The sequence below is a fragment of the Natrix helvetica genome (genome assembly GCF_964273705.1).
Source record: "Natrix helvetica genome assembly, chromosome: W".
Lineage (NCBI taxonomy): Eukaryota > Metazoa > Chordata > Lepidosauria > Squamata > Natricidae > Natrix > Natrix helvetica.
The window spans coordinates 67,378,470-67,522,648 of record NC_138555.1 but is presented as its reverse complement, the minus strand read 5'-3'; the positions used below and the strand labels follow the sequence as shown (position 1 = coordinate 67,522,648).

Sequence of the window (144,179 nt, the reverse complement as noted above, 5' to 3'; positions counted from 1 at the left end):
TTTTAACAATAGTAGATAATCATTCTAGATATGGATTTGTATATCCTATGAGAGAGAAATCTGAGACCTTTCAGATCTTTAAAGACTTTGCAGCGTTTGTTTCTACACAATACCAAGTTCGCATCGCCAGAATCCAGAGTGACCGTGGTGCAGAATTCATGTCTCAGCGTTTCCAGGACTGGATGCGTAAGAATGGAATTCTTCATCAGACATCTGCTCCATATACACCGGCTCATAACGGAGTCGTAGAAAGAAGACAAGGGGTTCTACAAACCATGATGCGTTGTCTTCTAGAAGATGCCAATCTCAGTAACACATACTGGGGTGAAGCAATCAAATATGCAAATTACATTGTCAACCGTACTTGGAGCAGTGTAATCAATCAAACTCCTTTCTACATGCTGTATGGCTACAAGCCTGATCTCAAGAACCTCCACATTTTTGGTTCATATGCTATGGTGAACACTCCCTTAAGTCAAAGAAGAAAGGGAGGTACAGTAGCAAAGAGACTGAGATTTATGGGTATTGATGATAATTCAAAATGGTTCAAATTCATCGATACTAAACATGTGATTGTCATTTCACAATCTGCTAATTTCGAGGAAGACATTGACTGGTCCAGGATTCATTCCAATGATCCTGAAGTTTATTTTCCTAGAGATGGTGTTCCAGATGCCACGCAGCCTGATGACAATTCGCAGGCAGATGTTCCTTCTACCAGTTCTTCACAACCTGATGTTCCGTCTTCGCAAGCCGCGGATGCTGATGCTAGCGACGAACATGAGGACGAGGATGATGATGAAGAAGAAGAATAAGACTGGTCTGTTGCTCCTAGACGTTCCAAGAGGGCCACAAAAGGAATCCCTCCACAACGTTATTCATGGCAACTGACAAAATCACCATTACCTTTGATTTGCAACGTTACTCTTCCTCCAGAGACATTCACACAAATCAAACAGCTTCCTGATTCAGAGCAAGACAAATGGTATGATGCAATGCAGGATGAAATGGACAGTTTAAAGAAACTTAATGTATTCACACCTGCAAAACCTCCAGCAAACAAGAAAGTCATTGGCACTCGATGGGTCTACAGAATCAAGAAGAAACCGAATGGTGAGTCTTTATACAAAGCCAGACTTGTAGCTCAGGGTTTCGCTCAACGTTATCCTGAGGACTACACAAACACTTACTCACCAACAGTCAGAACTGAAAGTGTAAAAATTGCCTTAACCACTGCAACTATTCTTGGTTTAGAAGTTTTCCAATTTGATGTGGACACAGCTTATCTACATGCAGACCTAGATGAAGAGATCTACGTGAGAAGCCCTCCAGGATTCCGAAAGCAAGAAGGGGATACCTGGTTCCTGAACAAAAGTCTTTATGGTCTGAAACAGTCAGGTTTAATGTGGTATTTATGTCTTACTGACAAACTAAATTCAATGGGCTTTATTAAGTCCGAAACTGATGAATGCGTGTTCACAAAAAGATCTAACAATGCATATGAGATAATTCTTGTTTATGTTGATGATATTGTTTGTATTGGTCCAAATAAGAAAATGAGTGAGATTTTTGCCAAAAGTTTGCAGAGATACTTCACACTAAAATCTTTAGGACACATTAGCACTTATTTAGGTGTTCAAATTGAAAAGACACAGAAGGGGTTTAGTCTTTCACAAGAAGAGAAAATTGACCACATTCTACATCATTGCAACATGAAAGATGCTAGCACAACAAAGACACCCATGCAAACAGATTTTCACAACTTAACACATGAACCAAGTCTTGAGTTCGAGGACCAAACACTTTATCGTTCAGTCATTGGTTCAATATTATACATTAGTAGTTGGACCAGACCTGACATTGCACTTAGTGTTAATCTTTTATCACGACACGTAGGTAAGGCAACACAATTTCATTGGTCATGCATTAAGAAGTTGTTGAAATACCTGAAACACACTAAGCACATTAAGTTATTGCTAGAACCAACACACACTGATCATCCACAGTTAATTTGTTTTGCTGACGCCGACTGGGCGAGTGACAAGAAGTCACGCAAAAGCACTTCTGGTTACATGATGTTCCTGAATGGTTGTCCTGTTTACTGGCAAGTGAGAAAACAGAGTTTTGTTTCATGTTCATCTACTGAAGCTGAATATGCTTGTGTTTCAGATGCTTGTAATTCTCTAACGTGGTTTGATGCTTTGATCACAGATATCTGGACACGTCCGATTCGACCAATCACCGTGATGGAAGATAATGTATCTGTGGTTTATATTTCTGAGTCACATTTTACAGGTTTTAGGTCCAGACACATTGACATTCGTTATCAAAACACAAAGCAATTAGTTAAGCAAGGTTTTGTTAAATTGCAATATGTTTCTACACATGATCAGATTGCAGACATGCTTAACAAACCACTCGCCGCAAATCAACACGAGTATCTGCGAAAGAAGATGTGCCTTAATTGATAATTTGATGACGTCAGCCCAGACTAGCAAAAGAAGGGGTGTCACGATGTTAAAAAGTTTGCTAGACATGAACTGACTGAACTGACATTCAAGAGTTAAACTAAGAAAGCTTTATTGCGCAGGTCATAAAACAAAATGTTATCTGAAAGTGATTTATTGCGCATGCTTCACACATTCCAGAACTATTCCTTTGTTCTTTGTCCGGCTGCCAATTTGGCAGACGGAGCTTTCATTATCAAAATGTAACAATTTAGTTAACTTTCTGTTTTATTTACTTTTATTATTTTCGTATTAAAGTTTGTTTATTAATTAGAATATACTTCTCAAAGACTTTTATTTTATTTTCTTAATATCTCAAAAGATATGCTGAAGGGAATCAGCCCGGTCCATTGATCTCATATTTTCTCCAGGGTGTTTTTTCCCCTGACAATGAAGAAAATGAAGACCTTAAGGATATCATGAGAACAATTTTAGCAGATTATATTAAGAGAGATAAAAAACAGCTGTGGTGGGATATGGACTTAGTTTATAGGATAAATTCAGCATATGCTAGAAGTCATAATATTCCAAGGGAGGTACATGTTAAATTTCTCAGGAGGACCACAAGGGATGAGGTGCTTGGGACCCAAAGGGAGAGACCATTGAAATATAAAGATGAAGAAATCACCATCCTTAAGCAGATTCCAAAAAAGATAAGAGAGAGAAGGAGGAAGCATTCCTCCTTATCAAAGAAACTATACAATAAAGGAATTTGGTTTAGATGGTTGTTGCCAGAGGGAATGTTGATCTTCTGGGAGGGAAACAGGATTAGAATTAATACAGTGCAGGAGGCGGAAGCCTTCATAAAAAAACATTTTCCCCTCCCAGAGGACGAACAAAGCAAAGGTAGTGGAAGGGACAGTAAGGTGCAAGACAAGAAGGAGCGGGGGGGCTGAGGCTTCCTCTGGGGATAGGGAGGAAGGAGCAATATCAAAAAGGCTCAGATGACAAAAATAAAAGTATTTGAAATAACAGCAATTGGTGACACTCTAGAAAGTGACAAAGGAAAACGAATGAACACATGGTTGACAATATAGAATAAGACCTGGCTTTCTGCTTGTCTTTTATATTTTGTTTTTAAGATTGTAAAAATTGTGAGTTTTGGATGGATTTCTATCACTAGTGTGGGAGCTGCCAAAATGTTTTGTATATCCCCTTACCTTTTCCCCATATATGTATAAAAACCAATAAAATTTTTATTAAAAAAAAAAAGAAACATCCGAGGAAACAATGGTGGGGGAAGCCAAAGTGGCCACCGGAGGATCCACAGATAGAACCTGAAGCAATCCCTCCAAATCCTGAAAGGAACTATAGTTTCTGATCGTTATTGCTAGGGGGAGGAACGGAGTCAGGTTGGCTCCACTGCCTTTGAATTACGTCCATGAATAATTTAGGAGATGGGATGACCTCATGTTCTGGCAGTAGTTCGGAAAAAAAGTCGCTCAGTGGCATCCAGTCCTAGTGCGGCCCCAGCCGGGGCCTATGGAACACCCATATTTGCCATGGCTTTGGCCTTGTAAAGAAGAGACTTAAATAAGGCCGTACGAAATAAGACCGAAAAGGCAGGCCTGCCGGGGGCCAGACCTTCATCCTCCGATAACTCCTGCACTGCCAACTCCTCCCCACTTCCAGCGAAGCCTTGCTGTGCAGGGAGTGGCGAGGGGACGGGGGATCCACCACTGAGTCTGGAATCCTAGGAATGGTGGGGGGATGGGAGGACTGCCCCCAGCATTGTAACTCTGAGTCCACCCCCTGGGAAATGGCTGCAGAAATTAAATCCCTAATTTCCTGAGGGAGAGCCAACCCTTGGCCTTCCTCTGAGCGGAGCCCCGCTGCAGTAGGGGTGAATGTGGCCTCCAGAACAGGTCTCCTTACCCTGGCCAGGGAATCAAGACCTGCTGCTGTGAGGCACGCAAGTATATCTGAGCCAGACTCGGCTCCAGAAATATCCCAAAGGTGGGAACTATCCAGAGACAAATCTCTGGTAACTTCCAGAATGGGGGGGAGACTCAATCTGCCTCCTGGCAACATCCCTCTCTGCAACTAGAGATGGAGGGGGCCTAGCATCCACTGCCCCCCTAGAGGCCTTGGAGGTCTGCTTGTCTAGGCCTCTCTGCCCATGTTCTGCCTCTTGCACAGGCATGGCCAACCCCGCTCAGGTATCTGATCTAGTGGATTTGGCCCTACTAGATTTGGCCCTTGTAGACGTCCTACCCACCTTACAACTAGACGCCTCCGTAGATGCCGATCGATCTGGGGAAGGCTCTGGCTGAGCACTGCTGGATGAAGCTGACCGATCCGCCATCTTGCCGCCTCTCAAAGCAACGTCTGAGTGTTGCGCAGAATAACAGGCCACCCGGACGAAACCGCGATTTAAACGAGCCCCGCGCTGAAAAAGAAAAGGGTGCTTGCGAATTGTAGCGAGGAGGAGGAAGCACACAGCAACATGCTCAAAGAAATAACTGGAGAGCTCTGACAAAATACAACCGCCACCAGTCTCCGGAGAGAATGTGTGGGCACTTTGGCACAGGCGCAGCAACATGGTACTCTCGGTGCCAAAACCAACCGCCACAACCAATCACTGCAAGAGACTCCATTTCAAAACAAAATGGTGCGAAGACGGCAGACCACTCCTTGCGCTCCCTGCTGCCAATTGGAAAGCTAAGTCAGGGTCTTGCCTGCAAAGGAGTCCTCAAACTTGAGTGGCAAACTGGCTCTGCAAGCTCCGGAAGATCTCTTCCACTGCCACCAATGGAGGCTAGCCTGAGTGATCGGGCAGTATCTCTGGCCGCAATGGCTCCTGATGCATTAAGCGGAGACTCAAACTTAACCAAATGCAGAGCTTAGTGGCGGTTCTAACCGGCGGCCTGGAAAAACCAGTGCACTCACCCACGGCCCAAAAGGCGGAGTAGAAACAATCACGAGCTTCCTGTTGCCCAAAAATCGCTGAGAACAATATGCTCAGGGGTGGGTTCCTGCCAGTTCTAACCTCTTCTATAGACACAAATCTTCCACAAATCTACAGTGCCGTTTAGAACAGGTTCCAGCTCCCTCCCCCCGCCAGTCCGCACATCATCAAGATGAAGAGCAAGAGGAGGAATTCTGGGAGTTGAAGTCCACAAGTCTTAAAGCTGTCAAGTTTGAACACCCCTGGGTTTTTTTTTCTAAAGTGTTAGGGGTGCGAGGGTCTTGTAACTTGACAGCTTTAAGATTTGTGTGCTTCAAATGCCAGAGTTTCTGAGCCAACATTTTGGTTGCTAAGCAAGAGTGTTGTTAAGTGAGTTTCACCACATTTTACAAGTTGGCCACTCCCACCCGGTCACATGGCCAGCAAGCCACTCCCACAAAGCAGGCCACACCTACAGAAGAGGTTCTAAAAAATTTTGAAAGCCACCACTGAATATGCTATAAATAAACGTGGAGAATCCAAGCTTCCAAATAAATTATAAATTGCCTTAAAATTGAAACTGAGTTGGAGAAATCTTGAATATGTCTCTCAGGCTAGACTGAGTTAAAAAAACTGGCTTCTGGAGGACAAGAGAGGCGTGGTCAAGACTTTTTTCAACTCAGTCTCTAGGCTAATTGGCTGAATTTAATCCATGCTTGGATTCTCCAAGCAGTTGGGAATAATTCAGTATGTATTTTTTTTGTAAAAAAGTTTTTTATTTTTCCTTTCAAATTCATTCTTAAATATACATTCTTATAATTGCTATTTAACATTTGTCAATTCATACCATTTTTCCACCCGTATATTTACATTTTCATACTTTATTTCCCCTCCCCGATTTAATGTGTCATCTGAGTTATTTGTTTTATGCTTTGTTCCTTTCTCTATTTGTATCTTTTTTCAAGCCAATCATAAAATCGCCATGTCCTATAGTACACTGATTCCTCTTTGTCCTTTATTCTCAATGTCAACCTGTTCATTTCTGCACAATCTAATATCTTCTTTATTACCTCCCCTTCTGATGGGGTTTTGTCTGCTTTCCAATTTTGTGCAAATACAATTCCAGCAGCTGTTATTATTTGTACAATCAAATATGAATCTTCTTTACTATATTTCTCTGGTAGAATACCCAATAAGAATACCTCTGGTTAAACTCTATGGGCTGATGTATCATTTTCTCTAATCATGTTTGTATTTTAACCCAATAGCTTTTTGTGCCCCTACACGTCCACCACATATGATAATATGTTCCTGGCAATTGGTGACATTTCCAACATTTAGCTGATTTATCCTTAAACATTTTTGCTAATCTTTCTGGTGTCATGTGCCATCTATAAAACATTTTATATAAATTCTCTTTGTATGCTGTCGCCATTGTCAATTTATAGTTCCTTTCCCATAGTTGTTGCCATTTTTCTAGTTCTATTGTATATCCAAAGTTTTTTGCCCATCTTATCGTTGTTTCTTTAACCTCTTCTTCTAAATTTATTCTGAGTAGATAACTATACACTTTTAAAATCATTTCCCCATGAGTATCCTATCTAATTCTGAATCTTCCATATTAAAACCATACTCTTTAATATCTTTCTTGTATCTTGTTTGAATTTGAATTTCTTTAAACCATCCTATATCAATTGCTTGTTCTTCTAATTCTTTCTTTTTTTTAGTTCTCCCTGTGCTGTTAGTATATCTTTGTACCTAATAACCTTTTTCGTACTACTAATATTCGGATATGTCAATGCTTCCATCGTTGAAAGCCACATTGGTACCTCCATATAGTGCTTTTCTTTTACTTTTTCCCATGCTGCGTATAAACCATTTCTTACATAGTGTCTCTGAAAATAACCATGTATTCTATTTTTCCCATACCACAAAAATGTGTGCCAACCCAATTGCATATCATGTCCCTCCAAGGATGACAACCTTGCATTTCTTAATAATATCCATTCTTTTATCCATGTTAAAGCTGCTGCTTGATAGTATAATTCCCAATGTGGTACACCAAATCCACCTTTAATCCTTGAATCTTATATTACATTATTATATTAATTCTCGCTTTCTTTCCTTGCCAAATATATTTTCCTATTATTTTATTTAGTTTTTCGAAGTACTTTTTTTCCAGTTTTATCGGTATTGCTTGGAATAAAAATAATATTCTTGATAGTATATTCATCTTAATTACCGCTATTCTTCCCATTAGTGATAGCTGTATGTTTTTCCATTTCTCTATATCCATTTCAATTTGATTTTCTTAATTTATAGTAATTATCTTCTTTAATAGTTATGCATCTCAAAGTAAACTGTATTCCCAAATATTTCACTCTTTTTACTATTTGAATATCTAATTTCTCCATTATTTCTCTTTTCTGTTTTTCACTAAATTTTTTGTTTTATCTTTATTAATTTTCAATCCTGCCACTCCTCCATACTCTTCTATTTGTTCTAGTAGTTTTGGACCTGTTTCTATTGGATCTTCAATAATGAATACCAAGTCATCTGCAAATGCTTGCAATTTATATTCTTCTTTTTTTAATTTTCATTCCTTTTATATCTTCATCTTGCCTTATCTTTCTGTTCAAAACTTCTAATGTCAATATAAATAATAGTGGAAATAGAGGACACCCTTGTCTAGTCCCTTTTCTAATCAGCACTTTTTCTGTTTATATCTCCATTTACTATTACTTTAGCCTGTTGTTCCTTTAGATAGTTTTAACCATATTTATGAATCCCTCCCCAAAATCCATCATTTACAGTTGCATTATCATAAATTGCCAATTTACATTATCAAAAGCTTTCTGTGCATCCAAAAATAACAATGCCATTTGTTTCCCGGGATTTATTTTATTTATTTATTTGATTTGATTTCTAGACCGCCCCCTCTCCCCGAAGGGACTCGGGGCGGTGTACAGGTACCAAATTAAAAACCATACAAATAATCATAAATATAGTTAAAATCGGATTAAACATTAAACCCCTGTACAAATTTATAAAAATTAAAAACTTAGCCTAAGACCAACCCGTGAAATTTAAAAATACAGACTGAGGTGGGAGAGCAGGAATTATGAAGGGATGTGCTTCATAATATTCTAATGCATTCAATATAATTCACATATTATCTCTAATTTGTCTCTTGGGTAAAAAAAACATTTTGATCTGACTGTATAAATTCACTTAACAGTCTTTTAAGTCTTTCTGCCATTATCGATGCAGATTTTATAATCCACGTTTAATAAAGAAATTGGTCTATAGTTATTTGTTGCAAGTCTGTTTCTTCTTTTGGGATAAGAGTTATATAAGCCTCCGACCAATAATCCAATATTTTTGCTTTCAATAACAGCTAATTAAATACTTCTAAAATGAAGTTGCTTAGTACATCTTGTAGTGTTTTGTAGTATTCTGCCGGTAATCCATCTGGACCTGGTGTTTCCCTCCTTTTTTTGTCTTTTTATTGCTTCTATTACTTCCATCATTGTTATTCTCTCTTCTAGTGCCTTTTTAATTTTTTCTGGAATCTTAGGTATTTCCGCATTCTCTAAATACTGTTTTTTCTTTTCCTCTGCCGTTGTGTCTTGCTGGTATAATTCCTTATAATATTTTTCTACCATTTTTTCTTTTTCCTCCTTTTGATAACAAATATTCCCTTCTTGGTCTGATAATAGATTTATGATTTTTTTCCTTTCTCTTTTTTCATCTTGTACGCGAACCATCATCCTGGTTTATTTGCATTTTCAAAGACGTTTTGTGTTGTGGCTTTTACTTTATTGCCACTTCTTCATTTTCCATTAAATTCAATTTGTGTTTTTCTAGGTCCATCAAATTTTTATTTTTTTTAAAAAAATGTATTTGACATTTTCCAAACATTAAAATCGCAATCACACTTTTGCAGCTTTCTGTTATCGGTAATTTTTTCTGATTTCGGCTTTTCCATTTTCCATTCTATTATTTTATACATATTCTTCTTTGTTTACTTTTTCATTTTTACAATATATACATCTATATACAATATTTCCGTCTCTACTGCTTTCTAAATATATGTTATCTCTTTTCATTGTGTTTGCTATGTGTTCCTTATGCATTGATTTTACATCTCTTTTCAAGCCAGTTATACCACCTGTTCCATATTTTGTAGTACTCTGTTTCCTCTCTATCTCTTAGTTCCATCGTTAGTTTGTCCATTTCTGAGCATTCTAACACCTTTTTTATGATTTCTGCATTTGATGGAATTGTTTTTAGTTTCCAACTTTGGGCATATGAAATTCTGGCAGCAGTGATTATATGAAGCATTAAATATTGAATATCCTTACTAATATTTTATTATTATTCCTAGAAAAAACAGCTCAGGGTTCATGTCAATTTTTTGTTCTATTATTTCTTCTAACCATTTTTGAATTTTGGTCCAGAATTCTTTGGCTTTTGGACACGTCCACCACATATGATAGAAGGTCCCCTGTTGGTTACATTTCCAACAGTTTGGTGATCTATTTGGGAACATTTTGGCCAATCTTGCTGGGGGTAAATGCCACCTATAAAACATTTTGTAAATGTTTTCCTTATAGGATGCCGACATTCTCAATTTATAATTTTCCCCCCATACTTTTTCCCAGTGCTCCAATTCAATATTATACCCAAAGTTTTTAGCCCAAATTATCATTGTTTCCTTCATGGTTTCCTCCTCCATTTTGAATTTTAAGAGACAATTGTATGTTTTTGCAATCATTTTTTCTTCTGTTCCTGTTACTATTTTGTCCAATTCTTGTTGTTCGTTTTGAAATCCATACTGTTCTAAGTCCTTTTTGTATCTTGTTTGAATTTGTAGGCACGACCACCAGCCTAATTCAATTCCCTGTAATTTTAACTCCTGATTTGTTTTAAGTTTTCCTTGCCCATCCAATAAATCCTTATATGTCAATATCCTATTCAAATCTATTACATTGGGGTAGATAATTGCTTCCATGGTTGATATCCACCTGGGAATTTTTGTGTAGAAGTTTCTTTTGATTTTCATCCATATTTCTATTAAGGCCCCTCTCACCTGATGCCTCTGGAAATATTTATGGACTTTACACTTTCCCTCCCAGATAAAAGCATGCCAACCCAGCTGTAAATCATGGCCCTCTATCGTCAATATTCTTTTATTTTGAAGTACTATCCATTCTTTCAGCCATGTTACCGCTGCTGCCTGATAGTAAAGCTCCCAATCTGGGAGGCCAAATCCTCCTTTAATTCTAGAGTCCTGTAGTAATTTTACTTTTATCCTAACTTTTTCCCCCAGTCAAATAAATTTTAAAATTATTTTATTTAGTTCCACGAAAAAAATTTCCCCTAATTTTACTGGTACAGTTTGGAATAGAAATAAAATTTTTGGTAGGATACTCATTTTTATGGTTGCAATTCTTCCAATCAGTGATAATTGTAATTTAGTCCAATTTCCCAAGTCCTTTCGTATTTGTTGTAATAATTTTGAATAATTGCCTTCTTTTATGGTAGAACATTTAGCTGTTAGCCAGATTCCAGGATATTTTACCTTTTTAACTATTTGCATTTCCAATACTCTAATTCCTCATTTTGCCTTTGTGTAAGATTTTTAGTAATTATCTTTATTTTATTTTTATTTATGTTTAAGCCTGCAACTTTACCAAATTCCTCTACTTCTTGAATTAATATTTTCCCTGTTTCAAGGGGGTCTTCTATTATAAAAACCATATCATCGGTGAATGCTTGAGTTTTGTATTCTTTTTAAATTTTTAACCCTTTTATTTCCTCTTTTTCCCTAATCCGTGTTAGTAAAACTGCCAATGAGAGGATAAATAGAAGAGGAGATAGTGGGCATCCTTGTCTGACACCTTTATTTATATTGACTTTGTCTGTTAGATCTCCATTTACCATTGTTTTAGCTGTCTGGTTTGAATATATTGCCTTAATCATTCTAATCAATTTTTCTCCAAATTTCATAATAGCTAATTGTGTGATAAGAAACTGCCAATTTAAATTATCAAAAGCTTTTTGCGCATCTACCAATACTAATGCTAATTGTTTTTCTGGATGAGCTTCATAGTATTCTAATACATTCATTATAATTCTTGCATTATTTCTTAATTGTCTCTTGGGTAGGAATCCATTTTGATCCGAATGAATAATTTTGTTTAAAAAATTTTTAAGTCTTTCCGCAATGATTGTCATAAATATTTTATAGTCAGCATTTAGTAGCGAGATTGGCCTATAGTTTTGGATCAATTGATTGTCTGTTTCTTCTTTTGGAATTAATGTTATAAATGCCTCAGTCCATGAACTTGGCATTTTTGCTTGTTCTAGTACTTCATTGTACAGTTCTAACATGATTTCCTCAAAAGTTTCTTGAAATTTTTTATATATCTCTGCGGGGATGCCATCTGGTCCTGGTGATTTATTTTTTTTTTTTTGTTTCTTAATTGCCTCCTTTATCTCTGTTAGAGTTATTTTTTTCATTTAGCATTTCTCTTGCTTCCTCTGAAATACTTAGTAGGTTTCTCTCTTGTAAATAATTTTGGATTTCTTTTTCTGAAATATTTTCCTGACTGTATAGAGTTTGAAAAAAGTTTTGGATTATACATTTTTTTTCTTCTGTCTTATGGAACAAATTCCCATGTTCGTCCTGTAATTGCTGTATTAGCTTTTTGGTTTTTTCTTTCTTCAATTTGTGGGCCAGCCATCTACCTGGTTTATTTGCTGTTTTGAAATAGTTTTGTTTCGCCATTTTTTATATTACATATCATTTCTTCTTGAAGTGTTAGATTGATTTTATGTTTCACCAAATATCTCTCTTCTTTGATTTTAATATTTTGTGGTTCTTTCTGCAACACGGTCTCCAACTCTTTAAGCTTCTCCTGTAATAGTGTTTGCTGTTTCCTTTTTTCCTTATTTCTCCTTGCGGTATATGCTATTGTTATACCCCGCACATAGGCTTGTGTGGTATCCCATAGGTTTTGTAGTGTTGTTTGATCTTTCTTGTTTTCCTTAAAGAAAATATCTAATTCCTTATCCATCATTTGTATATATGATTTTTCTTTTACAATTCTCTGATTTAGCATCCATCTGAATTTTTTCCTCTGACCTTTCCATTTTACCATTAGTGGATTGTGGTCTGTCCATGTATTTGGTGAAATCTCCATATCTTCTATGTTATTGATCAAATCTGGGTTCATCCATGCCATATCGATTCGGGACCATGAATTGTGCAGATGGGAAAAGAAAGTGTACTGTCTTTTTTTATTTTTTTATTTATCTGTCTCCATGCATCCCTTAAATTTAATTCTTGCACCATTTCAAAGAAGGTACTCAGTAGTTGTTGTCTTTTCTTTTTCTTCTTTTTTGTATTCCTATAATCTATTTTGTTGTCTGCCACCGCATTGAAATAGCCTGTTATACAGACATTTTCCCAATCTGATTCAATTATTTTCTTATGTAATTTATTATAGAATTGTTTTTGGTTTATATTTGGAGCATAAATTGTCACCAACATAATTCTTTTTTGATTTGTTGTTATTTCTGTCATTAAAAATCTGTCTTCTCTATCACTAAATATTTTCCTCGAATTTAACCAATCTTTTATGTATACTGCAATTCCTCTTTTCTTATTTTGTGCTAATGCAAGATGCAGCTTTCCTAATTTGGGGCTTTCTAGAATATTACCATATTTTTCTTTGATATGGACCTCCTGTAAGCAGACAATATCCATATTCTGTCTTTTGAGTCTTGTTAATGTTTGTTTTCACTTGGCCGGTGAATTGATACCATTGATGTTCAAAGATATCATCTTTATTTCATCTTCCATCTTATTTGTATGTTGGTTTTGGTCCTTTCCTTGTTCTTGTCTCGATTTGTGTTCTTGTCCTGGCTCCTTCTCTCTCCCCTGTCATTCTGTTTCCCTTCGGTCCCTTATATTCTACTCTGTAAGTTTTTCCTCTGATGTCTGTTCTTCCTGACTCTTGTTTTCTGCTTCCTCTCTACTATCTTGTTCATCTTCTATTATATAGTGATCATAAAATTCCTGTACCTTTTCCAGTGAGTCAATACGGAATTTTTTTTTCCTGCCAGGTTATTAGCATCCCCTCAGGGATAAGCCATCTAAACATCACTCTGTATTTGAGCAGTTGGGTCGATAGGAAATGGTAGTTTCTTCTCTGTTCCCTTATCCATTTTGGTATCTGTTTTAATGTTATGATGTCTGTTCCCTTATAAACCAAAGACTCTTCTCTTGTTTTGCTGTAGACTTCATCTCTTGTCTTTTTTCTTGTAAATCTTGCATGTATCTCTCTTGGAAGTTTATGTCTGCGTGCATAGTTTGTGTGGACCCTATACACATCGTCCAAGTCATTTTCCACTTCCTGTTTGCTTTTTTGCAGAAGTTCAGCCAGGAGTTCGGCCATTAACTTTGAAAGATCTTCCTCCTTAGTTTCCACTATATTATGGAATCTAAGATAAAACATTGATCTCTCCATCTCTAAATTTATAATGGCCTCTTCCGTTTGTTTTTTCTTTGTTTGTTTTATCTAGTTTCTTTTCTGTTTGTTCCGTTCTAGTGTCCACTATTTTTATTTTTTGCTCATTTTGTATTATCCTTTCCTGCATTGTACCAATTTTATCTACTTTGTGTTGGATTCAGGCAACGAGAGAACAGACTCCAGACGATAGTGACAACAACAGCTCTTTATTTAGTAGTAGTAGTGATCCAGCTTGGCTTGGGGTCGAATAGCTCCCCTTTTATAGGGATCGGGTACACCTCCCGTCCAATCAGAACAACCCCTTGTTCCCGCCCTAGTGGCGGACCTGAGTGGAGACTTACAGCGGAATATGCTAATATCTAACACCCCTCCCCTCTTAGATGGAGTGTTCCGGTTTGTGACAAAGTCCTGTAAGTATGCCGGTTTCTGCCTTACTTGGGTGGACCGTCGGATTTCCGGTTGAGTTGGAACGGGCGTGAGATCAGCGTGTTCCTCCTGTTCCATTTCACTGGCAGGGGATGGTAGGTTCCCCTCGCTCAGAGGCTGTTCCGCTCTATCGTTGATCTCAGGTTCCACCCCAGGCTCCGTGGTGCTGTAGTCCTCTGTGCTCGGATATTCGGGTTGTTGCGTTGGCTGATTTTCCGACGGAATGAAGTCTTCGTTCGCTGATCGTAGGTTGGAGTGCGTTAGGCGACCTCGGAGTTGGTCTATGTGCCTCTTCCAGTTCCTCCCATCCTCTAGTTCCAACAAGTAAGATCGAGGACCCGTGATACCAATTACCTTTGCCGGAATCCACAGCGTCCCCCCTGCATAGTTGTGGGCGTATACTGAATCCCCTATGCTAAAGTTCCGAATTTTGCTTGTGGAGTCTGGGGGCGATGTGGCAGAGTAGTTTGGGTGAAGTCGGTCCAGGTGAGACCGTAATCGGCGACCCATGAGGAGTTCAGCGGGGCTCCTTCCGGTCGTGGCACTAGGGGTAATATGTTGGATTAGTAAGTAATGGTCGATTCGTGTTTGCCAATCACCTGGGCCCATCCTAGCGAGGGCCTCTTTTGCAGATCGCACCATTCTCTCCGCCTGTCCGTTCGATGCCGGATGGAATGGCGCGACGAGGGCATGCCGAATTCCCTGACTCGCTAAATATGTTTCGAATTGCATGGCCGTGAATTGGGGCCCGTTGTCGGAGACCAGGAGGTCGGGCAGGCCGTGAGTGGCGAAAAGTCACCGTAGTACCTTAATGACTGCCTCTGCCGTGATTGACGTCATTAGGACTACTTCCAACCATTTGGAGTATGCATCCACAACTATTAGAAACGTTTGCCCTTGGACTGGCCCTGCGAAATCAATGTGTATTCGCGACCAGGGTGCTTTTGGTTTGTCCCATTCCGTGGCGGGCGCTTCAGGGGGGGCTGGTCTGGACTCTTGGCACAGATCACAAGTGGCTACCCATTCCTCTATCTCCTTGTCCATGTTAGGCCACCAAACGTAACTCCTAGCTAACGCTTTCATCCTTACGATCCCCGGATGCCCAACATGTAAAGCCTCTAATACATTTTTCCGCAGCGTGTATGGTACAACAACTCGATCCCCCCACAATAAACAACCTTGTAAAACCGACAGTTCGTCGCGCTTAGACCAAAACAGTTTGAATTCGGGTCCCACATTCCCTTTGGGCCACCCGCTCCATACCCAAGTTTGTACCTGTCTGATTACATTGTCCTTAGCAGAAAACCTAGCAACATCCACAGAAGAAATTGGTCCTGAGTCCAAACAGTCAATCAAGAGAACCGGTATTTCGGGAGTGGGGTCTGTTAACAGTTCTGGTAGTGGGCAACGGCTGAGTGCGTCTGCGTGCCCTAATGTGGACCCCGGCCGATGTATTAACTTGTAGGAATACGCAGCCAGGAAAACAGTCAACCTGGTCATGCGTGGGGAGAGTGATACCGGTGTGGGGCGGTTTCCCGCCAAAAGACCCAGCAATGGTTTGTGGTCTGTGATAAGTTCGAAATCGCAGCCGTAGAGATACTCATGGAAACGTTTGACTCCAGCCACAGCGGCTAACGCTTCCCTGTCCATTTGGCTGTAGTTTCGTTCAGCCGATGATAAAGTCCTTGAATAGAACGCTATGGGTGCTTCGTTTCCGTTTGGCATTCTGTGGCTGAGTACTGCGCTGATGCCGAAAGGTGATGCATCGCAGGTCAATACTAGTGGTAGAGTTTGGCTGTATTGGATGAGTAGCGAGTCGGTCGTGAGTAGACGCTTGACTGCGGCGAAGGCGGCCGCCTCGGAACGTCCCCAGGTCCATTTCGTGTTCTTGGCTAGGAGTCGGTGTAGCGGCTCAGCGACGGTAGCTTTCTGTCTTAGAAAAACGCTGTAGAAGTTAAGAAGTCCAAGGAAAGCCTGCAACTCGGTCTGACTTCGTGGTGTGGGGGCGTCCTGGATCGCCTTAATTTTCTTCGATGTTGGGTGAATACCCAACCCATCGATTCTATATCCCAGGAATTCTACGCTAGGCATGTTAATTTGGCATTTTTCCTTTTTTAGGTGGAGACCCTTTTCTCTGATTCTGGCCAAAACAGTTCTAACACGTTTTAATAGTTGCTCCTCGTTTGCAGCCGACACCAAGATGTCGTCAAAATATGGGACGACTCCTGGTATGCCCTGCAAAAGCCGTTCCATGACGCTTTGGAACAGACCTGGAGTGATGCTTACGCCGAATTGTAACCGGTTGCATTTGAAAGCACCCCTGTGCGTCACTATAGTTTGGGCCTCCGCCGTGGCGCTATCCACAGGCAGCTGCTGATACGCTTGTGCCATGTCTAACTTCGCAAATATTTTTCCTGGCCCCAACGAATGCAATAGGTGTTGGACTACGGGCACAGGATACGCGCTTTGTTGTAGGGCGACATTAATTGTGCATTTATAGTCCGCGCAGATGCGGACTGACCCATCTGGTTTAACTGGGGTCACGATGGGGGTTTCCCAGCGCGCGTGATCCACCGGTTCAAGGATCCCTTGCTCTACGAGCTTATCGATTTCTTTGTCAATCTTGGGACGGAGTGCGAAAGGCACTCTTCTAGGTTTGAGTCGGATTGGCGCCACTTTTGGATCTAGATTGAATGATATTGGCTTTCCCACATACTTACCAAGGCCGGGGCTGAACACATCCTCGAACTCCTTAAACATCTGTTCAGCGCTGCTGTTTTCCACGGCGTTGATTCCGGTGACTTCTAGCCCCAGGGCTTCAAACCAATCCAGTCCCAGGAGGCTCTGTAATGGCGCGCTGGCGATGGTCACGGGCAGCTGGGCTATGATGTCTTTGAACTGGACCCGAAACGTGCCTTGACGCACAATGGGGACCCTGTTCCCCTGGTAGTCTCATAGCAGGATGTCTGGTGTTCGCAGTTGGCGCTTCTTAAGGCTCGGAATTGCTTTTTTCATGGTTGACCACGAAATGATCATCAGGGACGATCCCGTGTCGACTTCAAGCTCGCAAGGGGAGTCCTCCAGGAGGACAGTGAGTTTCAGCTTTTTAGGCCGCTTTGTGCGGACCTGACCTATCGTTGTGAGATAGGTTCTCATGGGTTCTCTCTGGGGATACTCTCTCTCAGTTTCCTGGGAATACTCTCTCTCGGCTCTCTGTGAATACTTTTACTTTTACTTTACTTTTATTTAGATTTTTATACCACCCCCTCTCCCCAAAGGGACTCGGGGCGGTGTACACTCAAATAAAAACACATCAATAAATAGAAAATACAAACACAAAGAGGAGGCAATAAGAAACTGTACATATCTGAAGCAAAGTAGTTAAAAGCAATATTTAAATAACCCTAAAAATACCCAATTAAAATATCTGCCAGGAGGTAGAATAAAACTATAAATGGGCCAGGCCGGCAAAACGGAACAGGTGAGTCTTCAGTTTTTGTCGAAAGGAGCGGAAGTCGGTGGTGGTTCTGATATCGGGGGGGGAGGTCATTCCAGAGGGTTGGGCCCATCACAGAGAAGGCTCTACTCCTAGGCGCCGCCCGTTGGCATTGCTTAGTGGATGGCACCCGGAGGAGTCCTTCCCTGTGAGAGCGAATCGGTCGCAGGGAAGTGTGTGGTAGGATGCGATCCCGCAAGTACCTAGGTCCTGAGCCATGGAGCACTTTAAAGATAGTAATTAACACCTTGAAACGCACCCGAAAGACCACAGGCAGCCAGTGCAGCTCGCGCAGGAGTGGTGTTACGTGGGAGTACCTAGTACTCCCCATAATAGCCCGCGCGGCTGCGTTCTGGACTAGCTGCAGTCTTCGAGCGCGTCCCAAGGGAAGCCCCATGTAGAGGGCATTGCAGTAGTCCAGCCGAGACGTCACCAGTGCATGAGTGACCGTGCGTAGGGCATCCCGGTCCAGTAGGGGGCGCAATTGGCGAACCAGGCGAACCTGGTGGAACGCCCCCCTTGCCACGGCTGCCACATGGTCATCCATTGACAGCCGGGCATCTAGGAGGACGCCCAAATTGCGCGCCCGTTCCACAGGGGGCAATTGCTCGCCCCCTATGGTCAGTGATGGAATCAACTGACTGAACCGGGGTGCCGGTAGCCACAGCCACTCAGTCTTGGAGGGGTTGAGCTTGAGTCTGTTGTCTCCCATCCAGACCCCGACGGCTTCCAAACACCGGGTCATCACTTCGACAGCCTCGTTGGGGTGGTCTGGGGTGGAAATGTACAGCTGCGTATCATCAGCGTACAGATGATACTCCACCCCAAAACCACGGATGATCTCCCCCAGCGGCTTCACATATGCATTGAACAGAAGGGGCGAGAGGACCGACCCCTGAGGCACCCCACAAGTGAGTGCCCTCAGGGTCGACCTCTGCCCCCCTGCCAACACACATTGCGTCCGGTCAGCTTCCCCCGTCGACGGCAAGTTGAAATCCCCTATAACCACAAGCTTGGGGGTCTCAACTGCCGTCTCTGAGATCAGCTCGAGGAGCTCGGGCAGGGCTGCTGATGCATAGCGAGGAGCCAAGTATACAATCAGCAAGCCCCACTGCCTCCCTGGGCCCCATTTCACACCAAGGGACTCACATCCGGGTATCTGAGGTACAGTGAACTCCCTCGGCTCTAGACATTCCCGTATAACTACCGCCACCCCACCACCCTTACCCAGGGCCCGAGGCTGATGGAATGCACAGAAACCCGGTGGGCACATTTTCACGAGGGGTAAACCACCCTCGTGGCCCAACCAGGTCTCCGTTATCCCTGCAAGGTCCAGCTCCCCCTCTGAGATCAACTCATTAATGAGGGGGGCCTTGTTGGTCACGGACCTTGCATTGCAGAGCATCAGCCTCAGGCCCTGGCTCTGTAGTTCCTGACCACCTAGATTGCGGGGGTTGGTACAAACGACTGGGTGTAACCAACAACCACGGTCTCCCAACCGACGTTGTGGTCTTCTCCTGTCCTCGCATCCCCTCCTCCCTGCGACCGATGTAATAAGACAACCCTCTATTGGAATGTTCTTTCCCCTCCCCCCCTCCACCACACTCACTTCCCTCCTAGACTCACCTGTTCGCCTGGCACTGGCCCCCCTCCTGGACAGATTCCCCCCACCCCCCACCCTAAAACCCTCCCTGGAACCCCCTAAGAAGGATAAAAAACATTTATTTAAAAAACCCCTAAGCTTCCGTTTCTTCCACCTCTCGGGGTCTATAAACCCGTCATCAAGGCGGGCCCTTACAAGCGACAAGGGCCATGCCTGCGAGAGGGGGGTCTCCCGCAGGCGGAGCAGGTCTAGCCTCGAATAAATAATCTTAAAAGATCTTAAAAAACACGATGGGGTCAAGGTGCTGTGGATGATGAGTGGTCAGTCAAAAAGGGGGGGGGGGGAAGAGTAATCAAATGTCCAAGTGGTGGTCTGGGTGGTGGAGAGATGGTCCAAAGGGTGGTAGCAGCCTAGATGATCCTAGGTGGGTGGGAGTTCATAGAGAGAGTTTGTAGATAGTAATCTAGAGTTCTTAAGGAATGGGGTTCCCAATTGGGAGGGGGACGATGTTCTTGGGGGCAGATGGTCTTGGCCTAGACATCCCTGTGGCCTACCCATGGCCCTAATATAGGGCTTCCGGTGGCCCCCGGTGTTCCAGGCCGCCCCCAGCCGCCCCCAACCTCCATTCCAATCCTGCTCTCTCATGACCCCCACCCAAAATCCAGATGTTGGTGGGTCTCACCCAATGTCCTAATGATGTTCCTGGCATCCATGTCAGCTCTTTCAGCGGCTGCTGCTGTTGGTGCCAGCCTCTCTCCTTCCAGCGTCCTTCCAGCGTCACTGCAGCCGCAGTCGCAGCCACTTTCTCTCCATTCACCAGCTTCTCTCCTTCCAACTCCTTCTTTTTCTCTCTCTCTCCTTCCAATCTCTCCTTCTCTCCTTCCAATCCTCTCTGCTCACCAGCCTCTCTCCTTCCAGCTTCTTCTTCCCTCTCTCCTTCCAACGTTGCTCACCAGCCTCACCAGCCTTTCTCCTTCTCCTTCCAGCGTCTGCTCACTCGCTTCTCTCCTTCCAGCATTTGCTCACCAGCCTCTCTCCTTCCAACGTTCCAACAATTCTCTTCCCTTCCCGGCGTCACCGCGGCTATAGCCTCTTTCCCGAGGCCTCTCAGCCTCTCAGCTTCACAGCTTCACAGCCTCACATTCGCAGCCTCACATTCGCAGCCTCCACAGTCCTCTTTCCTCCCGCTCTCTCCAACGCTCTCCAACGCTGCTGCTGCCACTGCCGCAACGCCGCCATTTCCGCTGCCGGCTTCTCTCCCCACTCCACACACCATCTTCTCTTTAGCCTTCCCTCCAACCTCCCGACCCACCCTGGCGGACCCAAATGGGTCCAAAATGGGCCAGGGTGGTCATGCTGTCTGACTCCCGGCCCTCAGATGGAACGAGGGCCGGATACAGCCTCTTTCCCCCATCGCCGAGCTCCTTGGCGTTCCGGAGCTTCAAGAGGCGACCGCCATTGCCGGAAGCTCCTCCCTCCTCCCCTTTCAGCTCTTTGGGGATACTCTCTCTCGGCTGACTCCCTCGGTTCTCTCTCTGGGCGCCCTTTGTTTTTCCGCCAAGCCCCTGGGTTGGGCTTCTGTCTGCGGTACATAGGAGGCTGCCATTGTGTGGCAGGGACTTCGCTCCGGCACACTCGTGCGATGTGCCCAAGTTTGTCGCAATGCGAGCAAACAACGTTTCTGAAACGGCAGGTAGACCGGGGGTGGTTCCCTCCGCAGCTTGCGCATGGTGGCAGACGGAATTCGGGTTTTCCCGCCGGTCTTGTGTGACTGCTCCGCATGCGATGGCTGTCTTCGAATTCGCTGTCCTCGGCCTCTTGGTCGGTGGCCTCATAGTGCACTTTGGCTTGTCTGGCTCCCTGCTGGGTCGCGCTGTATCCCCGTTGTATTGTTTCGGAAGACCTGTCCGCTGATTCAGAAGCTCTTGCCTCGTCTAGCGCGATTTGCAGGCTTAGGTTGGGTTTAGCCAACAATCGTTTTTGTAACGAAATGTCTTTTAACCCGCATATCAGGCGATCCAGGATTTGCTCGTCCAGATCCCTGAAACCGCAATGCGTGGCTGCTTTCCGAAGTGCTGCAACGTACTGGTTGATGGTTTCCCCCGCCTTCTGGTTCCTCGTGTTGAATCCTTGGCGGCAAACGTGGCGGGAAGGTTTTGGCGCGTAATGTGTTTGCGGCGCCATCCATGTTACCGCCTGGATGTGGGTTGGCGCTGAGAGATCCCTGGCCGTCTTGAAAACGTCTCGACCGCAGTAGCTCAGGAACATATTCTTTTTCCGGGAGTCTGGTACTCCCGTGAGATCGTTAGCCTCGAGGAAACACTCGAATCTCAGCATGTAGGATTCCCAATGCTCGGCGATTGGGTCATATGGAGTTGGAGGAGCATGCATCGACATCTTGTCTGCGTTTGAATTTGCCGCGCTGAGATGGCTGCCGGAACTTCCGCCGAATTCCGGGGCTGGATCGGATCCGTAGATTTTGGAGGTAGCTTCTTCGTCCTATCTGTCTCTCGATCCCACCTTCGGCGCCAATGTTGGATTCAGGCAACGAGAGAACAGACTCCAGACGATAGTGACAACAACAGCTCTTTATTTAGTAGTAGTAGTGATCCAGCTTGGCTTGGGGTCGAATAGCTCCCCTTTTATAGGGATCGGGTACACCTCCCGTCCAATCAGAACAACCCCTTGTTCCCGCCCTAGTGGCGGACCTGAGTGGAGACTTACAGTGGAATATGCTAATATCTAACACCTTGCGTATCTCTCCTTTCACCTCCCCCATATCACTCTTAAGTTCTTCAACTTTTTGTCATTACCTCCTGCATCTTCATCATTGTCTCCTGAATTGATATTAGGGTTGATTGCACGTTCTGTAGATTTATAGTGGAGCCTGATTTCTCACCTCCTACCATGCTTTTCACTGAACGTGGTCCTGATGGGGATGCTATCGTTATGGTTGTTTCCCCCCTCCCTATTTTGGTAACTGTGGTGGTTGTACTCATTTTAATGTTTTTAAAAAAGTTTTTCCACAGTACCATATATCCCCATTTTTTCCCCTTTATCTATCTATCTTTTTTTCTTTTTTTGTCTCTATCTCACTTCCTCACAATTCTTCTACCTACTTCACTAACTATTATTGGTGACCACAATATAGAACACCCTATGTTATAATACAATCAATACCCTATTTATACAATTGATTGATACAATTAATGATCTAATAATACGCTAATGATGGTCTAACAGTTCTGACTACTAACATAAACAATTATACTAATCTTAATCTATTTTTTTATTTAATTATAAGAAATATAAAAATTATAGATATTGCATTTACTATGAGTAATACTTATAATATAATACTTATATTGCAGGTTTAATACCTTGTCTACTTATAAGAATGTAAATATAAATTAATATATGTAATGTTTTTTTAACTTGATTATTAAATTGATTACATTATAAAAAATATCTAGTATATATAAATATACTATATAAATATATATAAATATATTACATAAGTCTATATAAGTTTGCTTTCACATAAGCATATGTCCACTGGGTATTATCTATAAATATCTATGAGGATATATGAGAATATATATGTGAGAATATATATGTCAGAGAGTATAAAATATGAAGATCTTTAAGGTATTCTATCTATGCAAAGTTCCAATTCTAGTTTTAAATGAACAGCTATACCGTAAATAATATCTATACAGGATTTTATATAATTATATCAGGTTACTTAGATTGCACAGATTTCCGGAAAAAGAGAGTTCTTTTTCCTTGTTCTTACTGTTGCATCAGCTTCTCCTCCCTTAAAGTCCAGGAAGTTGCCTTCTATCTATTTAGCACAGTCACTATCACAGTTCTCTCACTTCCCCTGACAGATCAAATTTCCACTGTCTTCTTCCCAGGCAGAGGCTTCTTGTAGCTTGTTCTTTCCTTTTCTGCAATCCACAATGTTTAGTCCCAGTCTAATCACAATCTCAGCTTGTGTTCTTTCTGCCTGTAGTAATTCTCCAGCAAGTCCAACTCATCAGTACATTTCCTCCATTCCTTCTCTGAATGTTAACTCCGTTTGCTCAAGGTTCTGCTCCCACCACTAAAGTGCCGCTTTTTTTCCCCCGCCTTGGAGACTCACTCACCCACTAGGCTATAAATTTACACTTCCTGAGTCACACCAGTAAATCATTCCAACTCCTCGAAATCCACCGAAACTTTCAGCTGTTTCCCTCTTCTCGCTTCCTTCTCCATTTAAAGGGCTGTCACGCCTCCGGATCCGGGCATAAAGGCCAGTCTCTCCCACGCCAGATTTGAGAGGTTTCTCCTACTATAACAGGGGTTGGCACGTCTCCCTGTTATCCTCCGAGCTTCCCCTCTCTGACACTGGTCCCTCCGAGACTCAGCTCTCCCTTTGCAAACCTCCTGGCATGGGAAATCAGGCAGAAAGAACAGAGCACTGTTTCCCTACTCCGCACCGGCGTGACTCCTCCCCCAGAAGTCTAGGTCCATCAAATTTTTAATTTTAGTATTTTGTGGGTTTCTTTGTAGTTCTATTTCCAGTCTCCTGTGTTCCTCCTCTATCTTCTTTCGTATTTTTCTGTTTTGTTTGTTTCTTTTTCCTAGATAAGTCATTACTAGTCCTCTAGTATATGCCTTGCTGGTATCCCACACATTCTGTAAGGATGTGTCCTCCTTCTTATTCTCTTTTTAAAAAAAAGTTCAATTCTTTTTCCATATATTGCTGAAATTCTTTTTCATTTAATAGATCTTGATTTAATGTCCATCTCATTTTTTTCCTCTGACCTTTCCATGTCATTATTATTGGATTGTGGTCTGCCCATATACTTGTTTCTATATCAATCTTTTGTGTTTTAGCAATTAGATCTGTTGTTGCCCAAATCATGTCTATTCTTGACCACGACCTATGTCTGATTGAGTAAAATTTATATTGTTTTTCTCTCAAGTGTCTTCTTCTCCATGCATCTTGTAGACTTAATTCCTCCATCATTGTAAAGAATGTTTTAGGCATTGTTCTCCTTAGCTTCTTATTCAACTTTTCAGTTTTATAATCCAACTTATTATTTACTATCACATTAAAATCCCCTAATATACATATTTCTTCATATTCATATTCTATTATCTTTTTGTGGAGTTTTCCATAGAATTCTTCTTGATTCTCATTTGGCGCATATATCACCACCATCAATATTTTTTTATTATTCATCATTATTTCCACTATCAATATTCTTCCTTCTTCATCTTCAAATATTTGTTTTGATTGTATTGATTTTTTTAATATACAATGCCACACCTTTTTTGCTTTGATAATACAATAATACAATAGTAGAGTTGGAAGGGACCTTGGAGGTCTTCTAGTCCAACCCCCCTGATCTACAAGCATATACAGCTCCCCCAATTTTGGGTAATCCAAATATTTTTTGTGTTGTTTTTTTATATGTACTTCTTGCAGGCATATTATATCTAATTTCAATTTATCTAATTTATTAAATGTCCTCTTTCTTTTTATGCTCGAATTTAGTCCATTTAAGTTTAATGAGATTATTTTTATTTCTTCTTCCATACAATACAATACAATGCAATGCAATGCAAGGCAATGCAAGGCAATGCAAGGCAATGCAATGCAATGCAATGCAATGCAATGCAATGCAATGCAATGCAATGCAATGCAATGCAATGCAATGCAATGCAATGCAATACAATACAATACAATACAATACAATACAATACAATACAATACAATACAATACAATAGTAAAGTTGGAACGGACCTTGGAGGTCTTCTAGTCCAACCCACTGCCTAGGCAGGAAACCCTATACCATTTCAGACAAATAGCTATCCAATATCTTCTTAAAGACTTCCAGTGTTGGGGCATTCACAACTTCTGGAGGCAAGCTGTTCCACTGATTAATTGTTATAACTGTCAGGAACTTTCTCCTCAGTTCTAAGTTGCTTCTCTCCTTGATTAGTTTCCACCCATTGCTTCTTGTTCTACCCTCAGGTGCCTTGAAGAATAGTTTGACTCCCTCTTCTTTGTGGCAACCCCTGAGATATTGGAACAATGCTATCATGTCTCCCCTAGTCCTTCTTTCTCTTAAGCTAAACATACCCAGTTCCTGCAACCGTTCTTCATGTTTTAGTATCCAGTCCCCTAATCATCTTTGTTGCTCTTCTCTGCACTCTTTCTAGAGTCTCCACATCTTTTTTACATCATGGCGACCAGAACTGAATGCAGTATTCCAAGTGTGGCCTTACCAAGGCATTATAAAGTGGTATTAACACTTCACGTGATCTTGATTCTATCCCTCTGTTGATGCAGCCTAGGACTGTGTTGGCTTTTTTTGGCAGCTGCTGCACACTGCTGGCTCATATTTAAATGGTTGTCCACTAGGACTCCAAGATCCCTTTCACAGTTACTACTACTGAGCAAGGTACCACCTATACTGTACCTGTGCATTCCATTTTTGTTGCCTAAATGTAGAACCTTACTCTTTTCACCATTGAATTTCATTTTATTAGATAGTGCCCAATGTTCAAGTTTGTCAAGATCCTTCTGTATCTTAAGCCTATCTTCTGGAGTGTTGGCCATTCCTGCCAGCTTGGTGTCATCTGCAAATTTGATGAGTTCCCCATTTATTCACTCATCCAAATCATTGATGAAGATGTTGAAGAGTACTGGGCCTAAAACAGAGCCTTGGGGTACTCCACTGCATACTTCCCTCCATGTAGATGCAGTTCCATTGAGGACTACACGTTGAGTGCGGTTGGTCAGCCAGTTAGGAATCCATCTGGTGGTGATGCTGTCTAACCCACATTCTTCTACTTTATCTAGTAGTAGGTTATGGTCTACCTTATCAAAAGCCTTACTGAAGTCCAAGTAAACTATATCGACGGCATTCCTCTGGTCCACTAATTTTGTCACATTATCAAAGAATGCAATAAGATTAGTCTGGCATGATCTGTTTTTGACAAATCCATGTTGGCTTTTGGCTATTACTTTGTTTGCTTCTAGGTGTTTGCAAATTCGTTGCTTGATTATTTTTTCCAGAATCTTTCCTGGTATTGAGGTCAGGCTGATAGGTCTGTAGTTTCCTGGATCTATTTTTTTCCCTTTTTTGAAGATGGGAACCACATCCGCTCTTTTCCAGTCCTCTGGTAGTTCCCCGGTGTTCCAGGATCTCTGAAAGATATAATTCAGTGGTTCTGAGATCTCGTCTGCTAGTTCCTTCAGAACCCTGGGGTGTAATCCATCCGGTCCTGGTGATTTGAACTCATCTAGGGTAGACAGGTGCTCACTTACCATTTTCTTCCCTATTTCAATTTGTGTTCCTAATCTGATTTTTGTGGTGCTGTTTTTGATAGGTTGGACTGTTTTATCCCTTTGTGTAAAGACAGATGCAAAACATGAGTTAAATAGTTCTGCTTTCTCCCTGTTGCTTGTCACCTTCTTGCCACTTTCTCCTAGCAATGGACCAATTGTTTCCTTAACTTTTTTCTTGTTGTTAACATGTTGGAAGAAGCTTTTTTTGTTAATTTTTACTTTTGTGGCAAGCCTTTCTTCATTGTGAGCCTTAGCTTTCCTCACTTCATCTTTACAGGCTCGGGCTATTTGCTGATATTCTGCCTTAGTTATGTCCCCCTCCTTCCACTTTTTATACTTACCTTTTTTGTCTTTCAGTTTGTCAGATAGTTCTTTATGCAGCCATGCTGGTTTCTTTTGGGAGCTGTTATTTTTCTTCTTCATTGGTATTGTGCTAGACTGGGCTTTTGTAACCTCATTTTTCAAAATTTCCCAAGCTTCTTGAGTTGTTTTCCCCTTGAGGATTCTCATCCATGGAATTTTTCCCAAGCTCTCTCTAAGTTTATTGAAATTAGCTTTCTTAAAGTCCAAGACTCTAGTTTGACTTTGTTCTACTACTTGTGTTTGGATAATGTTGAATTCCAATATTGCATGGTCACTTGCCCCCAGGGTTCCTATGGCTTCAACACCTTCTATCATTTCCTCTTTGTTAGTGAGAATTAAGTCCAATATAGCTGATCCCCTTGTTCCCTTCTCTACTTTTTGGAAAACAAAGTTGTCTGCTAGGTTTGTAAGGAACCTGTTGGATCTTCCACTTGGTGCAGAGTTTGTTTCCCAGTTGATGTCAGGGTAGTTAAAATCTCCCATTACTATTGTGGTGTGCTTCCTACATACCTTAGTTAGCTGACTAGCAAAAAGTTCATCTACTTCCTCTGCTTGATTGGGTGGCCTGTAGTATAGACCTATGGCAATGTCATTTCCCCCACAACCTTTAATATTGACCCAAATGCATTCAAGATTGTTCTCATCATTGTTGTGCTCTATTTCTGTAGAGATGTAGTTATTTCTTATATATAGTGCAACTCCACCTCCTCTTTTATTTGGTCTATTTCTTTTAAATAATTTAAATCCTTCTAGCTGTATGTTCCATTTGTCAGTTTCATCCCACCAAGTTTCTGTAATGGCAATAATATCGTATCTGCCCTCTTTTACTTGAATTTCTAATTTGCCCTGTTTATTCCTCATACTCTGTGCATTGGTGTATAGACATTTGAGTCCATTTTGATTGACCTTGTGTTTACTGTCTACATAACCTGTGTTATGACTGACTGCCCCTATTTTCTTGCCACTTGTGTGATTCATGCACATGGTATGGCAATCACTATTAAATGCTTGGTTTTGCTTGACAGCAGGAGTGATAATCTTACCCACACACACATCTACGTTACATGCACTTATAACCCTATGAATTTTAGTTTGTTGGGGACAGAAATGTTCTGTATCTATTAATTCTCTGTCCCCGCTCTTCAGTTTAAATGTTTATCAAGAAAAACTGTGAATTTAATGCCAAGTAACTCAGTCCCTTTCTTGGATGGGTGCAACCCATCTCTTTTGTACAGTTTTTCATTGGACCAGCTACAGGCATCATGACTAATAAAACCAAAGCCTTCCCTTTTACACCACTCCTTTAGCCAAACATTAAACTCTGCTACATGCTGGCCCTTCCCTTTTTGTTCCTTATATACAGGTAAAACCCCTGAAAAGATAAGCCTACAACCTGTACTATTAAGTTCATACCCCAAGTTCTGGAAATCATTCTGCACAGAAAGTACATCTTTCTGGGATAGATCATTAGTGCCAAGATGTATAATAACATCAACGTCACAGTCCTTACTTGCATTCTTGACTATCTTAAGAATACGCCTCATCTCTGCTGGCTGTAGCACCTGGCAGACACCTGACCTCTTTTAAAACCTCCATATCCTCTCCTAAATTTACATCCCTTACGATTGAATCACTAACCAGAAGGTGACTTCTCTTTTTGCTTACCTTGCTCTTCTTCTGCGACTGATGTGTGATACCTGGTTCCCCATTTCGCATTTCCGAAGAAAGTTCTTCGTTTTGGACCACGATCCCCTGCTTATTTGAGTCATCATTATCACAACTACCTTGACCTATCTCTTTAGTGTCCCCATTAAGGTCAGCAAGGGCACTATATTTGTTTTGCTGGGTCACAGCAAAAGCTTTGTGTTTATGGTTCACAGCTCTCAACCTGCCAGATCCCACGGTTGTCCAGACTGCTCTTCTCCTGCAAGATCTTTGTGGCAGAGGGGGCTGATAGCATGGCATCACCATAGAGTGGAATGGCTGAAGTAGACACCTAGTTTCTGCTTGGAGAGCACAGATTACAGATTCTAGATAGGTAATCTGTCTATGTAGACTAGTAATTTGTTTACAAAGGGGACAGTATCCAAATTTGAAAAGAGTACTGCGAAAGACAGGTGCAAAACAGCTATTACATTGAACTAAGCCAGTCATTTTGAAATAAAATAAAATCACAATCTCAAGCACACTAATCCAGAATGTATTATTGCTATTTTGGTTTATAGATATATGATTCGCGCGCCTTTAGGCACGCGGGCCCCCACCTCAGTCTCTTTGTCTCTGTGACTCACCCCCCTTCTATCCAGCAGCTCCAATCCCAGCTTCAGGAAGGTTCAAATGATATGGAGTTTAAGGGCCCCCACCTCAGTCTCTTTGTCTCTGTGATTCACCCCACTTCTATCCCAGCAGCTCCAATCCCAGCTTCAGGAAGGTTCAAATAATGTTTTAATTATTTGTCGTTTTAGTTGATCTAGTCACTCTCATCTCCATTTGTTCTTTTATCTCTTTTGCTCTTGCTCCTTCTCTTAACGCCCTTTCTTCTTATTCTTTGGCTGATTCTCCCTGTTTTTTCTCCTTCTCCTTGTAGTTTTGTTCCTCTTTCCTCTCCCCGTCTCTCTTCTTCTTGTGGTCCAAAGTGTTGTTCATAGAATAACTCTGTCTTCTCTACTGTATTCAGCTTATGTCTTGGTTCTTGCCAAGTTACTAGTATCCCTTCTGGTATTAACCATCTGAAATTAACTCCTTTTTATTAGGCATTTAGTCAGGAATTGATATTCTCTTCTTAGATCTCTCACCTTTCTTGGCACTTGTTTGAGGACTATTATTTCTTTAGATTTGTATTTTATTGTGATGTTCCTTGCAGCTTGCAGGATCTCTGTTCTCAGTGTTTTCTTAGTAAATCTTACATGTACCTCTCTGGGTTATTTATTTCTTATGGCATATCTTGTGTAGACTCTGTATGTTTCATCAATCCCACTTAACATCTTTTCCTTGGATTCTTCCAGTCCGTCTGCCAATATGTCGGTGATATTTTCTGTTAGATTCTCTTCCTTTTCCTCTTCGATATTTTGGAATCTTAAATAAAAATCTGCCTTGTCTGTTTCCCACATAATATTTATTTTTTCTTGTTTTTTATCTATTGTCAGTCTATAATCCATCTCCTTTATTTTCTTCTCTGTTATTTCCACTTTTTCTTCCACTTTCTGCAATCTCTGCTCATTTTTTCCCATTATCTCTTTAACCTCTTTCAGGTCTTCATACACTTTGCCCATTCTTTCTTTGAGGTCTTCATGCATAGCCTGTAGCATACTCTTTAACTCCATACTATCTTTATCTTGTTGTGTTGTTGTATTTGATGGTTTTTGTGCTCTAGGGCTGGAAGTTGTTGCTGTCGATGAGGAATATGCTGTAATCTTCATCTTGTTTATTTATTTTTATAATCCAAATATCAAAAAAGGGAAAAGAGAAAAGAAGAAAAAAAATCCAAGTTTTGCAAGTTGCCCCTCCAAGTCTGGTGGTCCAAACTTCAGGTTCTTGTTACCTTAATCCAATTGTAGTAGTAAAATAAAAAGAAAGAAAGAAAAGAAATGGGCCAAATTCCAACAAAAAGGGTAAAGAAAAAAAATAGTAAAAAGTTGACCAGAGTTGTAAAATAAAAATGTTTCTTTAGTCTCCCTTATTCCAAACTTCAGGTTCTTGTTACTGTAATCCAATTGCAGTGGAGTAGAAAGACACAAAGAAAAACAAAACAAAATTTTTTTTAAAAAAACAAAACCAAATTCCAACAGAGAGAAAAAAAATAGTAAAGAATTGACCACAGTTGTAAAATAAAAATATATCTTTAATCCCCCCTATTCCCTCCAACTCTAGCCATAGGAGAGAAAAGGGGAGAGAGAAAAGAAAAAACCCAGTAAGTACCCACCAAGTAGAAAGTTACAGGGTAAAATAGAAAAAGATGTTGATTTAAAAAAGGAAACCAGGTGCAGATCCACCTAAAAAAAGTGACTTTCATTCTTAATATGCGCAAAAGCTCCACAGTTCCAAACAGTTCCAAAACAATTCCAGCACTCCAAAGTTATAATCAGAAAAGTAGAAAACAAAAGCAGCAAATATGAATCCACAGCTGTTGTTTTGTCTTATGTGGCAGTTATCACCACATGCACATGTATTGTTCAAGGTTATTCGAATATATTCTTTGTGTTGCCACAAGATGGCACTGTTGTTACTGAAAAGAGTAGTTAGGAAAAGAAAGTTAATTTCAAGAGCAATCTCAAAGTTTTGATTTTTCAATCCAGTAAGTATTTTCACAGTCCTTCTCATACATATTTCCAGGCTTGTAGTGTTTCCTTTTGTCAGCAGGTGGCACTCTCAGCTTAAATTTCAGTATTACCACTCAGCAATTGTCATTTTAATTATAAATCAATTCTAAAAGCAGAATAAGTTTTATAGGTAAATAATTCCAATATTTTAAAATGCCTTCCCAGTACCATGTCTTCCCAATTTAAGAGTCCAATTTTCTATACATTTCAAAATTTATTATTTTTCCCTCTAGTGTCTCCTTCTTCCAGTCTGGTATTTCTCAGAATGCTTGGATGCTGCTTTAACAAATAATTTTGAGCAAATAGTTCCAAACTATTCCCTGGAGTTAAGTTTAAGGCAAAAAGAAATGCTTTCCCCCAGTTCCGGTCACTGTTCACCTACTTCGCTCTAGCACCAGTCTTAGTTGTTCTTCACTTGTCCCAGCTTTGTGGCAGCCCGGGTCAGTCAGGAGAGCTGCATCTATCCTCAACCTCACATGGCGCCCCTCTTTGCTTCACCACTCCTGCAGGGCGGCTTTGGCTCCTCTCAGAGCCCACCAGCAGGGGGAAATCAGCACAGGAAACGCAGAGACCTGTTCCCTGTGTCTGATATCGCCGAGATGTCAACCGGAAGTCTGGGAATTTTATTTGACTATACACCCCAGCTAATCTCTACACCCCCCTCCCTGGCCCCTTCACTCCAGGCTGTGTCAGCCCTGAAGCAGTGAAAAAAGAAACCTCCTAGAGACTACAAAAAGAAAATGGCCACAGTTCAGCCAACTTCAGGGTTGACATCTACTTTAGTTAGCGGCAACAAGTAACATGGCATTCATTCTATTGAGCACGGTACCACCTATACTGTACCTGTGCATTCCGTTTTTGTTGCCTAAATGTAGAACCTTACTCTTTTCACCATTGAATTTCATTTTATTAGATAGTGCCCAATGTTCAAGTTTGTCAAGATCCTTCTGTATCTTAAGCCTATCTTCTGGAGTGTTGGCTATTCCTGCCAGCTTGGTGTCATCTGCAAATTTGATGAGTTCCCCATTTATTCCCTCATCCAAATCATTGATGAAGATGTTGAAGAGTACTGGGCCTAAAACAGAGCCTTGGGGTACTCCACTGCATACTTCCCTCCATGTAGATGCAGTTCCATTGAGGACTACACATTGAGTGCGGTTGGTCAGCCAGTTACGAATCCATCTGGTGGTGATGCTGTCTAACCCACATTCTTCTACTTTATCTAGTAGTAGGTTATGGTCTACCTTATCAAAAGCCTTACTGAAGTCCAAGTAAACTATATCGACGACATTCTTCTGGTCCACTAATTTTGTCACATTATCAAAGAATGCAATAAGATTAGTCTGGCATGATCTGTTTTTGACAAATCCATGTTGACTTTTGGCTATTGTTTGCTTCTAGGTGTTTGCAAATTCGTTGCTTGATTATTTTTTCCAGAATCTTTCCTGGTATTGAGGTCAGGCTGATAGGTCTGTAGTTTCCTGGATCTATTTTTTTCCCTTTTTTGAAGATGGGAACCACATCAGCTCTTTTCCAGTCCTCTGGTAGTTCCCCGGTGTTCCAGGATCTCTGAAAGATATAATTCAGTGGTTCTGAGATCTCGTCTGCTAGTTCTTTCAGAACCCTGGGGTGTAATCCATCCGGTCCTGGTGATTTGAACTCATCTAGGGTAGACAGGTGCTCACTTACCATTTTCTTCCCTATTTCAATTTGTGTTCCTAATCTGATTTTTGTGGTGCTGCTTTTGACAGGTTGGACTGTTTTATCCCTTTGTGTAAAGACAGATGCAAAACATGAGTTAAATAGTTCTGCTTTCTCCCTGTTGCTTGTCACCTTCTTGCCACTTTCTCCTAGCAATGGACCAATTGTTTCCTTAACTTTTTTCTTGTTGTTAACATGTTGGAAGAAGCTTTTTTTGTTAATTTTTACTTTTGTGGCAAGCCTTTCTTCATTGTGAGCCTTAGCTTTCCTCACTTCATCTTTACATGCTCGGGCTGTTTGCTGATATTCTGCCTTAGTTATGTCCCCCTCCTTCCACTTTTTATACTTACGTTTTTTGTCTTTCAGTTTGTCAGATAGTTCTTTATGCAGCCATGCTGGTTTCTTTTGGGAGCTGATATTTTTCTTCTTCATTGGTATTGTGCTAGACTGGGCTTTTGTAATCTCATTTTTCAAAATTTCCCAAGCTTCTTGAGTTGTTTTCCCCTTGAGGATTCTCATCCATGGAATTTTTCCCAAGCTCTCTCTAAGTTTATTGAAATTAGCTTTCTTAAAGTCCAAGACTCTAGTTTGGCTTTGTTCTACTACTTGTGTTTGGATAATGTTGAATTCCAATATTGCATGGTCACTTGCCCCCAGGGTTCCTATGGCTTCAACACCTTCTATCATTTCCTCTCTGTTAGTGAGGATTAAGTCCAATATGGCTGATCCCCTTGTTCCCTTCTCTACTTTTTGGAAAACAAAGTTGTCTGCTAGGTTTCTTAAGAACCTGTTGGATCTTCCACTTGGTGCAAAGTTTGTTTCCCAGTTGATGTCAGGGTAGTTAAAAACTCCCATTACTATTGTGGTGTGCTTCCTACATACCTTAGTTAGCTGACTAGCAAAAAGTTCATCTACTTCCTCTGCTTGGTTGGGTGGCCTGTAGTATAGACCTATGGCAGTGTCATTTCCCCCACAACCTTTAATATTGACCCAAATGCATTCAAGGTAGTTCTCATCATTGTTGTGTTCTATTTCTGTAGAGATGTAGTTATTTCTTATATATAGTGCAACTCCACCTCCTCTTTTATTTGGTCTATTTCTTTTAAATAATTTAAATCCTTCTAGCTGTATGTTCCATTTGTCGGTTTCATCCCACCAAGTTTCTGTAATGGCAATAATGTCGTATCTGCCCTCTTTTACTTGAATTTCTAATTCGCCCTGTTTATTCCTCATACTCTGTGCATTGGTGTATAGACATTTGAGTCCATTTTGATTGACCCTGTGTTTACTGTCTACATAACCTGTGTTATGACTGACTGCCCCTATTTTCTTGCCACTTGTGTGATTCATGCACATGGTATGGCAATCACTATTAAATGCTTGGTTTTGCTTGACAGCAGGAGTGATAATCTTACCCACACACACATCTATGTTACATGCACTTATAACCCTATGAATTTTAGTTTGCTGGGGACAGAAATGTTCTGTATCTATTAATTCTCTGTCCCCACTCTTCAGTTTAAATGTTTATCAAGAAAATCTGTGAATTTAATGCCAAGTAACTCAGTCCCTTTCTTGGATGGGTGCAACCCATCTCTTTTGTAGAGTTTTTCATTGGACCAGCTACAGGCATCATGACTAATAAAACCAAAGCCTTCCCTTTTACACCACTCCTTTAGCCAAACATTAAACTCTGCTACCCGCTGGCCCTTCCCTTTTTGTTCCTTATATACAGGTCTACAATGAATAATATATACTAACATTTCAAGTTTGAAGAGGCCGGTAAATATTTATTTTACAATAAATGTGACACACAAGCCTATATTTAATGGAACAGAATGGTATTCAGTAACAAACAAATGTTAACAAGTCAGTGTATAAAGCTATAATCTAGTAATTCTAGGGTTAAAAATGTACAGCTTTACATTTCCATTCTAGAGAGTTTTCAACTGGTTTACTACCTTAGACTAAAATCTGAATCCTTCACACATACAGGTACTCCTCAACCTATGACTACAATTGGAATTGGAATTTCCATTGCTAAGTGATGTCAGAAAGCCTGATGTCATGTGACTGCATCACAAAGGGCCAGGCTGGGAATGCTTGGTCAGCAGGGGCAAGAAGTCTAAGGAGGGTTGGATAAGGGGGCCAAATGGGCATAGATGGGGGAGGGGAGATAGGTGATGGTTGGTGTCAAAGTGCCCCTGACATCATAAGTGCAGGCAGACTGACAAGTGCCCAAATTTTGATCAGGCAACTGGTGTTGCTGCAATGGCTGTAACTTTGGGGACTGGTTGTAAGTCCCTTCATTCAGTGCCACTGTAATTTTGAATGCTCACTGAATGAATGATTGTAATTTGAGGACTATCTGAGTTTGCAGCAATATTTAGATATAGAAAAAGATGTAAAAGTAGTACAGTACATTATGCACAACTTATTTAGTTTTAATCTAGAATGACCAATGAACTGCAAATACTAAAACAACAAGCACCACACCCTAACAGTTATTTTTCTGTGCTAGTTATATGTAACTGCAGTAACTGCAGCAAAAGTACCCCAAGGCTCTGTTTTAGGCCCAGTACTCTTCAACATCTTCATCAATGATTTGGATGAGGGAATAAATGGGGAACTCATCAAATTTGTAGATGACACCAAGCTGGCAGGAATAGCCAACACTCCAGAAGATAGGCTTAAGATACAGAAGGGTCTTGACAAACTTGAACATTGGGCACTATCTAATAAAATGAAATTCAATGGTGAAAAGAGTAAGGTTCTACATTTAGGCAACAAAAATGGAATGCACAGGTACAGTATACATGGTACCTTGCTCAGTAGTAGTAACTGTGAAAGGGATCTTGGAGTCCTAGTGGACAACCATTTAAATATGAGCCAGCAGTGTGCAGCAGCTGCCAAAAAAGCCAACACAGTCCTAGGCTGCATCAACAGAGGGATAGAATCAAGGTCACGTGAAGTGTTAATACCACTTTATAATGCCTTGGTAAGGCCACACTTGGAATACTGCATTCAGTTCTGGTCACCACGATGTAAAAAAGATGTGGAGACTCTGGAAAGAGTGCAGAGAAGAGCAACAAAGATGATTAGGGGACTGGATACTAAAACATATGAAGAACGGTTGCAGGAACTGGGTATGTTTAGCTTAAGAGAAAGAAGGACTAGGGGAGACATGATAGCAGTGTTCCAATATCTCAGGGGTTGCCACAAAGAAGAGGGAGTCAAACTATTCTCCAAGGCACCTGAGGGTAAACAAGAAGCAATGGGTGGAAACTAATCAAGGAGAGAAGCAACTTAGAACTGAGGAGAAATTTCCTGACAGTTAGAACAATTAATCAGTGGAACAGCTTGCCTCCAGAAGTTGTGAATGCCCCAACACTGGAAGTCTTTAAGAAGATGTTGAATAGCCATTTGTCTGAAACGGTATAGGGTTTCCTGCCTAGGCAGGGGGTTGGACTAGAAGACCTCCAAGGTCCCTTCCAACTCTACTATTGTATTGTATTGTAAGGTACCAGGGAAATTGTTCTGGTGACTAATACACCAGACAATAGTTGTAGATGCAAAAACTGTTCATGCTTCACTGAACACATTTGCAAGGCAGTCAAGAATGTTCAATTAGGTATTGTTTTTGCAGAGCTGCTAAGCAGTGAAATAATGAAAATTGGGTAAGAATGAAAAATGCAACGTTGATGAGAGGTCTGGATTTGTGTTAGAGTTAGACCACACTTTGATAGTGTCAGATTTCATCTTTGAAGAAAAAGGTACAAGAATTACTACATGAAGAAAAAATATGAATTCTGTACAAGGGTACTGCAATATAAGTATTTCAACAGAATGAATGAAAAGTTGATTGATAACATGCTGTCATTGACTATTGGCAGCTACATAGATTTTCTCCATTGCAATCTCTCCCTTACCATCCTTCAGGTCTTCCAACAGTGCAGTCATCATCACTGTAACTGAGTCCACCCACCTTACTACTAGTTGTCATTTTTCCTTCAACTTTTCCCAACATTAGAGCTTTCTCTAGAGAGCTAGCTCGTTGTATAATGGGGTCTGAAATAGGGTAATTTGAGCCTGGTCTTGTGTGCTTTGAATGAGAATACTGGGTTGATATATTCAATGATCCATTTCTTTGCTTGTTTGTGGCAGTCCACAGTATTCTCAGGAATACATGTAATGAAATAAGATTGGTAAATGTCTGGAAAAGAGTAAAAAATATGTTACAGCGTACCACTCTATTTTGTGGAGTTCTGCTAATGGGAAATAAGGCTGCTTGATAAAAGAGCCTGTGGCTTAGAGGTTAATAACATCTATCTAATATGCAAGTAGCCTGGGTTCGAATCCCAGAAGGGTATGGCTAGCTGACGACAGCTAAATAGCTTGAAATAAATCTATACTAGTCTCCTTTTATTTCTTTGTCGGTAAAATATAAATAACATTTCATCACACTTATTTTCAATTTTATTTATTCTGCTGGTAACCTCTTCACCTTTATTTCCAACAAAATCATTGCATTTTCTCTGTCTCTTTCTGTCTACCCACAATATACCTTTTTCTTAACTGCACTTTTTGCAGCAGCCATTCCTTCTATGCAGCTGCTCACTTCATTCTCGCTTTGTTGGCTATACCAGGGGAGAGATTAAGTGTTTTTTCCAGTGAGACCGGTCTAACTTAATTAGTATTTGTTCTTTGTTTCATTGCAAAAGATGTATTACAGGTAAAAGAATTTGCTAATCAATTAGAAAAGAAATTTGAATTAAACAATTTGGCAGACATAATGACCAAGCCATTGGGTGGAGTGCACCATGGGAAGAATATTAAGTTATTTGGATTTATGTCTATTCCAGTTATGAAGGGAGGAGTGTCAGTATGGATTCATGAACTGGAATAGGGAGTAGTAACAAGGTCAGCCAATGGGAGCTGAAACAGCTAGGAGCCAGGGTGCGGCTTAGCTCTGTAGCTGAGTCTGTGCTGAGCTAAAAAAACCTGGCCTGAGCTCTGAACTGAAACTGAAACCAATCTCTCCCGTCTACCACATTGGAAGAACCACTCTTGGTATTGTATATATGTCTCACATGTTATCATGTATATAAAGAGAAGTTAATGAATCCTGCTGAATCAGTTACCTGTGTGTGCTTTCTAGGGGGAGTCATGTGACTGGGTGGGAGTGACATCCAGTTGGCCACGCCCACTCAGCTTTTGTGGCTCCTGGTGTTTTATTTTCTGTGGGAAACTGGTACAAATGGCTCTTTTGAGTATTTAAGGTTGCAGACCCCTGATCTAAGGTACTGTTCCAGAACCAAGCTAGCACATTCACAGGCCCCATTAGTTTGGGGGCGGTAGGCAGAGCTTGTACCCTGGACAGAGCCTAACAACTTCAGGAATTCCCACCATAATTGAGAGGTGAATTGTAACCCCCTATGCGAAATAAGGTGGTCAGTTTCGCCCCAAGGAGGATTTCTATGCTGCTGTCTGTGGGGTGATGGGGAGGGAGCACATCAGAGCCCCACTCTGTCAGTTTTGGAAGCCTCCCTGAGGTCGCAGTATTCCTTTGGGATTTTCTCCTCTGTCTAGGCACTCACTCACTACGGCTCCCAGCTCCCTTGCAACCTTGGCTCGGAGTGGGATTTTGTCTCCCACTTTTTTCGCCTGTGTGGATCAGATCCTTAAAAGCCCCTTCCTCCAATTCATGTGAGGGTTCCATTTTCAGAGCCAGGTTAATCCAAGCAGGAGGGGTTTCTCCATTCCGGGGGCTACAATGAAACTCAATGTCTCTCTGATTCCCCATCCACATTTCCACAGGTTCAGTTACAAAGTGAGCTGGACCTCCCCCAGCCACTGACCCATCCAGTTGGCAAAATGCTATGGGCACCCTCAGGGTTCTCAGTCTCAGTCTCTCTACCACCTTGGGGTTAATCACGCATCTGGTGCACCCTGAGTTCAAAAGGGCTAGCATTTTCTCCTGGGCACCTGACAAAGGCACCTGTAGCTCCGCTGGGATGGTCATGGGGCCCACATGTTCACTTACCAGGGAGTCATTGAAGTTGGTATCACTCTCCTCTGGTGGGGTCGGAGTTCCCAGCTCCTCCTGGGCAGGAGGGGCAAACTCAGTGACCTCTACCCCCTTCAGTGCTGTTTTGTGATGCTTCATAGGCTACTTCTCAGGCTTCCTGCCCCCAACAGTTACCAGCTTGGAGATTGGTTTAGCGTGGCAATCAACTGATCGGTGCCCCTCATTCCCACACTTGAAGCACATCGTGGACCTTGGTTTGGGTGCTGGCCTGCCTTTGGCAGCTCTCGGGGCTTCTTTAGGAGCAGGGGGGGAGGTTTGCTCCAGCTGCGGTTTCCACGGTGCTGGTCTCTAGTCAGGTCAATTTCCACCTTGTCTGCCAACACATACCAGTGCTGGAGTTCTCGAGCCCCCCCGAGATGCAGCATTGATATATTTCATTGTTAAGTCCATCTTTGTAGCATTCCACCAGGACTTCTGGGGGCCAGCCAGTCATTTGGCAGGCCAGCTCATGAAACTCCTGAGTGTATTCTCCAACTGACCTCCACCCATGGGTGATGGTCTTCATCCTGGTTCTAGTTTTGCATTCAGCTAGGAGTCCTCAAACCGCCGGCAGAGCTCCATCATAAACTAATCATAATCTCTTAGCTGGGGGGAATTATCATTGTGAAGAGTGACCATCCAGTCTGCTGCAGCCCCTTCCAGGGCCATGGTGACACATCTCACTTTGGCTGCCTCCAACCTTAAGTCCTCTCCATACTTCTGCATGTGATTCCAGACTTGAGCTGCGAAGAATCCCAGGGCTTTGGGATCCCCTTTGCATTTTACTCCCAGCTGAGGAACCTTAGAAAATCAGTGCCGCCAGGGGGGCCTGGGCTGCAGCTGCGAAAGCTGCCCTGCTGGGGTTGTGGAGGTGGCGGCTCCCCCTGCTACTTCGCCAGTCTCTCCATGTGCTGGCAGGGCATGCTTCTGTGCAAGGCCTCCAGAGCTCTCTGACTCTCAATCGTTTCATGCACGATTGCAAGGCATGGGTCAGGAGGTCCTCTTTGTCAGATTCTGGCAGGACATAATCTCCACGCCAGCCTCTGGTGAGTCACCCCCGGGGGGTGCTCCTCAGAGTTCCATGTGTCCTATGCCCAGCGACCATGTGGCTTGGACTGGAATCTTGAGTTGCAGCTCTTCCAGCCATTCTGTCTCCTCATGGCACCGGTGTGGCTGTGGGGAGGCCTACCCCAGGGCTCCGGACTCTTCCTGGTTGCTCCCATGGGTCTCCGGGTTAGCCGATAAAGCAGATATTGCCTGTCAGGCCTGCCTCCATTCAAAACCCAAGAAAGAAAACCCCCAACTCCATTGAGATAGAGAAGAGGTGCTTTTACTGAGTTGGAAAAGATAGCAGCGAAAGCAAAGCAAGATCTTATTCAAAGGGCGGGAAAGTTACAGATTGAAAGTAACCCCAAATCCCTCCGCCAAGGGTCCAGCACTGAGAGTCCAATCAACATCCAGTATGATGTTGTGGTAAAGCTCGTCTTCAGGTATTTCACCCATCTGGAGTCTAAGGACAGTTGGCCTTGACGCATTGTAAACAACTCCACTCAGCAGCATAATTCTTGAGAGCAAACCTCCCTTCCAGTTCACATGGGACTTCACCTTGCCAGCTCACTTCCCCAACCCAAATACCAACACACACACACACACACTGTTACTATGGCAGCTGATAGCAAGCATGCAGCAAACTTGAACCCCATGCTGGAGATCTGGCTGACAGTTTGTGAAATCTAGAAAATGCTGAACCTCATTTAAATGAAAGGGTTCCAGGAGAGCACTGCATGCACCTTCGGGGGATCCATCTGTGGAAATGTAGTAAATGTAGTAGTAGTAGTAGTAGTAAATCTAACTGCTTTAAGTCAAATGCACATTTCTCCAGTTTAGCAGTGGCAATTTTCTCATAGTCTGTTCAAAACCAGTCAAACATGGTGTTCATGAAGTTTCTCCTCTAAATTAGGATATCATCCAGTTAAATAATCACAAACGTGTCAATTACATATGAAAAAAAAATGTTCATAAGTCTGGAAAGTACTGCTCCACAATTGACCAAGCCAAAAGGCATTAAGTGCATTTGACGTCTCAACACAACTGAAAGAAGAGTGTTGAGAAAAAAGACAAATTTGGGACTTTTTCTTTAATGAAATTAACAAGGTTGAGGATCTCGTGATAACAAGAATGGACTACAAGTCTTTGATACTTCCAGATAAGAAAAAGATTTTACTCTGTAAAGATAAGCTGGAAGGAGTGACTTAAACTTAATAACTGGAATCAGGATGCATTTTTCTCTGCTTGATATGTGAAACTGAAAGGTTTAACCCATAATGTGAAAATGTATATATATATTTACATATAATATATAATGCTTAAGTAACTCTTAAAGTAGGCAAAAGCTATTGAAAATGTATTTGAGAGTACCTGTATTAAGAGAAAGTTAAAGAAAATGTACCAGTTTTAAAGAAAAACTCTGTATGTTAAAAAAGATGTTTATAAAAGAAAAAATAATAATTATTCTATAAGGGTAGTTTGGAGGGAGTTAAATGCAATATTGAAGTTTAAAGCTTGTATGTTAAAGTCAAAGAATAAGATGTATTAGAAAGTTTTGATTTCAAAAAGTGCTTTTTAAAAAAAGGTTTAGTACTTTGAAGGAAAAAGGAGGGTGAAAGAACCCCCCCCTTTTTTTTAGCCCAAAGAATTTGAAAGAATACAATAAACTTTGTAAATAAAAATGGTGACAGTTCACAAAGATTACTAGGTGCAAATAGAAATACATTATTTCCATAGCAAGGAAGATAAAGCAGGAATGGTTAAACTGATTATTTAAAGAAGAAAATATGTTCTTATTTGGATATTACTTCTAGAATTCGTGCTTGTGAAGAAAAAAATTAAACTTTGATCTTGGTTTTGTTGATTAGAAAGATTTGATGTTATAGAAATGGCTAGCTATATTAATGTGTAAAAGCAAAAGTTGAGGTGTGTTTATCTTGTACTGTGCTAGGAAGATTTGGAAGTCAATGCCCCCTTTTCTTTTTCTCTTCCCCCTTGTATTTCACATCCTTTTCCCCATTCCCTTTCTCTCCCTTAATTTCCTATTTTCTTTCTTTTTTTCTATTTTATATAATAAAAATAAAAATGAAAAAAGGCATCAGTGTATTTGACGTACCTGGTATTTGAATGCTGTCATTCATGTCCTCCTTTGACTCTAATGAAGTTATACACATTTCTGAGGTCTACCTTGGTAAATATGCATGCATTCTAAATCCAATATAAGGGTAGTGAGTAATGGCCCCTCGCTGTGATCCTGTTCAGATCTTTGTAATCATGGACTGTGTGCAAGGGGAGTTCACCGTCGGGGTTAGGGATGTTTGAGTCTTGCTTCTTGGGGACAAAAAAGTAGGACCTGAAGCTGGCAACCTAGAAAGTCTAATAAATCCTTTCTGCAAATTGGACTCCAAATATATTTCAGGATTGACAGCTCTTTTGCTGACATGGGATACTGCCTCTTAGCAGGAATTTTAGCTCTGTGATAAAATTGATCACACACACAGCTTCTATGCAGGGGAAAGACTGATGGCTCCCTCCCCCAATGGGCTTTTGACAATCTGCTGAAAGTTGTTACTTGCATGTGATGGAGCTGGCAACCCAGAGAGAGGAAAGATAGAGTTCCTCTTTCCCAGTCTATTGCAGGATTGTGAAATTTCAGCCATGAAGACCCCAGGATGATTGGGACGTGAAGGTTGTATGTTACATAAAGAGGCAAAAGCTTGGTGTGCTCCCAAATTGTTAGCTGCAGTGGAACTATTTTTTCAACAGGGAAAATTCTGTGTAGCAAGACCTTGGACTTGGTTTCTTTGGCTGTCCAAGCTCCCATTGTATCTCTTCCAAGTGTGAGTCTATGAGCACACATAGCTGGACAACTGGTCCAGGTTCCAAGGCACTCCTTGCCTTACATGTTTGGTCCAGATTTGAGTGTCCACATCCTGTGTAAATTGGTTACTGTATTTTTTGGAGTATAAGATGCACCGGAGTATAAGACGCACCAAGATTTTGAAGAGGTAAATTAAAACGTGTTTGCCCTCCCCGGCCCCCAGGAGCACTCAGCAGGCCTCCCAAACCCTCTGCACGCCCCATTTTTTGTGAAAAATGGGGCACGCAGAGTTTGGGAGGTCTGCAGTGCTTCTGGGGCCAGAGAGGGCAAAAACGCGATGTGTGGGGGCTTGATCTTCCTAAAGGGTAAGGCTTTTATCGATCTCAAATCCACTTTTCTCTACCCCTCCCACGGCAGGGCAGGACTAAACATATCTCTCCATGCTATATTTTTTCCCCCTTCCCATTTGGATTAACAGTTCCTTGCGGTGGCACCTGAGCGGCAAAAGGGAAGCCCAAAGAAGACGACCTGGCAAGGCTGCCTCCTTGAACAACAATTGTTCACAGCCCTCTTCCTTAGTCTCAGGGCAAAAGCAGGTGCCAGACTCTAGGGAGACTCCCAACCTGGCGCTCCTGCATTCCGAAACTTCCTTTCCATCCTATGCTTCTTCCACTAGCCAAGATCCTGATGCCAATAGATTTTCCGGAGAGAACGTGGAGATCAAGCATCCTGAGATAAGCCTTTGTAAAGATCATTATTCCTCTTCCCTTCCTCCACCCCCACCCCCCACCCCCGGATCTGTCATGCAGTGCTTATTGCTATTGCTGCTATTGCTATTGCTGCTATTGCACCCAGCTACCGTATCTCTTTGCTGCATGACAGATCCGGGCAGATTGAGGGGGGGGGGGGAGGCTTTTTTCCCACGAAGGCTTTTCTCAGGACACTAGATTGGGAAGTTCAAAATTGATGGGGGGGTGGAGGAAGAGAAGAGGAACAGTCTCCTCTCCATGAAGGATAGATTGGGAAGTTAAAAACCTGGAGTGGGATACAATCAAGCTTGATTCAAAGGCTTTGGCTCCTGAGATCGCTTCACTGCCACTCAAAAACGCTGTTACAACGATCTCTGCCGCCTGGAATGACCCGAGAAGGGGCAGGTGAAGTGGGCTTTGCAGAGGTCGCGGTAACAGTATTTTTGGGTGGCAGCGCAGTGATATCATTCCAAGTTTTTAACTTCCCAATCTAGTGTCCTGAGAAATATAGCATCTGAGGCACCTCTCATTTGCAGGAGGAGGGAGGAGGGCGGCGTATACGAAAGCCTCTGAGTAACTGGGAAAGAAAGTGTGCTTTTCGGGCGGCGGTTTTCGGCAGGTTCCAAGCACGGCTTTCTTTCCCAGTTACTCAGAGGCTTTTGTATACGCCGTCCTCGCCCTCCTCCTGCAAGTGAGCGGTGCCTCACAGACTTGGCAGGCAGCTCAGGGGAGACAATGGCCACAATGACTTTACTCCCCAGTAATGTGAGGAGCTGCCACCGCCTAAGCCCTCCCGGGAGCCGAGCCGAGCAGCAGCCCCAAAAGCAAAATGTCTCCTTTCCAGGCACTGCGATCTTTGCAACGCCCACCTTCACCTGCCCCTTCTCAGGCAGTTCCAGGCGGCAGAGATCACAGTAACAGCGTTTTTGGGTGGCAGCGCGGTGATTTTGGCCGCCTGGAACTGACCGAGAAGGGGCAGGTAAAGCAGCTGCTGTGTGAGAGGTGTAAGGCAAGCCACTGCTTGGTCTCCCCCTTCTCCAGGCAACCCAGGCAGAGGGCAGTCAGTTTCTGCTCCTGGCCTGGGAGACAGATCTGGACAGGAGGAAAGAGAAGGTGGAGAAGGGCAAGCTCTTTTTCCTCCCTGTTCCAAAAACAGGGCATGCAGAATCTTCCTATGACCAAGGCAGCAAAGGCGCAGGTGCTTGCTGGGAACGGGAGATGGATCTGGCCAGGAGGAACACACGCCCCATTTTTGCAATCAGGGAGGAAAAAGAGCGTTTCAGGTGACAGGTGGTTCCAAGCTGCGGGGATTGTGACGCATTGTGACCGGATCCATCTCCCGGGCCAGGAGCAGAAGCTGACCACCCTCCACCTGGGTTGTCTGGAGAAGTGGGAGGCTGAGCGGCAAGCCACCTTGCCTTACGCCTCCTGCGCAGCGTCCGCTTCACCTGCCCCTTTTCCAGACGACCCAGGCGGCTACATTCGGAGTATAATACGCACTCAGATTTTCACCCTCTTTTGGGGGGGAAAAGGTGTGTCTTTGTTCTGTCCCCCAAGCCTCCAAATTATACAGATGCCGGGTTGGCCATCTGCCACGACTAATGAAGTAGATAAGCCACCCCTTGGCTAGGAGCACAGAAACTTCTCTATGAAAAACCAGACTCACGGAATTCACGGACTTCTTCAAACTTAAACTGATGTTTCCTGCAAAATTCCCCTCCCGTCGCTCCACCTATAAGCTCTCTGGGAGGGGCCAATCAGTAACCACCTGTGTCCTATTTCCTTCTGCAAGCGTTTCCACAGCTGCTGCCTTCTCCTATCAACCCTCCGCATCCATATGTCAGGGACAACCTCCCCGTTCTTCCTCACTGCTCCCTGGCTCAGACGCCATCTGGTGCCCAACAGGACTCTCTAGTTCCTGCTCTGACTCCAAACACCCTCCAGAGTCTTCCTCATCCTCCAGAGCAGTCCCATAATGGTCTGAGCTGTCAGATTCCACCAACAGCTCAGCCGGCAGCTGCTGGGCCACAACAATCTTATACTGTGAAAAATACGGTAATTAAGGCTACTTCATTGCAATCCATATTAGCTGCTACTAATTTGAATTTCTATATACAGTCTGACCCTTCAGTTACCCTGGCTGAGCTGCTGCATCCTGCAGCTAGTTTTCACATATGTCCATAAAGTTTTGGTAATTATCCATGACTAGATTGTTGCCTTCAATGATTGGTAGTGCCCACTGAGCTGCTGACTCCATTAACAAACTCAGCACAAAGGACACCCTTGAGTGGTGCATTGGAAACTCTGCTGCTCAGGCTCCCATAAAAACCTCACTTTTGAGCTATAAAGGTTCTCATCTTTTCTGGTTCTCTTCCAAATCTTACTGGCAAGCCTCCATGTCATCACAGCAAAACCAGCTGTACAACTGGAGCTGCTTGCAACTGAACAGGGGCAACCATAGCTGCTGCAACTGAAGCAGTATAACTGCCTGGTTCCGCATCTCAGTCTGTATGCCATCCTGATGCCATAGAACAGTATCCACCATGCCTTGGTCTGCTGTCACTCCTGCCAGAGTGTCTGTGACTGGAGAAAGTAATATCAGGTGCAAACAACAAGACCCACATGTGCAGAATTCAACCTAACTACTCTTATTATGTTATGCCTATAATACAGCTATCTCCCTGGTCTGGCAGCCTACTCCTTGGAACAATCAGATAAGGCTCCAAGGAACCTATCTAAGGTCTGCCCTAGCTCTTTTGCAGTTGTGCAGTGACTCCAGGGTCACTCCACTCTTGATCCCTCCTTTCTGCCTGGCTGGGTGCTTCTCAACAACTAGGGCAAGCTACTGCATATATAAACAGGGAGCAAACCCCACACTGATGATCTATGAAACTCCTGCAAGGAAACAACCAAGATCAGAGAGTATCAATGACTCCACAGTTCAGCCCTAAATTCAACAGCACGTATAACAGAATAACAGAGTTGGAAGGGACCTTGGAGATCTTCTAGTGCAACCCCATGCTCAAGCAGGAAACCCTATACCCGTGATGACGAACCTGTGGCACGCAGAACCCTCTCTGTGGGCATGTGAGCCATTACCCCAGCTCAGCTCTACTGTGCATGTGCGTGCAAAAAGAGCCTCCCCCGCCCTGCCCCCCGGAGGCCCTCCGGACGCTTCAGGAGCTTCCTTGAAGCCTCCGGAGTGCAAAAAAATGGACTTATGGGGAAACCGGAAGTTCGGGAACGGACTTCCGGTTTGCTCATAGGGTCGGTTTAAGCCCTCCAGAGGCTTCAGGACCTTCAGGAGGCTTCCCTGAAGCCTCCAGAAGACTAAAAATGACCCTATGAGCAAACCGGAAGTCACTTCTGCTTTGCTCATAGGGTCGTTTTTAGTCCTCCAGAGGCTTCAGGGAAGCCTACTGAAGGTCCCTGAAGCCTCCGGAGGGCCTCGGGGGGGGGGGGGGGGCAGGGAGGCTGTTTTCGCCCTCCCCAGGCTCCTATAAAGCCTCTGGAGCCTGGGGAGGGCGAAAAAAGCATGCAAAAAATGGGGGGGAGCGCCTCTTATGCGCGCATGCACACTGGGGGGTTGCGCATTGCATTATGGGTGCAGCACGCCCGCGCACAACCCCCTCTGTGGTGTCCCCCCCCCCCTTTATGGCACGCGAGCCAAAAAGGTTCACCATCACTGCCCTATACCATTTCAGACAAATGGCTGTCCAATCTCTTCTTAAAAACTTCCAGTGTTGGAGCACCTGCAATTTCTGGAGGCAAGTTGTTCCTCTGATTAATTGTTCTAACTGTCAGGAAAGTATGTGACATTACCATACGGCAGAGCATTCATTCCAGCTGTATCACAGAGTTTATTTCCAGAAATGAAAAATTAGGAAAAAGAATAGACTGGATTTAAATCTCTAATTTTCCGTAACATTATATAAGGGTAGGTATTGTGTTCTCATTCCCTGCAGAATATAATTCTTGTTTTCCTTCATCCTAGTGTCCAGTTTCAGGCAATGTCTTATACCTGAATATTACCCAGCTATTCAATTCACGCTGATTCTGCTCGGATTAGATACAGCCTTTGACCTTACAAAATGACTTCCATATGTACTGCCTCAAATTTTCTTCCAGTTAGAGGACCCCTACTTGTCTTGTTTTCCTTGGCCTATTTTTTTTCTTAGCATATTTGTATGTAGAATCCAACATTTAATAATATAGAGAAGTGATAATCATATTCTTACATTCACTTTTACACGCTGAATTTTAAGATCTGTTTTTGTACTATTTTTCAGTTCAGAATGTTAATTCAAGTGATCTTTCCGTGGAATATAGAGTTCAATGATAAGACACGAGCAGTTTGCCCTCAGCACAACAACACGTGTAATTCCTTGTTGTATTGTTACTTTGCATTAAATTCCCAGCCCCAAATTCAAGAACTCTTAACAAATGATAAATAATAAATTCTGAACAGCTGTATTTGTACAATTTAAATTTATTTTGAGAATGAGAATAAGAATGTCTGATTATACTACTAAATAGAACCTGCTCCATCTTAATTTCTATATTATATAGATTTATCTGAAAAGACCAAATATTTCTTATAACTAGTCAGTTAGGCTTGTCCTGATTATGGGGTAGTAAAAATAGGAGGAATTCTTTGCAGGCCAGCTTAGTGTTTAAAGCAAATTCCTCTGAGCAGCACTGAGTTTATTTTATCATGCACCACTGAACAGTGTATGTAGGGTACAAGGGTTCCCCCCTCCCTCCAAAGGTTTTTTTCTCCCTCCAATCTAATATTGTTTTAAACTGAAAATCTAGGAAAATTCTGGTTTAAGATTAAATACCAAATTGTGTTGTAACTGAACAAACATGACAACGGGGGGGGGGGGGGGGGTGGGGGGTGTTAAAGCAGAAAGATAAGAGGTTATTAAAATAGTAGCTTTCTACTGAAAATACAACATGCAAGCATTGACACATACCAGATCTCTTCATTCATGAGGTTCAACGAAAATCCACTTGTTTAAAAAAATGAAGAAAAACATGAATTACAAAATCTTTTACCACTCTGGGATTCCCATTAATTTTTGTTTAAAGATATTTAAGTACATAAAACTACAACAATTACATTTGGAATATACAGTAAGAAGAGATGAAAATGGGTATTTCAAAAGAAAATACATCTAAATGAACCTGGGAAAATTTAATTAGGTATTAGAGTAACTGTAAGAAAAACTAGGATTGGAACAAATGGTATTTGCTCTGTAACTCTCTTTTCTTCTTCAATAACGCCCTGAAAGAAAAAAAAGAATACTGTAACTATAAATTCATACCTCTGCATCAGCTTCTACATTAATTTAGTTCTCCCTCCTTCCAGCATTAGGGATGCGGTGGCTCAGTGGCTAAGACGCTGAGCTTGTTGATCAGAAAAGTCGGCAGTTTGGCGGTTCGAATCCCTAGCGCAGCGTAACGGAGTGAGCTCCCGTTACATGTCCCAGCTTCTGCCAACCTAGCAGTTCGAAAGCATGTAAAAATGCAAGTAGAAAAAATAGGAACCACCTTTGATGGGAAGGCAACAGCGTTCCGTGCGCCTTCGGCGTTTAGTCATGCCGGCCACATGACCACAGAGACGTCTTTGGACAGCGCTGGCTCTTCGGCTTTGAAACGGAGATGAGCACTGCCCCTAGAGTCGGGAACAACTAGCACATATGTACAAGGGGAACCTTTACCTTTACCTTACCTTCCAGAACAGACTACTGTTGCCATTCCATATCTCACTATACTAAGAGTATGCATATTTACTCTGTATAATATAATTATGCTTACTTGGACTGTAGGAACGAGATCTTGATCTTGATCTGTAACGACTATAGTATGGTGAAGGTGAGCGCCTCCTTTGAAGAAAATGCAAAATATTTCTGTTGACAGTGGCTCATTCCCATGATCATACAAATTTAACAGTTCAGATATATACAGTGGATATAATTATAAGGAGTTTGCACACCTGTTAAAATGCCAGGTTTTTGAGATGTAAAAAAGTCAGACCATGATAAATCACTTCAGAATTTTTTCTGCCTTTAATATACAGAACTAGCCAATAACCGGGTGTTGCCTGGGTAATTTATTTATCCAGCTTTCAGCAAGAAATTCAGACAGCACGCTGCTGATGCTCTGCACAGGCCTCGCCGCCCATCCAGCCATGGCAGGCTTCACGCAGTCCTGGATACAGCAGGGGACCTGCCAGGGCCACCCCACAGCGTGGTAAGTCTGCCACGGCCTGCGGAGCCCTGCACTACTCAGCTGTGCAGTGTGCAGGGCAACATGCTGGCAGGCAGAGTTTCCGGTGCGGCGCGTGGACAAGTGCACACCGCTCAGCTGGCAGCCCCCGGTGTGGCGGGCTGGCATGGATGTTCTGCCCAGCTGGCAGCTCCAGGTGCAGCGTGGTCCCTGTGCGATTGGTAGCCCTGGCGACCAAAGGGCTGATATGCCGGGCCCCCAACCACTGGGATGACATCTGGAAGGCAAAGGACAATTAGCCCCATCCTGCACACCAGAATCCCCTCCACTTGGTTCACTTGGATTATGGCGATGGAACCGGTTCACCAATCGGGGAGCACTAACGTCCTCACAAGGCCTCCAACAGGAGTTATCCCTTCCACTGCATCAGGTATTGTAGTAGGCCCCTGTGCCTACGAGAGTCTAGAATCTGGTCTACCTCGTAGTGCCGTTTCCATCCCACCCGGATAGGTTGGGGCGCCTGGATTGGGGGTCCCCTTAAGTTTGATGTTTTAACGGGGCGGAGGAGGCTACTATGGAACACTGAGTGGGTTTTGCATAACAGTGGAAGGAGTTTGAGTTCCACTGTAACCGGGTTGATGACTATTATGATTGGGAATGGCCCTAGGAAATTTGGGGCCAGTTTCCGGCAAGGTACTTTGAGCTTAAGGTACTTCGTGAAAAGGTACACTTGTTCTCCCACGTGAAATGGGGCTTGCTGACTACGTTTCTTATCGGCGTGCATTTTGTAAGTGTCTGCCGCTGCCCGTAAGGCCGTCCAAACGTGTTCCCATACCCGTTGCATACTAGCAAGCCATTCTTGCAGGTTCATATCAGCGGGTGGCTCCCGCGGACACTCAGGTATTAGAACCAAGTCGATTCTGCCAGGAAATTCCTTCCTCCCGGGATATACTTCAAGCGGAAATTGAAGAGTCTGAAATACAGTGCCCACCTGACTTGTTTGGGTGACAGCTTGCATGGGGTTTGGAGGGCCTCGAGGTTTTTATGTTCGGTCCACATCTCAAACGGAACCCTACCCACTTCCAGTAGGTGTCTCCAGGTCAGCACGGCCCACAGGACCGTGAAGGCATCCTTCTCCCAGATAGCTCAACCCCTCTCCGTTTTGTTTCGTTTGCGAGAGGTGTAGGCACCTCACTTACTGACTGCCTCATTCAATGACTGTTTAAATGCTGTGTCCCAGTGGTCACATGACTGTAATTTGGGAAATTTACAACTGGCAGACATTTATGAAGGCTTCAGTATCCCAGGGTCACATCGACATTTGTGACCTTCATAGTTAGTTTCTGACTATTGGGAAGCCAACAGGAAGTTGTGGTCATGTGATGTTGGGTTTAATCATTTGTGATTTGCTTAATGACCACAGTGGGACTGAAGTCAGTTTGGTGTGGTCATGTAATGTTTTTAATTTAATAACCATGTTACTCAGGGATGGCATTGCCGGTCCCAATTGCGGTTGGTAGTGAGGACTTCCTGTATTGGTTTGTGTGACAGCACTCTACATGTATCATCTACTTAGCACAAATCCATATTCTATTTTTAAATAACATCCTAACCTGTAGGTTACCATGGCACTATCTTTTTGTGCAAAAGTTAAGTTCCAAATTTGCCATCCAAGCACTCTTTAAGTCATTTTTTTCCTAAACCAATTTTCTTCCATTCCTATTTCATTATTATTTCCTATACAATACTGTTGTGGTCCAGCAGGATCCGTTTGAGCTGCTGACGGACTCGGATAGCGAGGAACCATATGAGTCTGCCCTGGATGATGTGGAGGACCCTGTGCAGGGTTCAGATTCAGAGCAGGGACCAGAGGGGCTGGTTGGCCACCAGGAGGCGCCTGAGGCATGGAGCAGTGGGGAGGATCAAAGGCAGTTTGTCCCTGATGCTAGATTGAGAGGGCTGAGAAACGGAAGCAGCAACTACGTAGGCAGACTCACAGAAGATTGTTAGGGATGTAACCCTAGGCTTGGTTTGGCAATGTATATAAGCTATGATTACTTTACTGTTACTTTAAATGCTTAAGAGATGCAATTGGTTTGTTACCTCAATGCAGCCATAAGAGGGAGCCAGCATGGCTGTTAGCTCTCTGTTTTGTTAGACGTTGATCGGTGTATTTTGAGGTATTGTGATTTGCTACTGTTTAGCTATACTGTGTGTGTTAGACTATTTTGATAATTGAATTACTGAACCGTGTATGACTTGGACTGTTAACCGGACTCTGAATACCTCTATATTTCTACATAGTAAACTACTATATTTTATACTATTCAGTGTCTCTGTATGCTGGTTTGTGCGTGTTATTCCATATCACTCTCATTACGCTTGTCTGCATACTCGCTCTCCTAACGGGGAGCTTAATTACTTAACAAAGATGATTCAGCACAGGTGGTTGTGGATTGGCCCCTCCCAAGAGAGCTTATAGGTGAGACGTTGGGAGGGGACATTTGCAGGAAACAACCGTTCGAATTAGTAGTTAAGAAAATCTATGTATTCTAGCCGTGTCTGCTCATTGGGACTATCTGAGGTGCTTCATTCGAAATTACAATACAATAGCAGAGTTGGAAGGGACCTTGGAGGTCTTCTAGTCCAACCCCCTGCCTAGGCAGGAAACCCTATACCATTTCAGACAAATGGCTATCCAGCATCTTCTTAAAGACTTCCAGTGTTGGGACATTCACAACTTCTGGAGGCAAGCTGTTCCACTGATTAATTGTTCTAACTGTCAGGAAATTTCTCCTCAGTTCTAAATTATCTGGGTTGTTTCTTGAACGTGAGTTGTCTGGGCCCTCAGCCAAAGGATTTGTCATCTCAGTAATTAAACAGTGGCAAACAGCCAAGCCTGTGTTCTGGTTTATTCACAGGCGTGGAGAGGGGGGTCAGAACACAATACTATACACCTTTCCTCTGATTTTAGAATGATCCAATTACACTGACAGAAAAATATTACAATGAACTAGTATTAACTATTTTTCTAGGGCTCCAATGAAACCTTTATACAGAATTGTACAATAATCCTCTCCTATGATCCTGTTTTTTCTTTTCCTTTTTATGTGCCAGGCAGAATCGGGCATGGCACCCATAGAAAACTTTAAACGGTTGGGGCGGGGGGGGACTGCTTCTTTTTCCTATTTTGTTGGAAATAGACATGGTCACCTTACCCTTTTCCCCTAGCTATTTTATATGACTGCTTTTATTGTGGTATACCAAGTATCTTTAAAATATTCACTATATCAGGGGTGTCAAACTCTATTTCATTGAGGGCCGCATCAGGGTTGTTTTTGACTTCGAGGGGACAGGGTGGGTGTGGCCATCTCTATGTCACTCGTGTTGGCCCGAGTGCTCTGCAAGTGAAAATGGGCTCCCGAGCTCTGTTTTCGGCTGTGACAGCCTCCTGCAGCCTTCTGCCAGCGAAAATGGAGCTCGAGAGGGCTGCACGTGGCCCTTGTGGGCTCAGATTTTGGCTGTGATGGCCTCCTGCAACCTTCTGCCAGTGAAAATGAAGCTCCCAAGCTGTTTTTGCACCACGGGCTGGGCCGTTACTGTTTCCAGGGTGGCCCCGCGGGCAAGATCTAAGCACCCAGCAGGCTGGGTCCAGCCCCCGGGCCTTGAGTTTGACACCCCTGCAATATATCATACTAAAAGCAGCCAATAAAATGGCTAAAAATTGTTTTGTTACAGCACGTAGTCCTTGATTTATGACAATTGAGCCCAAAATTTCTGTTGCTAAGCAAGATGGTTAAGTGAATTTTGCCCCGTTTTGTGATCTTTCTTGCCCCAGTTGTTAAGTGAATCACTGCAGTTGTTAAGTTAGAAACATGGTTGTTAAGTGAATCTGGCTTCCCAATTGACTTTGCTTGTCAGAAGGTTGCAAAAGGGATGACCCTGGGACAATGCAACTGTCATAATATAAGAACCAGTTACGAAGCATCTGAATTTTGATGACGTGACCATGGGGATGCTGCAATGGTCATAAGTGTGAAAAACGGTCATCAGTCACGTTTTTCAGAGCAAGCGGTCACTAAATGAACTTTTGTAAGTCGAGGATTACTGTATCTGCTTCAAATATAATACAAATGTAAAACCTGGTTATATATGAGCAGTAGCTTATTTTCCAGATGCTGCAAAAGACCTTCTGGTAATGTCCTTAAAGCAGTAGGTCTGAACATTTTTGGCATATTTTTCACACATTTTGAGGGAAATTTACATGTGGGGTTTTGCTTATGTAGGCATACACTATTATCCCTCATTTTAATGTTGCAGTGCTGATAGTTGATTTGTCTCCCATATTTTGTAATATACTCTCAGGTCAGTCTGGTGTACACAAATGGGAAACTAGGATGCACATATGGCTCATGGATTGCCCATCCCTGCTATAAAGGCCCTAAATAAATAAGCAAACCATAATTAGTTATAGGAACATGCCATTGAAAACAAATACCTTAAACCCAAATACCGTATTTGTCGGAGTATAAGACGCACCCAGGTTTTGAAGAGGCAAATAAAAAAAAAATTAGGTACGTAGCTAGAGGGATAGAGAGGGAGAGAAAGAGAGAAATACAGTAGGTAGGGAGGGAGAGAAAGAGAGAGAGTAGGTAGGTAGGTAGATGTTTCAAGGTGTATTTATCCATGTGCTGGAGAAGGAAATCGCTGACAATCTGCAGCACCTAAGACAGGGATGGTGAACCTATGGCACGCGTGACTTCCGGTTTACTTGGAGGGTCATTTTGAGCGCTCCGAAGGCGTCAGGGAAGCCTCCGGACGGTCCCTGAAGCCTTCAGAACGCTTAAAACGACCCTCCGAGCAAACCGGAAGTGACTTCCAGTTTGTTCAGACGGTCGTTTTGAGCGCTCCGAAGGCGTCAGGGAAGCCTCCGGATGGTCCCCGATTGACCTTGACTCGCATCTGGAGTGATCTTGACTCGCATCTTGACCATGTGCTGGAGAAGGAAATCGCTGACAATCTGCAGCACCTAAGACAGGGATGGTGAACCTATGGCACGCGTGACTTCCGGTTTACTTGGAGGGTCATTTTGAGCGCTCTGAAGGCGTCAGGGAAGCCTCCGGACGGTCCCTGAAGCCTTCAGAACGCTTAAAACGACCCTCCGAGCAAACCGGAAGTGACTTCCAGTTTGTTCAGACGGTCATTTTGAGCGCTCCGAAGGCATCAGGGAAGCCTCCAGACGGTCCCTGAAGCCTTCGGAGCGCTCAAAACGACCCTCCGAGCAAACCGGAAGTCCAGTTTGCTCGGAGGGTCGTTTTGAGCGCTCCGAAGGCTTCAGGGACTGTCCAGAGGCTTCCCTGACACCTCCGGAGGGTGTCTGGGGGAGGCTGTTTTCGCCCTCCCCAGGCTCCTATAAAGCCTATGGAGCCTGGGGAGGGCGAAAAAAGCATGTAAAAATGGGGGGAGCGGCTGTAGTGCACGCATGTGCACTGGGGCGCGCGCATTGCATTATGGGTGCGGCACGCCCACACACGACCCCCCTGCGCTCCCCCCACTTATGGCACGCGAGCCAAAAAAGGTTCGCCATCGCTGACCTAAGACTTTGTTTCTGCTGGCACAGCACTTGATCAATGTAATTCTCATCAATCAGTTAAAAGAGCTTTCCAAAAGGAAAAAAAAGTTTTTGCACTCTGCAAACCTCGCAAAAACCGCCCCATTTTTTTGCAAAAACAGGCCTTTTTTTTTAAAAGGCATGAATAGCCTTGGGGGGGCTTGCAGAGTGCTCCGGGGGGGGGCAAAAACGAGCAGAAAACGACCGTTGACTTACCTGAACGGTCCTTCTATGTGCGCTGCGAGGGGAATCCAAGCATGGGTTAACTTTGTCCATTAGCCTAGAGACTGAGTTATGTAAATTAGATGACCACGCCTCCTCTGCCTGGAAGATTCAGTTTTGTATGAAGGACAGCCGTTGGAGATGCGAGTCAAGGTCAATCACGACTGCAGTCGGTAGGTATCAATAAGTCACGTCCAGAATAAAGTCATGTCCAGAATAAGAGTATTCAGGAATCAGAGTTCAAGGAAGACCCGGACCAGCCCAAACTGCAGGTGGGATTGGATTCCCCTCGTAGCGCACATAGAAGGACCGTTCAGGTAAGTCAACGGTCGTTCTCCTGTGCGCTGCTTGGGGAATCCAAGCATGGGCCATGCCAGAGCAGTAGACCTAAGGGCGGGAAGCAGGCTGGTCAGGGCCCGCAGAGGAGGCGAGCACCTGTTGCAGCACACGCCGCCCAAAGGATGCTTCGGCTGAAGCGTATGAGTCCACTTTGTAGTGTCTAATGAATGGAGATGGTGACGACCAAGTGGCCGCTCTGCAAATGTCCTCAACCGAAGCCTGAGTGGCCCAGGCCGCTGTTGTAGCTGCGCTCCTGGTGGAGTGAGGAGTAATACGCCTGGGAGCCGGCCGGGATTGAGAGTCATAAGCGAGCACAATGCATGCCTTTAGCCAACGCCCGATGGTGTTGGGCGAGACTTTCTGTCCCATGGAGGAAGGTTGGAAAGAGACAAAGAGTGCCTCTGACTTGCAAAATACTGCAGTGCGCTTCACATAGCGGCGAAGGGTTCTCCGAACATCCAGGTGATGCCACTGCCGCTCCTGTGGATGGGAGGGATGCGGACAAAAGTCTGGGAGAATAAGCTCCTGTGCCCTGTGAAACAAGGTATTGACCATGGGCAGGAAGGACGGATCCAAACGGAGGACCACTCTGTTGGGGTGGAAAATGCATAGGTCAGGCCGAATTGAGAGAGCGGCTAGTTCTGAGACTCTCCTGGCAGACGTAATGGCCACCAGGAATGCCGTCTTAAGCGTGAGTAGGCGGAGGCTGATAGAGCGGATGGGCTCAAAGGGTGAGGATGTAAGCGCCCTGAGCACCAACGGGAGGTCCCAGGTAGGATAACGGTGGACAGTCTGAGGCCGAATGTTTGCAGCGCCCTTGAGAAAGGCCTTGACCCGTGCGTGTTGAGTCAAAGAGCGGGCCCGACCGCCACTAAGGACTGTGGACAGGGCGGCGACCTGACGGCGTAGAGTGTTGGGTGCCAATCCCTTCTCTAGGCCCGTTTGCAAGAATTCAAGTACCTGTGGAACCGACGCTCTGACCGGAGTGATGGAATTGCCACGGCACCACCTGCAGAAGGCCTGCCATGTGGCCTCGTAAATACGAGTGGTGGAAGGCCTGCGGGCCGCTTGAATGGTGTTGATAACTCTGTTGGAGAAATGAAGGCCGGTTAACATAGCCCGCTCACGTGCCACACAGCCAACTGCAACAGCTGGGGGTGCGGATGGATGAGAGCCCCCTGGTTGAGCTGGATCTGGTTGTCCGGGATGCGCCAGGGGCGGCCGATTGACAGATGGACGAGATCGGCGTACCAGGGACGGCGAGGCCACATCGGCGCCACTAGTAGGACTTCCGCTTGTTCCGAGATTATTTTCTGGATGACCAGTGGAAGAATCGGTAGAGGCGGGAATGCGTACAGGAGACCGGGCGGCCAGGGGCTGCGTAGAGCATCCATGCCCTCCGCCCCCTGAGTCCGGAACCTGGTGTAGAAGTGAGATGTCTGGGCATTGCAGGGCTGGGCAAAAAGATCCACCTCCGGTGTGCTGAATCGGTGAGCTAGCTCCCGGAAGAGGGTGGGGTGTAGCTGCCATTCTGCCTGGTCGACCGTTGATCGGCTCAACCAATCCGCCTGCGTATTGGAGTCGCCCGAAATGTGCTCCGCCTTCAGTGACAGTAGTCTGGCTTCCGCCCAATGATGTAACCTCTCCGCCTCCATCATGAGGGCCTTGGAGCGGGTGCCCCCCTGGCGATTTATGTGGGCCTTGGAGGCCACATTGTCCGTCAGCACTAGTATGTGGTTGTGTGACATAATGTCCCTGAATTCCAGTAGGGCTAACCGAATGGCCCGCAACTCTAGCCAGTTGATGCTGTTGTTGAGTTCCTGGCTCGACCATCGGCCCTGCGCTACACGATCCAAGACATCAGCTCCCCACCCATAAAGACTGGCATCTGTTGTCACCTGGATGCGGTCTGGCTCCTTGAATGGACTCCCCCTGAGGAGTTTGGAGGAAGTCCACCACCGGAGGGACCGGAGTGGCTTGGGTGGTAAGCGCACCTTGGTCTGGGTGTGACTTGTGTGAGCTCTCTGGAAGGGTAGCAGGAACCACTGGAGAGGGCGAGAGTGGAATCGGGCCCAGGGGACCACATCGATGCACGATATCATCTTCCCGAGTAATTGGGAGAGAGTGGCCAGAGGTATGAGTCTTTGAGATGATATGCGACTCACCAGAGCGTGGATACTCTGCCGTCTGTCCTGGGACAGGAACACTTCGCACGTCCTGGAGTTGATGATCGTGCCCAGGTGAAGCAACGACGTGGTTGGTTGCAGGTGGCTTTTGGCGAGGTTCAGGACAAACCCGTGGCATCGCAGAGTGTCCATCGTGACCTCCAGGTCCTGTACCGCCTGGGCATGCGTTGTTGAAAGAAGCAGGATATCGTCCAGATAACAGTTGACCCGTATGGGAACTGTACGAAGCAAGGCCGCCACAACTGCGAGGAGTTTGGTAAACGTGCGAGGGGCCGATGATAGGCCGAAGGGCAGGGCCCGATATTGGAAATGGCGGCCTGCATAGTGGAAACGTAGAAACCTCATGTGGGCCTGATGGATCGGGACATGGAGGTACACTTCCTTTATATCGACCGATGTCATCAGGTCGCCCCGGCGTATGGATGCTAAGATGCTCTTGAGGGATTGCATCTTGAATTTTTGGTATTTTATGAACAGATTGAGCCGTTTCAAGTCGAGGATGGCCCGCCATCCTCCTGAGCTTTTGGGGACTAGAAACAAGATGGAATAAAATCCTAGCCCCTCCTGCCCTTTTGGAACCTGTTCTATTGCCTCGATGGATAGGAGGTGTTGTATTTCTGCGTCCATGAGACGTCTTTTCTCCTGACACCTGGGTACAGGGCAACGGATAAAGCGTCTTGGGGGGAGGGACAGAAACTCCAGAATGAGGCCCTGCCTCACTACTTGAAGGGCCCAGGCGTCGGATGTGGTCTCCGCCCATTGATGAGCGTAGGCCAGAAGCCGAGCGCCTATGGCCCCTTCCCTGTGGGAGTCACCGGTACCTCCGAAAGGACCGGTTGCCGCCCCCACGAAATGGCCGCCTGGTCTGAGCCTGTGGTTGGGACTGCTGGCGGCCTCTATCCCTAGATCCGAAACGGTCCTGGCTCCTATCCTGAGATTGGTTAAAATTCCTGTTATACTGGGGAACATATGGAGTGGTCGTAAAACCGGAGTCCCCTGCCCTGAAGCTTTGGCATCTATTATATGGTTGCTGTCTCCTGTCATTGCGTCTGGCAGTGGAAGGGAGGACCTTACGCTTGTCCCTAGTCTCGATAAGGATAGGGTCAAGGACTGAACCAAACAGGGCCTCACCCTTGAAGGGCGTGGAAGCCAGGCGCCACTTCGAACGTACGTCCGCCTGCCAATGACGAAGCCATAGTAGGCGACGAGATGCTACATTAGTAACTACGGCTCGGGATGCAAATTTGGCCGCATTGAGAGTGGCATCTGCTGAAAATTCCAGGGCCGCCATTAATTTTGTGACGTCCTGGTGCAGTCTCATGTCTTCAGGGGCAAGCGTAGCCTGCAACTGCCTGAGCCAGACCAAAGATGTTCGGTTGAAGACGCCGCAGAAGCGGCGCGTAGGGCCCAGGCCGCGGCTTGATGTGTTTTACGAATGACCATTTCGGCCTTGCGGTCCTCAGCTTTCAATCCCTCAGAAATCTCTGAAGGAATGAGTGCTGGGGAAGGGCGCATCCACGGAAGGAAATTGAAGGATCTTTTCCAATTCCGGGGTGGAGATGTATAATTTTTTGTCCCCATTGCTAGGGGGGGCTACAGCCGTAGGTTGCGCCCACTGCTTCTGAATAACGTCGCTAAAGAGTTTGGGAAAGGGAATGACTTCCTGTTCCGAGACCTGTTCTGCGAACAGGCGCTCAGTGGCATCCAATCCCACAGCTGTACTATCCTGGGTGGTGGGGCCACCCATGTTAGTGGTAGCCTTGGCCTTAAATAATAAAGATTTAAACAAGGTTGGGCGAAATAACCCTGAGGAAGGTTGGTCCAATGGTATGCCCTCATCATCGGATAATTCAATATCCAACACCTCGCCCTCCTCCACCAAGGCCGATTCCTCACTGTAGTCGGAGGGTAAGGGCGAGGAGGGTTGGGCCTGGGAAGTAGAAAAATCCCTAGGTGCTATTGGAACCCTGGGGGTGTTGGTTCTACGATGCAACTCTGCATCCACACCTTTTGAGATGGCATCAGAAATCATACGGTAAAGATCTGGGGGAAGGCCCAGTTCCTGGCCCTCCGCAGGCCTGAGGCCTGCAGCCGTGGGTGTAAAGGTTGCAGAAGGCCCAGCGCTGGATTGGGCCGAAGCCATGCCCTCTTCTGGTAAAATCGGGGGAGAATGGCCCCCCAATTCCCCCTCCTCAGATGCCAGGGCCTGTGGTAAGGGGAGGTCCGGAGACCAGCCCCGATTGCCAGGCGAATGCGGGGGGGAGCGCGAGGTAGGCCCCTGAGGGCCCCTGTTGTCCTAGGTCTGTCCCTGCGCCTATAGGCCCTGTCCGGGGCCGCAGATGAGGCCCGGGAAGCATGGGTGGAGGCCCTGGTTGTGGCTCTACCCACCCTGGAGGGAACATCCATCTCGGATTCAGATCGGGCCACATTGGTGGTGTTTACAATACCTCCCGAATTAGTGGATTTTGCCATACTAAAGCCGAATGAAATGAAAGGCTCAATCTCCTCACAAAAAACCTTAGCGAAGGCAAGTAGTAGTACTGAGAAGCAGCTGCAATGATCTATCTCTAGCCGAGCGAACCAGGCAAGTGAGAGAAATGGGAGAGAGCCGTTGACGCAGCGTCGCTTATTAGGCGGGAAAGGAGGCTCCGCCTTCCTTTCCCCCTGTAAAAGCGCGCGAAGAAGGCAAACAAAATGGCGCCCGCTATTTAGGCGGGACTTTTAAATATGCGGCTTGACTGCAGCGCTCTGTAAACAGAAGCGGAGAGCAGCGAAATTCACCAGGCAACGATGGCAACGGGCTCGGGAGAAAGATCTCACTTCGCAAAGTGGATCGCTCCCGTAAAGGCGCGGCACGGAGCGGCGAACCGACCCCTGGGCGTGGCAATGCGGCTAAAGAGGCGGCGAACCAGCCTCTATTACAGCCGGAGGAGTTAACAGCGTTTTCTTGCTGTGCGAACTTTGCCGGTAAGATCAAACGGCGAGCGTCTTGTGCTGGGCTGCTGAATACACGCTCCGTTCTATTTCCAAGGGATCTAAGAGTAAATCCAGGCTTGGAGGAATCCAAATTTTTAGTTACCTTTGTCAATTAGTCTAGAGAGATTAGAATTGCGTCTCTTCAGGCTGGACTGAGTTAAAAAACTGGATCTTCCAGGCAGAGGAGGCGTGGTCATCTAATTTACATAACTCAGTCTCTAGGCTAATGGACAAAGTTAACCCATGCTTGGATTCCCCAAGCAGCGCACAGGAGAACAGGCCCGCTTTTTGTCAAAAAAATGCACGCATAGCCTTATGGAGGCTTATAGAGTGCTGCTGGGGGCTGGGTGGGGAAACGGCCCATTTGTTGCTCATTTCTGCCCTCCCCAGCCCCCAGGAGCTCTTTGAAAGCCTCCATAAGGGTATGCACCGCCATTTTGGTGAAGGGGGCGGGGCTTCAGGAGGCAAAAAATGCTGTATTCAGTGTATAAGACGCACCCAGATTTTCAGTCTCTTTTTTGAGGAAAAAAGGTGCGTCTTATACTCCGAAAAATACGGTAATATAGCAGTGTTATGAGTTGTAAACCCTTCTGAATTATCAGTATTTCTGCATAAAAATGACCTAAAACATGATTGGTTCTCTACACAAGCCCTAAAGCCAGATAATTGAGAATGATCTAATGTACATATTTGTGTGTATCAAAAGTATGAGAACTTGTAGGGTTTTATCAGTTCATTTAAAGGGGAAATTAGAATCAGGGATTTCAATCAATAGAATGATAATCAGGTGTGATTATGGGAGGAATATGGAAGTGTATCCTAGCTAACAAAGGAGATTTCTGAAACAGAGTTATTAATGCTTACTAGGCTGGAAAAGCTTACAAAACTAGTTTGGACTTCACCAATGCACTGTCAGGGCGATTGTGTAGAAATGGAGGCGATTGAACACTACTGTTACCCTCCCTAGCAGGGGCCAACCAACCAATATCACACCAAGAGCTATGCATGTAATACTCTGGGAGATCTGAGCCTGGTGATATTCGAACTGCCAAATTGCAGGCAGCCTGCAGAAGTAGCCTATAGTACTGCATTCACCACACTGCGCCACCATGGCACTTTTAATTAATAAATTAATGAACAAGTATACTTTTGACTAAGTTATGTAATTTGGTTCTCTTTATCTAGTTTTAGGACCTGTGTAGAGAACAGATGTCTTTCATGTTTATGCAGAAATATTGAACATTCAAGAGTTCACAAACTTTCAAAAAACACTTTGTGTATCAATTTATTGCTTGTATTGAAGCTCTCCACAACTTCTATATCTGAGTATGTACCTGTAGCGATAATCATATTCTTCATATCTGTCATATCCTCTGTCGTATCCCCTGTCATAATAAGAATCACGGCGACGGCCAGTTCCTCCACCTGCACCGCTTTTATAACAAAAAGAGACCAGGTAAGTTATGCAGAAAGCTATGCATTTATTTAAGATCAAGGAGCAAGACAACACACAGTGTATACTACAAAGTCTCTCAATGAAGGAACTGATGAGAGTCACAACTGACCTAATTTCAAGCAGCTATTAAAACTGGCATCAGATATCCAAAATCATTTACAAAATGTGCTCCTGAGTCTTATTCTGAGCTCAGAGGAAAAAAATGAATGTACTTCAGGAAGATCACTGAAAGCCTTCCTTTTCTAGCAACATTTCTACTCCAGTTGACTGGTACGTGGTCATTCCTCTCTATGTATACATGTCTGTAATATGGGTCATTCCATGTCAAGTTGTCTGAGGTTCCCTGCTCAACCATCACAGATTTCGATGAAATTTTTTGTGAACATGCACACATGTCCCCAATGAACATTGGTAAAGTGTTATGTGTGCCGATGCAATACTTGTGGAGATATAGTCATTTGTTTGTCCCCATACTGCAGCCTTCTACAGTATGACTCTGAGGCTCCAGCAACTTTGAGACATACTATCTCTGGCAATATTTTGTTGAGAGAAACAAAACTTGGCCATCTTGTACAGCTTTTTGTGCTCTATTAAACAAAATAATAAAAATATTCTCATGAGCTATCTCCATCTAGATAATTTGGAGCAAAGTTGGATGAAAATATTGCTGCTTGAAAAAAGGTTAAAGTTTGGGTTTTTGTATCTCTGGAAGGAAAGGTATGACAAACATGAATCTTTGTGCGTAATAACTAAGCAACACAAGGTTTTCTAATGTAAATTTTCATTCTCTTACTGCTTTCCAATAGTTTACAAATTGAGTGTAAAGTTGACATTTTTTGTAAAAACGTCAAAAATAGGGTATTTTCAGCCCGCTTTTTAAAAAAGACCTTCTGGAAACTCTGTTAAATCATTCTCATTAGAAAGAACATCGGGACAAATAGGGACAAAGTTGAGGACATTGCTATGGCAACGTCATGTACGTCAACATGCATTCTTTTATATTGTGCCATTGTCATTTCATTTATGCTGGACTAAGTGTGTAATTAATGTTTTGCATGCTACATGAATCTGTTAGTGTACTAGCGGTGCTTCTACACTAATGACAGTGGTTAAATGTGCTGTAAGTACTTTAGTGATGCCACACGTTAGCATGTTGCGGCTATAGAATTCTGAACTGTATAGGTGTAGTTGTCATATTTCTGTCATAACATTAGAATCTTATATAACTTCTGTGCTTTAGATTTTGCAGTAATACACTTTATATTATTGCGAATTTCCATAATATGTGAAATGGATGTCGACAACTCAGCTAGCAATCCTACTTTGCCCAAATGTGTTGTTGGAGAAAAAATTTCGTCAACTTGTCACCATGGTTCATTTTATTCTAACGAAACTGGGCTGCATTATGTGCAGTTTGTCCACCGAAGAAAAAATACTCATTACTCGGCGATCGGAGGTTGAGTGCACAGATGATGACCAAATCTGCATGCATCACAAAGTGATGTATCTGAAAAAGTACGACATGAAGCAAAAGTCGTGCTACAACCCATTTGACAAAGAAAATCACGTAGCTAAACATGCACTATTGAAAGTCGTTCTAGGCATGTCCAATGATTTAACAAAAGTGGTGAAAACAAATGTGAAGCCGGGTCAAAAGATTTGTTCCAAGTGTAAAGCCAAATACATTTCCATGGTCCAAAGCACGGCAGACTCTTCATCGTTGGATAATTACGATATGGACATTTCGGACACTGATAACCGACGTTTGACCAATTTAGGGACTTCTCCATTAAAAATTCAGAAGTTGAGAAGTAGGGATAAAACTGGCTATGTGAAACGAAAAATTGAACGTGTGCAGAAAGTGGTAGCAGACAAAATAACATTAGCCGCTGGAGTAGCAGCTGAAGATATTGGGCAAACTAGCGAGTCTGCTGCTAAGGAATGCCAGTCATGCCGGATTACGCTGACCTAATCGAAGACATGAAAACAAAAATTAAAATATCCAATATCGACTAAAGTTCAATTATTGACTTTGGCCCCAAAGAGTTGGTCGATATCAGTGACAGCAAAAACATTTGCTGTTTTAGAACGCATGGTTAAATCTGTGCAATCACAAACATGATTTTGAAATTGAGGCTGAATGGAATTTTTCCAGCACGAGTCATGGCAAATCACCATGTGACGAAGTTGGCAGCACAACTAAACATTTGGCTGCTCGAGCCAGCCTCCAGCGACCATCAAATACTGATGCCAACAGATCTGTTCAACTTTTGCGACAGAAACATTCACAGAATTAAATATACGTTCCGAAGGAAGAAATTGAAGAAAGCAAGATACTGCAAGAAAGATAGTTAGCAAGACAATAGCTGGTACAAGAGATCATCACCAGTTTGTGACAGTTGATTCAAATTCGATTTTTGTCAACAAAGTTTCAAATGACACAATTAACTTTGTGGTCAAAATGTCCAATACCGTCAATCCAAATTTAAAATTGGCCGACATATTTCCCAGTTGTTATGTTGATTGCATTTATGACAAAAAATGGTGGGTAGGCAACGTCGTAGAAATTTTGATTGAACAAAATGATTGTCAGCTCTGGCAAGCCCACAGGCCCGGAACTGCCATTCGGGCGGGGAAAGCTGTGGGAGCTGCCAGGAATCGTGCTTACCAGCTGGGGATCTCCCTCCTCCACAAGCAATCCAGCTGAGAACTCTCCATAACTGACTGCCGAGTGGGTTCCACTGAGAACACTCCATAACTGATAACTGACTGAGAACAATCCATGACTGATTGCCGGGTGGTTTTCACTCTGGGCCACAAGGTGATGGGTGCGCGTGCGCAGGGGTGGGGTTTAGCTTAAATACCAAATAAAGTATAAAAAGTGGTGGGGAGCACCAGATGTCAGCTCTGACAATTTATTCATTGCCTTAGTGCTTTGTTGGTCAGTTCGTGCCGGAGGAGATAAACTGCATTTTCAAACCGTATCTGTGTTTGGCTATTTTCCTTAACCCTTTGGAACCTAACGATGCGTTGGTAACATTTATGCATCTGCGAGGCCCTGTTCATTCATTTTATTGGCCCGAAAGACAAGATGTTTGTTGGGTTCCAACAGAACCACATCTTATTTGCGTGCTTCCAGCGTCTTCAGTTACATTGTCAGGTCGACAGTATCAATTCCCAGAAGCAGCATCAAAGAACATTGCATGTAAATTCAATAATAAATAAGCGATCGTTGGAATTGGGCAGTACATATGAACAGTACGGACTTTGGCTTGGGAACCATGTAAGATACCCACTTTAGGCTTGTGAACCTAGGATAAGCTGCCCAATTGTTGGCTTGGGAACTGGAAAGATACCCACACAAGGCTTTGGAACCTCGAGGAAGAAACCAAACTTCAGGCTTGGGATCCTGAACCAAGAAACCCACCCATGGCTGTTAGTGCACGGCTATCGGGCGTACCCCCTATGGCGATTGGGTTGCTGGCTCAAGTGCCTGAACTGGTAATAACAATGTCACCATGGACCAACACAATATAATAGTAGCAATTATGTCTATATAAAACAAACAAGATGAAACAGTAATAGAATGCATGTGATGTTGCCGTAGCAATGTCCTCAACTTTGTCCCTATTTTTAGGGCTTTATACGTCAGCGATGAAAAACCAACCCTACTATTTTAAGGGAGCTGAAAGATGCTCTTTCTAATTAGAATGATTTAACAGATTTTCCAGGTGGTCTTTTTTTGTAAAAGCAGGCTGAAAATACCCTATTTTTGGCCTTTTTACAAAAAAGGTCAACTTTACACTCAATTTTTAAACTATTGGAATGCAATAAGAGAATGAAAATTTACATTAGAAAACCTTGTGTTGCTTAGTTATTATGCACAAAGTTTCACGTTTATCATACCTTTCTTTCCAGAGATATAAAAACCCAAACTTTAACCTTTTTTCAAGCCGCAATATTTTCATCCAACTTTGCTCCAAATTATCTAGATGGAGATAGCTCATGAGAATATTTTTATTATTTTGTTTAATAGAGCACAAAAAGCTGTACAAGATGGCCAAGTTTTGTTTCTCTCAACAAAATATTGCCAGAGATAGTATGTCTCAAAGTTGCTGGAGCCTCAGAGTCATACTGTAGAAGGCTGCAGTATGAGGACAAACAAATGACTATATCTCCACAAGTATTGCATCGGCACACATAACACTTTACCAATGTTCATTGGGGACATGTGTGCATGTTCACAAAAAATTTCATTGAAATCCGTGATGGTCAAGCAGGGCACTTTTCTGAAATCACACCACTTGACATGGAATGACCCAATAACTGTTATTCTACAATTCATTTAATTTTATTCTTCTGTTGAATACCACCCAGAGTTGTAAGAATGGGGCCAGGTAACAAATATAGTAATCAAGGCTTCCAGTCCGATGGCCAACTGACGACACACCCAGGGAAGGATCCCTGAGGGCTTTTTCCTTGGAATGTAGCTTCTTCAACTTACCAACAGAACGAAGTGGCATGACTCTCCTGGGTTAGGGAAAGACCTACAATCATTCCACAAGATCCTCCAATATAGCAAAAGGTCTGCAAGTAGCTTCAGGAGCTGTGCTTCAAAGTAGCCTGCATGCTAGCAGCTGGTGGGGGAGGGGCAGGGCTGCAATCAGTTCCTTGAAGAAGCAGCTATTTTGGAATTTATTTTTCAAAGGACAGTTAAGTTGTGCCTTTCATTTCTTAATCATTTTTAAGGACTGTTAATCTTTATTAAGCTAAAAGAGGCTCTCTTTAATCACAGCTTGTTATTCCTTTTTGAAGATCTGCACCATTTGGGGAATTTCTTGTTAAACAACAAGGAAGAAGGCTGCTAAGGCAAGCTAAAATAAGGAAGTGTGGGCTATCCTTTTTTTTAAAAAAAATTGAGAAATATAAGAGCAGAAATCCCAAAGGTGCTTTTTTCAAGAGGCAACTGGACTGTTTTTTCTTTGAAGACGTTTCGCTTCTCCAGCTTTGTCTGGATGGTTGGGAATGGAAGGATTTATACTCCTTGCAGAGAGCTGGTCATTTGCATTCTTTTAGTGGGTTGTTAAGGTCACCTGGAGGTTTCTTTGTGTCATCAGGGTCACTGGAGTGGTGCAAATGGGTGTGGGTCCTTCTTGGAACTTGAAAGGACTGTGTTGTAGATTGGAGATAAATGATGTCGTATTCCTCCCCCTCTGTTGAGAGAGAGCTGTTCAATTTGGACATAGTTGACCTCTTTGACCCCTCTTTCAAACCCACGATCCTCTCTGTCCAAAATGTGGACTTTACTGTCTTCAAAAAAGTGGCCTTTGTCTTTTGAATGCAGATGGACTGCTGAATCTTGTCCTGATGTGTTTGTTCTCCTATGTTGTGCCGTGGGTTTATGAAGTGGTTTTGTTTCCCCAATGTACAGATCTGCGCATGGTTCACTGCATTGTACTGCATATACCACGTTGCTCAGTTTGTCTGGATGTTTTATCCTTGGGGTGGACAAGCTTCTTCCTTAGTGTATTTTGGGGTTTGAAGTGTGCACGTACTGTATATTATGTTGGCTGAAGATCCTCCTGAGCTTTTCTGATATGCCTGCAACATACAGAATGACAATGTTGCTTCGTTTATGGTTCTAGTCATTGTCTGTTACAGAGGAGCTCCTGTAGGGTCTTTTTTGAGATTTGATGAAAGCTCACTTGGGATAGCCACATGTCCTGAGGGTTTCCTTGATGTGTTTACATTTCTTTCCCATCTTTGCTGGTAGGCAGGCCTTCAGCTCGGTGGTGTGGGGTTCTGATGACTCCCATTTTGTGCTCCAGTGGGTGGTGGGAATCAAAATGTAAATATAGATCTGTGTGAGTGGGTTTTCTGTAAGCTTCAATGTGCACATTAAGCAAGACAGAAGCCTTTACACTGGCACAACATAGGAGAACAAACACATCAGGACTAGATTCAGCAGTCCATCTGCATTTAAAAGACACAGGCCACTCTTTTGAAGACAATATAGTCCATATTTTGGACTGAGGGGATTGCGGGTTTGAAAGAGGGGTCAAAGAGGTCAACTATGTCCAAATTGAATGTCAGTTGGTCCTACCTGAACTGCATGTCTCGAGGGTGGTGTGGGAGCAGTCACTGGAAGGCTATTGTTATGGCCCAATTGCCTGGAGACTGAGGTAGATCTGAGGACACACCCTCTGTTCCTCCTGGTGACTCCCCAGATTAATCGATGGTTCGGAAGAATACAACCTGGAAGGGAAGAGACAGAGAAACAACGGCAGCTTCCCTTCCTGAGCCTAGGATATTCTGTATTGCCTACTCAGGCCCGGCGCTGGCACCATAAGGGCGGGAAGTGACTGCTCCCACACCACCCTCGAGACATGCAGTTCAGGTAGGACCAACTGACAGTCTCCGAGGTGGGGTGTGGAAGGAGTCACTGGATGGGACATACCAAAGCTAGATGTCCATGGGAGGGATCACTAGGCCTGAGTAGCCCAAGTGTCCAGGACCCCTTGAAGGACCCTCCTCCCGAAGGATGCCTCGGCGTAGGTGTCTAGCCGGTAGTGCCTGATGAAAGGTGTAGGAGAGGACCAGGCGGCAGCCCTGCAGATGTCCTTGATGGGGGCCTGGGTGGCCCAGGCCGCTGAGGTGGCGGCGCTCCTGGTGGAGTGAGCCGTGATGCCCTGTGGGACGGGAAGGCCTCGGGCCTCAGATATGGCTAGCCTAATTTACCTACTAATGGTGGTAGGGGAGACCTTGGCGCCCTTGGATACGGGGTGAAAAGAGACAAAGAGGGCCTCTGACCATCTGGAGGCGGCTGTGCGCTTGATATAGATGCGCAGAGCCCTTCTCACGTCTAGGAGGTGCCAGGACTTCTCCCTCTCGGTGGCAGGGTGTGGACAGAAGTCCGGGAGGATGACCTCCTGACCCCTGTGGAAGGGGGAATTCACCTTGGGCATGAAGGCCAGGTCAAGTACGACCCTGTTGTTGTGGAAGGTACAGAGGTCAGCTCTAGAGGACAGAGCATTAAGCTCGGACACCCTTCTGGCTGAGGTGATCGCCACGAGGAAGATCACCTTGAGGGTAAGGAGTTGAAGACTGACCTCCCTGAGAGGTTCGAATGGCGGCTCCAGAAGGGCCTGGAGAACCGTGGGCAGGTCCCAGGAGGGGAACCGGTGGATCACCGGAGGCCGAAGGTTGGCCGCTCCCCTGAGAAATCTCTTGATGACTGGGATCTGGGCAAGGGACTGGGAGCCCTCCCCCCATAGGATAGTGGCTAAGGCAGATACCTGTCTGCTTAGAGTGTTATGAGCCAAACCTTTATCCAGTCCCTCTTGGAGGAAGTCCAGTACCTGTGGGATGGAGGCTGTCGAAGGCTCTACCTGCTTGGTCTGGCACCAGGTGGCGAAGGCCGTCCATGTAGCGTCGTAGATGCGGGTGGTGGATCTTCTCCTGGAAGCCTCAATGGTGGAGATAACTTTGGAAGAAATCTGAGCCACCCTCAATTGTTCCCGCTCAAGGGCCAAGCGGTCAGATTGAGCCACTCCGGGTCTGGGTGGATCAGACTCCCCTGGCGTAGCTCCACTTTGCCCTGTGGTATCCGCCAGGGAGGGCAGACCGACAGCTCCACCAGGTCCGTGAACCAGGGCCGTCGTGGCCAGTGAGGGGCTACTAGGATGATCTCTTCCCTCTCTATCACTAGCCTTCGCACGACCCCGGGAATGAGGGGAAGGGGGGGAGGCGTACAGGAGGCCAGCTGGCCATCTGTAGCGTAGGAAATCGGAGTCCACCGCCCCCCTGGTTGGGAACCGGGATATGAATCTCGGAACCTGAGCGTTCGACGGGGAGGCGAAGAGGTCCACCGTTGGATGGCCGAACCTCTGACAGATCTGTGTGAAGATGCTGGGATGGAGTTGCCACTCCCCGTGGTCTACCGTCTCCCTGCTGAGCCAGTCTGCCTGTTGATTCTCTACTCCGGAGATGTGCTCCGCTCGGATCGATAGGAGATTCCGCTCCGCCCAGAACCCCAGGCGCTTTGCCTCGTCCTGTAGGGCCTTGAATGTGTGCCTCCCTGTTTGTTGACGTGGGCCTTTGCTGCCACGTTGTCCGTGAGGACCAAGATGTGATTCCCGGTGACTGTCTGTTTGAACCTGCAAAGGGCTAGGTGGAGTGCTCTGAGCTCTAGCCAGTTGATGTTCCTCCGCAGGTCCGACGGTCTCCACCGTCCCTGGGCCAACTGGCACTGCAGGTGAGCCCCCCAGCCGAACAGACTTGCATCCATGGTGAGGACCAGCCTGTCCGGTTCCCTGAAAAGAGACCCCTTGGCCAGGGACGGGGACCTCCACCAGCGAAGGGAGAGCAGTACCTGAGGGGTCACTAGGATCTTGAAGTTTGCGTCGGATGTCCCGTTCCTCTGGTGAGGTAGAAGGAACCACTGTAGGTCTCTGGTGTGAAGGCGAGCCCAGGGGACGATCCCGATGCAGGATATGAACTTCCCGAGGAGCCTGGATAGAAGAGCTACGGGAACAGATCGAAGCCTGCGAATCTCCTGAACCAATTCCATGAGGCTGTCCCTGCGCTCCTGAGATAGAAAGAGCCTGCCCTCCACTGAATCAATGATGGTGCCCAGGTGCTGGAGCCTAGTGGAGGGGGTCAGGTGGCTCTTCTCGAAGTTAATCGAGAACCCCAGGGAAGACAAGGTACTAATGGTGGTACTGAGGTCACTCTCTGCGCGGGAAGCCGAGGGGGCTAAGACTAGGATGTCATCGAGGTAGCAGTAAAGTCGAATTGGGAAGGACCGGAGGTGGGCTGCAGCTGCGGCCAAAACCTTGGTGAAGGTTCTGGGGGCAGAGGCCAGCCCGAATGGGAGGGCTCTGTACTGGTAATTTGAGCCCCGGTAGGAGAACCTGAGCAACTTGCGGTGTTCCGGGGCGATCGTAATGTGGAGGTAGGCCTCCGTAAGGTCGATGGAGGCCAGGAAGTCCCCTTGCCTGACCCCATCTAAGATGGACTTGAGGGAAGCCATCTTAAATTTCTGGTAGACAATCCTAGAATTCAGGAGTTTGAGGTCTAGATGGCCCTCCACCCCCCCCCCCCCCCCCGAGCTCTTAGGGACTAGGAAGAGGTTGGAATAGAATCTTAACCCCTTCTCCTCCTCCGGAACAGGCTCGATGGCACTAATTGCCAGCAGGTGGAGAATGGCCTCACGCATGAGTGCGCGCTTGACCGGGTTCTTGGAGGAGGGAAAGGTGCAGAATCTACTGGGGGGAAGAGACCAGAACTCCAGGTGAAGTCCCGATCTGATGGTCTGGAGGACCCAGGCATCTGAGGTGATGCCCTCCCAGCGGTCTGCGAAGAAGAGGAGGCGACCGCTGATGGGGTGATTCGCTCTAGAATCACTTGCCCCTGCGGAAGGGACGGCCGCCCCCCCCCCCTAGAAAGGGCCGTTTGCCGGCCTGCTGGGGGTCTATACCTGTCCCTGGAGAACTGCCTGTCCTCCTGTCTTGAGAACCTGGGAGCAGAGTACCTTTGAGACTGGGTGTCCTGCTCCGGAGGTCGGTAGGAGGCTCTCCTGGCGTACGGTGCCGCCCGGTGGTCTGCACGTCTGCTGGTGGACGGGAAGACCTTCTTTTTGTTTTTATCCTCCACGAGGATGGGGTCCAAGGCGGTTCCGAAGAGCTTGTCGTCTGCATACTCCGCCTCCGCCAGGGGCCACTTTGCCCGGAACTCGGCCTGCCAATGATGAAGCCATAGGAGACGCCTAGACGCCACTGAGGACGACAAGGCCCTGGAGGAATACTTTACCACATCCAGGGTAGCGTCCGCCGAGAACTGGGTTGCCGCCATTAACTTTGCAATGTCCTGCTGCAGCCTTACGTCTGAAGCTGGTGTCCTGTCCCAGATTTGTTCCAGCCATAAGATGGTGGACCTGTTGAAAAAGGATGTGGCCGCCGCCACCTTGATCGCCCATGAGACAGCCTGGAAGGTCCTACGCATGACCAGCTCAGCTCTCCTGTCCTCTGCCTTCAGGCAGGTGGAGATATCTCCTGTTACCACGGTGGAGGCAGAGGCCAAGGCTGCCACAGGGGCGTCCACGGAAGGAACCTGCAAGACTTGGGTGAAAGATGTGTTAAGGTTATAAAACCTGCGCTCGTTACTCCCTTGGGTAGGAAAGGAGCCTGGCTTAGCCCACTGGGATTTGAGAACCTCCATGAAAAGGTCTGGAGTGGGGATCTCCTCCTTTTCTGCTTGGGTCCTGTGGAAGGGGCCCTGCTTCTTTTTTTCTTTTCCCCCACTGGTGCTAGGGGTGGGGTTCTGGCTGGAAGCCGGAGGGGGGTCTAGGTCTGCTATGGCTGTGGCCTTACGCAGAAGAGAGCTGAATGACGCAGGTGGTAACAGTCCTGCCATAGTGGGGGTCTCCGTAGCTGAGGGTTCCTCATCCTCTGAGAACCCCAACTCCTTTTGCTCCTCCCCCCTCCAATTCAGATCCTTCGCTGGCAGTGGAGGGGGAGGGGGCTCTGGAGTCCCTGGGCCCTGGAGCCTCTGAAATGGCTGGATGGTCCCGGGCCTAGATGCCTGGGCCTAGATGCCTGGGACTGAAATTGCATGCCCGAGGCGATGCCCTCTGCAATGGCTCTGGTTAAGACGGATTGAAAACTCTCAGGGAGCTCTGGGTAGGCAGAAGAGAGGCTGGGAGGCTCCCTGTTGTCTCTGGGTTCAGAGGACTGAGGGGCCAGGTGCTGCCTGGAGGAACTCACTGCCCTACGGCCAAAGGGATCCCCCCTTGCTCTTGGAGAGGGTGAAAGGGACAGAGGGGGGGGACAAGGGGCTGCCCTCCTTCGAGTGTCTCCCTGGACCTGGGTAGCCAGGTTCCTCCACTAAACTAGGTGGCCTGTGGGGAGAGTGTGATCTAGCTGGGGAGGGACTGATGCAGTCCCTAGTACTCCTACTGGTCATCCTGGGAACAGGGGACTCCTGCCTATGCCTCTCCCTCCTGGAAGACTTGGAGGAACACTTCCTAGGAAGTGGTTCCCTCCTGGGCCTCGGGCCTCCCTGCCTAGAGCCTCCCTCGCCTGGGTCTGGGCCCCTAGGAGAGCTGGGAGCCACCGCTCCCTTGCTCCTAGTGGAATCTGCCATCGCAGTACTCACGTGAATCCCTTCTGCGACTCTCTCTCTCTCTCTGCCTCCTCTCTTGCAGTCCACGGATCCGGTGCTCCTTCGGATCCGCGCTCTTCCTGATGCCCCGCCAACCTGCGGGCCAAGGAACTGGGTCTGCGCCGCCTGCGATGGCCCTCCCCGATGGCCGGAGGAGCTCAGGCCCGACGTCCTGTGCGTCGTGGAGAGCTGCGGAGACTGATTTTCAGTTTCCTGGTGCTCTGCGCATGCGCTCTGGCTCCCAAGATGGCGACCGCCGATCACACGGTCCAGTTCTGATTGAGCCGCTCCTTCCTCTTCTCGCTGCCTGTGATGTTGCCGGGATCCTCCAAGCCTTCTTCTCCTCAGGCAGCGTTTGCGAAGTTCCGATGCCCCCACCTCCGCCGGGACCCGGCAGTTCGGGGCCTGGGAGGCTGCAACGAGCGCAGCTCGTGTTTAGGCAGCCAGAAAAATGGCGCGAAAAAGAGGCAGAAGAGCAGAAGGTAAAAGGTGGTAAAACAAATCCTGTTTTAAAGCAAAAAAATTCTAGAAAAAAAAATAACTGAAAACAAAAAAATTCCTGGAGAGTCACTGAATAGCTCCCGTTAGGCCGAAGACTGAGGTTAATCTGGGGAGTCACCAGGAGGAACAGAGGGTGTGTCCTCAGATCTACCTCAGTCTCCAGGCAATTGGGCCGTAACAATACCCTTCCAGTGACTCCTCCCACACCCCACCTCAGAGACCAGCCCTCTCTCAGGAGTGGGGGAGGGATACGACATCATTTATCTCCAACACAGTCCTTTCAACAGTTCCAAAAGGACCAACACCCATTTGCAACGCTCAGGTGACCCTGATGACACAGATAAACCTCCAGGTGTCCTTAACAACCCACTAAAAGAATGCAAATGACCAGCTCTCTGAAAGGAGTATAAATCCTTCCATTCCCCACCATCCAGTCAGCTGAAGAAGCTTCTTGGATGAGAAACAAAATGTCTTCAAAGAAAAACCAGGAAGTCCAGTTGCCACTTCAAAAAGCACCTTTGGGTTATCTAGGATGCATACGCTTGATGAATTATCTCACCCCAATGGGATTGGCCCACCCCACTTGTTCTGGCAGAAGGGGCATGCTGCAGACCCCGTTGGTCAACTAATTCTCTCTCTCTCTCTTTCTCTCCCCCCCCCTCTCTCTGTCTCTGTGTGTGTTTACAGTCCTATTCATTGGGCTCCAAGGTCTCACTTAAAATACCAGCTAATGAATATATTTATGGAAAGAATACAGTGAAATAAAGCAGTCATTAGACTAGAACATGTCTAAAGGAACTGAACACTTCACTTGAAGTTCCATGGCAAATGCATTTCTCATAATAATAGGGCTAAGACAATCTTGAAATAAAAAGAATATCTTACTGAGTTGGCCTGCCCATATAGATGCCAGGTGTGGGTGTGTGTGCTCTCTTTGTGATAGAGTAATCCACCCGGATTCTTCTACCATCCAGCTCCATTCCATTTGCATGTTCCATTGCCTGAAAGAAAGTCTCTTATAATAATGTTTATTCTCAATACACAAAATTAGCATGCCTGTAGTTATTACTCTTCTATGTTTTCCACTGTAAAACATGGCGGAGAGAGCATCATGGTTTGGGGCTGCTTTGCTGCCTCAGGGCCTGGATGGATTGTTGTCATTGATGGGAAAATTAATTCCAGAGTTTATCAAGACATTTTGCAGGAAAACATAAGACCATCTGTCCGCCAACTGAAGCTCCGCAGAGGATGGGTGATGCAACAGGACAATGACCCAAAGAATACAAGTTATTCAACAAAAAAATGGCTTCAACAGCACAGAATAAGCCTTCTGGAATGGCCCAGTCAGAGTCCTGACCTCAACCCGATTGAAATGCTGTGGCATGACCTTAAGAGAGCGATTCACACCAGATATCCCAAGAATATTGCTACACTGAAACAGTTTTGTGAAGAGGAGTGGTCCAAAATTACTCCAGATCGTTGTGCAGGTCTGATCTGCAACTACAGGAAACGTTTGGTTGAGGTTATTGCTGCCAAAGGAGGGTCAACCAGTTATTAAGTCCAACAGTTCACATACTTTTTCCTCCCTGCACTGTGAATGTTTACATGTTATGTTCAATTAAACCATGGCAACATCTAATGTTTGTGTAGCATTATTTTCAGCAGACTGTGTTTTTCTATTGCTGTGATTTAGATGACGTTCAGAGCACATTTTATGACCAATTCATGCAAAACTCCACGTAATCCCAAGGGGTTCACATACTTTTTCTTGCAACTGTAAATGAAAAATGTCACAATTTACTAAGATATATGCTGACAGCTGCAACAAAAAAATTGGCACAACATTGGAAAAGAAAAATTCTGCCTACAATAATAGACTGGAAACTAAAAATGGAGAATATGCAATGGCAAAATTGACTCTATATATCCGTGATGGCGAACCTATGGCACAAATGCCAGAAATGGCACACAGAGCCATCTCTCCAGGCACGTGAGCTGTCGCCCATTGCTCTTCTGGGTTCCGGTGTGCCAGCCAGCTGGTCTTCACGTGCGCAGCAGTGCTGGAAACTGTAAGTGCAGCCGCCCAGTGCGCATGCACGTGCCAAGAAGACGATCTTCCAGTTTCCAGCATGCGCATGAACATCGGCCACCTGGTCTTCCAGTTTCTGGAGTGCATGGGCATGCCAGAAACTGGAAGATCATCTTCCCGGCACCTGCATATGCACCAGGCGCCTACTCTTCTGGTTTCCGGGACGCACACGCGATCCCCTTTCGGCACTCAGTGCCAAAAAGGTTCATCAACACTGCTATATATGTTACCTAGCCTGGTAAACTATGTTACCAATATGTTAAGATTACCCAGCCTGGTAACAAACCCACAAGCTTGGAGAACAAACCTTCACACTCATCCTACACCGGAGCTACAGATAGTCACCACTATTGCTGACTCTATATACAGGTGAAACTCGAAAAATTAGAATATCGTGCAAACGCCTCTCCAATGCATGTTGAAAAAAACTCTGAGAAAGTTTTAGAAAAGTCTCTGGCAGAGAAATTATCCTCACCCCCATTGTACAAGCCTCAAGGAGGAAAGAAAAAGAAAAAGAGTCTCAACGAAACATTTAGTTTCTGTGCTATTTTAACTTGCATGGTTGTTATTGATGATGTGTTTAAGTGTTTTTTTGTTTTGTTAAAAAGAAAGAAAAGAGAGAGTCTCTGACATCAGTGCCCTCCACCTGTGTATCTGTGTACATGAAATTGTTGACACTGAAGAAGTAGAAGACCCAAGGAGACAAAAGGTTGAATCAGATATTGGTTAGAAAGAACAAACGATCCCATTAGGTGGGGCCAGGAGAAAGAAAACCAAAAAGGTTATCGAATGGACAGATCAAGTGGACCACAAACCTGGTCCAAGGGAGCAGTTGAGATAAAAACTCAAATTGCCCCTAAGGGAATTTTATTGCCAGAAACTGAGGGGGAGCTATGTAAGGTGTGGATATATGCTCCATTCTCAATGGCTGATTTATATAATTGGAAAAATCAAATTCCTGCTTATAGAGAAAATCCAGATGAGATGCATGTCCTTTTTGCATCCATTTTTCTGAACTCACCAGTCTGCTTGGGCTGACATACAAAGTCTGATGGAAATTTTATTACCCCCAGAGAAATGAAGGCTGGTGAAGGTAACCATGAATAAGCCTTTGCAGACGGATCATGTAAAAAAAATCCAGACTGGACATGGTTACTGAAGGAACCAGATTGGGAACCATAGTACATTCAGCTGCAAAACTATTGGACCTTAGTTTTGTTAGGATTCAACCAAAAGAAAAAAAGAATTTAGGGAAGGTCTATTAAATTCAACAGAAACAGGATGAAAATCCAGGGGAATTCCTAGAATGCATTTATCAAAACTTTAAGCAATATACCGCATTAGATCCTGAGGTTGAAGAAAATAAGAGAATGGTCAATATGATCTTCATTGGTCACTCTGCAGATGATATTAGGGTAAAAAAAGGGGGGGCAGGAAAGAAAGGCATCTCTGAACTTGTGGAATGAGCATACAAAACGTATCTTAAGTGGGCTCAAAATCTCAAAGAAGGAACTTCAAAGAGCAAGAAGAAATGTAATTTTTCTCGCCAAGGCCCTTAGACAGGAAAAGCGGGAGCCCAGGGGAACTGATGGAAGTATTGTCGAGGAGGGGCCAGTAGTTAGAATCCCACGCCCAGTCAGAGAAAGAGCCCTCCAGTTAGCAAAAAGGAAGCCATGAAGGTCTGCATGGCTTGAATAAAAGGAAATGGGAAATGTGAGGTCAAAAAGAGTCACCCCCCAAAAAAAGTCTCTCCTAAAGAGCGCACCCTATGTAGAGGAAGGTCCCCCTCAATATGCTCCTCCTTATCATACAAGGCAGCTACAGAATACTAGCAGTAGGACAAAGTGACCAGAGGGAATAGCAAAAAGTAGAAAGTCCTTTTTGCAGACCCCCCTCTCCTGCAGCCCAACGGACTTCTCCCATTGCTTCCCGAACCAGAAGTCAGTTCCTAGCTCCACTTCACCAAGTGGATCAAAAGAGTTATAGATGGACAGGGACAGGCAGAAATTTAGCCTCTATTTCAATACGTCCCGTTCACAACTACAAATTGGAAACAACAGGGTTATTATCAAAACCCATAATCCAACCTGGCAGGATTGGAACAGTTAATTATTACTCTCCTTAATGGAGAAGAGAGAGAAAGATTAAGTAGTGCCATTGGAAAAATCCCAGAGAACAGGGTAAAATAAGTTACAGGATGTGGAATGGGTCCGCTCCCGTCAACGGTGCATTATTTATGCTTGGGGATGGAACCGTAAGCCAATCCCAACACCTAAAGTCAACTGTCTGACAAACCCTGTAAGAAAAAGGGCAAAGCATAGGGAAAACGGGCCCCTGCAACAATTGAGAAAAGGGGACTATATGTTAAGAGTGCTGGAGTTAGGTCAAAGCTTAATCAATCAGTCTGACCCTGCCCTGGGTCAAAAATACTGGTTGTGTTTGTCTGCTGGACCTTCATCTTATCATGCTGTTTCAGTTGAGCCAGATCTTTGGGAAAAAAACAAAACAAAGCTACGATAGTCTTTGACAAGGGAGGCAGAAGCCCAGCTACATGGCGATCTGTATGATGCGCTTAAAAGACTGGGGATGAGCCGTCTCCCCATCGTTGGCCCCATAGCAGTTGGTGTAGAAATTATAGGGTCACCCTCCTTGTGCATCAAACGATATCAGGAACCCGGCATTCCTGTGGAGTCACTATCAGAGGAACAATGCCCATCTGAAATGTACCTTGCCCACAGGAAAACCCTTGTAGACGTGAAATTAACTTGCAGCATGTCTTCCTCTGCTCACAAGCTCTTCCAACAGAAAGTCACTTTCTCGCTCCCGCCTCCGCTTGTTTTTAACCGATGGGAGGGGAATCTGACTACTGGAAGGTGCCCAAGGCCATTCCAGCCACCCCACCTTCCCGTTTGGCTTTCAATACAATCCACTACGGGAGTTTATGTTTACTTTCCCCCTGGAAACACCAGTTCCCAATATCTCTTTGAAGGACCAGTCCTCAGGAATAAGCTAATGGATCCTAATCAAGAAGTTCCATTACAGCCCCTGACTGGTATGTTTCTAGCAGGAACCTTACAAGTCTGGACTAATGAAAGGAACCTCCGAGCCCATGCCTTCTCCATGAACATCGGCGTATGTGTAGGAGAAAATGGAGTTTTCTTTCTATGTGGGAGAAATGCATATCTATGTTTACCCACCAATTGGACTGGCACATGCACTCTAATACACCGCCTCCCTAAAAAGGGTGGTAAGTGGGGAACAGGCTCTCCCTGTACACCTCATGGGACATGTCCAGAAAAAGGTGCCGCTCCTAATTCCACTATTAGCGATCCTGGGAATAGGGACAGCAGTTGGAACAGGTGTAGGTGGAATGACCCATTCCATTACACAGTTCAGGCAGCTGTCGGAAGAATTCCAAGAAAGCCTGAACCAAATTGCTGGCACCTTGGTTGAAGTCCAGGACCAGATAAATTCCTTGGCAGATGTGGTGTTACAGAACTGGCGTGCCATACATCTTTTAACTGCTGAAAAAGGTGGGCTATGTGTATTCCTGGGAGAAGATTGCTGTTTCTATATGAATAGATCAGGAGCGGTCCGGGGGGTGGTCCAAGAACTACGAGATCGAGCTTCCTCTATTGGTCAAAAAGTACAAGGAACAGATGTGTGGTTCTCTTGGCTACCGGGAACAGGTTGGATCAAGCAAATGCTATTTCTTTTATTATGTGGAATCGCAAGTTTAGCCTTCCTCCCTTGCATAATACCCTTGCTTAAACAACTCGTTATGAGGTCTGTAAAAGAAATACGGGCTGAAAAGGAGTTAATGTTAATGGAGAGCCTAATCCCACATACCCTCAAAGAAGATGAAGTTTCAGATACTAGCTCGTATGTTCAAATTGCACTCTTAGGAGTGGAGAAAGTGTTTCCGGAAGATAAGCCCTAAGATGAGTATTGCTTGTATCCTTGCTTTTTTGCTATTATGTATCCTGCATGCTTATATTGTTAATCTAACAGGCTAGACTCAATTGTGGGTATTAATAGAGTCTAGAAGGGGGGGGGGAATAAAGTAGAATAAAATATGGATTAAAATATAAGAATGAAGACGTGGCATAAAAGGGACAGTTAGAAGCTTGCTTAAAAGGACAGGGAAATGTCATCAGCCTTCAACCACAACATGTTCCAGCAAACGTCCCTATGTCAAAAGTCCAAAACTACAAGGTTCAATTAAAGTTCGCATAAAGACACGTAGTCAGTACCTATGGCCCAAGACAAAAGGAGAAGTAAGACCCCATCTCCTTATAAGGCTATTTCCTCAAGGTAACCAATAAGAAATGAGTTAAGTGTTTCCGTGTTACGCTGCCTTTGAGAATGTATAACAATGCGTGCTTCGCTAATGAAGGTTGTTCAGAAGTTCCAATGCTAGCTACGTGCTAGCTTTCTGAACCTGGCTGCCAAATAAACTTTTCCTGTATCCTGAGACGTCTAAGATTGTCATTTTCTGCAACAAAAGTATTAGTTTTTTTCATCCAAAGTTGAGTTTACTGTTTCTCTTCATATCATATAAATCAGTGATGGCTAACCTTTTTCCCATCGCATGCCAAAAGTGGGGGGAGTGCAGGGGGTCACGCATGGGCATGCCCCCCCACGCATATGCGCGCAACAACCGCCCTCCCGCTTTTGGCGTGCGGTGGACCCGTTTTTGCCCTCCCCAGGCTCTGGAGGCTTTCTAGGAGCCTGGGGAGGGTGAAAACGGCCTCCCCCCTCCCCGGGAAAGTCTGAACTTCCAATTTGCCCATAGGGTTGTTTTTCGCCCTCCAGAGTCTTCAGGAGTCTTCCCTGAAGGCTTCCCACAGGTGGCACGCGGAGCCATTTGTTAGGGCACTTGAGGCATTGCCCTGTCAGCTCCAGTGGAAGTCTGTTCCCGAACTTCCGGTTTGCTCGTTGGGTTGTTTTTCGCTCTCCAGAGGCTTCAGCAAAGCATCTGGAGGGCGAAGAATGGCTGGAAATGAAGGCCGAAGTCAGCTGGCCAGCACACGCATGCGCGCTGGAGCTGACAGGGCAATGCCTCAAGTGCCCTAACAAATGGCTCTGTGTGCCACCTGTGGCATGTGTTCCATTGGTTTGCCATTAGAGATATAAATCTTTCACCTTTCAGATAAGTTATTAAATGTAATTAGACTAAAATTGAGTATTGTTTAAAAAAACACATATTACAAGAATCAGAATCCTGAAAGTAATGTACTAAGACTCTGCATTATCTTTATAGATAGGCTTTATAGTGATATCTGAAAAATTAACTTTGCAAAATTGCAAAAAAACATAAAGACAACCTGAAACTTGGATTTGATACTGACAATTCTTAGCTCTAAGATTTAACATGCCCTCCATAATATCAATAGAAAGATTAAGCAGAATATTAAACACAAGAATCAAAAATGTCTCAAATGAATAACTCAGTAACTGAATGTTTTAAAATTTCACCTATAACAAATATGTCATACCAATGTACAACTTTACCATACATCTCCTTTTTCAAACAGTTTCAAAAGATTTCCAATTGGCATTAGATTTGAAAATATAGTTTTTATAGAGATTTTATGTAGAATTTAACTATAACTAGAGAGAATTTTATGCAGAAGAGGACAAAGACCATATATTCACATTTCTTCCTAATCTTCCAAAAGCTCTCAGCAGTAATAAACATAAAAGTCTTCTTCTAGTTGTGCTTAGCTCCTGGCGCCCTAAGATATCTACTGTATTTTTGTGTCTTCACAACAATATAAAAAGAATTCGTTACTATTTGTTTCTTTTTTAACCTTCCCCATTTAACCAATAGCTCTGGCTTTTCTGGTAATTTCCCATGCATATACTAACCATGCCCAAGTCTGCTTAGCCTTTTGAGCTCAACAAAGGTTAGCTGGATGCTGCTACCTAGCTGGAATAATAATAAATTTCAGTCCCAATTGTGGTCATAAGTTGAGGACCTGCATGTAATGTACTGACCCACATCCAGGATGCATCCTTTCCTCTTCAGAATAGTTATTAGCTTTAATTGAATGTAACAATGAAACCTTGTATAGGAGGTTGTTTTCCCAAAAAACCACAATCAATATTAACCATATACTGTATTAAGGATCCTATATAAGCTAAACTATAATCATCAAAACAAGTCTTTATTTCATTCACTGCAATATTATGTTGGGCCGCAAGGGGGGTCTCCCCCTCGTGGAAATGTGCCCACCGGGATACCGTGCATTTCATCAGCCGCGGGCCCTGGGTAGGGGTGGTGGGGTAGCGGTTATCATAAGGGAAGGTCTGGAGCCGGGAGAGTTCACTGTGCCACAGATATCCGGGTGTGAGTCCCTATGCGTGAAGTGGGGCCCAGGGAAGCAGTTGGGCTTGCTGATTGTATACTTGGCTCCTCGCTATGCATCAGGAGGGATTTTAAAAAAAATTATATTTATTTAGCTTTGTACAGTTCTTTTAATTGCATTTTAACCTCCTCCAAACTGTACATATTTAATTTTTTATTGTATTTTTGTGATATTCTCTATGGACTGTACACCGCCCCGAGTCCCTTCTGGGAGAGGGGGCGGTCTAGAAGCACAAATAAATTGAAATTGAAAATTGAAATGGGCCCGACCCTCTGGAATGACCTCCCCCCGATATTAGAATAACCACCGATCTCCGCTCCTTCCGCAAGAAACTTAAGACCCACCTGTTCAACTTAGCTGGCCTGGCCTAACCGTAGTTTTAATCCTTCTAGCCTGTATTTTAAATTTTTAGGGGTAGGTTTTTAGGTTGTTTTTAATTTTTATCATACTGTACAGCCTAGTATTTAATTTGATTTTAGGGGTATCTAAGAGTATTTAATTTTGTATACTGTTTTTTATTGTGTTGTCTGTACACCGCCCCGAGTCCCTTCGGGGAGAGGGGGTGGTCTATAAATTTAATAAATATAAATATATAATATATAATATAATATATATATATATATAAATATATAATATATGTAAAATTATATATGATTATAGAAATTATACATTTAAGTTTATCTAGTACTGTCAGTGTTAACAAGCATCTTTGCAAACAGTCTAATATATTCAGAAAAAATGCTTTACCTCTTTAGAATCATCTATTCTTTCAAAGTAAACAAAAGCAAATCCTCTTGATCGTCCAGTCCGTTGATCATACACCACATTGACTCCACTCAATGGTCCATAACGGGAAAAAACTTCACGAAGATCCCTCTCAGTAGTATATAAGCTGAGGCCAAACACTCCAAGGCATGTATTAGGATCTGGATTAGCCTAAAATGTACCAAGTTAACTATTAAATTTCTTATTGCTGACCGTTAAAAGCAGCTACTTCATTTATACAGGTAGTCCTCAACTTACAACCACAGTTGAGCCCAAAATTACTGTTGCTAAGCAAGGCACTTGGGTTTGCCCCATTTTATGAATTTTTTTGCCAGTTAAGTGAATCACTGCAGTTAAGTGACTCATGTAGTCATTAAGCAAATCTGAATTCTCTCATTGACTTTGTCAGAAGCTGGCTGGGAAGGTTACAAATGATTATCATGTCACGCTGGGACAATGCAACTCTCATAAATACATGCCAATTGCCAAGTGTCTGAATTTTGACCATGTGACCATTGGGATGTTGCAATGGTGGCAAGTGTGAAAAATGGCGATAAGTCACTTTTTTTCAGTGCTGTTATAACTTCAAAAAAGTCAGTAAATGAATGGTTGTGTTGAGGGTTACCTGTACCTACATTCTTGTCCCAGGAACAGAGACAGCAAAATATTCCATGAAACTGCTTAATTTTATTTCTTAACCAATTTATGAGACTATTACTTTATAAGATAAAAGAGGCTCTCTTTAGTCATAGCCTGTTAACTCCTTTGTGAAGCTCCGTACCATTTTTGAGACTTCTTTATTGTTAAATGACAAGGAAGAGGGTTTCTGGAGGCAGATAAAATAAGGAAGCATGGAGTATTTTTTCTTTTGAAATATAAGGATAAAAGTTGTGGTCTTAATTTACTATTTTTAAAATAATCTGTAGCCCTGGACTGCTTTTTTGTGGGGGGTTGAAATTTTCCAATTTTCATGAACTCTGGCCAGAAAAAGGAAAAAATAAATAAATATTTTGGCCACTAGAGGGAGCTACGAGGGTCCTTAATCCTGAGCTCGAGTCTGTCATCAGGGAAATCTTTGAAAGCTTCTTTCAGAAAATCACCTACAGGTGAAACTCGAAAAATTAGAATATCGTGCAAAAGTTCATTTATTTCAGTAATGCAACTTAAAAGGTGAAACTAATATATGAGATAGACTCATTACATGCAAAGCAAGATAGTTCAAGCTGTGATTTGTCATAATTGTAATGATTATGGCTTATAGCTCAAGAAAACCCCAAATCCACAATCTCAGAAAATTAGAGTATTACATGCAATCAATAAAACAATGATTGTACATAGAACAATATCGGACCTCTGAAAAGTATAAGCATGCATATGTACTCAGTACTTGGTTTGGGCCCCTTTTGCAGCAATTACTGCCTCAATGCGGCGTGGCATGGAAGCTATCAGCCTGTGGCACTGCTGAGGTGTTATGGAAGACCAGGATGCTTCAATAGTGGCCTTCAGCTCTTATGCATTGTTCGGTCTCATGTCTCTCATCTTTCTCTTGGCAATGCCCCATAGATTCTCTCTGGGGTTCAGGTCAGGCGAGTTTGCTGGCCAATCAAGCACAGTAATCAAACGGTCATTGAACCAGGTTTTGGTGCTTTTGGCAGTGTGGGCAGGTGCCAAGTCCTGCTGGAAAATGAAGTCAGCATCCCCATAAAGCTCGTCTGTGGAAGGAAGCATGAAGTGCTCCAAAATCTCCTGGTAGACGGCTGCGTTGACCCTGGACTTAATGAAGCACAGTGGACCAACACCAGCAGATGACATGGCTCCCCAAATCAACACAGACTGTGGAAACTTCACACTGGACTTCAAGCATCTTGCAGTGTGTGCCTCTCCATTCTTCCTCCATACTCTGGGTCCTTGGTTTCCAAATGAGATGCAAAAGTTGCTCTCCTCAGAAAAGAGGACTTTGGACCACTGAGCAACAGACCAGGTCTGTTTTTCTTTAGCCCAGGTAAGACGCTTCTGACGTTGTTTGTTGTTCAGGGGCGGCTTGACAAGAGGAATACGACATTTGAAGCCCATGTCCAGGATCCGTCTGTGTGTGGTGGCTCTTGATGCACTGACTCCAGCCTCAGTCCACTCCTTGTGAAAGTCCCCAACACTTTTGAATGGCCTTTTCCTGACAATCCTCTCCAGGCTGCAGTCATCCCTGCTGCTTGTGCACCTTTTTCTTCCACACTTTTTCCTTCCACATAACTTTCTATTAATGTGCTTTGATACAGCACTTTGGGAACATCCAACTTCTTTTGCAATTACCTTTTGAGGCTTTCCCTCCTTATGGAGGGTGTCAATGATGGTTTTCTGCACAACTGTCAGGTCAGCAGTCTTTCCCATGATTGTGATTCCTACTGAACCAGACTGAGAGACCATTTAAAGGCTCAGGAACCCTTTGCAGGTGTTATGGCTTAATTAGCTGATTAGAGTGGGACACTTTGAGCCTAGAATATTGCACCTTTTCACAATATTCTAATTTTCTGAGATTGTGGATTTGGGGTTTTCATGAGCTGTAAACCATAATCATCACAATTATGACAAATGAGGGCTTGAACTATCTTGCTTTGCATGCAATGAGTCTATCTCATATATTAGTTTCACCTGTTAAGTTACATTACTGAAATAAATGAACTTTTGCACAATATTCTAATTTTTCCAGTTTCACCTGTACACCATAAATCGGCTAGGGACTAAAAATACAAATCATACAGATGATATTAAAAAAGAACAAGAGACACAATTAGGTGTAGAAAATTATCAACCCACTGTGACAACACAAATACTGGACAATACAAATAACTAACTTTGGAATATAAATCTGACACCAACTTCTATTACAAACATGGTTTGAATATAACCCTCCCATATCAATTCTTGACTAAGGTTCTTCAGATTACAAGTTATTTGCATCTATATTAGCAGACAGACTCAAGAAGTATTTAAATAGCTTTATCCACTCTGATCAAAATGGTTTTTTACCAAAGAGACAAATTAAAGATAATATGAGAATGATTTTGAATACTTTGGAATATTATGAGGCCCATCCTGAAAAACAAATGGCTTTGATGTTTCTTGACGCACAGAAGGCTTTTGACAACGTGAATTGGCAATTCATGTTTTTACAATTGGAACAGATGAATTTTGGTAAGAAATGTATCCAAACTATACAAATGGTATATCATAAACAAACTGCAAAGATAATGGTAAATGGAGAATTGACAGATTCTATTGAAATAAAGAAAGGTACGAGACAAAGTTGCGCATTATCACCGTTACTTTTTGTCTTAACATTAGAAGCCTTAAATAGAAAGATTAGAGAAGAAGAAGAAATAAAAGGAATGAAAATTAAAAAAGAAGAATACAAGCTACAAGCATTTGCAGATGATTTGGTATTTATTCTTGAAGACCCATTTGAGACAGCACCCAAATTGTTGGAAAGAATAGAGGAGTATGGAAAAGTAGCAGGCTTGAAAATAAATAAAGACAAAACAAAGATTTTGACAAAGAACATACCATTAAGACGAAAGGAAGAGTTGGAAGAAGCTTTGCAGATTCAAATCACAAGTAAGGTTAAATATTTGGGGATATATTTATCAGCTAGATGTAGCACTCTTAAGGAGGATAATGATACTAGATTAAAACAACAAATTGCGACTGATTTGATGAAATGGCAAAACCTGCAACTATCAATGTTAGGAAGAATCTCTACAATTAAAATGAACATTTTACCCAGAATTTTATATCTGTTCCAGACAATTCCAATTAGATTGGGCAAGGACTTTTTTGAAGATCTAAATAAAATAGTCTTGAAGTTTATTTGGCAAGGGAAAAAAGCAAGAATAAAACTTAAATTGCTACAAGATGCTAGAATAAGAGGAGGACTGGGCCTACCTGACTGGGAGTTATATTATCAAGCAGCAAACCTGATGTGGATTAAGGAGTGGGTAACACTAAAAAATTCCAGATTATTGAATGTAGAGGGTTATGATTTATTGTTGGGATGGCATGCTTTTTTATGGTATAAGGGAACTAAAGCACATGGTTATTTTAGAAGACATTATATAAGGGAGGCCTTGTTATTAAACTGGGAAAAGGTTAAAAGATTACACTATTTAAAAACTCCAGCCTGGATATCAACTATTGAAGCATTTTCATATCCAATAATATATAAAAAGGAACAAACAGTAAGATATGTTGAAATATTGAATACAGAGGGTGAACTCAAATCTATTCGAGTTGAAACAAGAAGGAATAGAAATGAATTGGTATTCATACTTACAGATACAATCTAGATATAATGAAGATAGAAAATCAAAAGGTCTTTACAATGAAATGACTGAGTTAGATAAAATTTTAATAGGTACTGATGAAAAAGTAATTAAAAAACTATATGGATATTTATTAGAGATTAAATTACAAGAGGAACAAGTTAAAGAAACTATGATAGCTTGGGGGAAAAACTTTGGGTATGGGATAGATTTAGAAAAATGGCAGAAACTGTGGTCTCAAAATTATAAAATGACAATGTCAACTGCATATAGAGAAAATTTGTATAAGATGTTTTACAGGTGGCATCTATCCCCAACGAGAATTGCAAGAATGTCCAAGAATAAATTGGAAAAGTGTTGGAAATGTCATCAGATACCGGGTTCATACTACCACATGTGGTGGACTTGTATTGAAGCTAAAAGATACTGGACTAAAATCCAAAAGTGGTTGGAGAAAATGATACATAAATACATAGACCTCAAACCAGAGATCTTTTTACTGGGAATCATACCAGAAATTTACAACAAAGACTTAAAATATATGATTGTAAACGTTTTAACAGCAGCTAGAATTGTATTTGCAAAAAACTGGAAAAACTAAATGATACCAAAACAGGAAGAAGTTATTCGAAAGATAATGGAGTGCGCTGAAATGAGCAAACTGACATTTGAAATTAGAGAACAAGAAGACGAGCAATTTTATAAGATATGGGATTTGTTTTATCAGTGGCTGGAAAAAAGAACCTGGACATGAAAAATGTTTTACTTATGTTTTAATTGAACGAGAAAAGTGAGAATACAATAATGTTGTTAAATAGACTAATAACCATACAATGTTTTAATTGAAGGAGAAAAGCAAAAACATAATAATCTTGTTAGACTAATAATAATACAATGAAACACTGACATATATATGAATAATTTAGATTTTTTTGTTATAAAATGAAGGACAAAGATAATAAATGTCAGTTGGTCTTACCTGAACTGCATGTCTCGAAGGTGGCGTGGGAGCAGTCACATATGGGTATTAACACAGCCCTTTTGCCCTGGAGGCTGAGGTAAATCTTGAGGCCACACCTCCATACCTCCTCTGGCCTCCCAGATTAACCGATGGTCGTAGCAAAGAACCTGAAAGAGGAAGGGACAGGTAAAACACAAACACATCCTTCCTGCCTGGTCCCTGACTGACCGCTGAGCTAACTCAGGCCCTTGGCGCGGGGCGCCCTAACGGGGGGGAAGTGACTGCTCCCACGCCACCTTCGAGACATGCAGTTCAGGTAAGACCAACTGACAGTCTCTGAAGTGAGGCGTGGGAGGAGTCACATATGGGACATACCAAAGCTAGATTTCCTTGGGAGGGATCAATGGGCCTGAGCCCCACGAGAGTCTAAGACTCCCTGCAGAACCCTCCTCCTGAAGGCCGCGTACGCTGAGGCGTACGCGTCTAGCCGGTAATGCCTGATGAAAGGCGATGGAGAAGACCAAGCGGCAGCCCTGCAGATCTCCTCGATGGGAGCCTGAGTGGCCCAGGCTGCTGAGGTGGCCGCACTCCTGGTGGAGTGTGCAGTGATGCCCCCTGGAACCTGAAGACCTTGTGCCTCGTAGGCTTTGGAAATGGCCACTCTGATCCACCTGCTAATGGCGGCCGGAGAAACCTTGGCTCCTCGGGTGGAATGCTGAAAGGAGACGAAGAGGGCCTCTGAACGCCTGAAGGGCGCCGTGCGCTTCAGGTAGATGCGCAGGGCTCGTCTAACATCCAGCCGGTGCCAGGATCTTTCTCTATCCCTGGACGGCTGAGGACAGAAATCCGGCAGGACTATCTCTAGTCCTCTGTGGAACGGGGAGTTGATCTTGGGCATGAACGTGGGATCCAGTCTGAGGACAACCCAGTTCTCCAGGAAGGAACAGAGGTCCGCCCTGCTGGATAGAGCTTTGAGCTCAGAAACTCTCCTGGCTGAGGTGATGGCAACCAGGAAGACGACCTTAAGGGTCAGGAATTGGAGGGAGACCTCCCTCAAGGGTTCGAAGGGTGCCTCCGTTAAAGCCTGGAGGACTGTGGGAAGGTCCCAGGTAGGGAAGCGATGAATTACGGGGGGGCTTCAGATTCACCGCTCCCTTAAGGAAACGCCTAAGGACCAGATGTTGGGACAAAGGCGGGGAGTCCACCCCCCCCCCAGGACGGTGGAGAGGGCAGAGACCTGCCTCCTGAGGGTGCTGGGTGCCAGACCTTTCTCTAGGCCTTCCTGTAGGAAGTCCAACACCTGGGGCACAGAGGCCGAAGTCGGGACAAGACCCCTTGCTTGGCACCAGTCCGCAAAGGCGGCCCAGGAGGCGTTGTAAATGCGAGTGGTGGACTGCCTCCTGGACGCCTCGACGGTCTTAATGACCTCCGCGGAGAAGTGTGCCCCTCTCAGTTGTTCCCGCTCAATCGCCAGGCGGTCAGCTGGAGCCACTCCGGGTCTGGATGTTCCAGGGACCCCTGGTGAAGGGACACCTCCCCTAGTGGGAGCCTCCAGTGGGGGGCTGAAGACAGCTCCACCAGGTCTGCTAGCCAGGGGCGGCGTGGCCAGAAGGGGGCCACTAGAACCATCTCTGCTCTCTCTGTCACTAACTTCCTCAGGACCCCGGGAATGAGGGGAAGGGGAGGGAAAGCGTAGAGGAGGCCGGACGGCCATCTGCAACAAAGAGCATCCGTGTCCATGGCGCCTCCGGACGGGAACCTCGACACGAAGGTCAGTAGCTGGGCATTTGCTGCAGTTGCGAAGAGATCCAACGTTGGGCGTCCGAACCTCTCGCAGATCTGCAGGAAGGTGTCGGGGTGGAGCTGCCACTCTCCGTTGTCGACTGCCTCCCTGCTGAGCCAGTCCGGCTGCTGGTTCTCTGTCCCCGAGATGTGTTCTGCTCTGATGGATCGGAGGTTCCTCTCTGCCCAGTTCCCCAATCGGAGGGCCTCGTCACGCAGGGCCTTGGAGTGGGTGTCTCCCTGTCTGTTCACGTGGGCCTTGGCTCCGTCAGAACCAGGACATGATGGTCGGTCACCGTAGTCCTGAAGTGGCATAGAGCCAGATGGATGGCCCTGAGCTCCAACCAGTTGATGGTGTTGCGCAGGTCGGTTGGAGTCCAGCGGCCCTGGGCTATCTGGGCCTCCAGGTGAGCTCCCCAGCCGAACAGGCTCGCGTCCGTCGTGAGTACCTTCCTTGCTGGTTCTCTGAAGAGTGACCCCTTGTCTAGGGCTGGGGTCAACCACCAACGGAGTGATAGGAGAACTTGGGGTGACACCCGGACCTTGAAGCTGTCGTCGCTTGTTCCGTCTCTCTGGTGTGGTAGCAGGAACCACTGGAGCTCCCTGGCATGGAGACGAGCCCAAGGCACGATCCCTATGCAAGAAATGAATTTCCCAAGGAGCCTGGAAAGAAGAACTACAGGGACAGCGCGTAACCTGCGTATCTCCTGAACCAGCTGGACGATGCTGTCCCTACGTTCCCGGGAAAGGAAAACCTCTCCAGACACCGAATCTATAATGGACCCTAGGTGTTGGAGTCTGGTAGTAGGAGCTAGGTGACTCTTCTCGAGATTGATCGAGAACCCCAGGGACCTTAGCGTGTTGATGGTGAGACCCAGGTCCTGCCTAGCCGTGTCTGGAGACCTGGTTAGGAAAGGATGTCATCCAGGTAGCAATGGAGACGGACTGGGAAGGAATGAAGGTGACCCGCGGCCACGGCCAGCACCTTGGTAAAGGTCCTGGGAGCTGAGGCCAGCCTGAAGGGGAGGGCTCTATACTGGAAGTGACTGCCCTCGTGGGAGAATCTGAGGAATCTACGATGTTCCGGGGCGATTCTGATATGTAAATAAGCCTCAGTGAGGTCGGTGGAAGCCAGGTAATCGCCCTGTCTGATGCCCTCTGGGATGGACTTCAGCTTGAGGATCCACTCGTCCGATGTGACGTGACCCCAGGCATCCGCAAATAAGGAGAGGCGACCGGCAATGGGGTGATCCCCACTCGGATCACTCGAACCTGCGGAAAGAACGGCCGTCCCCTCCTCGAAAGGGCCGCTTGCTCTGCTGCTGACCTCTGAATCTGTCCCTAGAGAACTGCCTGTCCCCCTGCATGTGGAATTCTGGGGGTCCGTGTCAGGCGGGCGGTAAGATGCTCTCCTGGGGTACGGGGCCGGTCGGTGTTCTGACCTTCTGGTCGTGACCGGGAAGACCTTCCGCTTATTCTTGTCTTCCACCAGGATTGGATCCAGTGAGGAGCCGAACAGCTTGTCCCCGGTGTAGTCAGCTCCTGCCAGGTGCCACTTAGCTCAAGACTCCGCCTGCCAGTGACGTAGCCACAACAGGCGCCTGGAAGCTACAGAGGATGACAAAGCTCGAGAGGCATACTTAACTGCATCCAGCGTCCGCTGAGAACTGGGTGGCTGCCAGCACCTTAGAGATGTCTTGCAGTAAACACACCTCTGTGGGCGAGGTCGTGTCTCTCAGCTGTTCCAGCCACAGCACTGTTGACCTGTTAAAGAAGGAGGCGGTTGCAGCTGCCCTAATAGCCCAGGTTATAGCCTGGAAGGACTTACGCATGATCATCTCCGCCTTTTTGTCCTCTGCCTTGAGACAGTTGGCTATGTCTCCAGTCACCACCGCAGAGGCAGAAGCCAGGCTGGCAACCAGGGTGTCCACTGAAGGTACCTGCAGAGCTTGGGCGAAGGTAGAATTGAGATTATAGAATCTACGCTCATTGCCCCCCGGGTTGGGAAAAGATCCTGTCTTAACCCACTGGGATTTAAGCACCTCTAGAAACATCTCTGGAGTAGGGATCTCCTCCTTTTCCACCTGGGGCCTGTGGAAGGGCCCCTTCTTGTTCCCCCCGCTGGTGCTGGGGGTGTAAGTCGTAGGAGTGGACTCTGGAGGGGAGTCCAGATCCGCTGTAGCCCTGGCCTTACGAAGTAAGGAGCTAAAAAGGGAGGGGGGGGAAAGAGCCCGGTAATGTTGGGCACATCAGGGGCTTGGGCGTCTTCATCCTCGGAGAACCCCACCTCCTTCAACTCCCCTTCCTCCAAATCCGAAACCTCACTGGCAGTGGAGGGGGAGGGTGACCTGGGTTCTCTGGTGGAGGTGTTCCTGGGGAGATCCTGATGTCCCCTGGACTGGTCCTGGGAAGACCTACTCCTGGCACCCTGTGACTGGTGTTTCATCCCAGAAGCAATCCCCTGGGCCATGGCCCTGGCTAGCACCTCCTGGAAGCTCTCAGGAAGCTTTGGGAGGGAGGGGTGCAGCTCTGGGGGTTGCAGAAGCTCCCCTGGATCAGGGGACTGCGGTGCCAGTTGGTGCCTAGGCTGGCTGGTGGCCCTGCGCCCAAAGGAGTCAGCTCTAGTCTCAGATGGATGGCCAGGCGATAGTGGGGGGTGATATGGAACTACGCCCTCTTCCTGAACCCTTTGGAGAGCCAGGGGATGCCACCTGGGTCTCCTCCAAGGCAGGGAGCCTGCGGGGGGAGCGAGATCTGGAAGGTGAGGGGCTGATGGTGGCCCTGAATCTTCTGGAAGAAGCCCTGGTTGCCCGAACCTCTTTCCTAGAGGTTCCGATATGGGCCCTGGGGTGGCCCTTCTTGGCGGGGGACCTCCCTCTGGTGACTGGGGGAACCCCCCTGGAGGTCCCCTCGCTGGGATCCGCATCCCCCCCACTCCTCGCCACCTCCGCCATCGTACTCACGGTTCTGCTGATCACCAACCTCCTCCCTGTTTGCCGGCCTCGACTGTGGGCTCCGATCCCCTTACAGTCCTCTTCTCTGCCGCCGATCTGCAGCCCGAAATGCCGGCAGGCACCGATCCACGGCCCTCCTCGGATTAGTTTAGGCCCTTCGAAGCCTCTTCCGGCTTTGGTGGTGCTTTCTGAGCGCTCTTGGCGTCTGTAGGAGGAAAGCCGGTCACGCGCTCACCCACGTGCTCAAGATGGCGGGCAAGATGGCGGCCGCCGATCTGCAGCTTGATCTCCTCGTAGCTGGGGAGCGTTGGGGCGATCCCTGCCGGATCTCCGGTCCTCCGAGGGTCTTCGACGGTCTCCTGGAGGCCGGGCAGCCATTTCAAGCGCTCACGCGGCACCGAGGCTTCTTCCCCTTTTACGCGACCGTCCGGCCACTTGGAGAGCGTGCGCTAGCAAGCGGCAAGGCTTTCGCTAGCAGCGCTAAGCACAGAGGGGAGGAATCAGCAATCCAAACGAAGGAAAAAGGTATAAAAACTGCAAAAACCTGTAAAGGAAAACCTAGTCTTCGAAGTGAGGGAGAGTCAGGTAAAAACACTCCTTCTGGTCCAAAGGCTAAGGTTAATCTGTGTCACGATGTTAAAAAGTTTGCTAGGCCTGAACTGCCTGAATTGACACTCAAGAGTTAAACTAAGAAAGCTTTATTGCGCAGGTCATAAAACAAAAAAAGGTTCTTATCTGAAAGTGATTTATTGCGCACGCGTTACACATTCCAAATTCCTCTCTTCTTTGTTCGGCAGCCAACTTTGGCAAACGTAGCTTTCATTATCAAAATGTAACCAATTAGTTATTTTCTGTTTCATTTACTTTTATTATTTTATTATTAAAGTTTGTTTATTAATTAGAATACTTTAAAGACTTATTTTTCTCAATATCTCAAAAGATATGCGGAAGGGAATCAGCCACGGTCCATCGATCTCCAACAGGGTGTTTTTTTCCCCTGACAACTTGGTAGCAGAGTTTTGGCTTTTGATGATACAAGCTGAGATGACTACAATTTATGGCTGTATTTTCTCTTCGCGCTATCTTAAGATAACCGACTAAGCCTAATTAGCCATGTCGAAGAAGAGAAAGAAAAAGAAAGATGGGGCGAACACAGATGAATCAGCTTCCTCTGACAAAGAGGCTCCCTCGGACACAGAGAAGCAAGATCAAAACGTATTCCAGGAGCAACAAGGTGCCGAGCCAGAAATGGGGGAAGGAGTTACAGAAGGCAAGATCTACGGACTGAGGTCAGTAAATGTTCCTCATTATCAAGATACAATTAATGAACGGCAAAAGTCTAAACGGCAACTGCCGGCAGAGGAAAAATCCTCCCACGCAGAAAGCAAAGTTTATGAAATTCCCCCAGATGGTGAGCAAGAAATGCAAAGCTATCTTGATCGATTAGAACGTTTTGAAAAATATGTTAGGGAGGCGAGAGTGTGTTTTAACGAAATAAAGCGAAGTAGGAGAAGCTCCCACACTCCCAAAATGTCTGAGGACGCCATCTTGTCTTCTTCAAAACAACAGCCTAAGACACACCCCACAGAGTTCATTGGTCAATTAGAACAAAGAGACATGTACACGTCACCGAGGTCACGTGGTCCCTTTGAGTCAATTGAACTTCCGGCCATGTATAGAGGGCTGCAGCCAAGAAGTGAAGCTGCACTGCCATCTGCTGGCGGAGAAAAATCATTACAGCAAAAGATGATGAGGTTTAAAGAATTAGCTATGAGTTTTACAGAAGCCCAAACTTTGCCCTCAAAGGTTAAGTCTTCAACACCCCCTGGCGGTGCGGAATTCTCCCTAGATGGAAAAAGGCAAAGCCAAAGGCGAATTCGAGGAAGCCAATTTGATGTTGCCACGCAAAGGCCAATGATGCAACCCCAGCATCCCCTGGTTCAACAACCAGCTTTGCAACCTGCGCAACAAATTGTTCCGATGCACATTCCTCAGCAGGTATTCACAGTCACCCCCTTGACTGGTGAGTCCAAATTAAAGGAGTCAGGAGAGAATTATAAAGCCTGGGTCAGTGAAATTGCGCTCTTGCTTCGAAGAGAAGGCACATATTCCATGGTTTTTAATCCTCCTCCTCCACCGTGGACGCCTGCAATAAGAAACCTCGAAAACAGAGCAATCACGACTTTACTCATGTCAATGGAAATTGAGATCCAAGGTATCTTTCCACCTGATGCAACTGCCCAAGAAATTTGGGCTATTTTGGAAGATTGCTACAGGCCCGTTTCAATTGAATCTTCATGTTTGCTCATGTCTGAGTTCCATGGTTCGAAGTTGAAACCTGGTGAACGAATTGGTGGACATTTGACCAAACTGAAAAGAATGAGAAGTGAATTGAGACAAAATGGCCATGTAATCGATGATATCCAAATGATTAGCATCATCATTAACTCATTGAATTATGAATGGAAAGATGCTGTTGCAAAGATTAACTACGTGCCTATTGCTCAACGCACAGTTAACCACGTTTGCAGACTTTTAGTGGAAGACGAAGCTATCAGGTTAGCTACCCCACATCTGCAACGGCCTCCAGCACCAAAGGCTCCAGCCAGACGTCCCTTCCGAGGAAGAGGCTACGCTCCAAGGATGCCAAAATGCTACACCTGCAACCGTGTGGGACATGACACCCGGGATTGTCCCCAACGAGTTCCAGCTCCCGCCACGTACCAGCCCAGAGGAACAGATTCCAGAGGCAGAGGTAGAGGCGGAAGACAAGGTCGTCGTGGTCCAAGGCGTGATCCACAAGCTCCGCTTGCAACACTGGCCATAACTAACGTTCCACAACCTGATCCAAAGTTCGACAGACGTCTTTTGTGGACTTTAGATAGTGGAGCAGCTGTGCACGTTACCCACAGAAGGGAACTTTTCACAGAGATGGGCGAACCAGAGCCCGAGTATCGAGAACTGTATTCCTTCACCAACCACACTTGCAAGGTTATGGGAAAAGGAACTGTTTACATTGAAGAGCTCGATACACACATCCCTGATGTTTATTACATACCTTCAGCAACCAGTAATTTGCTTAGTCAAAGTCACTTGTCTAGAGAGTTAAAGTTCCAGGTTCACCACCTCGAAAAAGCAAGTTACTTAGTTAAAGATGGTGATATTGTTGCTGAAACCATGCTGATTGGTGGTGTTTATTACTTAAAGCCAAAGCCTAAAGGGCAAGCACAGGCAAGTATGCAAACTCCAAAAAGGCACAACGCAGACCCAGAGAGAGTTGTCCCAGAGAGAGAAAGCGTTACTGTGCCAAAGGCTCCTAAAGCCAACAAACAAAGAAAACAGAAACAGATTGCTCAGAGTAAGCCTGAGGGTCCTCATGAAACTGTTAATGTTGAGAATTCACTAACTGGTAAACCTTTGCATTCCAGGTGTATTCACAAGTGGCACAGAAGATTGGGGCATGCCAGTTTCCGTGTTCTTAGAAAGATGCCGGAGTTCGCAAAAGGTTTGGATCTAAAGGGGTGTAAGGTGTTTTTGGATTGTGCGGTTTGCAAAAAGGCTAAATCCAAGGCGGCTGCAATTCCCAAACACGCTACACGCCGGTCAACACGCATTTTTGATTTGGTACACACTGACATAGTGGGTCCTTTCCCACCAACACTTGGTGGCAGAAAGTATTTTTTAACAATTGTAGATAATCATTCTAGATATGGATTTGTATATCCTATGAGAGAGAAATCTGAGACCTTTCAGATCTTTAAAGACTTTGCAGCGTTTGTTTCTACACAATACCAAGTTCGCATCGCCAGAATCCAGAGTGACCGTGGTGCAGAATTCATGTCTCAGCGTTTCCAGGACTGGATGCGTAAGAATGGAATTCTTCATCAGACATCTGCTCCATATACACCGGCTCATAACGGAGTCGTAGAAAGAAGACAAGGGGTTCTACAAACCATGATGCGTTGTCTTCTAGAAGATGCCAATCTCAATAACGCATACTGGGGTGAAGCAATCAAATATGCAAATTACATTGTCAACCGTACTTGGAGCAGTGTAATCAATCAAACTCCTTTCTACATGCTGTATGGCTACAAGCCTGATCTCAAGAACCTCCACATTTTTGGTTCATATGCTATGGTGAACACTCCCTTAAGTCAAAGAAGAAAGGGAGGTACAGTAGCAAAGAGACTGAGATTTATGGGTATTGATGATAATTCAAAATGGTACAAATTCATTGATACTAAACATGTGATTGTCATTTCACAATCTGCTAATTTTGAGGAAGACATTGACTGGTCCAGGATTCATTCCAATGATCCTGAAGTTTATTTTCCTAGAGATGGTGTTCCAGATGCCACGCAGCCTGATGACAATTCGCAGGCAGATATTCCTTCTACCAGTTCTTCACAACCTGATGTTCCGTCTTCGCAACCCGCGGATGCTGATGCTAGCGACGAACGTGAGGACGAGGATGATGATGAAGAAGAAGAAGAAGACTGGACTGATGTTCCTAGACGCTCCAAGAGGGCCACAAAAGGAATCCCTCCACAACGTTATTCATGGCAACTGACAAAAACACCAGTACCTTTGATTTGCAACGTTACTCTTCCTCCTGAGACATTCACACAAATCAAACAGCTTCCTGATTCAGAACAAGACAAATGGTATGATGCAATGCAGGATGAAATGGACAGTTTGAAGAAACTTAATGTATTCACACCTGCAAAACCTCCAGCAAACAAGAAAGTCATTGGCACCCGATGGGTCTACAGAATCAAGAAACCAAATGGTGAGTCTTTATACAAAGCCAGACTTGTAGCTCAGGGTTTCGCTCAACGTTATCCTGAGGACTACACAAACACTTACTCACCAACAGTCAGAACTGAAAGTGTAAAAATTGCTTTAACCACTGCAACTATTCTTGGTTTAGAAGTTTTTCAATTTGATGTGGACACAGCTTATCTACATGCAGACCTAGATGAAGAGATTTACGTGAGAAGCCCTCCAGGATTCCGAAAGCAAGAAGGGGATGCCTGGTTCCTGAACAAAAGTCTTTATGGTCTGAAACAGTCAGGTTTAATGTGGTATTTATGTCTTACTGACAAACTAAATTCAATGGGCTTTATTAAGTCCGAAACTGATGAATGCGTGTTCACAAAAAGATCTAACAATGCATATGAGATAATTCTTGTTTATGTTGATGATATTGTTTATATTGGTCCAAATAAGAAAATGAGTGAGATTTTTGCCAAAAGTTTGCAGAGATACTTCACACTAAAATCTTTAGGACACATTAGCACTTATTTAGGTGTTCAAATTGAAAAGACACAGAAGGGGTTTAGTCTTTCACAAGAAGAGAAAATTGACCACATTCTACATCATTGCAACATGAAAGATGCTAGCACAACAAAGACACCCATGCAAACAGATTTTCACAACTTAACACATGAACCAAGTCCTGAGTTCGAGGATCAAACACTTTATCGTTCAGTCATTAGTTCACTATTATACATTAGTAGTTGGACCAGACCTGACATCGCACTTAGTGTTAATCTTTTATCACGACACGTAGGTAAGGCAACACAATTTCATTGGTCATGCATTAAGAAGTTGTTGAAATACCTGAAACACACTAAGCACATGAAGTTATTGCTAGAACCAACACACACTGATCAACCAAAGTTGATTTGTTTTGCCGACGCCGACTGGGCGAGCGACAAGAAGTCACGCAAAAGCACTTCTGGTTACATGATGTTCCTAAATGGTTGTCCTGTTTACTGGCAAGTGAGAAAACAGAGTTTTGTTTCATGTTCATCTACTGAAGCTGAATATGCTTGTGTTTCAGATGCTTGTAATTCTCTAACGTGGTTTGATGCTTTGATCACAGATATCTGGACACGTCCGATTCGACCAATCACCGTGATGGAAGATAATGTATCTGTTGTTTATATTTCTGAGTCACATTTTACAGGTTCTAGGTCCAGACACATTGACATTCGTTATCAAAACACAAAGCAATTAGTTAAGCAAGGTTTTGTTAAATTGCAATATGTTTCTACACATGATCAGATCGCAGACATGCTTAACAAACCACTCGCCGCAAATCAACACGAGTATCTGCGAAAGAAGATGTGCCTTAATTGATGATTTGATGATGTCAGCCCAGACTAGCAAAAGAAGGGGTGTCACGATGTTAAAAAGTTTGCTAGGCCTGAACTGCCTGAATTGACACTCAAGAGTTAAACTAAGAAAGCTTTATTGCGCAGGTCATAAAACAAAAAAAGGTTCTTATCTGAAAGTGATTTATTGCGCACGCGTTACACATTCCAAATTCCTCTCTTCTTTGTTCGGCAGCCAACTTTGGCAAACGTAGCTTTCATTATCAAAATGTAACCAATTAGTTATTTTCTGTTTCATTTACTTTTATTATTTTATTATTAAAGTTTGTTTATTAATTAGAATACTTTAAAGACTTATTTTTCTCAATATCTCAAAAGATATGCGGAAGGGAATCAGCCACGGTCCATCGATCTCCAACAGGGTGTTTTTTTCCCCTGACAATCTGGGAGGTCAGAGGAGGTACGGAGGTGTGGCCTAAAGATTTACCTCAGCCTCCAGGGCAAAAGGGCTGTGATAATACCCATATGTGACTCCTCCCACGCCTCACTTCGGAGACAAGAAGATATAATAGACATCTCAGAGAAGATTTTATTCTATGAGGAAGAGTTCCAAGTTAATCTACAATTTTTAACAGAACAACTTTGGAACTTTTTTTCATGGATATTAACAAGGTTGAGAATTTGTTGAAGAAAAGAAGATAAGCTGGCAGGAACAACTTAAATTTAATGACTTAGGATGGATTTTTATAAGTTTGATATACCGTATTTTTTGGAGTATAAGACATCTTTTTTCCTCAAAAAAGAGGTTGAAAATCTGGGTGCGTCTTATACATTGAATACAGCATTTTTTGCCTCCCGAAGCCCTGCCCACTTCACCCAAATGGCCGTGCATAGTCTTATGAAGGCTTTCAGAGAGCTCCTTGGGCCTGGGGAGGGCAGAAATGAGCAAAACACGGCCAGTTTTTGCCCCCCCCAGCCCCCAGCAGCACTCTATAAGCCTCCATAAGGCTATGCATGCAATTTTTTTGACAAAAAACGGCCCCATTTTCGCCAAAAATGGTCTGTTTTTTGCTCGTTTTTCCCCACCCCCACCCCTCCAGGAGCACTCTGCAAGCCCCAAGGCTATTCGTGCCTTTTATTTGGAAAAAAACGGGCTTGTTTTTGCGAAAAATGGGCCATTTTGGGGAGGTTGCAGAGTGCAAAAACCTTTTTTTCCCTTCGGAATGCTCTTTAGTTAGAGTGATTGATGAGAATTACATTGATCAAGTGCTGTGCCAGCAGAAACAAGTCTTAGATGCTGCAGGTTGTCAGCTATTTCCTTCTCCAGCACATGGATAAATACACCTGGAAACATCTACCTACCTACCCACCTACTCTCTCTCTCCCTACCTACCTACTGTATTTCTCTCTCTCTCTCTATCCCTCTACCTACCTACCTACCTTACTCTCTCTCTCCCTACTGTATTTCTCTCTCTCTCTCTCCCTTATCTACCTACCTACCTACTCTCTCTCCCTACCTACCTACTGTATTTCTCTCTCTCTCTATCCCTCTACCTACCTACCTACCTACCTACCTACTCTCTCTCTCTCTCTCCCTACGTACCTACTGTATTTCTCTCTCCCTCTACCTACCTACCTTTTTTAAAAATTTGCCTCTTCAAAACCTTGGTGCATCTTATACTCTGAAAAATACGGTATGTATTGAAAGAAAGCTCTAAGGTAGTTTTGTATTTATAAAATGAGTTTGTAAATGTGTTTTCTGTCCTTCTATGTAACGTTGAATAATTCCCAAAGTTTGTAAAATATTATTGATCAAATTTGAAGATAGAGGAAAAAGATTTTACTCCATGAGAATAAATTTGAGATTTAAATCCAATGAGCTAATTGGTGTTGATTGGATTTTTCTTGGTGTGATACAGACAATTGAATGAAAGCTTTAATGTAGTTTTGTGTTTAAAATAAAGGGTTTTTCTCTCCCTTCATATGTAATATTTGAGTAATTTTTAAAGTTTGTAAAATATCATTGAAAGTGAACTTTAAAGCATGTATGTTAAGAGGAAGTTTAAAAAGTAAAGTTTACTGTTTTAAAAACTAGAAAAAGTGTTTTCTCCCTTTAGGGTTAAAAAATCTGAAATATAGGGAATTCTTTTAATATAAAGTATGACAGTTTATAAAGATTAATGAGTAAACAAAAACATACTATTCCCCACAGCAAGGAGAAGCAGAGATGCTTACATTGATTCTATTATTCAAAGAAGAGAATGAATTTAATTTTTCTATTTGGAAATTGCTTATGGATTTTGTCCTTGCAATGTAAAAATGATTTTGTTTTTGTTGATTAGATAGGTTTGTTGCTATAGAAGTGGCTAGTACCGTGTTTTCCTGAAAATAAGACCCAGCTTGATTTTTTTATGTTCGCCTAATATAAGCCCTACACCAAAAATGAGCCCTAGTTAAGACCCCGCCCACTGTCCCATTGTCTGGTTATACGAGGCGCATGCGTAAAAATCAACCTAGGGTGGGGGAAGTCGCCCCGCATCCGCTTACATTAGAACCGCTGCAGCCAGGCCTCCCATACCCAGACACCTGTTGCACTGCTGCCTGACTTCTGCGGCCACTTACAGCCGGACGCCACATGGTGCATTGTGCCAGTGCCGCTGCTTGTGGCAGGCTTCATGGCGCATGCACCAGTGCCACCACCATGTGGTCTTGTGCCGTAAGCGGCAGCACCAGAGCAACGAGCCACCGGGTGTCCTACCACAAGTGGCAGTACTGGCACAATGTGCCATGTGGCGTCCAGCTGTGAGCGGCCGCAGAGGTTGGGCAGCAGTGTGACAGGTGTCAGGGCATGGGAGGCCTGGCTGTGGTGGTCCTAAGGTAAGCAGGTAAGACATCCCCCAAAAGTAAGACCTGGTGCTTATTTTGGGGTCCAAAAGAAAATAAGACCGGGTCTTATTTTCAGGGAAACATGGGATGTTATCTTCTACTGTGCTAGAGAGACTTGGAAGTCAGTGCCTTTTTCTTTCCTTTTCCCTCTTTACTCCCTATCCCCCCCAAAAAAATTCTGTTTGATAAACTAATAAAATGTATTAGAAAAAAGGAGCTTCTGGTAGATTAAAATGACTGTCACTAGGTCTAGAAAGTAGAAAATGTCAAGGCTTGTCTTTTTCTGTTGACTACAGAAACTGTGTTATAGCCAACCAACTTTATTTAATTAATGGAAAATTATATTCCTACAAGCTTACACTACATACTCTGCTGCCAGTATGCCTTCTTCGGTTAGACATTGGAGAGTGGCTACGGCTCCTTCGACGCCGATATTCTGGGGTATATGATCTACTTCGTGATCGCCGCCTGTGAGAATGGGATCTAGAACGAGTGTATCGCCTGTGAGAATGTCTTCTGGATCTAGACCTTTAAATGTTAAAAATATAGTTTCATATAAGAACTGTAATAGACAATCAAAATCAATATTAAAAGTTATTAATGACAGTTTAAAGCAACTGAAGGCATTTATATATCAACTGGCTAAAATTTAGGACATAAAGTTTGTTGTTTTCAAAAACTAACATGCAACCTTTTTCGGGATAAGTTCTGCACTTTGAGCAACAAGCTGGAATCATATATGGAGGAAATCCCCCCCTAAATTCCAACCCTCACCTACCCTGAAACACGTTATTTTTTTAAGGCAAGGAAATGAAATATTACGCCTCAAAATTGTGAACTGAACAGTAAACTGCAGAAAGACTCCTAAAGCTGCATGACCACTGGAACCCCATTTTAGAAGGTACAAAACGACAGGAAATTCATTTATTTTTATCTGGGACACAATGTAATGGAAACTTTTCAATTTCTGTTCAAATACTGTGTTTCCCTGAAAATACGACCAATCCCGAAAACAAGCCCTAACCAGATTTTCCACACCTGTGCCTAAAATAAGCCCTTCCCCCAAAATAAGGCCTAGTTAAGCCCCACCCACAATCTGGTTGTATGAGGTAGGGCAAGGCTGTAAAAATCAAGTTGGGGGGGGGGTAGACGATGAAACAAGGCGGTGAGGGGTGTGTGGACGAAACGAGGCGGGAGGTACGGAGCTGCCCCACACAACGGCTTACCTAATGGCCCTGCAGCCCGGCCATCAACGTCCTGACAACTGCCTGGCCTTGCAGTGGCAGCTCCACAAAACCCTGTTCAGGACCCCGCGTGACCACCAGCCTGCTTCTTGTTGCTCACCGCCGCAACGGAGCAGAAGCCTGAACGATGCACATCTGGTCCTGGATGGGGCTGCTGGAGCTGCCACAAGATGAGGCAGTTGTCATGATGTTGATGGGCTTCTTGCGGGGCCCTCAAGTAAGCCGGTGTAGGGCACCTTGCTTTGTCTTCCACCCCACCACTGCCTCGCTTTGTGGCCGCCACACAGGTGCATTGCCCAGCCTCCTGGTCCATTATGGTGGCAAGCAAGAAGTGGTGAAGAACGAAGCGAGGCAGGGGGTGGAGGACAAAGCCACCCATGCCAAAATGTCACCCTACCCCCCCCCACCCACATCCCTGCACTAACCTGCTTTCCAGGTCTGTTATCCACCGCCGTGTGCTGGGCAAGAAAAGTAGTCTGTGGGACTATGTAAATATAGCTCAGACCTTCCAACTTTGTGAGATCTTTTTTTTTTCTTGAGAAGTTGGAAGGTCTGAACTATTTTTTTTACCGTAGTCCCAGAGACTACTTTTCTTGCCCAGCACATGGCTGCGGCAAATGGAGCTATGAAAAGCAGGGTAGTGAAGGGATGTGGCTGCCCTAGGGTATCTGTGTGAGGGTTTGGCATGGGTGGCCTGGTTGAAGGGCCCTCAGGTAAGGCAGTGCAGGGCCCCATGGGCAGCTCCATAGCCCCTGCCTTGCTTTGTCCTCCAACCCCTTCACCGCCTCACTTTGTTCTTCGCCACTTCTTCCCCATGCTCGTCAACGTAACGGAGGAGGCTGGCGAGCAAGGAGAAGTGGCAAAGAATGAAGATGAAGCAAGGCGGTGAAGCGGGGTGGAGGACGAACCAGTGCAGCCACCGTGGAGAGCATGGCTGGTGCCGCCTCCATGAGGTGGGGTGAGAGAAGGGACGTTGGTCTTACCTGACACGCCTTTTCTCAGTGGGTTGCAAGAGAGTCCAAGAATGGGTTAACTTGTCCTTGCTACCCAGAGACTGGGCAACTTTAGCCATGCCTCCTTGCCTCTCTGCCTGGCTCATTTTCGATGAAGGCGTAGCTGTGAAGAGACTACTGTACAGAGACTACTGTACAGAGAAGGTCATGTACCCCTGGATATGTACCATATGGTCGTTTAGGGTGGGGTTGGACTCTCCTGCAACCCACTGAGAAAAGGAGTGTCAGGTAAGACCAACGCCCCTTCTCCAGTGTGGTTGCGGGAGAGTCCAAGAATGGGACATACCAAAGCGGCTGGAAGCACTCTGCGGCTATTCCGAACTGGCCTGCAGCTCCCTGGGGTCAACGAGCTCTGCGATCAGGTCGGTGGCTATGCCAGCAGACTGGGATTAGTCCTCACGACCAAAGAGAAGTGAGCCAGCGGGAAGGCAGGTGGTAAACACACGCAGCTACGAACCCCCGGCTCCTCTTGCAGCATTCGATCACCACTCAGCCTATTTCTTGAGCAGTTGGAGAGTCCAAAAATGAATTGCAGAGTCCAAATTTGTATGTCTCTACTGGGCAAGACTGAATCTAAAAACTGGGGCCAGGCAGAGAGGCAACAAGGCATGGCTAAAGTTGATGACCCAGTCTCTGGGCAGCAAGGACAAGTTAACCGATTCTTGGACTCTCCTGCAACCACACTGGGAAACAATCTGATCCAACGTGTGTGTGTGTGTGTGTGTGTGTGTGTGTGTGAGAGAGAGAGAGAGAGAGAGAGAGAGAGAGAGAGAGAGGGAGGGGGGGATCCAATTCAACCTCAGAGTTATATCAGGGCAGACACAGACACACACACTTGATCAGATTGTTCTCTCGTTCTCTCACCCCACCTCATGGTGGTGGCACCAGCCATGCTCTCCATAGCGGCCTGCACCTGATCCGAGGCGCACCTGCCTCCCTCTACCTCCTACATGTAGCAATGAACTTAAATGGCTTACCTGTATGTCTACATTTGCACATGCATGCTTGCATATTGTTAAAACACATTACAATTGCATTGAAACATGCATAGGAGAACTGTTCAGATGGGCTTCAACAATGTCATAACATTATCATATATATATATGTGTGTGTGTGTGTGTGTGTGTGTGTGTGTGTTGTATTTGTGCTGATAAATAAATAAAGGGAGACTAGTCCTTCGGCTCATTACAGACCATCCAGGCAGAAAACCATATTTTTATTATATGGATAAATAAAAATTTGGACAGAAAGGACAGAAAGGGGGAATAGTGAGCTCCCTCCCATATTTGGGCATACCAGGTGTTGTAACACAAATACATACCTATTTCCCTGGCTCAGCTGATAAGGAGGAGAGCCTGTGGCTTAGTGGCCAATGTGCCTGCCTAATATGTAATACAGCCCAGGTTCAAATCCCAGTAAGGGTATGGCTAGCTGATGAGAGCTAAATAGCTTGAAATAGATCTATACTAGTCTCCCTTTATTTATTTATCAGCACAAATACAACACAAATATAAAAAGGCAACATTAAAAATAAAAATATGGTTTTCTGCCTGGATGGTCTTCTGTAATGAGCCGAAGGACAGAAAGGGGGAGTAGTGAGCTCCCTCCCATATTTGGGCATACCAGGGGTTGTCCTGGTATTATCATTATATAGCTACTTATGAAGTTTCTGGATATAGCTACTTATGAAGTTTCTGGATATTTTTCAAGGCTTGACAATAAAAAATCTTGTTACAATGTCTAAATTTTCCATTGAAAGGTCCAACCAACAATCATACATGTTTAACATAATCAAGTTTTTAATAAATAACATACACATACCTGGATTTTGATCTTGATTGTGAGTGTGATTCAGAATGTTTAGAAGCTCTTGATGGGCTACGAGATCCTGACTTGCTCTCAGATTTTACACAAGCAGGACTCCCAGCTGGAGATTTTGACTGGGAGCGTGACTCCTAATGAAAGAAGCAGTATTAAAAATGGTATTGGTTGCACAAATGCCTACCGTCTTTTGTTAAAAGTAACTATATATTATTGAGTGTGCCTGAAAAATAAACGGTTAGGAAATACCCTCCAGGACAAGATTCTCTTTAACCCACTGTTAACACTGAAATTTCCTCAAACAATTCCCTATTAAACCAGATCACCAATGCTCTATTAACTAAGTAATCATGCAAATTCATCTACAACTTGATCATACAGACACTGGAACATAAACCATACATTTACTTAACCTAGGACCCATTCATTCTTCCAGATTCTTTTAATTCTACTTCACTCTTGCTTTCTACTTTTCTTCATTCTTCATTGAGTTTTTCATTTTTCATACTTCGTGTATTCTTCCCCAATTCAAACAATTCATTATAGCCTTAAAAATATTCAAGTGCTTCTATCTGACCAATCTTCTGTTCACTTTTTCCCCCATTCAATTTAAATTTTCTGATCTTTAACACTTTTCTTTTATCTTGATTTATCTTCCACATTCTTGGAAAAAATTCTTCCATTTCTTCACGAACATTAACCTTAATGGAAAAAGAACATTTAGTATATTTAAGCATGTGGGGATTATAAAACCCTGCTGGAGTTTCAGAATTTTACCTACTAAAATGGAATAGTCAGCAGGTGAAATGCAAATAACTAGTTTATAAAAGCAATTTTTAAAAAATGTTTTAACTGATATAATCATACAGGTTCTACTAATGACTCCACTGATTTCCTTGCAGTATTTCCCAAATATTCTATACCTATTCTGCTCCCTAATTTCAGTGACTTTTCAAGTCTGTAATATATATCTATATCTGCTTATAGCTACACACACACACACACACACACACACACACACACACACAGTTTTAAGTAATACACTTGCCTGAAGTTCTTATTTGAAAAAGAGCAGGATCTCATGTCTTACTACAAATTTAGTTCATACACACACACACGTGTGATGGTTGTTCAAGTCCCAAAACTGTAGTGAAAATTGATTGATTGATTGATCTCTTTAGATTCTGGCCATAGAAACTTCCTCAAATTTATAAATCCCACGATTTACAGTATTTTCCGGAGTATAATACGCACCCTTTTCCCTCAAGAGGGTGAAAATCTGAGTGCGTCTTATACACTGAATACAGCAATTTTTTTGCCTCCCGAAACCCTGCCCCCTTTGCAAAAATGGCTGTGCATAGCCTTTAGGGTTCCAGAGTGCTCCTGGGGGGCTGGGGAGGGTAAAAATGAGCATGCTCATCCCCCCCCCCCCCCCTGAGCACTCTGGAAGTCTCCTAAAGGCTATGCATGCCCTTTTCTTTGACAAAAAACGGGCCTGTTTTGGGGAGGTCTGCAGAGTGCAAAAACTTTTTTTTTAATTTGCCTCTTCAAAATCTTGGTGCATCTTATACTCCGGTGCGTCTTATACTCTGAAAAATACAGTACATCTATCACTAAGCATGATTGTGTTATTCAAAAGTTACAAAATATTTGTACAGTAAAATAAAAACAAAGGTGAACTATTTGTGTTCAATAGAAGATAAATACAGTTTAATAGTGCTGGCAATGGGTTAACTACTTGACTAGGATGTCTACTTTGTACTCCATCAGAAGAAATATATCAGGCAAGGCAATATAGAAAGAGCAGGCATATTATATATATATATTAGAGTATCTAATATTATTTGTTCTCCCCAAATAAAAAAACAAATCAGGAATTATTTTCAAATTTAACTCAAAACCTGACCTCAAAAAGATCTGATTTTCATTCAGGAATTAAAAATGCTAATTTATTACCTAATTTCAGATCTTTTTAAAAATATTGGTTAAATTTGCAAAGAACTCAAACATTTTTCAGCTTTAGTAAGGATCTGCAAATACTTGGTGGCTTTTGTAAAATCCAAGTTTTATGTATTTCTCTATAGTACTTTCCCACAATTAAATATCCTATAATCCAGAACCACTTCAGAAATGTAAAAATTTGTAATCTGGGAAGAATGGGTAGGAAGAAATATGACAACACTGGAAAATGCATACAACCAAATATAATGCTAGATAGCCTACTTGAAAGGAACTCTTTTTTGACAATGAGTTTCTGATCCAAGGTACTCAAATAGAAGGTCTCTTCAACTACGTACCAAAGTAATGAAATATATTGTGGGGTGTCACATTAATTTAGCAACTGACAATTCTACACAGACTCTGTTTAACAGATAAAACCAGTGGTGGGCTGCTTCTGGTTTCGACCGGTTCAGGCGATCCGGTAGTTCCGATGATCAGCTGGCCCTGCCCACTTACACTCGCCCTATCCTGCACTTCTTTCTGGCTCAGCTGATTCGCGCCGCACAGCTGATTTCCGCGCCTCTGCTGTTCAACTTACTGGGCTTGCCTTAGAAGGTAAGCAGCTGAGCTTCAAATTGCTGTATTTTGAACGCTGCGTGGAAGCTCACATGTGCGCAATCACCGAACCGGTTGCAGCCCACCACTGGATAAAACCAACTTATATAATAACTAATAAATAATTTACATTTAGCAGACTGATGTTAATTTTAAAGAATATTTCTACAATATTCCTAAATAGTGAACTGCCTGAAAAATTCCACTCAACTGGACTTTATTCACATATTTACATTCTTACATGACTAAGGTTTCATGGACTACACCTTAGTAATGCCGATGGAACCATAAATGCAACATTTTACTACCATTGTTAATGTTAACATTAATTTTTAAAATCTCTATTTTTTGTACTATTTTTTGATTCTTATTGATAGTAGAGTGTACCTGAATAGAAAAGTAGGATACAAATCAAGTAATATACAGTATTGTAATTATAGTCTGAAAGCCACTTTGGTGTTGTTATTGAGGCATAAGGCTAGAAACTGGGAGACCATGAGTTCTAGTCCTACCTTGTGTCAGTCCTGGAAGCCATCTTTTTCACTGGAGCTTCAGGGCTGCCACATTTAGTGCCTAGGAAAATGGGAGGGGGGATTGCAAGGAGCCAGTGCAGAATTAGCCATAACAACATTCTTTTCTATGGGAGTCAAGGTTTCCTGTTTGTTTGTTTGTTTGTTTGTTTGTTTTATTGGATTTATATGCCGCCCTTCTCCCAAAGGACTCAGGGTGGCGTACAACATTAAAAACACACATCCCGTAAGTTAAAAAAAAATTAAATACATATCCAAAAAACAAACCCAATTTATAGGACAATACATTTAAAAAATGAGATAAAATTAACAGGCCAGGGCGGCTTGCTGGAAAAGCCAACTTTTTAGGGCGCGTCGGAAGGACCGGAGATCAGGGATTATGCGAAGCTCCGGGGGCAGCTCATTCCAGAGGGAAGGCGCTCCCACAGAGAAGGCTCTCCCCCTGGGGGTCACCAGCCGACACTGTCTGGCCGACGGCACCCTGAGGAGGTCAACTCTGTGGGATCGTACTGGACGGTGGGAGGCTACTGGTGGCAGTAGGTGGTCTCGCAGGTACCCTGGGCCTAAGCCATGGAGCGCTTTAAAGGTCATAATTAATACCTTCAATCACACCCGGAAAACAACCGGCAACCAGTGCAGGGCGCCTAAAAGGGGTGTAACATGGGAGCACCTAGGTACCCCCATGATAACCCGAACGGCCGCATTCTGGACCAGCTGAAGCCTCTGGGTGCTCTTCAAGGGTACCCCATGTAGAGAGCGTTGCAGTAGTCCAGGCGAGAAAGGGCGAGGGCATGCGTGACTGTGCACAGAGCATCCCGATCCAGGAAGGGGTGCAACTGACGTACCAGGCGAACCTGGTAAAAGGCCCCCTTGGTAACGGCCGTCAGGTGTTCTTCTAAACTAAGCCGCGTATCCAGGATGACTCCCAGATTGCGAGCCTTCTCTGAGAGGGCTAAAACTTCTCCCCCTATCATCAAAGATGGAACAAGATGCACAAATCGGGATGACAGAAACCACAGGCACTCAGTCTTGGAGGGATTGATCTTGAGCCTGTTCCTCCCCATCCAGATCCGCACAGCCTCCAGGCATCGGGACATCACGTCGAGGGCATCGTTTGGGTGGTTTGGGGTAGAGATGAAAAGTTGGGTATCATCAGCATATTGATGATACCGTACCCCAAAACCACGGATGATCTCGCCCAGCGGTTTCATGTATATGTTGAACAGGAGGGGTGAGAGAACCGACCCCTGGGGCACTCCACAAGTGACACGCCTGGGGGTCAATCTCTGCCCTCCAGTCAACACAAACTGCGACCGATCCGACAGGTAGGAGAACCACCGTAAAACGGTGCCCCCCACTCCCAACCAGAGTCATCGCAGTAGGATACCATGGTCGATGGTATCGAAAGCCGCCGAGAGGTCTAATAGGAGGAGCAGCCCCTGTCCCGGGCCCGCCAGAGATCATCGACCAACGCGACCAATGCTCTCTCCGTGCTGTACCCGGGCCTGAAACCCGACTGAAACGGATCCAGGTAGACAGCTTCATCCAGGTACTGGGGAAGCTAACGTGCTACCACACTCTCGACAACCTTTGCTACAAAGCGAAGGTTGGAGACAGGACGATAGTTGGCTAAAGAAGCTGAGTCCAGGGAAGGCTTCTTAAGGAGGGGCCTCAACACCGCCTCCTTCAAGGTGGTGGGAAAGAACCCCTCTCTCAATGAAGCGTTGGTAATCGCCTGGAGCCAGCCTCGTGTCACCTCCCGGGAAGCCGAAACTAACCAAGAGGGACACGGGTCCAGCACACAAGTGGCAGCACTGAGTCTCCCCATAATCCTGTCCATGCCTTCGGGGGTCACAGGGTCAAACTCATCCCAGATTGTCTCAAGATACATCCCCGTCGGCTTGCCTGAATCTACCCAGTCAGAGTCCAAGCCTGTCCGGATCTGAGCGATTTTATCCTGCAGATACTGAACAAATTCTTCAGCCCTACCCTGCAAGGGGTCTTCCCCAGTTCCTTGGTTAAGTAAGGAGCGGGTCACCCTAAACAGGGCAGCTGGGCGGTTATCTGCGGACGCGATAAGAGCGGGAAAATGTTGCTGTTTTGCCACTTCTATCGCCACTAAGTAGGATTTAATATGAATTCTTACTAGTGTTCGATCAGATTCGGACCGTCTGGCCCTCCAGCCACTCTTTAGGCGTCTTTTCCGGCGTTTCATCTCCCGGAGCTCCTCGGTAAACCAGGGAGCTACCCGGGATCCACACCAGGTCAGAGGCCGCAAAGGCACAACGCGATCCAAGGCCCCAGTGGCTGCCCTATCCCAGGCTTCCACTAGGGCTTCGGTCGAGTTGTGAGCAAAGGATTCAGGAAAAGTCCCAAGCTCCATCAGGAACCTTTCGGGGTCCATCAGGTGCCTGGGGCGGAACCATCTAGTCGGTTTCGCCTCCCTGCGGCGAGGGGTAGCAGTATGGAAGTCAAGCCTGATGAGGAAATGATCAGACCATGACAAGGGTTGAATAGAAATATCCCCTAAATCTAGATCATTCATCCACTGCCCAGAGACAAAAATCAGGTCGAGCGTGTGTCCCCCATTATGGGTGGGGTCTTGAATTAACTGAGTTAGGTCCATAGCTGTCATGGAAGCCATGAACTCCCGAGCTGACTCGGATGTGTCGCCAGTGGAAGGCAGATTGAAATCCCCCAGGACCATAAACCTGGGGAAATCAACCGCCAATCCAGCTAACATATTCAGCAGCTCCGGCAGGGCCAATGAAATGTAGCAGGGAGACAGGTATGTAACAAAAAGGCCCACCTGAGCTCCAAGGCCCTACTTCCCAAAGAGGGACTCACACCCGCCTATCTGAGGCACAGTGACCTCCTGAGGTCTGAGACTTTCCCTACTAACCACCGCCACCCCCCCCCGCCTCTGCCCTGGGCTCTTGGCTGGTGAAACGCCCAGAAGCCTGGTGGGCATAGTTCGCTAAGGGGCACCCCCCCCTCATGGCCCAACCAGGTCTCCGTAATGCACGCCAGGTCCGCTCTACCCTCTTGTATGATGTCATAAATGAGGGGATCCTTATGTACCACGGACCTGGCGTTAAGCGACACCAGCCGGAGACCAGGGTCCTGTAATCCCGGGCACCCAGGCGTGCGAGAAGGGCGATGAGGGTCGGAACGCGCAATCGCTCTTAAACAGCAAACCCGCGACCTCCGAACATCATTTGGCCCTCGGCCACCACCATAGCTGCCTCTCCCACAAACAGTAGAGATGGTGAACCCCCCAATGGAATGGCTTAATGTCTCCCCCGGAATCCCCACCCTTCCTAGCCCTCCCAACCCGCACCCATTAGTTAGCTCTGGCCTGTGCCCTGGCAGACTCCCCCCCAAGCCTGTCTGAGCCATCCAAATCAACCCACCCCTCCCACCCCTTAAAAAACCCTTAAGAAGTCTCTTCTTCGCATGCCACCTCTCGGGATCCCAAGATCCGTCATTAAGGAAGCGTTTTGATAGGTCAGAAGGCCATCCCCGAGAAAGCGGGAGTTCCCGGAGGGAATAAAGTTCTGTCGCAGTATAGCATAAAGGAGAGTGTGGCATCAACCAAACGGGATGACATCATGGGGGGATGGAACGAGGAGATGACATGTCCACGGGGGGGGGGGGGCGACAGCAGGAAGCTTATGTCCATCATAAAAATAGTCAGTGTTGGGGACAATATGTAAGGGTAACGGCCAGCTGTCCAAAATCGCAGCAGATGCTAGCTTGCAAGGTGGTGAAGCGGCCAGTGATGGCGGCAACGAGGACAGCGGCGGCATCGGCGGCTGCTCCAACTCTGACTCCAAAAGCTAAGCTCCGCCCACACCATCTGCACTCACATCCATCGCCAGGGCCGCACTCCGTTGACCCAGTCCATAACATCACAGGAGGGGGGGGCAAATGGCACAGTATGGTGGCCCAGGCAACGGCGGTAATACCGAGGGGGGCACAATGAAGGACACCCCCCCACTCCAACCGCGCCCACGCCAGCTCCCGAAGCCATCTTCTGCTGGCGTTAGTATCCATGCAAGCTGCCTCAGCCACTCCCTGCTGATCTAATTTATCATGTTCATAAGCAAGGAGGGGGGGGTAGCAACTGGGATAACACCACGGCGTGGGGAGCGGCAGCTGTAGAGACCCCAGACCGGGCGTCCCGCCGCCACCGCCGACCATACCCACTCCGGCTGCAGAGACCCCAGACCGGGCGTCCCGCCACAGCTGCTGACCACACCCACGCCGGCAGCCGCCAACGCTCTCCATTCTCCTTTCACCGCTAACCGCCCCATTTCACTCACGATGTTCCGGCTATAAGGCAGGACATCGCAGCTCAAGGGTATCCCCCGAGGTCCCAGGAAGTTCTCATAGCTGGACCTGGAACCAACGATGGAATAGGGTACCCCTGCAAGCCCCAAGAAGGACAATCATCTCCCCGAAGCTCTCCTCAAACGTGACAGGACACCATCTTGGACACTCAGCCTGCACCTGGATGGGAGTGACTGGGGTTTGTTTCCAGTTGGGACGTTGAAATGATTGGACCATGTGATGGACTTGTGGGTGCAGGGGATGGATCTTTGACTTTCTTTTTAGTGGGGAAAACCTGGAACTCTCAGATTCAGGTTTCCCCAGATGTGCCAATATGACATCTCTAATAAAATGGAATTTTGAGGAATCGCTAGCCTCGGAGTCTTCTTTAGTTGGGGGTGTTACTTGGAACCCTTACACCTTGGGCATAAAGCTGGCTGGGTGATCTTGGGCCAGTCATGTTCTCTCAGCTCTAGGAAAGAGCCAATGGCAACCCTTTCTGAAAAACTTTTGCAAGAAAACTGCAGGAACTTGTCCAGGCAGTCTTTGAAAATTGGACACAATTGAATGAAAGGAAAAAAATTGCATATGCAAGGCTATCAACACTGGGAAAAGACAATGGAACAGTTATATTAAGAGAAGTATTTTTAAACGTTCGTCATGTAGGCTTAAATCTACATTATGTTTGATATTTATGCCTATTGTTTTAACACAACTTTGGAAAACAGTCAATTAAGCTTTATTGTCTTGATGCTATTTCCACTTAAATCATTTAAAAGTTGTGTTCTGACCCATGCATTCAGAAATAGTGCACTTTTAATGCATGGCTGTCTGTTTAAAGTGACATGGTTACTGGATCTTTTACATATTTTTTTCCAAATTAAAAATATACATTTCACCAACTTTATTGGCCACATCTCTGGCCAATTTCACCAAGCAACCCAGGAAAACAATTGTATTTGTATCAGTGATACACTACTTCACTTTTTTTCCTTCTCCCCATCCTGGATATGTTCATAAGGTCACCACGAATCAAGCTTAACTGAAAGAGAACTTTATCCTGGTTTGAAAGTCCACTTTCAGTTAAGCTTGATTACTGGTGACCTTATGAACATATTCAGGGTGGGGAGAAGGCAACCATAGTATGTAATTTCCTATTGCTTCTTTCTGGATTCCCCCCCACCCCCCAATTTCCAAATCTATTATACAGCCTTGGGATTTCCCAGTGGCCCCCTACCTGCCTTTGTAAACTTTTTGAGATTAACCAAGGTCAACATCAAAAGCATACTAACATTAGAAGGCAACCCCATGTTTATAATAGTCTTTGCTTTTAAATCTGCATTTTAGGCGCCTGGCAACTGGCTCACCTTTAAAACAGATTGCAGTGTTCCAGTCATGTGGTGTGATTTATGATTTATTCTGGCCAAAAAAAGCCCACAGGAATGCACTGACTTGCTTAATGACCATGGTTTTTCACAGCCACCCCCCAAAAGGTGTTAAAATTGGGCTAGTCACGTGGGTGCCTAAACTTACGACTGTCATGATGTGTGATGGAAATTCCAGGCTCCACTACGGTTGTAAGTCAAGGACTTACAACTGTATATGAAAATCACAAATATTGAAGAACATTCATCAATATATTCATATTAACAAGTAAGGTAATTTCTACAGGGAAAATATAACATTTAGGTTGGTGCATTTATCATAGGGACCGTACTACCTTCTCAAAATTGCAATGGGCGACTCAGAATTTCTCCAGACTCTTGAAACTTCAGAGTTTGCTGTGGATCACTCAACTTTATGAGGTTCCTTCCTTTGGTCTAAACCTAGGGGAAAGCTAGTGATTATGATCACTCAAAAGCCAGATTGCCAGATGAACATCAGGAAACTCAGATAAGCTGGTCTTCTGCAGGTTTTCTTCTACGAAAATAGCAGTGGTTGTTACATTACACAAGCCATTCTTAGAGTATGGAATAAATACAAATCTGGGTTGTGCCCCAAAACACCTTTGTGGCTTTTAGCGCAAGAAACATTCTATAGATGAGAAAGAGATGAGAAATTATAAATGGTCAACTTATCGTGCTGTACTAGAATTTTCTCAAGGAGATTGTAAAACAAAATCAAGCTTAAATCAGACAATAGAGATAGTTGTCCACTTATGACCACAATTGGACCTGGAATCTTGCTTACTGAGCAAAGCAGTTGTTAAGCGAGATGCCATGTGACTACTTCACTCAATGACTATAATCTCAGCTCTTCCAGTTCTGGTTAAACAGAGCAGCAGAAAGAGGGCCTTGGGCCGCATACCACACCTGGGAGGCCAGGGCTCTCTCCCCACCACACCCCAGGGAGAACAAATGTGAGCACCATCATTCTAAAAGGTTCTTTTTTGGTAGATCTAACTATTGTTCCGCCATCACGTGGGATTTCCCTTCCCTGCACAGAGGGGAAGGGAACCCGTCAGCATGTGCGGGGTATGTACCTCAACTCCAACTTCCCCTCTCCTTCCCTGCCAGCTTACCTATTGACTTTCTGGGAAAGATGGCAGAGAAAATTGCAAATGGAGGCCACAAGATTGCAGGGCACTTGGCAACTGGTTGCAAAAGTTAACAGGTTGGCAAGCACCCAAAATGCAGTCATGTGGCTTGTGGGGGCATGGGGCAGGCCCACCCCTGCCTTTTAATTAACTTTTAATCTTTGACTCTCCAAAAGCACCTGAGGGCAGGACAAGTAACAATGGGTGGACACTAATCAAGGGGAGAAGCAACCTAGAACTAAGAAGAAATTTCCTGACAGTGAGAACAATTACCGTATTTTTGGAGTATAAGACACACCCTTTTCCCTCAAAAAACGAGGGTGAAAATCTGGGTGCATCTTATACACTGAATACAGCATTTTTTTGCCTCCTGAAACCCCGCCCCTTCACCAAAATGGCCATGCATAGCTTGTAGGCAGCTTTCAGAGAGCTCCTGGGGGCTGGGGAGGGCAGAAATGAGGGAACAATGGGCCGTTTTTTGCTCAATTTTGCCCCCCTAGCCCCCAGGAGCACTCTATAACCTTCCTAATGCCTTTTGACAAAAAAGGGCCGTTTTTGCTCATCCCCCCCCCCCCCAACACTCTACAAGCCTCCTAAGGGCTATTCATGCCTTTTTTTAAAAAGGGGGGGGGCATTTTCCAGAGGTTTGCAGAGTGCAAAAAGTTTTTTTCTAATTTGCCGCTTCAAAACCTTGGTGCGTCTTATACTCCGAAAATACGGTAATCAATGGAACAACTTGCCTCCAGAAGTTGTAAATGCTCCAACACTGGACTCTTTAAAGAAAAGATTGGATAACCATTTTTCTGAAATGCTATAGGGTTTCCTGCCTAAGCAGGGGGTTGGACTAGAAGACCTCCAAGGTCCCTTCCAACTCTGTTTTTTTAAAAAAATTTATATACAGTTTTTAAGTTTTAATATTTTATTTGTCCCTAGAGTCGCTCTGTGAGGGAGATGGGCAGTTTCTAAATTTTATATCTCAGATAATTTCTGAATCCTGGGATAACTATTGTGAAAGCTGTGGTCCAAGCTACTATGTTGCTAGTCTTTAATCTTACAAACATAGGTGTTATGAAGATTCAAAGTACAGTCTTTATATTGTTCCTAGGCCACTGGACTTCAAAGGCAAGTGCATGCCCCCTGGACTCCGCCAAGAAATTCAGAGGTAGCTAAGGCAGAACACTCAACTAAGAGAAGTACCTTTGCACCTCAGCAAATAAATAAATAAACTATTTATAAAGAAACAAAGCAGCATTTGATTGCACCCAATCAGGCTCTTAATTAAGTAATTAAGAATCTGATCTAGTAATGTTGGGCAATTTATTTTTTCATACACCTATACCAGCGATGGCGAACCTTTTTTGGCTCGCGTGCCATAAGTGGGGGGAGCGCAGGGGGGTCGTGTGCAGGCGTGCCGCATCCATAATGCAATGCGCGACCCCCCCAGTGCGCATGCACGCACTACAGGCGCGAACCCCCCCCCCCCCCCCGATTTTTGCATGCTTTTTTCACCCTCGCCATCACTAACCTATACACTTCTATCTTGCTTGGTTTCAGATTGTTTCATTTGTTTCACTTCTCCTCAACTTCCAGATACTGCTTCAATGTTAAGATACGTGTTATTGAACTTCTACATAGGAAATTAAACAATGTCCTCCATATAGCAAAAGCAGTTATCTTCACAGCTTGTGAGATGAGAATCAGCTTTATGAAGCATCATTACTAGCTGAAAACTGAACATTAATTGTACAGACTGAAGTAAGATTCACAGATAAGATTTGCAGTAAAACTACACTTCTATTAGCATTTTTGAGAAAATTACAAGATACTTCACTTTTTAAAAATGATGTTTCCCAAGTTTGTAAGGTAGGAGGGGAATGAAATTATCTCACTTTTTAATACTGTAATAACACACACACACACACAAAGCTAAATCTAAAGAAACTAACACTCTTCCCAGACAGCATATTTAAAAGCATGCTGTTATACTCTCTACAGAAAATTAAAAAAAAAACTTTCAATAATTAATGACCTGTGAGAAGTTATTTCAAAATAGTGCAAAATAAAATTGGAACAGTGGCAAGTAGTTTCTAATTAAATCTTTTCATCATTACTACCCACAACAACGCAGAAAATATCCGCTAGTACCATACCTTAATACTTTATCGTAACAAAATGTTGATTCTCTTCCGGTGTAAACCAAATAAATCATGCTGGAAGCTTAATGGCATTTTTAACTGAAAAAAACCCGAAGCCATTTTCATCATATTACAAAGGCCCCTCAACTCTCCCAGGCCGAGGGCTTTTATCGCCGGCCCACCCGATTTCTGACTGTGTAGGGTCCCTTCCCAACAGCCCCGCATTTTCTATTTGGATTTGTCGGAGGGGGAGGGGATCTTATTTATTAGAAAAAAAGATTATTTAAAGCAAACGGGAGTGAAAGAACCGCAAAATGGGAAAAAACTAGGGACAGCAGTTAAAAAAAGCGAGAGGGGGCTAGAACCCAAACCCATTAAAGGGGTGAGGGATGGCGCCAAAAGAAGAGTCGGGATCACTGTTTGTAAGTCCGAAGAGCCTGGTCCGGAAGAAAGGAAGCAGGGCCAAGTCGAAACAGACGAGAACGCGGCCGCTGCGAGCGGGATGCAGCGTAGCCCCACCTCAGATGAAGGAACCATTTTGCCAAGGAAAAACGAAGTGTCTCGGGATGAATCCGGCCCGCTCAGCACCCAACTCGGAGGCTCATTTTTCCTCTTCACCCACTTCTTGCCCTCAGGGCAGGGCAGGGCAGGCCTCCGACACCTCGCACCGAACAGAACCGCTCGCTACTCACCCTCCCCTCGAAGTTATTCTCCTCCACGTCACTCATGCTGGCGCGTGTTTAAGGCGGCAGGTGGCCAAACGAGCGGGAATCCAAGGGAGGAGTGCCGAGGCCCGTCTTTCTCCTACCACTACCTCCAATTACTTAAGTTCTCTGCTGTGGCGATGGGAACGTAAAATGGCGCCCCAGTCAGTATGGTCTGCGCACGACGCTGACGCTAAGGGACCGGGACGGAGTCTTGGTGCCACGCCCAAATATGCCTCTGTTGGCACAGACGACGGAATATGGCAGGTGGGCGACTGGCGCAGGGGCAGTTCAATCAGAGATGGAACAGACCTTGGAGGTCTTCTAGTCCAGCTCCCTGCTCAAGCAGTTCCAGAGATGGAACAGACCTTGGAGGTCTTCTAGTCCAGCTCCCTGCTCAAGCAGGAGACCCTATATTATTGCATATTATTGCAGAAAATGACAAGTTTAGACTTCTCAGGATACAGGAGGAGTTTATTTGGCAGCCAGGTTCAGAAAGTTAGCACATGGCTAACGTTGCGAATTTCTGAACGACCTTCATTATCGAAGCACGCATTCTTATACATTCTCAAAGACAGTGTAACACGGAAACACTTTACCCATTTCTTATTGGTTACCTTGAGGAAAAAGCCTTATAAGGAGATGGGGGTCTTACTTCTCCTTTTGTTACAGGTATGGACTACGTGCCATTAACGAACTTTAATTGAACCTTGTGGTTTTGGACTTTTGACATAGGGACATTTGCTGGAACATGTTGTGGTTGAAGGCTGACGACATTTCCCTGTCCCTTTAAGCAAGCTTCTAACTGTTCCTTTTATGCCACGTCTTCATTCTTATATTTTAATCCATATTTTATTCTACTTTAATACCATTTCAGCCAAGTGACTGTCCAGTCTCTTCTTAAAAACCTCCAGTGATGAAGCACCCACAACTTCTGAAGGCAAGCTGTTGCACTGATTAATTGTTCTCACTGCCAGGAAGTTTCTCCTTCATTCCCGGTTGCTTCTCTCCTTGATTAGTTTCCATCCATTGTTTCTTGCCTTGTTTTCTTGAGGCAGGACATAAAGTGAAACAGGACACAAAGTGAGACAAGACATAAAATGGTCAAGACAGAAAGAAGGAATAAAAACTTGCTTTTAGACATATAGAAGAACAGGAAATGAAAATGCCAAACCGCAAGTTCACGCCTGCCTCATGTTCAGCTAAAGTTCACACATATGAGTCAAGGATAGAGCTAACCACATAGCTAACCACAAATGTACTGCCTGTAACTTAGATGCTTCTTTGCAAGTCACCTGTGACCTCGCTCAACGAGAAGGGGGCCAAGATGTTTATCTGCTTTAGCATATTAACAGTAGGCTGTAGATCATGTAACCAAAGCTGAGATGTGACCTTTCCGTACTTTGCTGCTTTTGAAGAACATAAAGTACATGCTTTTCCATATGAAGGTGTTCAGATGTACAGATGTTTGCTTCGGCTATCTTGCTCTGAACCTTTGCGCAAATAAAGCAACTTATTTTGATTCCGAGGTCTGAGTTTCGTGATTTTCTGCAACATTCTGGTGCTTTGGAAAATAAGTTGACCCCCTCTTCTTTGTGGCAGCCCTTCTTTTTTTTTTAATTAATTTTTATTGAATGTTTTAACCTTTAAAAACAGTAAAAAAGACACAACAAGGAAAAAAACACAATAAAACAAAACAAAACATGGAACATACATAACAATATAGAGTAATTTTACAGCTTTCAATATCGGCTTTCCTGCCTAACTTTTATAATTCTTCCTTCTGCATTGCCTTTCTATTACTATAACCTTGTCCTATGATGTAACAAGCATAATATAAACACTTATAATAATATTCATTATTTGTATCTCCATCTATTTGTATTCTCTATTTCCTGTTTTGGCTTCTTATTTCTAGCCACTTGTATATTTTATTCCATACATTATAGAAGTCCGATTCTTCTCTTTCTTTTAGTTCTATTGTCATTTTGTCCATTTCTGCGCATTCAAGTATTTTCCTGATTGTAGTTTCATCTGAGGGTGTATTGATTTTTTTCCAATTTTGTGCAAAGGCAATCCTGGCTGCTGTGAGTATATGTATGATTATGTATTGAGATTGTTTGTCCATTTTTTGATCCAGTAGTCCTAATAAGAATGCTTCTGGTTTGAGTTCTGTTTTTCGCTCAGTAATTTCTTCCAACCACTTTCGAATTTTGCACCAGTACTTTCTTGTGATGGGGCACGTCCACCACATGTGATAAAATGTTCCAGGCTTGTGATTCCATCTCCAACAATTAGGGGATAAACTTGGGTACATTTTGCCCAATCTCGCTGGAGGCAAATGCCATCTATAAAACATTTTATAGAGATTTTCTTTGTAAGCTGCTGCCTTCGTAAATTTCTTTCTGTTAGATACTCCCCCCTCTAGTTGTTGACAAGGACAATAGTAGTCTCCACTCAGGTCCTCTCTTTTCAGGTAGAACAGAGAGACCCCTGATTGGCTGAAGAGCTGGGCAGCTTCCCCTTAAAAAGGGAGTTGCCAGACCACTCATTCAGTGGATGCCTGTACTTGACCTAATAAACAGCTGATGTTATTTCTTGCCTTTTGTGCCTTCATTACCCTATCTAACACTGGCGACAAAGGTGGGATTGGAAGGCAATTAGGCAGACAAAAGAGCGAAACTCACTACAAAGAGCTTGGTCACAAGGCAGCGATTCCGCCTGGAGCACAGGAAGGCATACTAGCCATTTGTGAACCCAGAGAGAGAGAGTCAGAATGGCCACCTATGCCCAACCGCCTCCGTTCAACCCCGCCACAGATGACTGGGACGCCTATATGCTGCGGTTCGAGGTTTTCCTGGAGGCGAACGATCTCGGCGGCGCCCCGGACCTCCGGAAGAAGAACCTGTTCCTGGGATACTGCGGCCCCGCAGTTCTAGATACCGCCAAGAACCTCTCGGAACCGATGCCGCTACCCGACGTCTCCTGGTCCGCCTTACAGCAGGCATTGAAGACTCACTACGCCCCGAAACCGTCCAAGTACGTGCGGCGCTATCACTTCCACCAGAGGAACCAGATGGAGGGCAAGTCCATAAACGAGTACATCACTGAACTCCGGAAAGCCGCAAACCATTGCGAATTCCATGATCTGGACGATGCACTTTTGGACCGGATCATAATGGGGGTCCGAGATCGGAGCCTACAGGCAAGACTGCTGGGGAGAAGCAACCTCTCCCTCCAGATCGCCCTCGACGAGGCAAGGGCAACCGAGTCCGCGCAGAAGTCCATTGAAACCCTCCAACGCCTCTCCGCACCCTCCGAGGCTCTCAGGAGCACCCGCGTCCACCGCGAAACCGTAGAACAAGAGAGCTCCGAGAGCGACTAGGAGATCAGCCACCGCATGCGCAGTAGCCGCGCAGCGCCGGCACGGAAATTCAAATCGCCCGGCCTGCCCTGTGCCAGCTGTGGAGGCGATCACGCAAGAGCAACCTGCCGGTTCCGGGACGCGACATGCCAGCGATGTGAGCGAAAGGGACATATCGCCAGAGTATGCCGCAGCGAGCTCCCTGCGACCAGCGGTCACCCCGAGAGAGCGGAGAGAGGGCCGAACCGGAGACAGCGACCCAGTCATAGGCAGCTCCGCAGGTCAGAGGCTGACGACCACGTGGCCAACCTCACCGCATCTGGCCAGAAACACCAGGGGCACCACTCAATTCCAAGCGTCACGGTCCCTGTTCGGCACATGCGGATCAGCCGCCCAAGGCAGCTCAAAGTCACCGTTTTCATCGAGGGCGCCCCCTGCGAGATGGAGATCGACACCAGGTCATCTCTCACAATCATCTCATGGGCAGTGCTGAAACGGACGATCCCCACAATGCGGAAGGGGGACCTCAGGAGCCCCGACGTCCGTCTCCGCGACTATCAAGGAAACCTGGTTCCCCTCGTGGGACAAGGCACGTTCACTGTACGCTACAAACGGATCACGAAGAAACTGCAGGCGATCGTGGTGCGAGACAACCTCCAGAGCCTTTTCGGACTGGACTGATTTCAGGCTCTGGGGATGGTCGTGGCCGAAGTCAACACCCTAGACGAAGCAGACCAAGCACCCGCTGCCGCCACGGGGAACGCCGCGGAAACCATATTTAGGGAGTTCCAGGACGTTTTTGCCTCCGACCTGGGTGAGTACAAGGGGGACCCCATATCGTTTAGCCTAGACCCAAACGTGGCCCCAATTCGGCTCAAACCCAGGAGAGTGCCCTTCGCCCTCCGACCTAAAATTGATAAAGAGATAGACAAACTGGTGAGCCAGGGGATCCTCGAACCCGTCGATCACGCCCGGTGGGAAACGCCAATAGTGACCCCGGTCAAGCCTGACGGGTCAATCAGATTGTGCGCCGATTACAAATGCACAATCAACAAGGGGTTGCAACAAAGTGCATGCCCTGTACCCGTAGTCCAACACTTACTGCATTCCCTCGGCCCAGGGAAGGTCTTTGCAAAACTGGATTTGGTGCAGGCGTACCAGCAGCTGCCAGTAGATGGCGCTACTGCAGAGGCCCAGACCATCGTAATGCACGGGGGCGTTCAAGTGCAACCGCCTACAATTCGGCGTTAGTATCGCCCCTGGGCTATTCCAAAGTATCATGGAACGCCTCTTGCAGGGAATACCGGGAGTCGTCCCCTATTTCGACGACATACTGGTCTCCGCCGCAAACGAAGCGCAACTTATAGAAAGAGTTCGCGCTGTTTTAGACAGAATCCAGACTAAGGGTCTCCGTCTCAAAAAGGAGAAGTGCAAAATAAACGTACCCAGGGTGGAGTTTCTAGGATACATGATCGACGGCTCCGGGATTCACCCAACCAACCAGAAAATCAGGGCCATTAGGGAAGCCCCCACTCCCCGAAATCAGGCTGAGCTCCAGGCGTTCCTTGGACTCCTTAACTTTTATAGCGTGTTCCTCAAGCAGAAAGCGACGGTTTCTGAACCGCTACACCGCCTGCTAGCAAAGAACGTGGAGTGGTCGTGGGGGAAAGCCGAAGCCAAGGCGTTCGCCGCCGTCAAGGGACTTTTATCAGCAGACTCTTTCCTGGTCCAGTACAGTCAAACCCTGCTGTTGGTACTGACCTGCGACGCCTCCCCGTTCGGAGTCGGCGCTGTCCTGAGCCACCGGATGCCAAACGGCACGGAAGCCCCAATTGCATTCTATTCGAGGACGCTGTCCGCCGCCGAACGGAACTACAGCCAGCTGGACCGGGAAGCCCTGGCTGCCGTAGCGGGAGTCAAGCGATTCCATGAATACCTGTATGGCAGGGATTTCGACTTGGTGACAGACCACAAGCCGCTGCTGGGACTGCTAGCTGGAGACCGCCCAACACCGGTGTCACTCTCCCCTCGCATGACCCGATGGACAATCTTCCTGGCCGCGTACTCCTACCAACTCATCCACTGTCCGGGCGCCACACTGGGGCACGCAGACGCACTGAGCCGATGCCCCCTACCGGAGCTGCTCGCCAACCCAACACCCGAGACCGTCGTACTCCTAATCGACTGCCTAGACTCGGGCCCCATCTCCTCCAGGGACGTCGCACACCACTCCGAGAAAGACCCAACCATCAAACAAATTTTGAACTGGGTGTGGAGGGGGTGGCCTAAGGGGCCGTTTGGGGCAGAGCTCAACCCATTCGCCACAAAACGAGATGAACTATCCGCCATCCAGGGTTGTTTGTTGTGGGGGGACTGAGTGGTCATTCCGAAACAGCTATGAGTGGCCGTGCTAGAGGCCCTCCACAAGGGTCACCCGGGGATAGTAAGGATGAAGGCGTTGGCACGGAGCTATGTGTGGTGGCCCAATATGGACAAGGACATTCAAGAGTGGGTGGCCACATGCACACCATGCCAAGAGTCCAGACCGGCTCCCCCAGAGGCACCCGCGAAAGAATGGGAGCGACCCCAAGCACCATGGTCCAGAGTCCACATAGACTTCGCAGGGCCAATGCATGGGCAAACCTTCCTCATCGTAGTGGACGCATTCTCGAAGTGGCTGGAGGTAGTCCTGATGACATCCACCACCACAGACTCTGTTATCAGGACGCTCCGGGGACTGTTTGCGACCCACGGATTCCCTGACGTGCTGGTGTCAGATAACGGCCCACAGTTCACGGCCAAATCCCTCGAAGAATTCCTAGCAACACAGGGAATCCGGCATGCCCTTGTCGCCCCATTCCACCCGGCGTCCAATGGCCAGGCAGAACGGATGGTAAGGTCTACCAAGGAGGCCCTAAGCAGAATGGCCCCGGGCGACTGGAGAACCCGGATAGACCACTACCTCCTGGTCCAACACATCCCGCCGAGCGCCACCACCGGCAGAAGTCCAGCGGAGCTACTCATGGGGCGCCGACTCAGGTCCCACTTAGACCGGCTGCACCCCAACTACTACTCCGACACACCGCCCGACTCAACGGGAAAGATCCGGACATTCACCATCGGCGACACAGATTATGCCCACAATTACACAGGGGGAACCCTGTGGATGCCCGCGACCATCGTCGGAATATCGGGCCGAAGATCCTACTCCGTCAGGCTCGAGGACGGACGACACTGGAGGCGGCACATCGACCATCTCCGGGGACGAGTAGGAAACTCCCAGCTCCGGCAAACGCCACCAACATCAGCGCAGGTCGAGCCGCACCCCCCACAGACTGCGGCGGAAGGACCCGGGGACTTAGCTGACTCCGACGGGGCACGGGCAAGTCCTCCAGCAACGATGCCAGCTGAGACCTCCGAAAGGTTCCAGGAGTCCCCGTCCGACGAGTCCGGAGAAGCAATGGGTCCGACCGCCCAGCGTGAGGACACCCAACCATCTGAACTGCGCAGGTCCAGCAGGTCTACCCAGAGGCCCGCCTACCTGCGCGACTACGTCACTCACTAGAATGTTCCATCCTAGAGGGGAGGGGTGTTAGATACTCCCCCCTCTAGTTGTTGACAAGGACAATAGTAGTCTCCACTCAGGTCCTCTCTTTTCAGGTAGAACAGAGAGACCCCTGATTGGCTGAAGAGCTGGGCAGCTTCCCCTTAAAAAGGGAGCTGCCAGACCACTCATTCAGTGGATGCCTGTACTTGACCTAATAAACAGCTGATGTTATCTCTTGCCTTTTGTGCCTTCATTACCCTATCTAACACTTTCCCACAGTTTATCCCATTTTTCTAACTCTATATTGTGGCCAAAATTTCTTCCCCAGCTAATCATTGTCTCCTTTACCGTCTCTTCCTCCATTTTATATTTTAAAAGAAAATTATATAATCTAGTGATCATTTTTCCTCCCGTTCCTAGCAATATTTTATCTAATTCCACTTGTGTCTCATATATTCCGTATTGTTCCCGATCTTTTTTAAATCTTGTTTTAATTTGTAAGTAGGGCCACCATTCCATATTTATTCCCTGTGCCTTCAGATCTTGTACTGATTTTAGTTCTCCTTTTTCATCTAAGAGTTCTGCATATCTTACCATTTTACTAAGGTCTATAGTAAATGGATATGTCATTGCCTCCATGGTTGATAACCATCTTGGGATTTTCAGGTAGTGTTTTTTTTTATTTTTTCCCAGACCCTAAACAAAGCATCCCTTATTATATGTCTCTGGAAGTAGGAGTGGGATTTAGTCTTTCCCTCCCAGAGGAAGCCGTGCCAGCCTAGTTGGAGATCGTGTCCTTCTAGGATAAGGATTCTTTTATTTTTTAATTGGATCCAGTCTTTTAACCATGTTAGGGCTGCCGCCTGGTAATATAGCTCCCAATCTGGGAGTCTGTAGGGTTAATTGATTAATCAGTAGTTGGCAAACCACTTTGATTAAATCAGTCAAAATCCACATTCCTTCCTCTCTTAACCCTTTGGCTCTTAATCTCTTTTGTTTACAAGAAAAGCACGATGGAATCTACACATAGACATCACATTCCATGCAGCAAAATATGAACTAAGTGGAGAGTCATGTATCTATACCATGAGGTGTCCATAAGGAAAGCATGCATCTGTAAACCAATCAATAATTGCCAAGTGGATTCTCTGTCCAATGAGCTTTTGCTATTCTGAGAAGTTTGACAATAAAAGGGAGCCCCGAACAATGCTCTGGGTGGGTGCCCTTCAGGGTGCCTTCCATCGGGTGGCCTTCCCAGCACAACCTTACTCCTGTCTGCGTCTTCTTTTCTACATTACCAACAGGAGTCCAAAACCGCCTCTGTTTCTACTATCTTGTAGAAGTTTGTATTTGATACACGGTTTTTTCCCTGACCAAATAAATTTGGATACCATTTTATTTAGTTGTTCAAAAAAAAATTCCTCTAATTTAATTGGTATTGTCTGAAAAAGATAGAGTAATTTGGGTAGTATATTCATTTTGATTGTTGAGATTCTGCCAATTAGTGATATCTGTAGTTTAGTCCAATTGTCAAAATCTTTTTGTATCTGTCGTAGCAGTTTGTTGTAATTATCTTCTTTTATTGTAATACATTTTGCCGATAGCCATATTCCCAAATATTTAATTTTCTTGGCCCTCGAAATTCCCAGTTTCTCCTCCAGTTCTTCATTTTGTCTTTTGGTTAAATTCTTAGTTAATATTTTAGTTTTTTCTTTATTTATTTTAAGCCCTGCCACTTTACTGAATTGGTTTATATCATGTAATAGTTTTAGTCCAGTTTCTAGGGGTTCCTCTATGATAAATGCAAGATCGTCTGCAAAGGCCTGCACTTTATATTCCTGTGTTCTAATTTTCAGTCCCTTTATGTCCTTATTTTGCCTGATTTGTGATATCAATGTCTCTAGTGAGAGGATAAATAACAAAGGGGATAGCGGGCATCCCTGTCTTACCCCTTTGGTTATGCTGAAGTCTTCTGTTGCTTCCCCGTTTAGTATTATTTTTGCCCTCTGACTCAAATATATTGCTCTGATGATCCCTATGAATTTATCTCTGAAGTTCATTACTGCTAATTGATTTATAAGAAAATCCCAATTCAGATTATCGAATGCTTTTTGTGCGTCAATAAATATCAATGCTGCTTGTTTTCCTGGATGTATTTCGTAGTATTCTAATATGTCCATTATTGTTCGTATATTGTTTTTTTTGTGTCTGTTGGGTAAAAATCCATTTTGGTCTGGGTGTATGATTCAGTTTAATATATTTTTAATTCTTTCCGCCATAATTGTAATAATTATTTTATAATCAGCATTTAGCAGCGAGATTGGCCTATAATTTTGGATCTTTTGTTTTTCAGCGTTGTCTTTGGGAATTAGTGTTATTAGTGCCTCCATCCAGGATTTTGGTGTCTTAGCTCGTTCTAATATTTCATTATACGTTTCTAATAATATGTTCTCTAATGATTTTTGCAATCCTTTATAAAATTCTGCTGGAATTCCGTCTGGGCCCAGTGTTTTATTATTTTTTTGTTTTTGGATTGCCCTTTTTAATTCTAGCCTCGTTATTTTCTCATTTAATGTTTCTTTTACTGTTTCCGGTAGGGTTGGAAGATTTCTCCTCTGGAGATATCTTTTAATATCCTCCTCTTCTATTTCCTCTCGGCAGTACAATGCTTGGAAGTATCTTACTGCTATATTTTTTTTTCTTCCTTTTGGTGGTGTATCACCCCTTTTTCATCCTCTAGTTGCTGTATTATTTTCTTTTCTTTCTCTTTTTTTAGTTTATAGGCTAGCCATCTCCCCGGTTTATTGGCATTTTCGAAATAATTTTGCCTACATGATCTAATTTTCTGGGCCATTTCTTCTTGTGTAATTAAGTTTAATCTATGTTTAATTATTTCTTTTTCTTCTTTGGCTTCTTTGTTTTGAGGTTCTTTCTGAAGTTTATATTCTAATTTCCCCAGTTTCTCCTGAAGCTCTGTATATCGTTTCTTTTTATCTTTGTTTCTTCTTATTGTATATGCTATTGTAATGCCTCTCACATAAGCTCTAGTAGTATCCCATAGGTTTTGAATAGTTGTCTGTTTATTCCAGTTTTCTTTTAGGAAAAATGCTAATTCTTTTTCCACATACTGTACATAATTATTTTCTTTTACAACCCTCTGATTCATGGTCCATCTCCTTTTCCTTTTTGCTTCTCCTTTCCATTTGATTGTTAATGGGTTATGGTCTGCACACATGTTTGGTGTTATTTCTACCTCTTCTACATCTTTCTCAATTTCTGGATCCATCCACACCATGTCGATCCTGGACCATGAATTATGGGGGTTTGAAAAGAATGTGTATTGACTCTTCTGTGGATTGATTTCTCTCCAAACATCTTTTACATTTAATTCTTGGGCCATTTCAAAGAATGTATTTGGTAGAGTTCTCCTTTCATATTTTTTTATTATCTGTTTTATAGTCTTTCTTTGGATCTACCACTGCATTGAAGTCCCCTAGTAGACATATGTTATCCAGTTCCAGTTCTGCAATCCGTTTATGTAGTTTACTATAGTATTCTTTCTGGTTCGTGTTTGGTGCATATATGACTGCAATTAATACTCTTCTTTGTTTTATTAATACTTCAATTAATGATGTTCTTCCCTCTTCATCTGCGTATACCTGTTTAGGTTTTAGCCAGTCCTTTATATATACTGCAATTCCTCTTTTCTTTGTATCAGCCAGGGCCAGATGTAATTTTCCTAATTTTGGAGATTCCAGGATACTGCCATTTCCTTTTTTAATATGAACTTCCTGTAGGCACGTGATATCCATGTTTTGTTTTTGGAGCTTAGAAATTGTTTGTCTTCTTTTTATAGGTGACTGATATTAATTTCACTTCCTCCTCCATCCTGTTACCAGTTTATCGTCTTCGTTCCTTTACTTGGTTTTGTTTCCTTTTGATTTCTTGTCCGCACTCCTTCTCTTTCCTGGGCTGCTGTATCAGTCTTCTTTCTCACATCTTGGTCTAGTCCTTTTTCCTCCTTCAGCTGCTCCTCTTGGCTTTGGGTTTCCAACTCCTCTCTGCTGTCTGATTCACCCTCTATGTAGTGTTCATAGAATTCCCGGGCTTTCTCTACAGTGTCAATCCTTATTTTCTTATCTTGCCAAGATACTAACATGCCTTCCGGTATCAACCAGCGAAACATTATTTTATATTTTATCAGTTGTGTAGAGAGGAATTGGTAATTCCTTCTTTGCTCTCTGATTCTCTTTGGTATTTGTTTAAGGGTTATGACTTCTTTTCCTTTATAGACAAGCTGTTCATCCCTTGTTCTTTTGTAAATTTCATCTCTGACAGTTTTTGTTTTTTTTTTGCAAATCTTACGTGTATTTCACGGGGAAAGTTATATCTTTGTGCATAATTAGTATGCACTCTGTAGATTTCATCAATATTGTTCCTCAGTTCACTTTTGTCCATTTGCAGTTGGTCAGCTAGAAGATCACTCATGAGTTTTGGTAGATCCTCATCTTTTGTCTCTACTATGTTCTGAAATCTTAAATAGAAAGAGGATCGTTCTAATTCTAAGTGGACTATTGCCTCCCCAAGCTCTCTGTTAACTGCTGTCAGTCTTTCTTGTGTTTCTTCCAATTTCTTTTCAGTTTTTTCTGTCCTAGTTTCTATCATTTTTATCTTCTGCTCATTTTTAGCTATTGTTTCCTGTATTTTCCCCATTCTGTCATCCAACTTCTTTATATCACCTTTCACTTCCCCTAAATCGCCTTTCACTTCCCCTAGATCGCCTTTCACTTCCCCTATATCGCCTTTCATGTCATCATGATTATTAGTTATTGATTCTTGTGTTTTTATCATAAATTCCTGGATCATGTTTAATGAGGTTTGTAGGCTTTGTAGGTTTGGTACAGATCCTGGTTTTTCACTGTTCGACAGGTCTGTTAACTTCTGTCCTGCTGGAGAGGCTACCGCTGGCTGTGTTTTCTTTACAGCTTTGGTAGCTGTGGATGTGTTTGCCATCTTTAGCTTTTGGAAAAAATTATTCCACAATACCATAAGTTTCCAATTTTCACACTAGGTCTTTCCCTAAGTACTCCTGTCTCTCCCTCTCTTTAAAAAAAAAGAAATCTGGTATTTAACAATAGTAAGGTTATATAGGTCACTGATTAAATTCAACCCTTGATATCAATTTTCTATGGACAATTATAGACAATTATATAAAAAGCTATAGACTGAATCACATTAAAGGGGAAGAGGGAGCAACGGAAAGAAATAGATAAATATTTATAATATAAAATTGTTAAATAATCTATTACACTTTTTGCTATATAATATGTTTGCTATAAGTTCATAAATATATAAATTAATATGTTTGCTATAAGTTCATAAATATATAAATTGATAGATGCAGTCAATTAAATTAATTAAAGGTTATTATTAATCGACAATTACTATTTTAAAGCTAGGTAAATTTTCTAATATGCAGTAGTAAAAGAAGCGGCTATCAATTCTATCTTGTTTTAAATATGCTTAAATCTACATTAAATATATGTGGGATATGGATAAATAAATAAAATGTATAGTTTATAAAATATTAAATATAACAGTATTACAATACCCTAAATAATGTAGAGATATCAGAAGTACACAGAGCTGATTATGAATGAGTCCAATCCAAAATCCTACGATGGGAATACAACAGTTCTTTTTCCTCTATTTCTCTACTGTCTTGCAAATTCTGTTCTCTGTGCTTTCAAAATGACTTCTGTATTCAAAATTGCACAGTCATTGTCTCTTTCTTTTTCTTTCTACCTTTTTCTCTTCTATGCGAAAAGGAACTGTTCTTTCCTTCTTTCACACTTTGTTCACCACCCACACAAAACTCTCAGTTTGTATCACCATGGATCCAGGCTCCAAAGTCAGTAGAAATGCACCGCTCAGCAACTACAGTCGTGGCAGCCCTTCAAATACTGGAATACTGCTATCATGTCACCCCTAGTCCTTCTTTTCCCTAGACTGGCCATACCCGATTCCTGCAACTGTTCTTCATATGTTTTTGTCTCCAGGCCCTTAATCATCTTAGTTGCTCTTCTCTGCACTCTTTCCAGAGTCTCAACATCTTTTTTGTAATGTAGTGGCCAAAATTGGTTGCAGTATTTCAGGTGAGATCTTACTAGGGTTTTAATAATTTAGTACTAATACTTCACCTTGTAAGTTCCCAAAATGTTATTGAGTCACCAAAATGCCAGAAGCATTCTTATTAGGACTACTGGATCAAAAAATGGACAAACAATCTCAATACATAATCATACATATACTCACGGCAGCCAGGATTGCCTTCACACAAAATTGGAAAAAAATTAATACACCCTCAGATGAAACTACAATCAGGAAAATACTTGAATGCGCAGAAATGGACAAAATGACAATAGAACTAAAAGAAAGAGAAGAATCGGACGTCTATAAAGTATGGAATAAAATGTACAAGTGGCTAGAAATCCGAAGCCAAAACAGGAAATAGAGAATACAAATAGATGGAGATACAAATAATGAATATTATTATAAGTGTTTATATTGTGCTTACTACATCATAGGACAAGGTTATAGTGATAGGAAGGAAATGCAGAAGGGAGAATTATAAAAGCTAAGCAGGAAAGCCGATATTGAAAGCTGTAAAATTACTTTATATTGTTATTTATGCTCCGTGTTTTGTTTTGTTTTAGTGTGTTTTTTTCCTTGTTGTGTCTTCTTTACTGTTTTTAAAGATTAAAACATTCAATAAAAATTAATTTATTTAAAAAAAAGGAAAAAGAGTCACTAAAATGCCAAAGAGAGACTCAATAAGAGGTTTGAAAATATAACAACTTTTATTTGTGCAAATAAAGAGCTGGGTGGACTTATTCCACGACATACAGACAACAAGCATGCAAGGAAAAAGCCACACCCAAGAAGAGTGTGACCCCAACATTTTATACCCACATGAGACAAAAGTTTGTTACCTAACCCTGGCCCATGCCTTTGAAGGGACATAATAATAGTTGAATAGGTAGAATTGCTGGGACATAATAATAACTTGCTATTTCCCTTCTGTAGGAATTGCTTTGCTCCTGTAAGAATTGCAATTGCCTCTGCAATTTGCTTCTACCAGTGATCTAACTCCTGCTATCTTGTTTTTTTTTTATAACTTGGTGCCTGGGAATATGTCACAGTTTGGCAGGGTTACACCGAGAAAATACCTCTGTTGCTAAACACTCAGCTCCCCCTGTTCCTAGCTGCACAGCCAATGCAGGGCTACAAGGAAGGCATGGGCCAGGGGGGCAGAATTGGGTACTAAGCTGATGTATCTAAAGGTTTAAAAGGAGGCCATACCTTCTCTAAAGTGTGGCCTTCCTTACATACACCTTGTCTGTATGTTCATGGAATGGTCTACCCAGCCTTTTGCTTTGATCAAAATAAACACTGATTCTTTCTCAAGCCTCTGCTTAAGTTAGTCTTTTGGCTCATTGTTGACTTAAACCAGGGATCCTCAAACTACGGCCCACAGACCGGATACGGCCCGCCGACACAATCTATGCGGCCTGCGCAGTGGTGGGATTAAGCCACACCCCTCGCCTCCCAGCCATTCCTTGCCTGGCTGGCTTTTCCCACCACCCTCATTGCCCCTCCTCCAGCCATCCGCCTTCTATATAACTTGCAGAATAAAGCCTTACGTCTGCTCATTGCTGCACACGCACTTCTCATCTACTCACTACTGCTTGCAAAGGTAAGGCTGAAGGGTGTGGACCAGTGGGTGGGGGCAACAGAGAGAGGAGCACTTGGGAGATGGTAGAATCGCAGCCCTTCCTGGGTATTTCCAGAAGCTGCCCAACTTAACGGGGAGGGAGGAGAGTTGTTAGGGTGTGAATTCCGCCCTGAATTAAGGAGGTGTGAATCTTGGCATCCCTTGTAGCATACTTTTGAAATAAGCGAAAATAAACCCGAAGCAAGATCTAATAAAAACATTTTTAATATAAAAGAAAATAAAAAATAAAACTTGCTAACTGAATTAATCACATCTTGGCAAAGCTATGTGCCTGCCTCCTTCGGCAGGCAAACAGAAGATCAGAAGAGAAAATTAAGAAAAGAATGTGAAGGAGCATACACACTAAATCACTTGCAGATAAGAACTGTGACCTGCGCAGTAAATCTTCAGTGCAGCTAGCAAACCAATTAACGCAGTGACACCCCTTCTTTTGCTAGTTGGGCTGATGTCAGGTAAATCATCAAATAAGGCACATCTTCTTTCGCAGATACTCGTGTTGAGCTGCTGGAAGCAGTTTGTTGAGCATGTCAGCAATTTGATCATGTGTAGATACATATTGCAATTTAACAAAACCTTGTGTCAGCGTTCCAAATACCATGCATGAAATCAATCAGAGACCAAGGCAGAATCATCCTTAAAGTTCCAATTTAATCATACAGGCATGTTAGCACATCTGTGGAATTCCAACTCTGATTTTCTTCCTGGAATTCCAACCAGCTGAAAGTTCATGATCTTATCCCCACACCCATAATTCCATCACATGGTCCAATCCTTTTATTCCACGCTGGCATCTACACCCCTCTGCTTCCGGTCAGGTGTCGAGGTGCGGAGACAAAATATGACCTTGGCTTCTAGAAAAGAATCACAACAATACTTTCCACAATCCTACTCCTTTCTATTCCCCCTCCCAACTACTACACTAATGAAACAGCCTAAGAAATTAATAGAAAGTGTGGCACGCCAAAGATCCTAAAAGAAACATAAGTACAGGCCTGACAAGCGGCCTCTCCTCCGAAGAAAAACGTTTCCTGTAAAGAGAATAACATAAAAGTTAACAACACAATTAACCACCTCTTCTCCCCCCAGGGGGACCCTTTGACTTATCGGGAAACTTCTCATGGAATTGTTTTGTTAACTTCTCCACTTTTAGGTTCCCACTGTTCACCCAAGTAGCTACAGACAAAGGGTAACCCTTCCAGTGCACTAAGTACTGTAAGCGACTGCTATTCAGCCTGGAGTCTACAATTTTTTCCACCTCAGATTGTGTTTCCCCTTCAATCACTACAGGAGGAGAGAAAGCTTGGGTGGATGCTCTTAGGCTAGACCCAATTACTGGTTTCAACAAGCTACAATGAAATTCTGGGTCAATTTTCCCTAGACTTCTGGGTAGACTGAGTCGAACTGTAACTGGGTTTACTATCTTCACTATTGGGAATGGACCTAGACATTTTGGACCAAATTCCTTGCTAGGCATTCTTAATCTCATGTATTCGGTAGATACAAAAACTTTGTCCCCCCACACGGAAGAGGGTTTGGAACGAGCAATGTTTATCAGCTTGCTTCTTGTAGGCTTCTGCTGCAACTGCTAGAGCCTTCTTCGTTTTCTCCCATCCTTTCTTTAGCATGTCCATCCATTCATTCAAAGACATGGAGGAAGGAGGCTCTCTAGGCAACTCAGGCATGGCAACAAATTCCATGCCACTGGTAATCTCGAAACCTGCTAATCCTGTGCTGCTGTGGACCGCATCGTTGTACGCCACTTCGGCGAAGGGTAGCAAGTCCAACCAGTAGCCTTGCTGATAGTCCACAAACCACCGGATGTATTGTTCCACCACCGCATTGGCTCTCTCTGCTGCACAGTTCATGCTGGGATGAACCTATGAGCTCAGTTCTTGTGTGGACCCAATGGATCTCAGGACCTCTCTCCAGAACTTGGCTGTGAACTGGACTCCGCGGTCTGAAATGATCCTCTTGGGTACTCTGTGCAGGCAATAAATGTGTTTCACAAACATTTTCGCTAATTTCTTTGCGGATGGCAATCCTGAGCAAGCAATGAAGTGTGCCTGCTTAGAAACCAAATCAATAACTGTCCAGATTACTCTATTCCCACTACTGTCTGGGAGTTCCATGATGAAGTCCATTGCGACCTCTTCCCATGGTCGGTTAGGGCTCTCTGCTGCAGGTGCTGTAGGTTCTGGGCTCTTGGATTCAATCATCCCTGGCTGGCCCTTTTCCTCCTCCGAGGCCTCCCCCTTGGTAGGACTCTTCGTCACCTTAAGTTGGGGATACTCTTCCAGAGGTTGTTTGGGCTTTTCCCCCTCCGAGGCCTCCCCCTTGGTAGGACACTTCGTCACCTTAAGTTGGGGATCCTCTTCCAGAGGTTGGTGGCCCAGATGACTCTTTTCTGGTGGCATCTGGGGCCTTCTTCTTACCACTGTGGCGGTTGGTGCGCACGTTTGTGGCATTGGGGCTGGAGCCAAGCACTCTGACGGTCTGTGGCCAAGTTGACAGCAATGGTGGCATTTTATTGGCCCCCATGAGGAAAGGAACCTAGTTACATCTCTAAACTTCGGAACCACCTCATCACATTGGACTGCTCTCCATCTTGCAGCTTTCCCCTTGGTAAACCCTTCTTCCATTGTGGAGATTGCTTCTCTGTAGGAAGGTGGGGTAAGAACCTTTTGGGGCATTGCAGGTGCACATTTTCCCGCCATCCACCTTGCAGCCCTCCCTTTGGTAATCCCTTCTTCCCTTTTGGAGATTGCTTCTCTGTAGGAAGGTGGGGTAAGAACCTTTGGGAGCATTGCAGGGGAGACTGGAACAGGTGGGGAGGTCAATCCCTTGGTTGGCCACTGCCCAGTTTTCTGCCATGGTGCTATCTGCTGAGGGAGGGAGGGTGCCCACTGGCATCCCTCCCATCTATGACCTGGGGTTAAGACCCATCCCGGGGTTACCTGATTCACAGGTTGCAGCTCAGCCAACGATGGCTGACTAGGGGGGTTTATGTGCCAAGGATCCTTCTGTTGGCTTGGAGGAGTTATGGCCCAAGTAGTTGCCCTCTGCTGGCTTGGAGCATTTTCCCATGTTGATGGCAAAGAAGGTGCCCAGTGGCATCTTATCCATCCATACTCTGGGGAAAAAACCCAATCTGGTGGTGCTTCATTCACAAGCTGCCCAATTTGTGGTGGCTGGCAAGTGAAAGATGCTGGCCAAATCCCTTCTTGCTGTCTGGATTGAAACTCCCATTTTGATAGGGAATCTGTCTTCAGCTCAGTTGCAGGGTAATAAGTCATTTCATTTATCGCTGTCTGGAAGGAGTCAAAATCTCCACTCCAGGTTTTTTCCCAAGCCTTGCTTCCAAGCTGGGGGGAAGGAGGGGGAGCATGCACTCACGTTTAGTTGTCCAAAATGGTCCGGGAAGCCCATCAGAGATGACTGCGTGGGGATGGCTGGGATCTCCTTTCATCAGATCTTCTGGCCATCCTGTAGCCGGGTGTAGAAAAAGTCTTTCCAGCCCCTCCGTTCCATCCCCTCAGGCTGTGCCCCTTGCCAGATGCAATAAATCTTTTTTTTTTTCAAAAATTTTTATTGGTTTTTTAAAACATTTATAAGGAAAAGGGTAGGTGGAATGGTTACAAATTTTGGCAGTTGCAAGTATGGCAGACGCCCCCTCCCTCCAAACTCATAAGATACATCTAAGTATAAAACATTAATACATGATCATAAAAAATCAGCATATTAATTCTAAAAAAAGTTTTCAATCAATTTATATAGTTATAATATATAGTCTAGATATAATTTCATTATTGCTTTCGGTCTGTTTATAACAATGTGGTTTTCTTATTCATTTTTGTGATCTGAGCTTTCTTAGTGTTGCCCCATCACCCCCCGCTGGCAGAGCTCCGGCCCCTCCCGTGTCCTGTATGACCGTTGTAGAGTCTTCTGTTTTTTCTAGGTTCGCTTTATTTTTTTCCATAAAGGCCTGTGCCTCTATGGGTGTATTGATTCTGATTCTTGTCTCCTCCCAGAATATCAGCATCCCTTCAGGCATCAACCATCTAAACCACACCCCCTTCTGGTATAATTTATTTGCCAGTTGCGAATAATTTTTCCTTTTCTCCCTCATTTTTGGGGGGATCTGCTTCAAGATGGTTATCTCCCTGTCATGGTATGTCAATGCTTGCCCCCTTTGTACACCCAGAATTTCATCTCTTGTGCTTTTCCTAAGGAATTTAATATGAACCTCCCTGGGTACATTGTGTGTTCTGGCATATGCTGAATTCACTCTATAGACCAGATCTATCTCCCATTCCATCTGCTGTTTATCTTTGTGTATGTATTCAGCTAAAATATTAGTCATAATGTCCCTTATATTTTCCCCATCTGCTTCTATAACATTTTGAAATCTAAGATAAAAGGACATTCTCTCAAACTCCGTTTTCATTTGTTGGGTATCAAGTTCTTTGTTTCCCTTCTGTAAAGCCTCTACCCTCCCCCCTCGCCTCCGCCACCCCACCCTCCACAAGGTCCAGTCTCTGTGAGTTCTTATAAATTTGGACTTGATTCTCTTTAATTTCTTCCTTCATTTCTTTTAATTGTTTCTTAATTTCTTCCTGGCCCTGTATGAGTTGCTGAAGCATTTGTTGCAAATCCATCTCTGTACTCTTGGGTTGCATCAGTTCTGTAATCTTTGACTGTGTAGCAGGACTGGATGTTGCAGATGTCGGTGCAGAAGTAGCAAAGCCAGGTTTTCCAGGGGGTGGTCTTTTTGGAGACATGGTTTATAAAACAAAGAGATCAGTCAGTGTAGAGACTGGACAGCTGGAGAAGTAGAGCAGACAGATGAGACCAGGAGGCAGAAGATCCAAACAGGTGGGAGCTTCTTTAGTCAGTCTAGCAATAGAGAAAGGTTTTCTCTCCAAAGAGTTCAAAAAATAACAATCCACAAGAGATTCCTCTGGGTGACACAGAGACAAAGACCGGAAGCCTGAATTTTGAAGGTGGAGTCAGGTTTCAAAGTTCATGAAGACAACGGAAGTGTGCCATCTTGCCCTGCCAGCTTTGGGCTCAGAGGCATAGGAAAGTTTTAAAAGTTCACAAAGTTCTCAGGTCATCAATAAGTTCTGGTACTAAGTCCAATGAAAAACACTTTTACTGGGGTGAGGCATCATTAGTTGGCTCTCCCCCCTCCTCCTTCCCCTGGGGGCGAGAGCAAAATTTTTTCAAGCCGCTTGTCCAAGGGGGGGGGGAAATCCCCCTCCCTCCAGCCACTCCTCCAAGAAAAATCCGAAAGTTTAGCTTTTAAAATTACTGAAAAAGTCCATCAACTCAAGAGAAAGGGAATGGAGAGAGGAAGCACCTCACCATACCGCCGCTGCTTCCTTCAGTTTTGCGTTGTCCGATCGGCATGGAGCGAGACGCAGGCGCGCCCTCCGATACTGCTCCCCGGTGCCTAGAGCAAAGCGGAGAAGCCCCCACCAGCCGCCGCCGATGCCAGGGCCCTCCGCGAGCCGCTACCTCGGCAGGACGCCTCTCCGGGGCGTCCTGTGCCCCCCCAGAAGCGGGGGAAGCCCACCGGGAGAGCGGGAGCAGGCAAAGGACTTGCCCGTCGCCGTAGCCGCCGGAACCGGAAGTCCCAGATGCAATAAATCTTGAAGCAGAAATTCCTTTGCCTTTGAAGATTTGCAGAGAAGTGTCTCATCTCAGCTTCTTATCGCCAAAAGCTTACTCATAATTGTTTGCTGATATTTTACGCTGTCCCGGTCAGCGTTGGGAATTCAGCACCGCTTCACCAGCCCCCCCCCCCATGCGAGGGGGGGTGCTAGTGATTTATTTTAAAGTCAGAGTTGGAATAATGTCAGCGTTCCAAATACCATGCATGAAATCAATCAGAGACCAAGGCAGAATCATCCTCAAAGTTCCAATTTAATCATACAGGCATGTTAGCACGTCTGTGGAATTCCAACTCTGATTTTCTTCCTGGAATTCCACCCAGCTGAAAGTTCATGATCTTATGCCCACACCCATAATCCCATCACATGGTCCAATCCTTTTCTTCCATGCTGGCATCTACACCCCTCTGCTTCCGGTCAGGTGTCGAGGTGCGGAGACAAAAGATGACCTTGGGCTTCTAAAAAGAATGACAACAACACATTCCACAATCCTACTCCTTTCTATTCCCCCCTCCCAACTACTACACTAATAAAACAGCCTAAGAAATTAATAGAAAGTGTGGCAGGCCAAAGATCCTAAAAGAAGCATAACTATAGGCCTGACATCTTGTTTAACTAATAGCTTTATGTTTTGATAACGAATGTCAATGTGTCTGGACCTAGAACCTGTGAAATGTGACTCAGAAATATAAACCACCAATTCATTGTCTTCCATCACGGTGATTGGTCGAATCGGACGTGTCCAGATATCTGCGATCAAAGCACCAAACCATGTTAGAGAATTAGATGCATCTGAAATGCAAGCATATTCAGCTTCAGTAGATGAACAAGAAACACAATTCTGTTTTCTCACTTGCCAGTAAACAGGACATACATTCAGGAACATCATGTAACCTGAAGTACTTTTGCGTGATTTCTTATCACTTGCCCAATCAGAATCTGCATAACAACATAATTCTGCATAATCAGTATGTGTTGGTGCTAGCAATAACTTCATGTGTTTAGTGTGTTTCAGGTATTTCAATAACTTCTTAACCCATGTCCAATGAAATTGTTTTGCCTTACCTACGTGTCGTGATAAGAGATTAACACTAAGTGCAATGTCGGGTCTGGTCCAACTACTAATGTACAACAGTGACCCAATGACTGAACGATAAAGTGTTTGATCTTCGAACTCAGGACTTGGTTCATGTGTTAAGTTGTGAAAATCTGTTTGCATGGGTGTCTTTGTTGTGTTAGCATCTTTCATGTTGCAATGATGCAGAATGTGGTCAATTTTCTCCTCTTGTGAAAGACTAAACCCCTTCTGTGTTTTGTCAATCTGAACACCTAAATAAGTGCTAATATGACCTAAAGATTTCAGTGTGAAGTATCTCTGCAAACTTTTAGCAAAAATCTCACTCATTTTCTTATTTGGACCAATATAAACAATATCATCAACATAAACAAGAATTATCTCATATGCATTGTTAGATCTTTTTGTGAACATGCATTCATCAGTTTCGGACTTAATAAAGCCCATTGAATTTAGTTTGTCAGTAAGACATAAGTACCACATTAAACCTGACTGTTTCAGACCATACAGACTTTTGTTCAGGAACCAGGTATCCCATTCTTGCTGTCGGAATCCTGGAGGGCCTCTCACGTAGATCTCTTCATCTAGGTCAGCATGTAGATAAGCTGTGTCCACATCAAACTGGAAAACTTCTAAACCAAGAATAGTTGCAGTGGTTAAAGCAATTTTCACACTTTCACTTCTGACTGTTGGTGAGTAAGTGTTTGTGTAGTCCTCAGGATAACGTTGAGCAAAACCCTGAGCTACAGGTCTAGCTTTGTACAATGACTCACCATTCGGTTTCTTCTTGATTCTGTAGACCCATCGAGTGCCAATGACTTTTTTGTTTGCTGGAGGTTTGGCAGGTGTAAACACATTAAGTTTCTTTAAACTGTCCATTTCATCCTGCATTGCTTCATACCATTTGTCTTGCTCTGAATCAGGAAGCTGCTTGATTTGTGTGAATGTATCAGGAGGAAGTGTAACATTGCAAATCAAAGGCAAGGGTGTTTTTGTCAGTTGCCACAAATATCGTTGTGGAGGGATTCCTTTTGTGACCCTCTTGGAACGTCTTGGAACAACAGTCCATTCTTCTTCTGCTTCTTCGTCCTCGTCCTCACTTTTGTCGCTAGCATCAGCATCTGCGGTTGCGAAGACGGAACATCAGGTTGTGAAGAACTGGTAGAAGGAATATCTGCCAGTGAATCTTGGTCATCAGGCTGCATGGCATCTGCAACATCATCTCTAGGAAAATAAACTCCAGGATCATTGCAATGAATCCTGGACCAGTCAATATCTTCCTCAAAATTAGCAGATTGTGAAATCACAATTACATGTTTAGGGTCAATAAATTTACTCCATTTTGAATTATCATCAATACCCATAAATCTCAGTCTCTTTGCTACTGGACCTCCTTTTCTTCTTTGAGCTAAGGGAATGTTCACCATAGCATATGAACCAAAAATGTGGAGGTTCTTGAGATCAGGCTTGTAGCCATACATCATGAAGAAAGGAGTTTGATTGGATTCCACTTCCGGTTTCTGAGAACGACGGACATGCTGTCTGCCGTTCGCCGTCCTGGTGGGCTCCCCCTGACTCGGGGGGGGGCACAGGGTGCTTTGTAGGGGCGTCCTGCCGAAGGGGCGGCTTGCTGGAGCCCCCTGGAGAGGCGGCGGCCGCAATGGGGCTGCCAGTATTGCCCTAGGTGCCGGGAGGCATAGGGGGTGCGCAATGCCACGTGCGCCTTTGTCCTGAGGCGATCGGAAGAAACGTTCTACGTGAAGGCATCAGCTGAAATGCTGTGAGGGGGGAGTTCCCCCGGGGTCTTTTTCTTGCTTTTCTGAACAAATAAGTAAATAAGGATTAGCAGCTTTCCTAAGACTCTTCGATCTTGGTAAAGTGTTAAGATTGGAGAGGGGGGTTTTTCTCTCCCCCCTCTCGGAAAAGCGGCTTTACACGATCTCACTCTCGGAGGAGAGAGAGAGAATTGGAAAAAAAAACCTCTTTTGATATTCACTTCTTTCAAGCAATGGGATAATGACTCTTTAGAACAATTGCAAAAGAAAGAATGTGAGCTGACTTTATAACCTATGAATGGAAACTTTTTTTTTCAAAATTTTTATTGGTTTTAAAATATATAGGGAAGGGTAGAAGGGTGTACAGAAAATTTTTTGCAGCTTCCACACTGGTGGCGAGAATCCCCCCAGGAAACTCACAGATTTAACAATCTTAAAAATAAAATATAAAGGAAAGCATCAGAACAAATTTAACCAATATTATCAAACATGTGCTCTACTATTTTTTCTTTGTTACTTTTTGTAGTATCAACAATTACAATTATTCCAAATACATTCATTTTTGTGATCTAAGCCTTTTCGATATTGCTTCTTCTTCCCTGCCCCCCGGAGGGGCCTCAACGCTGAGTGGCTGTGGTTACCGGCATCTCGGTTCAGCCAGTTGACTCCATCACTGGCCATAGGGGGTGAACAATTGCCCCCCGTGGAATGGGCGCGCAATTTGGGCGTCCTCCTAGATGCCCGGCTGTCAATGGACGATCATGTGGCAGCCGTGGCAAGGGGGGCGTTCCACCAGGTTCGCCTGGTGCGCCAATTGCGCCCCCTACTGGACCGGGATGCCCTACGCACGGTCACTCACGCACTGGTGACGTCCCACCTGGACTACTGCAATGCTCTCTACATGGGGCTTCCCTTGGGACGTGCCCGAAGACTGCAGCTAGTCCAGAACGCAGCCGCGCGGGCTATCATGGGGAGTACTAGGTACTCCCACGTAACACCTCTCCTGCGCGAGCTGCACTGGCTGCCTGTGGTTTTTCGGGTGCGTTTCAAGGTTTTGATTACCATCTTTAAAGCGCTCCATGGCACAGGACCTAGCTACCTGCGGGATCGCATCCTGCCACACACATCCCTGCGACCAATCCGCTCTCACAGGGAGGGACTTCTCCTGGTGCCGTCCACCAGGCAATGCCAACGGGCGACGCCTAGGAGTAGGGCCTTCTCTGTGATGGGCCCAACCCTCTGGAATGACCTCCCCCCCGACATTAGAACCACCACCGACCTCCGCT

General features: G+C 44.7%; 1 protein-coding gene across 8 annotated transcripts; it reads right to left on the bottom strand.

Annotated features, from left to right (window-relative positions):
- Positions 1–48,781: 48,781 nt before the first annotated feature.
- Positions 48,782–119,853, bottom strand: LOC309400686 (transformer-2 protein homolog alpha-like). 8 transcript variants are annotated; one of them, XM_081969291.1, is made up of 8 exons: positions 119,654–119,853; positions 106,873–107,006; positions 103,154–103,322; positions 83,762–83,950; positions 75,440–75,555; positions 62,772–62,870; positions 49,693–49,760; positions 48,782–49,549 (listed from the first exon to the last, which is right to left on the bottom strand). In XM_081969291.1, exons 1-8 carry the CDS (start codon positions 119,687–119,689, stop codon positions 49,467–49,469), a joined length of 894 nt encoding a protein of 297 aa, XP_081825417.1. In that variant the 5' UTR covers positions 119,690–119,853; the 3' UTR covers positions 48,782–49,466. The 8 variants fall into 8 exon arrangements, with proteins under 8 accessions (XP_081825417.1, XP_081825418.1, XP_081825420.1 ...); XM_081969292.1 differs by having other exon boundaries at positions 103,163–103,322; XM_081969294.1 differs by having other exon boundaries at positions 48,782–49,159; positions 119,654–119,852.
- Between the last annotated feature and the right edge of the window lie 24,326 nt (positions 119,854–144,179).

Coding starts and splice junctions, on each gene's coding strand:
- LOC309400686 (XM_081969287.1), bottom strand. CDS start 73,306: ATGGCAGGACTGTTACCACCTGCGTCATTCAGCTCTCTTCTGCGTAAG. Junction 71,417..72,371: donor AGGCAGTTCTCCAGGGACAG/GTATAGACCCCC, acceptor CTGTTCCCGTAG/CTCTTCTATCCAGGCTCCTC. Junction 68,053..70,251: donor CGACAGCCTCCATCCCACAG/GTACTGGACTTC, acceptor AGTCCTTTCAAG/TTCCAAGAAGGACCCACACC.